General features: G+C 37.6%; 3 protein-coding genes and 1 long non-coding RNA gene across 4 annotated transcripts; all 4 read left to right on the top strand.

Annotated features, from left to right (window-relative positions):
- The first annotated feature begins 12,096 nt into the window (after window positions 1-12,096).
- LOC104098392 (uncharacterized) lies at window positions 12,097-14,857 on the top strand. Its single transcript, XR_686760.4, has 2 exons — window positions 12,097-12,662; window positions 13,080-14,857. It is a non-coding gene; the product is annotated as an uncharacterized lncRNA (long non-coding RNA).
- Window positions 14,858-45,233: 30,376 nt separating this feature from the next.
- On the top strand, window positions 45,234-119,484 carry LOC104103954 (probable 3-hydroxyisobutyryl-CoA hydrolase 3). The gene is made up of 15 exons (XM_070192217.1): window positions 45,234-45,336; window positions 45,509-45,566; window positions 64,530-64,610; window positions 65,490-65,558; window positions 65,746-65,809; window positions 71,750-71,829; window positions 71,934-72,017; window positions 72,919-73,003; window positions 73,705-73,790; window positions 118,002-118,144; window positions 118,411-118,471; window positions 118,548-118,646; window positions 118,738-118,842; window positions 118,920-118,961; window positions 119,181-119,484. Exons 2-15 carry the CDS (start codon window positions 45,528-45,530, stop codon window positions 119,310-119,312), a joined length of 1,170 nt encoding a protein of 389 aa, XP_070048318.1. The 5' UTR covers window positions 45,234-45,336; window positions 45,509-45,527; the 3' UTR covers window positions 119,313-119,484.
- LOC117277264 (uncharacterized) lies at window positions 53,958-55,315 on the top strand. Its single transcript, XM_070192218.1, has 3 exons — window positions 53,958-54,278; window positions 54,351-55,054; window positions 55,129-55,315. Exons 1-3 carry the CDS (start codon window positions 54,098-54,100, stop codon window positions 55,165-55,167), a joined length of 924 nt encoding a protein of 307 aa, XP_070048319.1. The 5' UTR covers window positions 53,958-54,097; the 3' UTR covers window positions 55,168-55,315.
- An 18,597-nt stretch (window positions 119,485-138,081) lies between the features above and the next one.
- On the top strand, window positions 138,082-138,797 carry LOC138902564 (uncharacterized). The gene is made up of 2 exons (XM_070190446.1): window positions 138,082-138,287; window positions 138,407-138,797. The coding sequence occupies exons 1-2, from the start codon at window positions 138,082-138,084 to the stop codon at window positions 138,795-138,797; spliced, it is 597 nt and encodes a 198-aa protein (XP_070046547.1).
- Window positions 138,798-144,179: the final 5,382 nt, after the last annotated feature.

Genomic DNA, 144,179 nt, shown 5'->3' with positions numbered 1-144,179 from the left:
TGAATCCAGAACATCTACAGCGTAATTATAAAAGTTAGATTTAGAATAAAATATCTATAGGTAGCGAATAATACAAAATAATATCATACATATCTTAAATACAACGAAATGTTCTCACTCTGTGAATTAAGGTAGGTAACTACTGCCAAAATCTCATCTTTGAAAGGTTGAAATACAACACTGTATACGGTCAAAATAGATTTCGGTCTTTCTACGTTCGATCGAGCTCGAGTGTTAAAGAGTCGGAATGAGATTTTGGGAATGAGCTCCGAAGTCGGTATTAATGAGCCTCGAGCCCAAAGGTCGCTCAAGAAGTTGGCTCGATAGCTCTATCGAGCCCGTGACCGAATCGATCCGCAAGGCACTGCTTCGAGGTCGGAAATGTGTGACGCCCATCTCGAAGGTCGAACTCGAGCCAAGACCGAAGGGCCCGACCCAGTAACGAGTTCGAGCCAGTATCGAGTCCACAGACAAAAGTCGTTGCGACCGCACCAAAAGAGAGAATCTTGGCAGGAATCAAGGAAGAGACAAGTCATCATGGGCCTTCCACTATATGCTTTATTTTATTATTTTTTGTAATGACCCTCTTCTATAAAAAGGGGAATCCTTGTAAGCTAAAGGGCAGAGACAAAAAATCACTTCTCAGATTGAAAGATATCCCTTTGTGTTTGCTTTGCTTTATCTCATTCGTTCTTATTACCCACTATTTGCATTCTCATAAGCTAAGAATTTACGTATCTCTATTTCTCTACACGATTTATATCAAATTGTATCGCATATCCTTAGAACCATACACAAAATCTAACGTTATCCGATTTTTCCGGTAAACAAACACATTGATAGTTCACCAGTGTTTTTCCAATCTGTTTATCACTAACATTAACATCATTGCTAGAGCTTCGAAAAATTCATTATCACTTATTTCTAGAAGTCCATCTAATTAGTTTATCGTTCAATAACCTTTTACCTGTACAACTCTACTTGCCCAAGAAAAATTAGGCAAATAAAAAATGAATCATCAGTGACAACTTAATACCACGACCAATTTACCTCACCCATAGCAACATATTCAATTGGATTAACAAGTAAAATACAAAAGTCTACAATTGTTTCAAGCCTTTTATAAATGTTTCTACATTTGTACAAAAGTTTATGAATTTTTTTCCCAAGTCACAAAAATGTAAAGGTTTGCAAAGTTGAAAGCAATCTTATTTTACTCGACAATAACAAAAAAGAGAAAGACAAGAAATTATTACCAAATAGTTTAGTTGTTTCAGGCATATCACCGAACACCTTGGGTTCATCAGCATGCACAGTTTAAATTCCATGGCTTTGAGTAAAGAATGAAAATAATTCGAAGAATAAAATAAAAGAAGAGTAAAAAGTAAAAATATTTAGATAGAAAGTGTGACTCATTATAAATAATCAAGATTTACAAATATAGAGCACCATGAAAGTACATTTATAAATAAACCGACATTGTCAATAACTAAATCTTTGCTGCTATGGCAAAGACCTAATCTTCCAATAGAAAGCTTAATACTACAGATTTTTACATAAACATTTCAATTTTCAGATAGTAATAAGTGCCTAAAGACGATAAGACATCAACGTTCAGTAATCCAAAATAATATAAAATTACATGCACCAGGTATCTGATCTCAAACATGCGAGATCAGATTGAATTACTGACATGCATGTAAAAAATCTAACAAAATATTATGCGGAAGAGTAAGAAATTTAAAATTGAAGCAAAAATGAACAAACTCTCAAAGGAATTTCAAAGTCACGCGCAGAAATTAGTGCAAGAAAGGAAAAAACTTACCAAAAAATCCAAACTTCTCACGTGCCGCAACATTAGACAATCGTCGCAGAGTTCACATGTCATATCATATACTCCTAGTTAAAGAATAGGATTTATTTTCATGTACAACAGATGAAGGCGCAGAACACACAAAATGTAGAGACAAAGAGCAATATAATGTTAGAGACTTAATCTGAAATGTCAAAATCACCCAAACAGACATCCATTAACGTTACAAGGAGGATTAGCGATTTTACTGCATTTGAAGAAGATGGCCATACTATTAAAGACCAAAACCTTGAAATTTTCTAGAAAATTTTAAAAAGAAAGAAAATCAATTACCTCCAAACTCATGCATCAAAATCTTAGAAGTTGTTGCCAAAAAAGATAACTAAACTGATTGTGACTGCTTGTAGAACTTTCTTTTGGACTGGGAGTAATGAACCTTCGAGGAGAGCACTGATTGCTTGGGACAAGATCTGTATGCCACTCTCAGCTGGAGGTTTAAATGTACTCGATGTGTCTAACCGGAACAAAGCTGCTTTATATAAGCTTCTATGGGCAATCAATAAAAAAAAGAAGGACACCCCGTGGTTCCAATGGGTACACAACTTCTACATCAAAGGGAAGGACATAATGACTATGCACACTCCTATGCAGGCATGCCGGCTAGTTGGGAAAATCTTTGACACTAGGGATTGGCTAATTCAAATGGACCCATCTGCTGATTTGAATAAATACTATAGAAAAGGGAAGTTCAGCATTAAAAAGTTGTATGTTGCAACAATGCCCCGGTACCCTAAGTGTCATTGGAAAAGGATTACAATTGATTCAAAATCATTACCAAGGCATCAATTCATTTTGTGGCTGGCTATGCATATGAAGCTACATACAGTGGATCGGCTAAGGGAGTGGGGACTATCAATAGCAAGTGATTGTATGCTCTGTGGGAAGGACATTGAGGAGACAATGGAGCATCTCTTTTTTTTAATGTGACTACTCTAGAATATGTCGACATCATTGTTAAAATGGCTGGGAGAAAGACATCAAATTGGTAGCTGGAATGTTGAGGCTTGTCTACAAATTTTCTACAAATTCTGAAACGCCCAGTGGGACAATGTCTACCTCTCATCTCAAATTTTCAATCACAAAAGTTCAAGAACATTGAAATGGCTTCAAAGAAAATCAACTCCAGTTCAGCTTCCACCAAGGCCGCTAATTTCAGGTTTTATGCTGATGTAGAAAGCATCCTCGATGTTATCTTTGGAAGCTTTGGACCAGTTACGAGGAGAAAATAAAGCTCGTTAGGATAAGCACCCCAAGTGTCATCCGCATCAACCCCTATTTTTGGATCTTCATCCTGAAAAGGAGCAAGATCTTCCACAAATGCACCCGAAGAAGGAAGCAATGTTGCTGAAAAGATCAAGAAAACTCTTGCTCTGCATGACCTCTCCGAATCCAAGGACTATGTTGTGAAGGAAAGTGATGATGCTTCAAGTGATGGATCCTCCCCACTTACACCACATAGCGTGAGCCAATCGAGGATCAATATGTGTGACAATCCATGCTACTCTTCATCGTCCATGACAATCATGCAAGCCATGGTGACAAACACTTCATCTGTAGAGGAGAAATTGGCAAACTTGACGGAAGCAATCACTGGCTTGACCAAGTGCGTGCAAAATCAAGATGCCAGAATCGACAAGCTAACAGATAGGGTAGGAATCTTGATGGAAGAAGAATCCACCCACCCAGAAGTTTCAGAGAGTGATTCTCCCCCAAGACAAATAGCATCCGCTAAGGCTATCCCTGTCTCATCTGAATGGATGATTCCATTCGATCAACTGAAGGAGTTCATTGAAGGAACCATTAAGAACGAGTATGAAGTTGCTTCCAAGTCCTCCCTTACATACGCAAAAGCCATACACTGCAAGGATCGATATGTTGAAGATGCCTACTGGCTATCAACCTCCAAAGTTTCAACAGTTTGATGGAAAAGGCAATCCAAAGCAACATGTGGCGCACTTCGTTGAGATATACAACAATCCTGGGACTTATGGAGATTACCTCGTCAAACCGTTTATCTGCTCGCTAAAAGAAAATACTTTTGATTGGTATACAAACCTCGAGGCAAGATTTATTGATAGCTGGGATCAACTAGAGAAAAAGTTCCTCAATCGCTTTTATAGCACAAGGCGCATTGTGAGCATGGTGGAACTCATAAATACTCATCAACGGAAGGGTGAACCAGTTATCGACTTTATCAACCGTTGGAGGAATGCAAGCCTCAACTATAAAGGCAGGCTTAGTGAAGCCTCTAGTATAAAGATGTGTATCCAAGGCATGCATTGGGGATTGCATTACATCTTGCAAGGTATCAAGCCTAGCACATTTGAAGAACTTGCAACTCGTGCCCATGACATGGAATTGAGCATGGCCTCCACTGGAAATAAAAGGCTACCCATATATGAACCTCGCAAAGGGAACGACAAGCAAGAAGTCAAGAAGTGGGGAAAGTTTGTACCCAAGTCTGAAAGCAAAGAAGTTATAACTGTCAACACATCACCTATGAAGTTCACGACGAAGGTGAGCAAGAAGCAGAGTATGAAATCCACTTCTTTTCAAGATAAGCCAAGTGGAAAGTTGACTCTAAAAGAAATACAAGAGAAAGAGTACCCATTTCTGGATTCTGATGTGCGAGCCATTTTCGAAGATTTCCTCGAGTTAAATATCATTGAGCTTCCGGAGATGAAGCGGCCAAATGAAGCTGGAAAAACTGATGACCCAAATTACTGCAAATATCATCGACTTGTGAGCCACCCTTTGGAGAGGTGTTTTGTCTTCAAGGATAAAGTTATGGACTTGGCTCGTGCAAAGAAGATCGTGCTTGAATATGAGAAAGCGAGCGCAAACCAAGTCTCTATCACATTTGGCTCATTCAGTCCAGATGAATTATGTAGTTATAAAGAAAGTAAAGATGAAGAATTACTGGAGAATAATAAAGTTGAAGTCGATCAACCTGATGATGATGAAGGTTGGACGTTGGTAACTCGTCGTAGGCACCGCAGAAGGAGCCTACAAAAAGAATCAATAGAACAACCAACAAGAAAAATGATGATAAAAAGACCAAGAAAACAGAATCCAGTTAGGCGTTTGAGGAAAGAAATGTGTACCACCCTCAAAAGCCACGACATCCAGTGACCTTGGAGGATTATTTGCCACGTTGGTTCCACATGAAGATTTCCCGTGAGGGTATTAAGGCCTCTTGTTGCAATGCTGATAAAGGGGAAGGAAAGGGTGATGACCTACCGTTGGCACAATCTCCAGAAAAACTCATCGGATCTATCCCTCAAGAAGTTAACGCGTGCATCGAGCCCTTCCTATGTTCGATCGAGTTCGAGTGTTAAAGAATCGGAATGAGATTTTGGGAATGAGCTCCGAAGTGGGTATTAACGAGCCTCGAGCCCGAAGGTCGCTCGAGAAGTTGGCTCGATAGCTCTATCGAGCCCGTGACCGAATCGATCCGCAAGGCACTGCTTCGAGGTCGGAAATGCGCGATGCCCATCAAGAAGGTCGAACTCAAGCCAAGACCGAAGGGTCCGACCCAGTAATGAGTTCGAGCCAGTATCGAGCCCACAGACAAGAGTCGTTGCGACCGCACCAAGAGAGAGAATCTTGGCAGGAATCAAGGAAGAGACAAGTCATCATGGGCCTTCCACTATATGCTTTATTTTATTGTTTTTTGTAATGACCCTCTTCTATAAAATGGGGAATCCTTGTAAGCTAAAGGGCAGAGACAAAAACTCACTTCTCAGATTGAAAGATATCCCTTTTTGTGTTTGCTTTGCTTTATCTCATTCGTTCTTATTACCCACTATTTGCATTCTCATAAGCTAAGACTTTACGTATCTCTATTTCTCTACACGATTTATATCAAATTGTATCGCATATCCTTAGAACCATACACAAAATCTAACGTTATCCGATTTTTCCGGTAAACAGTTTGGCGCCCACCGTGGGGCTAAGGGTAACAGTGATCGTTTGATATAAATCTAAAGTACACGCCAGTTTGCAACTTCAAATCAGCAATGGCTTCACCTATCGACCACGAACCCGGCCTTCAAGGTGAAACCAACAACTTGGCACCCGGAGCCGGAAGGCCAATTAACGATGGCACCGAGGCTCGAATCGAAGTACCCGAAACGTGAGCCGAAATACCATTGGATGTCAATTCATAAATAGCTTTGGAGGCAAATCAGCATTCCGAACTGGAAAGAAGCATTAAGGGCGGTACTCGATCCATAGCCCGAGACACCCAAAATGCGGGGGAAATCGGGGCCAGCCTACGCATGATCTTCGAGATGCTACAAGCCCAACAAGTAGCGATAGCTCAGTTACAGAGCCAAACTCGTGCACAAAGCAGGCCAGATTCCAATCCACTTAGAGAAATCACCCCCAGAACAGAGCCTGCCATAGTAAAATCAAACGAGCAAGAATCGAGGACTACTCCCGGAATTACTAAATTGCTCGAGAAACTCACAAAATGAATCGAAGCCAACGACAATGGGGAATAGAGATTAACCCCGATAAAATCAAGGCCATCGAAGACATCGTCGTTATGGACAGCGTGAAAGTTGTACAAAGGATAACAAGTCGAATTGCAGCCTTAGGCCGGTTCATTTCAAGATCATCTTATCGAAGTCACAAATTTTTCTCTCTACTCAAAAAGAAGAATGATTTTGCTTGGACCCCGTAGTTCCAACAAGCATTAGAGGAGCTAAAACGATATTTGTCAAGCCCACCACTACTTCACACTCCAAAAACAGACGAAAAACTTTGTTTGTACTTGGCAGTATCGAAAATTGCCGTAAGCGGTGTCCTAGTTCGAGAAGAGCAAGGTACGCAATTCCCCATTTATTATATGAGTCAAACCTTAGGAGAAGTGAAAACTAGGTATCCACTCCTAGAAAAATTGGCACTTGCACTGATAAGCGCCTCTAGAAAGTTAAGGCCGTACTTTCAATGCCATCCCATATGCGTATTGACCACTTACCCGCTTTGTAATATTTTGCACAAACCTGAGTTATCAAGCCGACTGGGCAAATGGGCCATCGAACTCAATGGGTACGATATCAAATATCCACCCCGTACGACCATCAAGTCTCAAATTTTAGCAGACTTCGTGGCTAATTTCACGCCAACCCTCATACCCGAAGTCGAAAAAGAACTCCTGTTGAAATCAGGTACATCATCGGGGGTATGGATCCTTTTTACGGACGGGGATTCGAACGTGAAAGGGTCCGAGCTGGGCATAGTTTTGAAACCACCAATGGGTAACACTATTAGGCAATCTATTAAAACTATCAGGTTGACTAACAACGAGGCCGAGTATGAAGCCATGATTACAGGTCTCGAGCTAGCTAGAAACTTGGGAGCAGAAGTCATTGAAGCCAATTGTGACTCTTTGCTGGTGGTGAGTCATGTAAACAAAACCTTCGAAGTTCGAGAAGGTAGAATGTAAAGGTATTTAGACAAACTGCTTGTCACTTTGCACCATTTCAAACAATGGACTTTACAGTATATTCCACGAGAATAGAATAATGAGGCTGATGCGCTTGCGAATTTGGGATCGTCGGTCGAGGTAGATGACTTGGGCTCGGGGAATGTTGTTCAACTTTCGAGATTGGTAATAGAAGAGGGTCACGTCGAGATAAATTCTACAAGCTTAACCTAGATTAGAGAAACAAGTATATTGAATACATAAATAGCGGAAAGCTCCCATCGGACCCTAAAGATTCTAGAACCCTACGGACTAAAGTTGCTCGATTCACGTTGGCTTCGGACGGAACGTAGTACCGAAGAACATTCGATGGGTCGTTGGCAGTATACTTGGGTCCAGGAGATACCGATTATATCCTATGGGAAGTGCACGAGGGCACTTGCAGGAATCACTCCGGTTCCGATACATTAGTTGGAAAAATAATCAGAGCAGGGTATTATTGGATCGATATGGGCAAAGATGCAAAGGAATTTGTTCGTAAATGTGTCAAATGTCAAAGGTTTGCCCCAATGATCCATCAGCCCGGAGAGCAACTCCACTCAGTCCTATCCCCATGGCCGTTCATAAAATGGGGAATGGATATCATCGGCCCTCTGCCATCGACCCCCGGTAAAGCCAAATTAATTTTATTTATGACTGACTATTTTTCTAAATGGGTTGAAGCGCAGGCGTTCGAGAAAATAAGAGAAAAGGAAGTTATAGACTTTATTTGGGATCATATCATATGCCGATTCGGGATACCTACCGAAATAGTATGCGGCAATGGAAAACAATTCGATGGCAGCAAAGTAACAAGATTTCTCGAAGACTACAAAATAAAAAGGATACTATCGATGCCATACCACCCCAATGGGAATGGACAGGCCGAATCAACGAACAAAACTGTCATTCAAAACCTAAAAAAGAGGTTGAACGACGCTAAAGAAAAATGGAGAGAAATCCTACCTGAAGTCCTTTGGGCATATCGGACGACGTCAAAATCCAGTACGGGGGTGACCCCATTCTCCTTAGTATATGGGCCCGAAGCATTGATACCAGTCGAAGTTGGAGAACCCAGTGCCAGATTTCAATTCATGATGGAAGAATCAAATAACGAGGCTATGAATACCAGCCTTGAACTATCGGACGAAAGACAAGAAGTTGCTCTCGTCCAATTGGCCGCCCAAAAGCAGCGAATCGAAAGATATTATAATTGAAGAACTAAGCTCCGCCATTTCAAGCCCGGGGACTTAGTGTTAAGAAAAGTTACCGTCAATACCCGAAATCCGAACGAAGAAAAATTAGGACCGAATTGGGAAGGACCATATCAGGTGCTCGAGAACATCGGAAAAGGATTGTACAGGCTCGGCATTATAAACGGCAAACAGCTATCAAGCAGCTGGAATGTATCACATCTAAAACGGTACTACTGCTAAGGTACGACCTTTCCATATTCATTTACATTTCAAAACTGACCCCTGCAGAAGTCCGAACGAGGGATAAGATAGATCTTTCGCTTGAAAGCACGCGTTGCACTCTTTTTTCCTTAGACCTGTTTTATCCCAAATGGGTTTTTCGGTAAGGTTTTTAATGAGGCAACCATTGATCGTGGTGCACTTACAACAATATCCGAGTCCTCTTTACAATCGACCTCGAATACTGAGGGGGCATTAGGCCCTCAAATACATTGATTTCAGATGCAAGAGAGTTATTTCACAAAAGGGTCCCAATAGGAAAAATTATAAGAGCCAAATGGTCGAAACGAACCATGCTCATGTAGATTGGCTCGAACCCAGGCGCGGAAAATGAACACGTGTAATAACGTGCGAAAAAAGTTCTCTTCTTTATCGGCACCTTATATCCAAGGAAAATTCCTCTATTTGGAGATTTATTATACAAACAGAATCAAGTTAAATTCGACCAATTACGCCTACGGGCTACATTGCATCGAGTTCGAATCATTCACTCGACTGTTAAGCCTACGGGCTACTTCGACCATTATGCCTACAGGCTACATTGCACCGAGTTCGAATCATTCACTCAACTGCTAAGCCTACAGGCTACGTTTTTCGAGTTCGAGCAAGCACTCACTCGACCATTACGCCTACGGGCTACATTGCATCGAGTTCGAATCATTCACTCGACGATTAAAAGCCTACGGGCTACTTTTTTTGTTGCATCGGACGCGGTTATCACAGGTATTGTTCCGATTTTTCATAGAGATGCATCAGTTTTATTTGATCCAGGCTCCACTTACCAATATGTATCATCCTTCTTTGCTCTGTATTTGGGTATATCCCATGATCTTTTGAGTTCTCGTGTTTGGTTGTTATTGGTGGATTTGAAACCAGAGTTGATCTATTGTTGCTTAGTATGGTAGACTTTGATGTTATCTTAGGCATGGACTGGTTGTCTCCCTATCATGCTATTCTGGATTGTCACGCCAAGATGGTGACATTGGCTATGCCAGGTTTATCGCGGTTGGAGTGGAGGGGTACTTTGGATTATGTTCCTAGCAGGGTTGTGTCCCTCCTTAAGACACAACGGATGGTTGAGAAGGGGTGTGGTACATACCTAGCCTTCGTGAGAGATGTTAGTATTGATACTCTTGTCGTTGAGTCAATTCTGGTAGTGAGAGACTTCCCATATGTATTTCCGGCAAATCTTTCGGGCATGCCGCCCGATAGAGATATCTATTTTGGTATTGACTTTGTTGCCGGGCACTCAGCCCATTTTTATTCCACCATATCGTATGGCCCAACAGAGTTGAAGGAGTTAAAGGAGCAGTTTCAAGAGTTGCTTGATAAGGGTTTCATTCGGCCTAGTATATCACCTTGGGGTGTTCCGATTTTGTGTGCGAAGAAGAAGGATAGTTATATGCGCATGTGTATTGATTATCGGTAGTTGAACATGGTTACAGTGAAGAACAAGTACTTACTACCGCGCATTGATGACTTATTTGATCAGTTACAGGGTGCTAGAGTGTTCTCAAAGATTGATTTGCGGTCAGGGTATCATCAGCTGAAGATTCGAGATCCGGATATTTTGAAGACTGCTTTTAGGACTCGGTATGGTCACCACGAGTTCCTTGCGATGTCATTTGGCTATCTTGATGAACAGTGTATTCCAGCCATATCTTGATTCATTCGTCATTGTATTTATTGACAACATCTTGGTGTACTCCCACAGCTGGGAGGATCATGAGCAGTATTTGAGGATTGTGCTCCAGAACTTGAGAGAAAAGAAGTTGTATGCAATATTCTCCAAGTGTGAATTCTGGCTTAATTCGATGGCATTTTTGGGGTCATGTGGTGTCGAGGGAGGGGATCAGGGTAGATCCAAAGAAGGTTGAAGGAGTGCAGAGTTGGCTCAGACCGTCTTCAGCTACTAAGATTCGGAGTTTTCTTGGGTTGGCCGAATATTATCGACGTTTCGTAGAGGGTTTCTCATCCATTGCTGTACCTATGACCAGATTGACCCAAAAGGGTGGTCCTTTCAGATGGTCCGAGGAGTGTGAGGAGAGCTTTCAAAGCTCAAGACTGCTTTAACTACAACCCTAGTGTTGGTGTTCCCTATAGGTTCGGGGTCTTACACTGTGTATTGTGATGCATCACGTGTTGGCCTTGGCACGGTGTTGATACAAGACGGTAGGGTGACTACCTACGCATCTAGGCAGTTGAAGGTGTTGACAGTCAATTTTGACCTTCCGAATTTAAAAATTAAATTCTACAAGCTTCCTTATCAAAAATTGATAAAAATATAATTTTTACACATTATTTAGCATTAATACAATTTATTGATAATTATTTATTTTTACAAAATATGAGAATTTCGATCATTTTATTGCAATTATTCAAAAATGCTGTTTTTGCGCATTATTTAACTTAAATGCAATTTATTGATAATTACTCCTATTTTTACATAATATGAAAATTTTTATCGTTTTATTGCAATTAGTTAAATACTGTAGTTTTTGTGAATTTTTATAAATTTCAAACAATTCATTGATAATTGTCTTATTTTTTCAAACATTAGGATATTATTTCAATTTATTGTCTTTTCAAAAAATAAAATAATAATTACTACATATTATTGTAGTATTTGGCATTTTAATTAATATTACGAGTCGTATTTTGAAATTAAATAATCATCCTTCAATGCAGCACAATCTACTAATCGCATAGAAGCGAGTAGAATTAATTTCAGAATACGGATCAAGTCTGGTGAAATTAAATGTCCCGTTAACATCTGATCTGACAAGACATTGACGCGACATGACATCTGACGTGATAACACACGTGATGTGACAAGACATCGTGGTTGCCGGTTAGAGTTATGCAAGTATTAGTTATACATGTATTAGTTATGCATGTATTAGTTATGCAGGAATAAGTAATGCATGGATTAGTTATGCAGGTATTAGTTATACATGGATTAATTACGCAGTGATTTATTTTTTAATATTTGATTTGTTGTATTAGAAATTGATATACATTATAAAAAATTTAAAGTAAAATAATTATTTACTAATTTTGTCTCTAATAGATTGAGAAGAGAAAAAGCCTAGCAGTGAGGCATCAGTATCTTCATGCTTGTTCTCCAAAGGGTTTGATACAAATCAATCTATAGAAGGAAGCCTATATGTGTAAAATAATTGGGGTAAATTTGTCATTTTAATATTTTATCCATGTATTACTAATACATATATTAGTTATTTTATCGTCTACCCCGCATAAAATAATACACAGATTAACTCATCATTTATACATATATTATTTATATAGAATTATAAAATGACAACCAAATATGATATTAGTTATTCTAAAAAATTGTACAAAATAACTAATGGGTAAGTTATTTTGCCCCCAATACATAGATAACGTTTCTCCTATCAAGCTACCAAACTACCACTCAATACATAAAAATGCCCCCTACACTACCGAAAGATCACCCCCACATCAGATATTTACATTTTATAATGATTTAAAAAAACCTAGAGAAGGCACCCCTTCCTCATTTTTCTCTAAGTTCCAGCCGCCCAAGCTTCCCTCTTTTCGTCTCTGCCATTTCGCCGACCACCAGTTGCCGCCGCTGGAGGTGGTGACCAGCCAGGCGGCGACCTCTCCTTCTTCCCCTCGCCTCTCTCTCTCTCCCTCTCATTTTCTACCGGAAGTGATGACCGGCGGCTGTCGTTCAACCATGACAAACCCCACTGCCGTGTTCTTCACTTCCTTTTCCTTGTCTGTTCTAATGGCTCGTTAATTTTGCAGGTTTGAAACCCGTCGGGTGAATCAGATCTGGCCGGTTTTTAGCTTTCCGGTGACTCTCTTACTTCTCTGTTATATGGTTATGTAAACCCAGTATTAATAAAAGCAGATCTATAAAATATGATCGAAAACTTTATTCTTTTTGTGGTGCAAATAAAACTAGCCAGAATTAATTTTCCGGCGACATCATGAACTCCGGCAAAGCTCCTCTTTTCTGTTTTATCAACATCTTTGGTGATGGCCGCTCGTTTGGTGTAGTATTTTTGCTGCTATTATGACTAACTTTGTCCCTCTTAATAATCTATTTTATTCTGCTGATATGTTGGACTACTGGGACTTCTCTTTAGCCTCTCGTTTGGTTTTATGAGGCCGTGACTTTGTCAATGTTATTATTGGTGCTGAAACTTTCTGTTGCTTTTTTGTTTGAACCCTGTACTGATCGTTACTCCCTTTTGTTGATGTTAATCAGCTGAGAAAATATTGGATGAGATACATTCGTGGTTGTGAGATCGTTTTGTTCTTTGCTCTTACTGTTGGCATGGCTAATTTGAAGGATCAACTACATTATTGGACATTAGTCCGATGAGAATAATTTTTTGAGGACACGACGCGCCGTTTGACTCTTTGACTGGGCCCGAAATAACGGGGCGATGGTGATTAACATCGGGAAAGAAAAAAAGACGAGAACACGAACCGACAATCTATGTGAGGCGACACGGTTGGCCACCGGAGTTGCTACCGAGGCAGTTTCCGTTGGTATATCTAGACGAATATCGGATATTACATATATCTGAGCCTCCTATATTATTTTTAAACCATTTTTCAAAAACTATATTCAAGAACAATTTTTGCAAAAAAAACATTTATAAACAAAAATCATTTAAAAAACATGTCATTTAATTCATTTTTACTTTATGTTATTATATCACTCCCTCCGTTCCAATTTATGTGAACCTGTTTGACTGACATAGAGGTTAAGAAAAAAAGGAAGACTTTTGGAATTTGTGGTCTTAAACAAATCAAAAAGGGGCCCAGAGTATTTGTGTGATTATAAAAGTTTTTCATTAAGAGTAGAATTGTAAGTTTATACTAAATTATTTTTAAATTTAGAAAGGGTCATTTTTTTGGGAACAAACTAAAAAGAAAATAGTATAGTAAAGTTCTAGTAGATGTCGCATTTATTTTTATTTATGTGCTTAGCTTAGGCTCACTTGTATGTGCTAGATTAACTACGCTTAGAATATCATGTTTAGGTAATAATCTGTAAGGCCCGTAAAAATTTCACCTAAAATCCGAAGTTTCGTGATGTCGAGGTAGACTAATGTATTTGAGGGTTGTAGAAATAATCTGTAAGACCCCGTAAAAATATCTCACTGCAGTACAGACTTTTTAGGTTGAGCGGAGCGTTGTAGAGTTGAAGAAAAAATTATTGCAGGTCCGCTATGCGATCGCAGATCCGCCGCAGAGTGAAGCAGAGAAATGAGCCAATTTTGGAAGTTATTTTGCGGTCAACTATGCGACCGCATAATCGTTTCGTGGGCCGCACATCCGTCGCATAATCAACATGAAGATTTTCGGAGGGAGATTTTGCAGTCCATTCTGCAGTCGCACAATTGATATGCGGGCCGCAGACTTAGCCGCAGATTGGACCAGACCACCCCAGTTTTTGGGACCTTTTTTGTGGTCCATTTTGCGGGCCGCACCTAACCTGCGGTCTACTCTGCGACCGCAGAGCTGTGTTCGGAGAGTTTATTTTCTTGTTTTTATAACTGACCCTATTTCAATATATAGACGTTAAGGACCATTTATAAGGTAAAAATATAATATTTTAGAGTGAGGAAATGCTCTAGAGTGAGGGGGAGTTCCTAAGCTAATTTCTCATCAATCCTTGCTCAAAAGTTGGAGAATCCAGAAGGACAACTCACAAGTTCTTCATCCAAGAGGTAATGTTCCATATCCTAGTTTCAATTTCGAATTGGGGGTAGAAGATGGTTAATAGGGAGTTTAATTCTTGGGTGTGAGAGTGCTATTTATGCATGTATGTGCTATCAAGGTTTGCGGGAAGGTTGTTGAGCTCGAATGGGTTGACTTTGGGTTGTGGGATGAAGGAATCTACCATAGGAGGGCCTTGAAATCATAATGCATACCTAGTGTTTGATAAAATGCTCAAATAAGCTGAAACCATGAATACCCTCATAATTTGTGTTCAATTTTGTTATGTTTCTAAATAGATCGAAGTTGTTAAGATTTCCGGAACATTGTAGTAATTTAAGGAAACTCAAAGCGAGATATGTTGGATAAACTCCTCTTATAGAATCAACTTCCATGACGTCCTAGTAAATTGTGATCGTGATTGGCTTAATTTCTTATGTCTCATGTTCCGAGCCTTTCCTAAAAGATTTGATTATTTTAAAATGAGTGTTGTGTTGAAAGATATATGTACCCAAAATGTGCTCCAAATGTTCCTATCATATCATGATTCCCTCCGAGAATGTAATCTAGTAGGATCAATGTATCAAAAGTATTGTGATTTAAAAACCATGTTTCAATTGCAAGCTAGCATGCTTAATCGTGGTAGAGAAACCCAATGTTCCTAAGACTCTTGTTTGCCCATATGTGTACTTAAAGTCGTGACTTAAAATTCTCTTATTGATAATAATCTACGGTAACACTTGAAAGTTAAAGAGGTGAGTATGAAATATGAAATACGACCGATGTAACGACCCGACTGGGCGTTTTGAGCTCTAGCGCGTCGTTCGGCGGTTTGAGGCCTTGAGTAGCTTTACTTTAGGTATTATGACTTGTACGTGTGGTCGGAATTGAATTTCACGAAGTTCGAAATTGATTCGGATAGAAAATTCTAAATTCGAAAGTTTTATGTTGTCAGAATTGATGAAAGTTTGACTTTTGAGTAAACGACCTTAGAATCGAGATTTGAAGGTTCCAATAGGTTTGTATAATAATTTTGGACTTGGGCGTATATCCGGGTTGAGTACCGGGTGGTCAAGGAGCATTTCGGCGCCTATTATGGAAGGTTGACATTTTGAAAGTTTAAGAAATTCTTAAGTTTGATTTGAAATGAAATTTGGTGTTATCGATGTTCGTTCGAAGTTCCGAGTCTTGGAATAGGTTCGTATCATGATTTGTGACTTGCACGTAAAGTTTGGCGTCATTCATGGATGTTTAAGTGTAATTCGGACGCGTTCGGCATAGTTTGAAGGTTGGAAAGTTGAAAGAAAGGTTTTGGTTGTCGATTTGTAATTTTGATGTTGTTTGACGTGATTCGAGCTTTCGACTAAGTCCGTATCGTGTTGTGGGATGTGTTGGTATGTTTGGACGGGGTCCCGGGGGCCTCGGGTGCCAATCGGATTGGAAACAGATCGAGTTTGGACTTGGAGGAACTGTTGAAGCTTAAGACTTCTGGTGCAATCGCACCTGCGAGGTTATGGCTGCAGGTGCGAGACCGCAGAAGTGGCCCAGGAGTCGCAGAAGCGGTAGGGAGTGAGGCTGGTTGGATGCGCAAGTGCGAGGTTTGTGCCGCACTTGTGAGATCGCAGATGCGGGAAAGGAGTACGCATGTGCGAGGGGGTTTGAATTCGTTGTTTCCGCAGAAGGGGATCCCTGGTCGCAGGTGCGACTCCACAGAAGCGGAATCTGGTCCGCAGATGCGAAGGCAGGAGGGCTGTAGGAGGACCACAGAATTAGAATTTTTGGCCGCACCTGCGGAACCGCAGAAGCGGTCAAGTGGCCGTAGGTGCGATGATCGCTGGGCAGAGGACTTATTTAAGTGCGAGGGTTTGGCTCATTTTAGTTTCATTTCGTCCATGAGAGCCGGCCTTGGAGCAATTTGGAGCGTCATTTTTATCGTCAATCATGAGGTAAGTAATTTCTATAAGCTGTGATTTAAATATACGAATGTGGGCTTGTAAATACATGAAAAATTATGAAAATTGTGAGATTTTGGTAGGAAACATAGAATTTGGTTATTGTTTTTATTTTAACCAAGAAATTGGACATGGAATTATGAATAAATTATGTATTTGAGTTCGTGGTGTTATGGGTAATGATTTTCTTCGGAATCCGGGAATGTGAGCCCGAGGGTTGACTTTATCGACTTTTCGAGCGGAGTTGGGGATTGTTATAAATTTATTAATTATGGGTAATGGAGTATATATTTATGGATTTGTACATTATTTGACTAGATTTGGAGAAACGGGCATCAGTTTGAGGTGTTGGAGTGGCGTCAGAGCATACTGGATCTGTTCTTACTTTATATTTCTTGTTAATTGAATCTTTTTTATTTGAGGTCATAAGTATAATTTAGGCAAGCTAGCTTTTACGGTCTCTGTTTTCGTCGATTTTGGAACTACTGGTAGTACTTGACAGAAATCACCTTCCAAACCATTAATTTTTCACCAAACGGTTCATTGATATCCAATATATCTCTAGAACTCCGGACAAACATGCGTTGCACGATATTCTCCGTCAATCATATAAAATTTATGGTTAGTTAATTTTATTTATATTATATTATATTTATTTTATGAGGTACAAAAGATTAGAATCATATCCTCTTAAGTTCTAAGTATACATTCCCTCTTTTGTTACTACCCTTGTGGAAAATCATGTTATGGCAAATAATTCAATATTACGGATTGAGCCAGTGAACATATGTTGTAAAAGTTCGAAAAAATATTTGTCATTTTTTTAGAGTAAAAAGTCTAATTCTTGTGCGAACACGTTTAGTTGCACGTTATTCAATTAAGTTCTACAACAATTATAGGAAATAAGAAGTTTCATTTATCAAAGGGTAAGACTTTATAATATTTCTATCTACAATAAAAATAAAATATGATAAAAATCATGCTCCTCGTAAAATAAATTTGCAACTTTTTCTTTTACTATTCTATTATAATGGTAGCATTAGTGGCTAACCTTTTTATTTCTAAATGTCTAAAGTAATAATATAATAAGAAATTAATTTAGTTATTATAGTGATCACTAAAAATAAGCTATAATATATAAAAAAAAAATATTCCTTCCATTTCCATAAGTTTTTTCTCACTTCATGGTAGTCTTTTTCATACGTATTAGGAAGAATTTCAACTATTTTATATTTTTTCAACATAAATTATATATTTACTTGTAAAAGATAATCAATCAACTTTATGATGGCTATTTCTGTTCTTTCTTATCCTCTTCTCTTATTTTGTAAGTATATCCATATTGATTCATTTTCTTTGTTATGGACAATTATGCTATATAATGTGCTTATACTGTTTAGTTTTTACTTAAAATGTATGATGGAAAAAGAAGAAAAAGGTTAACATTCTAATTTAATTAAAACAAACAATATAGAGTTTGTGCGTAGCTAGATTCATGTTATGTCCGAGTAGACTTAGGTTCCCGCCATGCTATAACTGTACTATTTGAGTTGTCTCTTGCCTATTAAATTTCTTTATTTTACGTTATGACTTGAGATTAGATTTGCGTAGAGTGATAGACTTGCTATTGTATAGATTTGACGGGCTTCATGATTAGCTGCGGAATAATTGTACTCCTCTAACGAATTTCTCCCGTGCTATGCGTTTTCCTTAAAAAAATTTATATCTTACACGTCTATTCGTGAGTGGGGTCAAGGATCCGTTAAAGCTTCTTATTCTAATGAGATCAGTTCGTTCACCTCAGCAGCATAATAGATACATCTATGGTTGGTGTCGTTTGACCCTCGATAGTGCACACATTATGATGGGATCGGGCTGTTCACCTCGACAGGATTATGTATCACACTCTCATGGGAGCGGGTTGCTCGCCTTGGCAATGTAATTGATGTATCTATGGTTCGTGTCGTTCGACCCTCGGTAGTGCACACATTATGATGGGTTTGGGCCGTACGCCTCGGCATTTCTCTAAAATACCCTTATGAAATCGTGCGTAATATTTGACAAGAAGCCAGTATATCTGTAAGTTTTCCTGATTTGAACTGTGACGACCTATCTGGTGAGGTCCAATATATATATACTCCGATTGAGGGAGGTAACTACTAGCTGAGAGCTTGAGTTTATTGTTGAGAGGAGGATTTTACCATGTATTTATGCTTATTATTTCGTTTATTTACTCTGCCTCACATCTGTGTACTACTGTATCTGTCTTATTGGACCACTAGTAAATGTCAATGTCGACCCTTCGTTACTACTTCTCTGGGGTTAGGCTAGATACTTACTGGGTACACGTTGATTTACGCACTCATGCTACACTTGTTGCACTTATTGTGCATGTATATATATGTCTGGTGGTCTTTTGGACGTAAAGGCGCGACTATTGCGGGAACTTTACCGTGAGCTGTATTCCATGTTACGATCTGCAGCCTGCAGAGTTTCCATCAGAGTTATTTATATTCTCCTGTCTAATTTGTAATCCTGACAGATGTTGTATTTTGTTATATTTCCTAGTTGATGGTCATACACTTGTGACATCGGGTTTTGGGAGTTCCTACGGGTTGTTCATTATTGTAGTTCATGTAAATATTATCATTTACCCTATAAATTTTATTTTATACTATTTAATTAATGGAAATTATGATTTAAAAGTAATAAAATGAGTAAACAAGTTGATCAATCACAGTTGGCTTGTCTGACGGCGGTGTTAGGCACCATCAAGACCTTTAGTAGATTCCGGGTCGTGACAACCGATGTACCAAGAATGATATTACAATTGTGGCCACTAGTGTCAATGAAATGGAAAGACGTGTGAAAGATTAAGAAATGAGTTGTAAATCCTTTAAATAATAAATGCTTTGGGAGTATCATATAGTCACCGAGGAAGAGTAGGTCAAAATAACCTAACCTCGAAACTACATGTGCCGGTGTAGGAGTGATTGAGGGGTAAATCCCCGTGTTGATGTGATGAGATTGTTTTCCCTTATATGGGATGAGATTGATGTATTGAAATATTTTCCCTTAAATGGGATGAGATTATTACTAGCAAGATGTGATGTGATGTCGACCCACATGGCATTGTGGTGAGACGGCTTAGCCAATCGGGCTGAGATCAGACGTCATGTCGCGCGCATGGTGGTGTTGTGAGTGAATGTCTCGGGGTGAGATGGCTTAGCCGATCGGGCTGAGATCGGACTCCGTGCTAAAAGCATGGTGGTATATCGGTACTAAAGATCTCCAACTTAAAAATATTGAAATTTACTTTTCTCCTAACTTGACCCCTTGATACTATTTGAGGCTCTTATTGATTCCATGTTTCCTTCTCCTTTTACTATTACTCGTTCTATTGAGAAGGTGTTTAATTTTACATACTAGTGCTATTCTATATGTATTAACGTCCCCTTTGTCGGGGGCGTTACATCTTTAATGGATGCAGGTGATTTCATAGCAGGTGTTGTTGATCCGTGATAGCAGCACACCTTTTTCTCAGCTGACTTGATGAGCCCTATTTCATTTCGGGGTCTTGTATCTGTTGTCCTTTGTGTATATTATTTTGAGGTATAACCGGAGCCTTGTTGTCGTCACTATCACGCTACTCTTTTGTATCTATTATAGGCTCCGTAGACATAGCGTAAGTGACAACTTTATTTTGGGAAGTCAAATTAGAAATATTTTATTTGTATCATATGTTTCCACTTCTAAACTATGAACGTGTAATGTAATATTTTGGGAAAATCTTGAACGAAGTTCTAATGGTAATGAAATTTGGATTGTTCATGTAGCCTTCTCATTGTCTAATTAATGAAATATACCTTCTCTTTATTCATGGATGAGTCTGGGTAGAAGGCATTGTATAGGCTTGCTTGGCCGGGTTATCTCGGTTGAGTGCTGGTCGCGCTCCCCGAGATCGGGGAATGACATAATCAATCTAATCGCCTAAACTTTAGTTAATAATAGTTCATATCGAGTACTTACATCTTAGACATGTTCTCGCGATCGATTTGAGTAATTTGATTCATGTTTAATTAGTTAATTCAGACTAGTTAGCTTAACTTGAATAAATTTGAGTTTGTGAATAATTTACTTAAGTTTAGTTTAACTTTGGTATATTTAATTATTATGGAATGTTTCTCTACTCTTACAACACCTTCTACTCATACACTCAAATTTATTTTTGTGGATAATTCTTTGGCTAGCAATGTGATTATAAGGTATTAGCCTTTTAGTCTTGTGTGAAATTTTACTCATAGGAATGATTTATTTTATTTTACACATGGTCTTTCATTGAAAAATTATTCTTTCCTTACATATATATTCTTGATAAGTCTCCCTAAGTCCTACTTATTCGACTAACTCTTTAGGATAAAATCTTGATCATTCTATTGTCACGTGTAAGATTTATGTGAAAACTTTCTTTCCCTTGCTCCCTTATTTGTGAAAAGTTTTCCTACTTTACTTGATTATTCCTTTTAAGTTAATTGATGACTATTTTTATTCAAAGATAATTTGTTACCTCTCATTATATGTATTCAACTAGGACTAATCTTGTATAGTTAAATCACTTAGCTTCAAATTATAAGTCAAGGTTTTTCCTTATACTTTTTTTCGAATTTAATTCTTCCAATCAAACTCCAAAAAGATTTTCGTTTATTAATTTGCTTTGTACATTTTAATATACATATCTTGCCATAAATGAAATCGTTGTTCTTCTAATATTCACTCACTATGTGACAATAACTTTGGCTATATTTGGTAAGAATTCTTTCTGAGGTAGTTAGTCATTTGGGAGGCTTAGGCCTTACAGTCATTTGGGCTTGGCCCAAAGGTGGTGTTTCAAGACCGTGACTCTAAAGATGGTTTTTGACTGCTTATTGAATGATCATTTTTTCCTAATACAAATATTTCTTTATTATATGGGTATGGTAATTTTCTTATGTCATAAATATTTTGAGGCATTCTCTTATATCACATTCATCCATCAAATCAGTTATTTATTCATTAAGTCAATTCTTTCACTTTACTCGTTATGCACTAAGATTATCCGAGGTTGACTCTTCCTCCATTCTTTGATCAAATTCCTTGCTAACTATTCATCCATGTGCAAATAAATATTCTTTTCCATTTTTCTCAAATCCTTTAGTATAAATTTTCTCTTGTTGTAGCCGTCTATCTAAAACTTGTTGACTCTAATTATGAGTCATTTTTCTCTTCAAGTTTATTCTTGTAAGTCCAAGATTTTGTTCAAATACTTTGAGTTAACATACATTCTTTAGGTACAATACTTTTTTTTTTTATAGTAATCAATTTACACTAAAATACCATTTTTTAATGTCCCTTTTATTCTTTCACATACTACATATTATTACATATATATATTTCAAATATTTTACTATTCTTTATCTAGAACTCACTCTACACTCAGCTTATCTTTTGGAATATGATTCTCTTGCCCACATTACATATATTTCATACGAGTCAATATATTTTAATCATTTCATTTCAAAAATACCAAAATACTTGCATACTTCATCCACACATAATTCATTACATATTTAATATTATCATTTTTCATTCTAGTACACATCGATCATTCTTTTATTCTTTGCAATGGTTGTGAGTATTTGTTAATTATCTTTGAATTTTTCCTCCCTTATATGATCGAGTCTATAGGAACCACATTTTTGTGGATCTTGAGGGATGCCTAACAATTTTCCTTCGAGATAACTTGAACCCTTACTCACAATTTCAACGGTTTCGTAGACCATAGTCGAAGTGTACATTATATAGTGTAATATAGGTGTCCTAGTGTACCTTAAACATTAGGTGGTGACTTTAAACTTTAAATAACCTAGTAGAGTACTATAAGTTGTAGTTTATTTTGTCTTGTGCAAAATAGGGTGCAACAACATGGCGACTCTGCTTGGAATACTTCAGACTCTAACCATAGCGAATTTGATCAACTATTTGAGGGATTACAGCTTCTCCAATACTCCAATTTCTATTTTTTATGTCACATGTTTCAAGTCGTATATTCTTCATTTTAAGTTGTATATTCTCTGCTTTTTATACTTTTGCTCAAGTTGTATATTCCTTTCTTTAAGTTATATATTCTTTGTTTCAAGTTGCATATGCTTTGTCGCATGCTACAATTAGTCTATTATTTGTGATGCGCTTCAGGCAGTGTATTCTTTGTCATGCGCTTCAAGAGGTATATTCTTTGTCGTTTGTCTCGATTTTTATATTTTTTGTAGTGTGCTTCAAGCCGCATATTCTCTGTTGTGTACTTCAAGCCGCATATTCTCTGTTGTATGCTTCAAGCTGCATATTCTTTGTCATTCCTATGTTGTATACACTTGTACATATGTCTATGTTGTGTGTTCTTTTACACATATATGGGTTGTATATTCTTTGTCATATTCTTTAAGTGGTATACTTTGTCATCCGCTTCAAGCAGTGTATCCTTTGTCATGTTCATGTTATATATGCTTTTACATATGCTATGCTGTATATGCTTTTATAGAGGTTCATGTTATATATGCTTTTTCACATGCTTTGGTGCTACCTTATTGAATTGTCATCACGTTTCTATCGACACTTGATCATACACAATCACACACAAGTCACGCGAGGGTTGTCTTTTCACCTCTCCGAACTTTCTTTCAAAACTCTCTAGCTTCAGAGATTGGCATAGGAGGTTAACTACGTACCATCTCGCAGTTGTCCTTAACTCATGCTCGAATCTAGGTAAATCTACTCTTAGAATTCCTATGTCACTGTACATATGATCATGCAACTTGCTTTAGCTGGATTAGTTGTTATATATATCCTTTGTTAGATACATATTCTTTGTCTGATGTACATTCTTTATCTGTTATGCATCCTTCATCTTCTACACATGTCTTCTTCTTGTTATCTACAACTAGATTCTCTCTATCTGACTAAACTTTGGTTGACTTGTGTTAAACCTTCACCTTTCAAATACACATACCCATACCGGTCTTCATGACCATCCCCATAATCATACCATCACGTGGACTCTACCATCCTTTCCAAAGATATGCCAATCAAACTTGGTACATCTTCCATTGATTTGGCATAGTCTTCTCAATCATACCTCACACTCAGTCATTTGAGACTGATCCATACGCTATGCTTCCATCTATCTCTTATTCAGACGTTACCACTCTCCACCCACCCACCCAAGAATTCTCATTCATAGTCACACTTCTTCTTGAAGAACAATCAACCTTTCATGACAACTACACTAATTCCATATAATTCTAGTAGTTGGTCTAAACTACGTTTTGACATGATTCTTGCCCTGGCAAGATATGTAGGCAACCCTACATAAGGGTTCGGTTTCCCCACTGTTTCGAAATAATTTCCTCAGTACTGAAACTGGAACAATTCTTTTGAAATTGTGCAATGATGCTCTCAACCCAGAAATCTCCGAGAGTGTCAACCAAACTTCACCCAAAATCCAAATATCAAAATAACATGCCAACTTTACTCTGACCCTCACTCGACTTAAATCTCAACATATGGGATGCAAGTCATTTCATCAAACATCTGGCTTTGGAGTCATGGTGTTCATTTCCACTTCTAAAATTCAAAGATTCGATACAAGTCAACCCATTTTGTTACATGGGCAAGTTGTTAGTCAACCTTCGAGAAGTCTCATGCTCACAGGACTCGGACAAATAAAGAAGAATAAACGAAGCCTCGAGTCAACGCGAATCAATTCCCTCCCTCGGACTAAGAATTTTTCTTTGGACGCCGGAGGGACAACACAATCTCCAGAACTATCATGGAATGTCGACATTGCATTCCTGATCACAACTGGATACACCACTGGCTGCACGACCTAACTCTGTACCCTCTTAACCACTACAACTGATACTTTCTAAAGAGTGCTGATGATATGGATACATATTAACAACTTTAATTAGAGATACAAATCAATAACTTCAACTAGGATGTACAGATTCATGACTTCAATTAGAACCTCCAAAGAGTATTAACTGAGATTCAAACCAGCATCCATAGTTAGAACTTCTACAGGCACTATCAGAGATATCAAACTTCAATTAGAATTTCTAAAAGTATTAACAAGGTCATAGATTCAAAACATAAATTAGAACTTCTAGGAGTATTAACAGAATTGCAAATTAACAGACTGCAATTAGAGCAAAATCTCAGGCTATCAGTCCTGCTTTACTTTAAAATCAATGGCATGATTACTTCTTCCTAAGAGTTTTAACTTCATACTAATCTCATTGAGAACAAAGAATGCTATTATACCCAAACAGTGTCAATAGAAGGTTCACTTAAAGTTCACAAGCTAAGTCTAATTCATTTAGGAGAGCTTAGTGAAGTTTCAAAGGCAGTGTAGGCATGTATATGTGTAACGACCCGGCCGGTCATTTTGAGAATTAGCATCCCGTTCGGTGGCTTTAGGTCTCGATCAAATTCCTATTATGTGTTATGGCTTGCGTGTATGGCCAAGTTGGATTATCTCTGTTATGTCATTTGAAACTTGCATGCAAAATTTGGCATCATTCCAGGTTGATTTGATATGTTTCGGCACGAGTTTTAGAAGTTAGAAGATTTGAAAATTTATAAGTTCGATTCATGGTGCGATGTATAGTTTCGACATTGTTTGATATGATTTGAGGCCTCGAGCAGGCCCGCGTTATATTATGGAACTTGTTGACATGTTTCAACGGGGTCCCAAGGGCTTCAGTTGTATTTCGGATGGGCTACGTGCCATTTCTTCAGTCTTTTGAGTTGCTGGTTTCTGGTGTTGCTATTGCTCTTCACGATCGCGAAGATGAAGACACGATCGCGAAGATGAAGACGCGATCGCGAAGATGAAGACGCGATCGCATAAGGTTTCTTGGAGCTCAGGAATTTTGTTCATCGCGAGTGAGATCATGGTCACGCGTTCGCGAAGCTTATGCAGTCAGATGTCCGCGTTCGCAGCTGTCTACCCGCGTTCGCATAGTGGAGCTAGTGGTTATTTCTTCATTGCGTTTGTGAGTTTCTTTGTGCGTTCGCATAGTTTGTTGTCTTTATTCATCGCGTTTGTGATGTATTTGACACGAACGCGAAGCGTTATTTGTGTTGGGCAACATTTAGTTCTTCGCGATCGCGAGGAATGTTCCGTGATCACGTAAGAGGAATCACTAGGGCAGATTATAAGAACTCTATTTCGAGGGTTTGGCCATTTATATCACATTTTGAATTGTAGACCTCGGATTTGAGCGATATTTCATGGGTTTTTCAAGCAAATCTTAGGGGTAAGTGTTCTTCACTCGGAATTGATTATACTTCATGATTTCATCTTTATTTTTATCATTAAATTAGTGGTTTGAGTTGAGGAAAAATGAGAATTTATGACAAAATCTTTCAAAATGTAAAATGAGGATTTGAAGGGAGATTCAATATCAAAATTTAGTAATTCTTGTATGGTTGAACTCGTCATCGAATGAGTGGGTTGACTTTTTAGTTTGTTAAAGATTGAAGCTTTATTATCTGGAATTATTTTCTATGAGTTTGTTTTATGAATTGAAGTTATTTTGGCTATATTTGAGCCGGCCAAAGATTCACTCGAGAAGGTCATTTTAGAGTATCAGTTTAGCTTCTTTGAGGTAAGCATCTTGCCTAACTTTGTATGGAGGAACTACCCCTTAGGATTCGAGACTTTGAGTCACCTTCTGTTATTGTACTTGTACTGTTTAATTCTATTCTGAACAGTTATATTTAGGGACTTTCTAGCAAACTCTATAGAGCTTATGACTTGTACTACCGGTTTTGGAATTGTAAGTTGTGTATAAAGATTTCTATTTCATATTTATCTGTTGATGGTTGAATTTTTCTATTAATTCAGTAGGTGTTAGGCTTACCTAGTCTTAGGGACTATGTGCCGTCACGACATCCTACGGAGGGAAATTGGGGTCGTGACAATATGATCATGAAGGGAAAGCAGAGGCATTAAAGTACAAGATGAGTGCAGGATCACAAGGACACACAAAGGGACACTTAACAGGAGTCATATTATTTCAAAATAAAAATGTTATCATCATAGAATCAAGCTAACAATGTCACTATATGAGTTTTCGAAGGGTAGAAGTATCATTATAATAGGGGAATCTGTTAAGCAAGTCTGGTATGGGGTTTCAACTAAAATGGAACTTACCAGCAGCGCTTTAACTCAACAAATGTGACATCGTAAGTTAAATACATCTTCTCCACATCTCATAGCTTAGGTTAAGTGTATAACAATCTCAAAATACAAAGATCCAACTAGCTTAGGGCATGCTTACATGAGCAATCATGAGTTTAATCAGGTGATTAATAAGCTTCTAAAATCAACAGAAGCATAGAGACATGTCAACGAGATAAAACTGTCCTAAAGGTCCCGAGCTAAACTAAGATAACGATCTGGTTTTCACTACTCAATAGATTCACACTTTGTTCAAGTCCAGGTTATTGAGTGAAACATTTAGAAATGCAAAATAACACTCAAAGTAGATTAGCATAACAGTCATAGTAGTTCCAATGGAACATCAAAGAGGTCTGAAACTAGATATTAGGAACATTAAGAAGTTCTTTAGTTGTTTTCAAAGTTAATAGTAGATATGAATTATTAGATACTTATTGAAATCAACACGTAGTTTTGTTTCAACAACTTAAGGAAACTCATGATTTCAAAAACAATTTATCAACCATATATCATTAACAAACATACGAAAGTAGTAAACCATAGCATATTATCACTATCATTACTTAGTAAAGATAACAGAATAAATCAGACTCAACAATTCAAGCAAAACAAGAGAAGGGTAGAGTTGAGGTTTTACAGACCTCCTTTAGAGCAACAAATCAAACGAGTATCCAAACTTAGCCATTTAGGAAGCCAAAAGCTCAAGATTACAATCAATAAACGAACTCAGAACCAGAATGAAAGGAGAAGCAGAGATTGAGTAAAAATTCGAATTGCAATAAAAAATTCCTAAACAACACTATGCTGTATCAATTTCTCAGATGTTAGGTGTGGTTGGTCTCTCCTTTGTAAGAGCATTTAAGACTGCTATTTACGATGGCCGTTGAGCCTTAGGGTTTCAGATTCAAAAACCATGGTAATGGAGTGTGACGGAGGAGTGGTGATGCAAGCAAAATCGTGGAAAATCTAAGGAGACAGAGGGAAAAATAATGAAGAATTTTACCTGAGTGAAGATTGGCCGTTTGAAGGCAAAGAACCATCGGGTAAAAGGACCAATGTTTAGAGATAGCTACGCTTGACTTCTGGACCAAGAATAATGATGATAACACTTAAGATATATCCATGCATTCCATAGATTTGCAAGGACGAAGAAAAAATCAGACGAGTTGAGGTTTCGTATTTTAGGTATAGGGTTTCAAATTGGGGCTTTTGAATTTAATTGGTGAAAGAGGAAAGATTCAGTGAGAATCACGGATATGGGAGATAGGAAGGATGAATCTCTGGATGGATTCATGACTTGCACGAACTTGTGCAAGGTCTTTAATTGATTTGAGTTGTGAGGTTGAAAGAAAATGGAGGGGGGGGGTGCGTTCAAACGTTAGAATGATTAAGGTTAGGGGGAATAGGGTGGTCGTTTCTAGGTTAAGCTTCAGAGACTGGATCTGGACCGTTGATCTTTTAGATCAACATTCCAGATATTTAGGGATTTAACATTTTTTGGGAAATTTTGGTGTCCGTTGGATCCTTGTGATCCAACGGTTAGGGTTAAATCTCTGGATGTTTAAAAATTAAAGAGAAAATAGAGTTAAAAATTATGGGCCGTTGATCTAAGAAATGGACGACCCAAATTAGTTGTGTTTGTTTTGTGAGTGTGGGAGATGCGTGACATGGCAGGTTTTGATTGGTCTATTGGTGATGGCAAGGATTGCCAACTTGGAATGAAGGGGTTGTTTGGACTGGGTATTTTCAGATTGGGCTCTCGTATTTGGGCCAAAACTAGTTTAAAAGATAGCCAATCTATGTTTAATTAAGAATTGCAATTATAGCCTTTATCCTTTTAACCCCTTTTGAAATTAAATTAAATTAAATAAACTTAATTATTTTCAATGAAATATGGTAAGATTATAATTATCAAATATACTACTAATTACTGTAACTAATTATTTATAAAATACCTTGTTTTCTAAATTGTAACCCTAATTCCGAATTATTAACACAATAATCTAATTAATTAAAAATTAAGGAGTAATTTGTTAAATTGATTGTAAAGCCTATGTGACGTACATGAAAACTATTTTAAATAGTAAGCATGGTATATTTATAATTATAATTATAACATTGAATTATCAATTTTAAAATTACTAATACTAAATTAATTTTGTAAAATAAGTAATATTGATTGAAAATATTTTCAAAACATTTCATTGTAAGTTATTAAATATAAATCAATTAATTTTAGGAGGGGGGGGGGGGGGTCAAAATTGGTCGTCAATAGGTGCGACATCGTAGATGCCGCCTGTGAGCCATAGAAGCAATTTTGGGCCAGGTGAGTTGTGACCGCAGGTGCGGTCCTTCCTCCGTAGAAGAAGATGCGCAGAAGCAACTCCTTTTCTGCAGAAGCGCTCCATGGTCCGTAGAATCGCTTGGCCCTGGCTTAAGTGAAAACCTCACCTGCGATGGATTTTTCGTAGGTACGGAGCCGCAGAAGCGACTGTTGGTCCGCAGATGCGGAATCACTCGGCTGAAAAAGGGGCAGATCAAGGGTTTGTTCCCATTTTTCATCTTTTGAGTTAGAAACCTCAATTTTGGGAGAGATTTTCAAAGAGTTGGTTGGGGTAAGTGATTTTAGCTAGCGATTTGACTATTATATATGAATCCATCATTATTGTTATCATTTAATTAGTATTTTAAGTTGGAAAAATTGGAAAATTTTGTGAAAACTTTCTAAGCTATAATTTGAGAATTTGAAGGTCGATTTGAGGTTGGAATTGAATAAGTTTTTAGTTAACTTTTTGATTTTCTTTAAAGAATGCAACTTTATTATCCGTAATAGTTTTCTATGATTTATTTTTATGGTATAAAGTTATTTTGGCTAGATTCGAGCTGTTCGGAATTGGATATTCGCGGAAAAAGCTTACTAGTGGATTGAGTTAGCTTGTTTGAGGTAAGTATCTTGTCTAACTTTGTGTGGGGGAATTACCCCTTAGGATTTGGGTTGATTGTGCTATTTGAAAGCCGTGTACGCAAGGTGACGAGTGGGTACACGGGCTATATGTGGTATTTGACTGCTTTAGTCTATTTGAACTCTTTATGTGACTTAATTTGAATTGTCATAGCATGTTATAATTTCATTGTTAGTTTACCCTTACATGCATCAATCTACCCTCACATGCCTTATTTGACAATGTTAACACTTGTTCCACCTTTTACTTGTTAATTACTCTTATATGCTTTAGTTGAAGTTATTGTCTTCCTTATTGTCCATTACTTCTTTAACTGTTGAATTGGTTACTTGAAGTTGTTGTTATCATGGAATGGCTTCTTGTTGAGTTATTGGTGTTAAAGTTGTAAAAGCCGTGATCACATTGAGGCAAAGTTATTAGTTGTTGAAAAACCATTCTTGTTGAGCTATTCAATTTCAGTTTGCTATTATTGAGACTCTTGTACACATTGTGGTTGAGCCATGAGCTGTTTGTTGTGGAAACATTAATATTGTTGATTCTTTTGTTGGCATTTGGGCACTTGAGGTGTGAGTTATGATATGTTGTGATATTGATACGCATGCAGTAGTATAAGGCTAGGGGTTGATAAGCATGCGGTGATATAAGGTGGGCTTGATATGCGTGTTGCTAGTAGGGAAACTACTTGAAGCCGTGCGGTGTGATAAGGTAGGCTAAAACGCAGGTAGCTAATTTGGGAAAGATGATTTTTAAAACTAAATGTAAGGCTCCCGTGGTGATATAAGAAAAGATTGTGATTGTGATTGTGAAATGAGATACGAGGCGGTACCTCGGACGTGATTCTTATTGTTATCTTTCATTTACATCACTTGTGTTGGTCTGCATCATTTTCTTAGTTTTCTTATTATGTGTTCCTCCCTTGTTGCCTTCAAATCTTGCTTTAATTGATCTTTGTGGCTAATTTGTTGACTGTGATTCGTTTGTAGAACCAGTACATGTATCGAAACTTGATCGAATCAGATCCTAAATTCTTGAATGAAGATTTGTGCAGACTATAAGATTTGTTTATGGATTGGTTTTGGGGAATTGGATTAAAATTTAAAAAGGGAATTTGCTATGATTTGGTTACTAGTAGAATCATTCTGTTTTGGTAAGTAATTTAGACGTCCATGTATTGGGAATTGGCATAGCCTCATGCAAGAAATTCAACTAAAAGTAGATGGCAGTGTGTTGGGGTAAAAGCAAAATAGATGCGGCATGGCACATAAATTGAATAGAAGTCTAACATTATCATGTTTAGTATTTTATTTTACCTTTTTCAATATTCCGCTAGTAGCATGTTTAGGCCGACCACACTCGGGTAGGCAAACTTTAGGTCTTTCTCTTTTATCTTATTCGAGGCAAGAGGTCGTTCTATTTAGTTTATACTCATGGGAATGCCCCATAGACTTTGTATATATTTTTATCCGGGGTATACCCTGAAGCGAATGTAAAAGGAGGCCGAGACATCATCGATGGAGCATTAGCCTAGCATAGTATAGAACTTTTAGTATTTTTTATTTTTTATTTTTTTTAATTAGGTATGGACGATCTCGAGCCTTTTGTGTGTTTATTTCGTTTTTGTGTGTTTTTGCCTCAATTAGAATATCCTTTAAAGCCAACTCGGTCATATACGCAACCGTACTAGTTACGGGACTTGGGGAATGCCTAACACCTTCTTCCCGAGTCAAATGAACCCCCTTACCTGAATCTCTGGTGCAAACTAATTTAGAGTCAAATATGTTTTTAAGAGAAAATTGCTTTAAAATGGTGACTTGGCACACCGAGATTATATGCCAAGTGGCGACTCTGAGTTAATCCCTTTTAAACAAAGCTTTGTCACTTTCCGATTTTGAAAACCCTTTTGAGCTTCAAAAATCTTTTTATATCTTTTAAAGAGGGTTAGTGAGGTGAAAAAAGGGTGTGACAGCTTTGGCGACTCTGCTGGAGAGTTGCAGGTTCGAGCTGGTACTTGATCTTGTTGGCTTTTTAGAATATTCGGTTGAGGTGTTTGTTTTCTTTATTTGGTTTGTTTATTTCGTTCCATGTTTCGTTGTTTATTTGTTTATCGCTTTTTCTTATGTGTTTACTGCTTTATAACGGTCATCATTTGCATAACCATGGGTCTTTTTTCCGCAACAAGTCTTCCGGAGTACGTTTGAGCGTACACGGCCTTTTGTGAGTCACCTGTGTGAGTGTGGGAGCGTGGAGTGAGCGGACAGCTAGAGCAGCCGCTATCGACCACGTGCAGCCTCGAATTGCCTTGTCTAGTGAACCCCAAACGTAGGACAACTTTTAGGTCATGCTTATTTGCATCATGTCATTTAGACCTAGCAAGGCTCGGTCCCAAGCACCGTGTCCCTTTGTAGGAGGTCTATCCAAATTATGTCAAAACGGGCCCATGGCCCAAAAAGATATTTAATCATCCCTATGTGCTATATGTTGTATTCTTTAAGGGTGAAGGGATCATTTGGCGGACCAGTGAGAAAGAAAAGAGGGTGAAGTATAAAATGAAGCAAGTTGGGCCCATCCACATTTTTCTTTCATAGTTTTTCCCAAAAATCAAAAACAAAAAGAGAAAAAGAAAATCCAAAAAGATTTTACATTTTCCATCATTTTTATAAAAGACAAAAAATATGTTTTCTCCAAATCAGTTATTTTTTTAATCTTCTTCCGTATCCAATTTTTACGAACTACGCGAACCTGATTCTCGTCTTTCGGGGCGGGATACGTAGGCAACCCACATAGGGCCTGGTCTTCCTAGTGAGTCTTAAATTCTTGGCTTTGGGGGTTGTAGCCAAATCTTGCATGTCTAGCCACTTTTGACCACATCGGCCTTTTTGCAAAATAGGGCTATTTTTGCAAAGTGGCTTGTTGAACCGTGTTCAGAGAGTCTTGAATCCACAATTAGTTATCTCTTTACTTTAAGGTCCATCCTTGTTAAATTTGCATGTCTAGCCACGTTTGGCCCTATTGGTCATTTTTGCAAAACTGGATTATTTTCTCAAAGTGGCTTGTTAACCAATGTCTCAGAGTCATGAGTCCACAACAAGGCATCCTCTTAGTTTAAGATCCATTCCTGTTGAATTTGCAAGCTTAGCCATTTTTGACCACATAGGCCATTTTTGCAAAATGGGTCATTTTTGCAAAGTAATTTCTAGGGCCATGATTATTGGGAGTTTGAAGTCATATAAACCTTAGTGAGATATTTCCATGTCTTATAGGTCATTGTTGTTGAGTTTGCAGTAATAGCCACCCTTGGCCACGTAGGCCATTTTGCAAAAATAGCCCAATCATGTCTTGCATGTGTCCAATAGGAGGTTTTGTGGCGTCGCATAGTGTCTTGAGTCACTAAATCTATTTAGTCTTATTCTTCTCATTCAGGTATGGATTCATTTACCAGAGCTTGAGCATGACAGACGCCTCAGGACCATCCCAGCAAGGACTATTGCCTTCAGGAGCTGTTTGAGGGGACTTTTTATTTTTTGAGTCTGTTTTATGTTTTCTTTTACTTTCTAGTCTTGTACAGTAGTATTGAGTCTTTTAGGTGGTGTCAGAGTATGTCATAGTCTAGTTGAGTTCGTCGAGTCTTTTGTTATTGTACTTCCTATTTTGTATGTGAAAACAAAAAAAAAGTTATAAATGAAAAATCCAAAAAGATTTTATTTTTAGTTTATTTTGTCCATTACTTTTTCAGAACTACGCTTGGTCTGATTCATGTGGAACATGATACGTAGGCAACCTACATCGGGTTCGATCAAATTATTTTTGAAATTAAAAGAGAAAAAAAGATGAAATTGTGGGAAGTGAGAAGTGAGAAGTGAGAAAAGAAAAGAGCGATAATCAGAAAGAAAAGAGAGGGAAGAAAATAAAAAACCAAGGAAAAAAAAAATAAGAAGAGTGAACTTGGGATGATGCCAATATGACCTTCGTACCCTCAAAGTCATTTAGAACCGTTAACTGTGACTGGGTGCATTGCATATAATGTGAGATCATCTTATGTTAAATGCCCTAACGCTAACGTGATGACTTCATTTTGTTCCTCTTTGTTATCTTCATTATAACAGAAGGGTGGTTGGTTTGTGGTTCTTAAACTGGTAACTCTTTCCTACAACATAAAGTCGAAAAGCAATGGCAGACGACAACGAAATTGAGTGGGTTGATACTGGTGCCCAAAAGCAATTGGTTGAACAAGACACTAGATTGGTTGAAGAGGTAAAGATGTTAAGACAATACATGACAGACATACATCAGGTTTGGATGACTAGTAAGGCACCACCCCCGCCACCACCTAGATTCCTAGATGCCACCCTCACCCAAGCTCCGGTCATAGTGTCAGATGATCCACCGTACTCTCCAGATTTTCCCGCTTATCATAGCCTTCCCAATATCCCTAGTAGCTCCATCATTCGTCCTCCAACTATATTTTCCGAAAATAGCCCTCCTGTCATATCCACTACCTCCACTATCACAACCTCTCAACAATCTCTCCTTAGGTCCAATAGTGAATACCAGTTCAAACCTCATGATGCCCAATACTACTCCCTAGAGTTAGCCCACCAGGTCCCGAACTCGTATAATCGTAACCCTCAGAATGAGCCGTATGTTAAAAATGAAAAGTTCGCAGGAAAAGAAGGATGGGATGAGATATCCAGAAAGCTAAAAGGTATAGAACAATCCTTAAAGAACATGCAAGGGATGGGAAATCAGATTAACATGTCTTACAATGACTTGTGTATGTTTTCTGATATGCATCTACCCGAGGGGTTTAAAATTCCAAAGTTTAACTTGTATGATGGGGGTGGAGATCCAGTAGCCTATCTGAGGGGTTACTGCAGTGAAATGAGAAGTGTTGGCGGGAAAGATGAGTTGTTGATGGCGTATTTCAGTGAGAGCTTGAATGGGGCAGCCTTGGAATGGTATACTCGCCAGGATGTGAGTAAGTGGTATGCATGGGATGACATAGCTCGAGATTTTGTTCGGCACTTTCAGTACAATATAGACATTATCCCAGACCGTTCCTCCCTATCTAAGATGGAAAAGAAACCCGAGGAAAGTTTTAGGGAGTTTGGGCTCAGATGGAGGGAACAAGCTGCTCGGGTCAGTCCCCTATTGATGAAGAAGAAATGGTTAAACTTTTCCTACAAGCTCAGGGACCCACCTACTTCAGTCACTTGATCCCGGCTTTAGGTAAACATTTCAATGATGTGGTAAAAATAGGGGAGATGGTAGAATAAGGAATCAAGTCGGGCAAAATCATGGGCTATTTTGCATAAAAAGGTACTACGAAAAACATTCAGAACATCTCAGTAAGTTTGGGTGGAAGAAAGAGAAATAGAAAAGATGTTGCTGAGCCCCGCCAACGACAAGTCCTAGCGGGCGTTCCTGCTCAATGCTTTCAGCCTCAATATCGAACCCATGAATATCCTCGTACTCCTGAATAATCCTCCCTGATGCTATTTCTCTCCACAAAATTCCTAAAGCCATACCTTACCCTCGCAGTACTCTATCCACAATGCACCGCCATATGCTCCACATCCAGAAGACCCGCAATGGCCTGCACCACCTCTACAAATGTCTTACCCACTTATACAAGCATATCAACCACCTACCCGCAAGAGGTTCCAACCGAGGCCGGAGTACAAAATGAAAAGGCAGCAATAAAAGGAAAGGTTTTTCACGCCTATTAGAGGATCATATGCCAGTTTGTTCCAAAAGTTGAGGTAATTGGACATGTTAAAGCCGATTCAGATAAAAATTTCGAACCCCCTTCCAAAAAATTTCGATTATTTTCAAAGGTGCGCATATTGCTCTAATGCCTCGGGGCACAGTATGGAAAAAGGGACCCCAAAGCCACCTGCTGAGGTCAATGTGATTGAAATTGGTAAAGGTCCCAGTAATGTTGATGTGCGACTCAGTATCTAAGATGTCGAGCTTGGAAATTGGAAAGACACTCCTTTCTTGGTTAGCCATAAAGGAGTCTTGGTAGTTTATTTTGTTGTTGTTTCTGTTGTCCGGATTATTTCAGGGTTATAATCCGGATATTGTCTTGTGGCTCAAACCCGTGTTCCTCTTATTTTGGCTAGCTCGTTTAGTTGTAGTAACTCATCTAGTGTTATCTAGGATTGTTCCAGGGTTGTAACCCATGTCTATTTTGCTTGTTTTGTTTTTCAAACCATTTCACCGTCTCTCTAATGCAACCTCCTGTTTTCTGTTATTTCTAATCAGTTTTTGTTTAGTTATCTTTTCCTTTTATACTTCTTTTCATGGTGACTCTAGTGACATGACATGCACGCATAATTCTCAGCCTGGTCTTGAAAGTTAGTCTAATCATGAAGTAATGAAACAAGTTTTGAAGATGACAGAGACATTTGAGGGAAACAAGTAAAGATTTGGACATTGTAAAATTATTTAAAGCCCGAATTGTGTGAAACTGGGACGGATAGTTTGGGAAGTTAAGAGGACGACAAGAATTTGTTACAAGAGAGTGCGTCCTGGACAATTTGAAGCAAGTAACTTTGAGTTCAAGTTCATCTCAAGTTACAAGATAAAGCCAAGGGAGTTTGTCCCAAACTGATGAAGGGTATCTATTGTGAAGAAGAAATTACACATCGAGAGTTTTGTACTTGACATGGCACTAAAGAGAGATGGAAGGCATATCAGTGATATCAATACCGAAGCGGCAAAAGAAATATTGTGTATGATCTTAATTTTTTACCCTCAAGTTGCATGTGTTGTACTTGGCATTTTCAGAGATTGGGAGGCCCTCTTTCAGCTACCCAAATACTTTATACCCTTTTGAGCCCGTATTGATTTCTTTGACCTCCCCTCTTTTGGAATCAAGATAGAGTCATTTAAAAAAAAAAAAGTCATGTCCCCATAAGGTTTCTTTTAGAAAGTTCATTCCAAAAGAAAAATTCAAAAAGAAAAAAAAAGAGAAAAAGAAAAAAAAAAGAAGAGAAAAAAAAATAGCAACAACAAAAAGTATTCTTTTGAACTACGTTCGACCTGATTCTTATTATCATAAGATATGTATGCAGCCTTACGGTTCGGTCGCACCAAATAAATTATTTCATAATCCCACAAAGTCAAGAGTGGGGCAATTTTTCTTAGAAATTCCATCTCAAAAAAAAAAAGAAAAAAAAATCAAAATTCCTCGCTTCAAAAGAAATTGGGGCAGGAGTTTTATTTTCTATAAAAGACGATTCCAAAATTTATAAAGTTATACCCCATTTTGTCTTAGTTTGAATTTGAGCCTTCATGCTTTCTTTCTTTCTTTCTAACCCTGTCCAAAAGCCACATTATAGTCCATAAAAGACCTTCCAGATAATCTTTGAGAGTACCGAGTTAGACATTCCAGGAACATATGATATTTTTACCATGGTTAATGCCTTTTCATCTGCAGAATCAGAGGAAATAAGAAGAAAAAAATAAAATGAGAGTCTTATCGGTGAAAACTTTTACAGGCACCATAAGGTGACGGTGAGTTGAGAGAAAGAACAAAATGAGAGAGGCTTGATGGTGAAAACCCTTATGGCACTACAAGTCGAATAAGGATCGTGAATCAAATAGGATTATCGGAGCATTAAAGCCCAGTTTCACGGCTTAGAGGTACAACAATAGTTGAAGATCAGACTTACGTGACATATCAGGCCACTTAATCCAAAATGCATGTCATAGTCATTAGAGTTGGTATCCACATTTGATAAGCTTTTACTTGGTAATTTTCTTGTTAGATGTTATCTCTTTCCATTGTCCCCTTTATCTATTTTTCTTGCTTTGTTTAAGTCCTCTTGAGTATGTTTTGTCAAAACAAGTGAGAAATGACTTCAAAATTTGCTACCATCTTTCCAATTGCACAAAGTGGAGTTTGGCTAGCACATCAAAGTGGCATAAGTCAGGAAAGAGTAGTATGCGCACTGAGTTGGCGACAATTGGCGTGCTTTGGGATTCATGTGAAATGTAAAGGTTTGGTAAATGTCAATTCATGAGCACAATGCAAGAGATAGAAGGTATTGGTTATGAACAGATCAGAGGTGTTTTCTGGGACAAGGGTTGACAGATAAAGTGGTTAGCCAATAACAATCAAGGTCTTCCAAGTTGAAATCAAAGTTACCATGGCAAGTGTAGGAGCAACGCCCTCAAGATCAAGGCCACAAACCAACCACCATGTTTTAAACTCATAAGTTTTCTTTGTTTGAAACAGGGACGAAGACTATGTCCAAATCAAAGCTTGGAAGCTTGAAACTTTCAGGTGTCGTGCCAGATTTTGTCAGCACAAAGGCTATTTGAGAAGGTTTTTACCTTTTAGACATCTTCCATAGTTGAAAAAAATGTACCTCCTAGGCAGTTTCCCTAGCCGGAAGAGTCTTTAGCTTTCTTTAAGTTCAGGATCCCGCCTGGAGTATAGGGTCAGTCCTTAATTCTCTTAAGTTGTTAATTTTAGTTTTCCTTTAGTTCAGGGGTCCTGCCTGAAAAATAAGGTCAGTTTTCAGTTCTTAGTTGTTAATCTTTAGCGCTCCTTATGTTCAGGGGTCCCGCCTGGAAAATAAAGTCAGTTTTTATTCTAAGTCAAGCTCAGTTTATAGTTTTCCTCAGGCTCAATCTTACATCTAGGAGATGCACTTCCTAGTTTGAGTTATTCAGTTTCTAGGTGATGCACTTCCTAGTTCAAGTTTCACCCCTAGGAGACGCACTTCCTAGTTTGGGTCATTCAAGTTTTATTTTTAGCAGACCATTTGCAAGTCAAAGTTTTCTTGGTTTTACTCACAGGAGACGCACATCCTAGTCAAGTCTCTAGTTTTAGTCTCATCATTGCATCATTTATCGATAGCATAGGTGATTTACAGCTTTGCTAACAACTCACAAATCTTCCTAGTGTAAAATGGGGTAGAAAATTTTGTTTGTTTTGTTATTTTGTTTGTAGGCACCCACCTCGAGAACGAGGGTCAATATTTCAGAAATCGATTTTAAGTTTAAATCAGAAAAGCATCAGGATCCCGCCTGAAGAACATGGTCAACTTTCAATTTTCAAGTTCAAGTTAGAGAGGCATCAGGAGCCCGCCTGAAGAACAGGGTCAACTTTCAATTTTCAAGTCAAGTTATAGAAGCATCAGGAGCCTGCCTGAAGAACATGGTCAATTTTCAGTTTACAAGTTCAAGTCAGAGAGGCATCAGGAGCCCGCCTGAAGAACAGGGTCAATTTTCAGTTTTCAAGTTCAAGTCAGAGGCAGCAGGATCCTTCTTGAAGAATAGGGTTAACCTCCAGTTTTTCAATTTAAATCAGATGTAGCACGAGCCGCCTAAAGAACAAGGTTTGCAAGCTCAAGTCTACCGCAAGTTCAAGTGTATTTCAAGTGCAAGAAGCAGGGTGCCCGCTTGAAGAATAGGGTCAACTTCTAGTTTTCTTCAAATTCAAGTCAGCAGGATGCCCACCTAAATAATGGGGTGAATTTTCAGTTTCATGTTGAAGGACCAAGTGGAGATTTAAGGAAAATTCAAGACAAGCAGTAGATAGGATCGTATATTTTTCTTTTATTTTTGCTGTAATTTTTGCTTTCAATTCATGATGTAATGGCAGGTACCGCGGACCAGAACCTCAACGGAAACTTACTCGACTTTCTCATCCTCACCACACACTCCATCACTTTATTCATTTCTGAACTACACGTGGCATGATTTCTTTATAGCCAAGAATATGTAGGCAACTCATATACCAGGGCTCAGTCACAATCTTTTGTCCATCTTTGTTTCGTTTTGAATAAGCGTCGGGTCATAAATCAATTGCGTTGCTTATTGTTCTTTGCTCCGAAAATATTTTGTATTTTCAAGCAAAGAGGGGAAGCTGTAAGCACGCAATTTTAGACCCGCGCAACTTTTAAAAGTAGTATTTTAAAAAAATATTTACTTATTTTTATTTTTTTTTAGGATTTCAGTCAAACTTTTAATTTTAATTTTAGAACATAAGTTTAAAAACACAAAAATAGTTTTATAATATTTTTTCTCTTATTATATATCTTTTTTATTTATCTTTATTTATTTATTTATTTATTTATTTAAGCTTATTAGTATTTTATAATGATAATATTTTAATTTTTACCATTACTTTAACATAGTTTTTTCTAACTTTTTATAACATTTAAAAAATACCAAAAATATTTTTATTTTAATAAATAGTTCATTTTAATAGTTTGTTCTTATTAACTAAGATTAATTAGTATATTTTGGTAGTATTTTTATTTTTATTTTGTTCAATGAGAAAGAATTGAATTTGGGCCAATTGGGAGTTCATTTTCAGATTTTAGTGGCTCAATTTCGGATTTGTCTCCTAAGCACAAAATCTATTAGCCCAATAACTCCCAACAAACCCTCTTTGATAACTCTCTTTCACCTCTCATGGACGGAGAAAAAAAGAAGAACGAGAGCACAAAGGTTGAGAGAGAAGAGAGATCTGAAAAGGAAAAGAAAAAAAATAGAGAGGGGACGGAGAGAAGAAAGGGGCAGTCACAGCTTCACAAAAATGGAGTTTATGATTTCTTCCTTGATTAACGCAGTTTCATAGTAGTACACAAAGCAGCCCCCAGACCCTCTTCTTCCTCCAAAAAGCTCCATTAAACCACCTAAAAACGACCTTTGAAACTCCATTAAACCAGCCCTCAAATTCGTCCAAAACATCATCATTTTCAACCCAGCTGAAACAGCCTCCAAAATACCTGAAACCACCACGAAAAACATCCCAAAAATACAGCATAAAACAGTCATAAAATCAGTCATGATTTGCCTTACAAAAGCATACTTGCACCGTCCATCCTCTGTTTCTTTGAGTCGAGTTGCATGGCGGTCATTCAAGTTCGATGTCGTTGGTCCTGTTCGCGGTCTCACTTTCAGTTTGAGTATTCAATATTCGCTATTGTACTAGTTGGTTCGCTCGGGAACTTTCATCAATAAAATGACGAAGAAGCTTCATTGAGGTTAATCTTATTTCCTTTTGCAAGTTTTTTTTTAAGGAAACATTCTATGCCTACTTATATTGCTTTATTACCTTCTCATTTAATTTTAGATAAGTTTAGTTAGTGTCAATATTTTGCTTCTTGTTTCTATTTGTTTTGTTTACTGCCTTATCGTTTGCTTTAGGTAGCTTAGTTGGTAGTATTTTGCTTTTCATTTAATTTTGTTTGTGGTCATGTGTTAGAAATTTAGTTTTATTGTTATGCATTTATTTTAAAATGAATAATTGAGGAAAATAAGTTTAAAATAGTTGAGATGAGAGATATTTAGTAAAGAGAATGAGGTTTGGACTTAATTTTACCAAGATTTATGGCTAGTTAGGATTCTGGTTGTTTCGTTTTTAGTGGAAAGTCAATTTGTTGGGCTAAAAATTAAAAGAGTTTTAAGCGCAAAATATTTTCCATGCCTTATTCTTCTAATTGGTCACGTTCATAAGCTTTATAAATAGATTATGGGGTTGGAACATTAACTCATATTTTTAGCATCTTTTCCAATAAATTCATGTCAATTAATTCACATCACCTCTCCCACAATAATCTTCCATAACTTAGCCTCACAATAATCTCAAGATAGTTTATATAAACAACCTATAAATATTTGTAGCTTGCTTTAGGTGCGATTAATAAATCATCGTGACTATGGGTACGGTTCCCGTGGTATAGTTATGATACATAATTCCCCAATTCGAGTGTGCGTTTCACGTGACTCGACCATAACTTCAAATAATAATAAAATTAACATGTTGTAGATCGCGGGTGCGTTTCACATGACGCGGTTTGCAATGTGTACAAAACAAACGAGTTGCGACATCGCGACTTGTTCAAATAAATCCCATAAATATTAAAAGTGATTAATAAATAATTAAAAAGCGGTTAGAAATCAAAATGCACAACAAGTTTTAAATATGTATTAAATCAGATAATTAAGCCAATTATTGATAGTGGAGCAACCGTGCTAAAACCGGAGAATTCGGGAATGCCTAGAACCTTCTCCCGGATTAACGGAATTCCTTACCCGGTCTTCTGGTTTCGCAGACTTTAAAACATAGTCAAATATTTTCGATTTGGGATTTAAAATAAACCGGTGACTTGGGACACCATAAATTATTCCAAGTGACGACTCTGAATTAAATAAATAATCTCATTTCGATTAATATCACTTTAATTGAAAAAATTTCCCTATATTTATGGGATTTATTTGAACAAGTCGCGATGTCGCAATTCGTTTGTTTTGTACACATTACAAATCGCGTCACGTGAAACGCACCCGCGATCTACAACATGTTAATTTTATTATTATTTGAAGTTATGGTCGAGTCACGTGAAACGCACACTCGAATTGGGGAATTATGTATTATGACTATGCCACGGGAACCATACTCATAGTTACGATGATTTATTAATCGCACCTAAAGCAAGCTGCGAATATTTATAGGTTGTTTATTTAAACTACCTTGAGATTATTGTGAGGCTAAGTTATGGAAGATTATTGTGGGAGAGGTGATGTGAATTAATTGACATGAATTTATTGGAAAAGATGCTAAAAATATGAGTTAATGTTCCAACACTATAATCTATTTATAACGCTTATGAACGTGACCAATTAGAAGAATAAGACATGGAAAATATTTTAAGCTTAAAACTCTTTTAATTTCTAGCCCAACAAATTGACTTTCCACTTGAAATCAAACGACCAGAATCCTTACTAGCCATAAATCTTGGTAAAATTAAGTCCAAACCTCATTCTCTTTACTAAATATATCTCATCTCAACTATTTTAAACTTATTTTCCTCAGTTATTCATTTTAAAACAAATGCATAACAATAAAACTAAATTTCTAACACATGACCACAAACAAAATTAAATAAGAAGCACAATACTACCAACTAAGCTACCTAAAGCAAACGATAAGGCAGTAAACAAAACAAATAGAAATAAGAAGCAAAATATTGACACTAACTAAACTTATCTAAAATTAAATGAGAAGGTAGTAAAGCATTATAAGTAGGCATAAAATGTTTCCTTAAAAAAAAAAACCTGCAAAAGGAAATAAGATTAACCTCAATGAAGCTTCTTCGTCATTTTATTGATGAAAGTTTCCGAGCGAACCAACTAGTACAATAGCGAATATTGAATACTCAAACTAAAAGCGAGACCGTGAACAGGACCAACGATATCGAACTTGAATGACCGCCACGCAACTCGACTCAAAGAAACAGAGGATGGACAGTGCAAGTGTGCTTTTGTAAGGCAAATTGTGACTGATTTTATGAGTGTTTTATGCTGTATTTTGGGCTGTTTTCATGGTGGTTTCAGGTGTTTTGGAGGCAGTTTCAGCTGGGTTGAAAATGATGATGTTTTGGACGAATTTGAGGGCTGGTTTAATGGAGTTTCAGAGGTCGTTTTTTAGGTGGTTTGATGGAGCTTTTTGGAGGAAGAAGAGGGTTTGGGGCTGCTTTGTGTACTACTGTGAAACTGCATTAATGGCGGAAGAAAAAGAAATCATAAACTCCATTTTTGTGAAACTGTGGCTGCCCCTTTCTTCTCTCCGTCCCCTCTCTGTTGTTTTTTCTTTTTCTTTTCAGATCTCTCTTCTCTCTCAACCTTTGTGCTCTCGTTCTTCTTTTTTTCTCCGTCCATGAGAGGTGAAAGAGAGTTATCAAATAGGGTTTGCTGGGGGTTATTGGGCTAATAGATTTTGGACTTAGAAGACAAATCCGAAATTGGGCCACTAAAATCCGAAAATGAGCTCCCAATTGGCCCAAATTCAATTCTTTCTCATTGAATAAAATAAAAATAAAAATAAAAATACTACCAAAATATATTAATTAATCTTAGTTAATAAGAATAAACTATTAAAGTGAACTATATATTAAAATAAAAATATTTTTGGTATTTTTTAAATGTTATAACAATAACAATAACAACAACAACAACCTAGTAAAATCCCACTAATGGGGTCTGGGGAGGGTAGTGTGTACGCAGACCTTACCCCTACCCCGAAGGAGTAGAGAAACTGTTTCCGAAAGACCCTCAGCTCAAAAAAATAAAAAGACAAAATGACAAAAAGGAAACAATATTAGTATCACAACAACAATCTTAGGATAAATAGGAACACCATGAAATCCAGAAGAAAGATGCAAAGCAAAGGGAGACAATATTAGTAAATATTAGTATCACCACAACAATCATAAGAAAAATAGAAACACCATAAAAACTAGAAGAAAGATGCAAAGCAAAAGCGATAGCTAGTAAATAGGACATGCACTGAAAAACGAAATAGTAAGCCACAACATTGCCAATAGCTATCTTAGACAAAAACCTACATGGCTAGTCCCACAATGGTACGAAGTAAGGCACGACTCAACTACCTCCTAACCTACAACCCTAATACTCGACCTCCATATTTTCCTATCATCATTATAAAAAGGTAGAAAAAAATTATGTTAAAGTAATGGTAAAAATTAAAATATTATCATTATAAAATACTAATAAGCTTAAATAAATAAAAAAAAGATAAATAGAAAAGATATATAATAAGAGAAAAAAATATTATAACACTATTTTTATGTTTTTAAACTTATGTTCTAAAATTAAAATTAAAAGTTTGATTGAAATCCTAAAAAAAATAAAAATAAGTAATTATTTTTTTAAAATATTACTTTTAAAAGTTGCGCGGGTCAAAAATTCCGTGCTTACAATCACCAATTGAATACTATCTACGAATCGAAAATTGAACTCGGGAGAAGGAATTCTAGATTGCATATAAGATTGAGTAGAGCAAAATTTTAACTCTGAGTAGGGGACGGATTTGCGGTTAGGATAGGAATATACCTAATCGCGTTGCTTGGTTACTATATAGGAATTATTAATGCGTTTTTGTTAATTCTAATTCTATAGGAATATAGGCGTTAGATTAGCTTGAATGGGCGAGTAGTACTTCAGGAGAAGGCTACGAGCAATATTAACCCTGTCAACCAATAAACCAGATAAATTAATTAGACAATTTAAGTGAAAAACTCAACGTGATTGTTAGCTAACCCATAACTCTAGAATATTTTCTCCCATTGAACTCTTCTCTAAAATTGCAGACTTGTTTCCTTTAGTTTCATAGTTTATTATTCTAGATTAATTTTAGTTAAATATTTGTACTTTAGAAAATCGCTTGAATAGATTAATTGTCTTATTTTAATTTAATTAGTTAATCACAAGTCCCTGTGGGTACGATATCTGGACTTACAATCCTATATTACTTGTCGATCACGTATACTTGCGTGTGAGTTTGAGAGCAATATATATATATATATATATATATATATATATATATATACTCATATATATACACGTACATTGAATATCAGTTAAATTTATTTCTCAACGACTTTCGTGGAATCAAATGGAGGCGCCATAAATCTACACTTTTGTTGTCTCCAGACCTACTTTCCATATCACAATAAATGCATTATAAGTGACTGGCTGGTTTCTCCAATAAATATCAACATATCCCATGCACTACATCTGCCATTCTTTCTCTGCTCCTCAGCTCTGCCATTTCAGGTTCTTAGACTACTCTATTTTCTTTCTCTTTCCCTCCGTCCCATAAAAATAAAGATAAAAACCCTCAAATGGTTCTTTTAGTTGTCTTTTTTTCTTTTTGGGTTGTTAGTGATGGCTATTTTCTTCTTTGATTTGATTTTTCTTTTGTTTCTTTCCTTTGAGCTGCTTTCAGAGAACAAGATAACTAAGACATGGCCTCTAGTGTTTCGTCCGATCGTGACGTTAATCAGGTATGAACTCCTTTTTCCTATCAACCAAAAAAAAAAAAGAAGGTTTATTTCGTTAGAGTATACGTTTTTGGTTTTACAGTTTCTTGATTTCCAGTTTGTTTAGAAATATACAATTCGATCACATTCATTTTATAGGACATTCTATATTGAGAATTCTCTAACTTTAAACTATTTATTTTACTCTAATAACATACTTTTATAATTATATAAATGTCATGGCATCCATATTCAAAATCACAAGTTTCAACGATAATTTTGATGTGTTCCAAATATCTTTCTTTCTTTATAATCCATTCAAACAGTACACCTATAAAAATTATAAAACGAAAAATAATTAAATATTAAGAGTAAAGCTAATCTATGTTTTATTTGTATGAAAGAGCAACTGTCTGGAAATTTCACTATCTATAGAGATATATTGCATTTGAAGAAAATAAAAGTATGTACATCTATATATTACTCCTTCTGTTTTGTTTTATATCATACTCTTTACGAATCTTGTCTTAAAAAAATTTACACCATCTATATTTGAAAATAATTTAAATCTAACTTTCCGTTTTATCTCTAAAGAAATACTCTTCGAGCCATATAAAAGTCATGACATACTTAAGATCATAAAGTATAATATACTTTTAGTATGACAAAAAAAAACTTATTCATGATCAGTCAAATATTATTTCATAAATTGAGATGTGGAGAATATTAATTAACTTAACATAAGATAGGAAGGTCAAGAGATTTTTGAGATCTCTGTTCAAGGCTCATTATAGGACCATTTTAGTACCTTCTGTAATTTTCTTTTGGTGAAAGTGTTGGGTTCCCACTGTGTGCAAGATCTCAATAATAGATGATGTTATTAAAATCTAATTCTTGAATTTAGTTTTGGAAAACAAAGTGCTCCTTGAGACAGACACGTTTTACTTTTTCTTAAGGAAAAAAACTTTTAAAAAAGCAGTACAAAATAAACTTAAAAAGAAAGAGCATTAAACATGAACTTATTCAAGTACAATTTCATGGATTGTTCGTGGAGTAAACTCATCTTACCCCCTTAACTTTTTTGGTAAATTATAACAACAACCGGCCAGTATGATCGCACAAGTAAAATCTGGGAAAGATAGTGTGTACGCAGACCTTATCCCTACCATGTGGGATTGACGTTTGGGTCAAAAGAGGTTAACCTTTTAGGTAAATTAAGAAAATAATATCTCTATCACGTATTGAATAGGAAAGGCATAACCTCTTTTGACTCAAACGTGAACCCAAAGTCATAACCGAAATTTACAAAACAATTATTGTCCCTTGTCTAGAGGGAAAACTTTAAGGATAAAAAAATATGATTAGTCTAGTCATAAGAATTTGTTCCAAAAAGTAGCATCCATCAAAAGATGACTATTAATCACTCTAAAATCCAATATACGCGAATTTGAGGACACTACCCAATGAGTTCGTTGCATCGTTATGAACATCTGTCCAACTACTGAAACTTGAATATAGAACATTATAACTTCTTCAAAAGATGTTGATTGTTTGTGCAATTGAGATCCTCTAGGTTGTATTACTGAACAAGTTTGAAATCAACTTAGTCTTCCTCGTTAAACCTTGCAAATTAAAAATAAAATTAAAGTACATTCCATGTGCATAAACTTTTATCATTAGAATTTACCCTACAAACAAGGATTAATAGTAATGACTTTTTAAGGATTTTTTCAATCATTTGTTAACTTTTGGGTCAAGGGAGTTTTCTTTCCCATTCAAAAGGTGATAAAAGTATTGTTTTCCTACCCTAAAATGTTAAGCGGGTAAGGTAAAATTTAATTTTGTTTGTGAGTCATATTTTCTTTCTTGTGGTAAAATACGGAATTATATTAGATATTGTATCTCATCACAAGTAGGCGGTGTGCTAGCAGTACAAGAGTATAACTTTTATACGATTAAAATATAAAGATTTTTCATTTAACACAAGCATGAACTCCATCTGTTTTAATTCTGTGATGTAGTTTGATTCAATATAAAGATTAAGAAAAAAAAGACTTTCAAACTTTGTAGTGTAAAAGCTTAAAATATAAATGTTTTTGTGGGGCTTTCAGTTTATGTTGCTTAAAAAGTTTCTCATTCAGGGTAAAATGGGTAAACAAAAAAATTTAAAATTAAATTATTTTTAAATATAAAAATATGTCATTCTTGTTACAACAGTATCACATAAATTAAACGAAGAGTGTAACTTTTTAATTAAAATAACCTGCAAATTGTGACAAGTGACTTATTACGACAGGTAAGATTACATCGATAATATTTACATTTATGTTTTAAAGAGTTTTTCTAATGATTACTCAGACGGCCTAAAATATTTCTCAGTTAGTATCCATATACGAAGTTTGCCTCTTAATTAAAAACATTACATAATACTCCCGTCGTTTAAATTTATGTGTCTTACACTTTCACTCTTGGTGGAGTTGGGAAAAAGAAAGGGCAGGGTGGCAGGGAAGGGAAAGAAGGCGGAAGCAGGAAAAAGACCCGCGGTGGGCTACGGGAGAATTTTTTAAAAGAAAGGCCAAATACCTAGATAGTCCCTTAAAATTGGCAACTTAGCTAGTGACCAGACTTGGTAGAAGTGTATCAAATAACCAGTGAGTGAGATACACTTGCTACTGAGGTGTCAAATGTAACAAAATAAAAAGGAAAAAACTCTTTAATTAATTAACTTTAAAAGAGGGTTATTCACCTGAATACACTTGAAAACGACACAAACCGAAAATTACACTTACACATTTACTGCTTTTTTAAGTATGTTATTCGGAAAAAAAGAGATTTGTCCAATTACACATACATGAAACAACTAAAGCTCTTGCTCGAGAGCTCCATAAAGTGACAATCCTAATTATTCAAGTTTTTAAGCAGATACTGTGTTCGTATTACTAAAACCCTTGGCAAACAAGTGTCAAATGAAGATCTTTAAATCTTGTCATAAATCGGTGCCCCTATACCGCTGCTCAAACATAAGAGAATTCTAACGGTGAATATTTGAATCTAGTGCTGGAATAAATTAAATGTAAAGGCAATTAGTTTTCAACAGCCAAACAATGGTGATTTCTTAGGGTGGTGGAAAGTTGAAGAGGAGGAGGATGTGAAAGGTAGGGTCTATTGAGTGAATGTTAATTTTCTGGAAAAAAAAGAAAAGAAAAAACATAATTTTAAGTTATTTTACGCTCTCAATTTCAGCGAAAAACACTCACTCCGCAATGTCGGCATGATGGGTTTACGAGACATACTTCTACCAAGAATAGATGACTATATGGTCCCTAGTTAAGTTCAAGGTCTAACTTATAAACTATGCCAACTTTAAGAGGCTATCTACATATTTAACTTGAAAAAAGAAGAAGATGATCTTAAAAAATGATTTTCTCTTTAAAAATAAAATACACGTGTCATATATTAATTAGCTCATATCACTTTGTAATAGGCATTTGGCATCACGCTCTGACCCTTTGCATCAACATTAAGAAAAAAGTATTTGATTGAAATAGATGTTGAGTAATGTTGGTGTTCCATAAATAATAAGCTCCCGTTTGGCCTGGCCGTATATTTTGGCTTATTTTTTTTAAAAAATAAAAATAAAATGTAAACATTTTGTTTGTTATAAACAAGTTTAAGAGGCCTAACGAATTTGGCCTAACAAAGAAATTCCTACTTTAAGTACAATCTCATTAATTGCAGATAGAAAGGAAGCAAATTTATTGCCAACTGTACTTTAGATCAAACAAAATCAAACATAAGATGCTTTAGAGCCCGTTTGGCTCAAAATCTGCTTTTTTTTTTTTTTGAAAAGTACTATTTTTTAGCAGTATTTTTTTAGAAGTACTTTTGAAAAAAAACTATTTGTGTTTGGCCAATTCATTTAAGAAGTATTTTTTTTAAACAAAAGTGGGTTACTCTGGTGGTGAGCACCCTTCACTTCCAACCAAGAGGTTGTGAGTTCGAGTCACCCCAAGAGCAAGGTGGAGAGTTCTTAGAGGGAGGGAGCCGATGGTCTATCAGAAACAGCCTCTCTACCTCAGGGTAGGGGTAAGGTCTGCGTACACACTACCCTCCCCAGACCTTACTAGTGGGATTATATTGGGTTATTGTCGTTGTTGTTGTATTTAAGAAGTATTTTTTGCAACATTTGGTAAACAAATTATATTTGGCCAATCATTTAAAAAAGTATTTTTGAGTGTCAAATTACCAAAAAGGATAGTACCAATGTCTTATGATTCTTTTAAATAGAAAAATGAACTTAAATATTTATCGTAAGAGACTTTTATTATTATTTTATTATATTTAATTAAAATATAAAATATAAAGTAAACAAACATATTACAGATTTAGATCAATTTTACATATATAGTTATACCAAAGCATATGATATTATCTAGTATAATTACTTATTGTTATATGATGATTTGAATAACTAAAATACATTATTCAATATAAATTAGAAGTCTATCCACAAATTACTATATATTGATAATCCATCATGAAATAATAAGTAAAGTCACACACACATAATAATATTTCTCAATAATTTTATCTCTACTTCTATCACACAACGCCTCCATATTAGTAGAAGACTTGCCTCACATTTCTAAAGGAATATCAAAAGGCTTATCTCCTTCATCAATCTCTGCAGTAATGTCTTCATTAGCATAATAGTTGAATTCTTTATCGGTAGAAGAATATCGTCGGATGAAATTATGTATAGCCATGGTAGTTATAACTAGATAATTCTGAGTGTCAAACTTGAAAAATGGCATTGAGCATAAAATAGAAATAATTTTAAATATATAAAATAAATCATAAAATAAATAGTTAAGTATGTTTAAAATAATTCAAAAAGAGTAACTAATTATTAACAACACATAATGTATAATTTTTTAAAAAAATTTAAATTTAAAAAGAAACTAATTATTACATAACCTTACTAACTTTGTCGTAAATTGCCAATTGGCCTATTGTGAGGTTGTCACTTGACTTAATATGAATATATTTTCTTCTTCTTTTAATAATATATAGATAGATTATGCAATGCAATTGTAAATTTATTACGTATTTGTAGGTTATTTTCACAAATTAAATTTGATAATTATTTTAAAGATTCAGGAACTAATAACATATAATAGAAGAAATTATAAATGATTATTCGTAGGAAGAGAATTGATAATCCAAAGAAGGATGTAGATAATTTGCTTTAGTGTGAAAAAAGAAAAAGATAATTTAGAAAGTTACAAGACATTACACAAAGAAAAAAAATTAAAAATAAGAAAAGGCAATAAAGAATTTGGAAAGTTACAATATGATTCATATATATAATATCTTTAATTTTAATAAAATGGTAAAAATAGAAACAAAAATGAAAGAAAAAAACTTAAATTAGTAAGGGATAATTTGAAAAATATAAATTTATGGTGAGGATAATTTTGTCATGAATAAATTAATTTTTTACTTCTACTTCTGCTTCTTGGAAGAAGCTAGAATTTTTTGCTTCTTCTCAAAAACAGAAAAACTGCTTCTTCTGCCGGCCAAAAGTACTTCTCTGTATTGGTCAAACAACTCAAATATTTTAAAAAGTACTTTTTTGGGGAAAAAAAGTATTTTTGGCCTCCCAAAAACTTGACCAAACAGGCTCTTAGTCTCTCTTACTCTCTCGTGAAATTTCATTCACATGCCAAATTTTACTTATACGAGGCTCTTTATTAATTGACAAGTAGACTAATGGGTCTCATTTGCTTACTCCAAGAGTCAAAACTAGAAAAAGGCAAATTAAAAGTTCTATCTTTTTTCTATTTAAGATGCTTAAACTAAGAACCATAAAAAGTTCATCTTTTTGCAAACATGGTTTTTTCGACCGACGTGAGAAATTTCAGAAGCTAAATATATATTCAAATTGAATAAGTATGCTATCTAATGATAATTGGCACTTATATATGAGAAGCTAAAATATTTATTCGAGTTGGAAAAGTATGCTAAATGATAATTATATATGCCAAAGAATATGAAAAATTGTTATTGAATTTAAATTCAAGCATGTTTTTTCCAAGTTCACAGCGTCAGCTTATAAATCCTCCATATTAGTTCCTCGCTTTATCTTCAACGCAAATGAACTGAATTCATTTTCCCATCGGAAAAAAAACGGACCTGCCGTAAATGGTTAGCTTCTTCATTACAGATATTCTATTACCATATTTATTAATATTTTATTTCTTATTATGGTCCTTAGTTTGAGAAATTTAAATAGGAAAAGTCTGTAATTTTAAGTTGTCTTTTTTAATTTTATCTCTTAAAGTAAGCAAATGGGATACATGAGTCAACTTTTCAATTAATAAAGAGCCTCAAGTATGACTTCGCATGTGAGACACTAAATAAAATTTTACTATTCTGTGTGTATGTTTTGAAGTACTACCAGAGTCCATACGTTAACGCGCATAGTTTATGTAAATCATTATAACACTAGTTGTCTGATTATTTACTTCAGTTTAGTTAAAATTAATCCTTACTAATTCAAGAATTGGTGATCTCTTAACATACTTAGTGTTTATGGATTGTTACATAACATTCAATAACCTAATCAGCATCCATATTACACAAGGTTTTACTATCAGTATTTTATAAATTTTTGAATTATTTTTCTTAGGTTCCGTTTATAAATTTAGTGCAGCAACTCTCTGTTTATAATCCTTAATTAAATCTAACTATCCACTAAAGGTATTATTGAAAGATTGTTGTTTATCCAAAAAACGGATAGAGTTGAATTTGTACGTAGTTCTAAGGATATGTGATATAGATTAATACAAATCGCAAGGATAAATAGAAAGATCAAATATGGATTGCAAAGAATGCAAAATAAACAAAGTTGTAAAGAAGATGATTTTTTAGGACTAAGCAAGATAAATCAATTTATGAAGTTTAAAAGAGTAACTCTTGAATATAGGAGAATATGGTGCTTGAATTGCAATGTAAGCCAAATAAAACTGCCTTCTACAGAAATGTAGTCATCCTCTTTATAGTGGAGGATCCTACTTTAGATATAATTAAAAATACATGTGGAGAACCCATGATAAATCAGTTTTTCCCTAATTTCTGCAGAGATTCTCTCCCTTAGTGTGTTTGCAACGGCTCTTGTATGTGAGCTCGAGCTCGATCGGCTTCGGTGCTGGTCGGTATTGCTTCTAAAACTCGATATGGACTCGGGATCAGGTGATAATTCGGACTCGATCCCGATTGGCCTCTGCCCCTTAAGCTTGAAATCTTCTCATCATAGTTCGATTCGGACGCTCGATAATGACTTCGAACTCGGTGTTTGATCTATACCCAAGATCTGAAGCTTGTTTGTACCATCTTCGGAACCCATCTCGATATTACGAAGTCTTTCTTTGATCTATTATGTTTCAACCCCGATCAATCGTACGAAGGCCGAAATCTATTTCGATCGTATACAGATAGTCCCCTAGTTTCTCGGGAAGGATGTAGTGAGAAACGATATGATTTCTCAATGGCTCGATTGGATTATAAGCTGACGTTCACATTGGGCTCGATCATGACGCACGTGATAGTTGTCCCGTCTATTTAGTTTTTCAAGGCATTTAATGCATGTCAGACGGTGGTCGGCCACCGCTGATATTGAACCTTCATTGTTTCAACCTATAAATAGCCTTTTCGTCCACCATTCATCACCTTTACTTCTTCAATCTTCAGAAAATTTTTCAAGTTTTTTTTCGTCTCTTTTGAGTTTATTCGCTGATCTTTGACTCTTTTATGCAAAATTCTTCTTCTAAACCACCAAATCTTTGTCACCTTCTTTAAATCCAAAAATGGTAAAGACATCAAAAAACGTCCCCCAAAAAGAAAAAGCTTCTTCTATCAAGTCTGCCGCTGACAAAACGCCGGTGGATCCACGGCCTGAGGAGTGCGTTCCGACGGCGTGTGTTTGCCGGTTCAAGAAAGTTTTGCCAGTTCCTGGCCGATGTGATCCCGTATCGAGATATATTTGTTCGATAACCCGGGGTATATCGAGCAGATAAAAAAAGATTGTAACTGGGGGAACAAAGAAGTGGTAGTGCCGTCTCCCGAAGAGGATATTACTACTCACGTGAGAGGGTTTTTAAGTGTGTACACTTACCCTTTCACGTTAGGTCCTCTCGACCTTGTTATCATAGATTTTTGTCGTAAATACCTAATAAACCTAGGCCAGATCCATCCTTCTTTTTGGTGGATCATTATTTTGATCCGATATTTTGTGAACAAAATCGAGGGGATACCTTTCACCCTCGATCATCTCGTCCGATTGTACCGTCCTCGCCTTTTTGGATGAGGGTTAATAAAACTTCAACGTCGAGCTACCAAGGCTATGTTCTCGAGCATAAACGAGGATAGAGATCGAGGCTGGATGGGCAGGTTTGTTCGAGTAAGGACTTCGGACCTGATTCCAACTGAAAAGATGCCTTTTCCCGAGGAGTGGAACATGAAGCATAAGTGTAATTCTGTTGTTATCTCCTACTATGTTGTCCTTTCATTTCCTTTCTCACCGATATTCCCCCTTTTGTGATGTAGTAGTTCCCTGGATGCCCGGCGTAGTGCCCGATCTCAAGAACTGGGTGCGGGATCTGGTTTCGACCTCCTCATACGCTGAGCGCTCATGGCGTGACTTGTCAAAGGGCCGATGGGAGGCCAAAAATCATGGTAAGCCCTTTTCTCGTATTTGTTTCAAATAATATGCTTTTCACACACTTTAATAAAATTTCCCGTATGTAGGTATGGGCAAAGATACGGTTTTGAGGCCCTCGTCCGTCGGGGAAGAGGCTTCGGCCTCTGTCCCAAAGCCGGTGAAAGATAATAAGAGGAAAAGAGCCCTCGTCCTCGAAGATCAAAAACCGAAGAAGAGGACGGCTCGTAAGCCGAACAAGAATATCATTCTTTTGACGGTAGAATCAATTTTGCGTCTGAGGGATGAAGAAGAAGAAGAAGAAGAAGAAGAAGAAGAAGAAGAAGAAGAAGAAGAAGAAAATGACGGGTCCGCGCTGGCGGCCCAAACAAAGAAGACCACCGATGTTCCACAGCTAGCTGTATCGATGGTGGTTCATAAGGCTCTACCTCGAACTGAGGATATATCGGAGAAAGATTCAGGCAGAGTCCACGAGTTATTGGAGATCGAAGATGCCTCCCATCGAAGCCAACGGATGGGGGATATGTCTGAAGGGGCTCTCCCCGAATCTCTTCGAACCGAAGAGAATGCTCCAAGTGATTCACTTGGGGCAGTAGTAATCGAAGACTCGCCCACCTTCCCTGCTTTTTTCGCAGGGGCGATTCGGGAAGCCCAAGCTTCAGGGGCCCTCGAATTAGACAGGCCTCATGATGTAGAGGATCCTTTTCGTGACATGTTTACCGGTGTCGAGGATGCTACAGGTACAAATGACGCATCAGATCTTTTTCACGGAGTGCAGCAGGCTTTGAATCAGGTAAGCCTTAAATTATATGGCATTACCTTTATGTTTGCTTTTCTTTTCTAACTTCGTTTCTTCTTTCTTTGTAGGCCGCGGCAGTTCATCGAGAAACATGTTCTCGGTCCTGAATCGAGCTGCGTCGATATGAGACCGACCTTCAACGGGTTACGGAGGAGAGGAAATCCCTTAAGCTCCTCTTAGGGCAAAAGGGGAGAGGAAATAAAAGACCTCCGAGCTGAGTTGGCTAAGGCTTATCAGGATCAGATCGATCTGTCCGAGCAGGTAATGATACTTTTAAAAGCCTATAGGCTCGATATCGGAACGATGGCTAATTTTTCGGCCTCACAGCTGCAGCAAAAAATTAAGATGATCGGGAAACTCTGTGAGGAGGTCGATGAGATAAAAGCGGAGTCTTTGAAGTGGAAAGAAGGTACGGATCGCTTTGCTGCAGAGAAAGAAGTTGCTCGAGCCCAATTATCATCGGCTGAAAACCAACTTCAAAGTATGAAGGAGAAAATCTCGGTTCAAGCAAGAAGAATAGAGGAGCTCGAGGCTCGGTTGGCCTATGAACTTGCGAAGGCCGAATCTAATGCCGAAAAGGCAAAGGCTGATGCAGATGAACTCGTGGCCATCTATCGGGCCGACGCTGAAGCTGCCTAGGTCCAAGCAAGACAGGCATCCAAGACCGCCGATATTCGATCACATTGGGTCGTTGAACTTGCTAAGTGCCGATCTCGGAGAGAGACCCTCGAGGATATCCATGCTCGAGGTTTCGATCTCGCTGAAGAGATAAAAAGGGCTAAAGAACTGGAAGCCGATGTTGAAGCCTTGATTTTCGATGATGACGATGATGATAATGATGACGATGATGGGAGTAAGAGCGGGTCCGAGAACGGGGGGGAGCCCGAGCCCGATGGAGAAGAGACTGCTCTCGGAGATAACCAAGAAACTTAGCCCATAGTTTCTATGTTGTAATCAATCATGTAAACAATCTTGTATATATAAAAATATCATTTTCTTTTGCCAACTTGCTTCTGTTTTGTTTCCTGCCTTGTGAAGATTGTGTTCATGCCTTATGAACGTTTTCACAAGGATTTAGGCAAATTGATCGAATTTGGACTTCGTAGCCTTCATAACCGAGTGAGCGCTTACTCAATCTTGAAATAAGGTAGCTCATAGGCTTAGTAGTCGAGTTGAGTGGTTTGAATTTGACGTAATACAGCCCGTAGGCATAATAGTCGAGTGACTATTTCAAAATCGAAGTAATATAGCCCGTAGGCATAATGGTCGAGTGACTGTTTCGAACTCGAAGTAATATGGCCTGTAGGCGTAATGGTCGAGTAAGTGCTTGCTCGAACATGAAATAAAAGTAGCCCATAGGCTTATTAGTCGAGTGAATGTTTCGAACTCGAAGTAATATAGCCCGTAGGCTTAGTAGTCGAGTGAATGTTTCGAACTCGGAATAAGAGTAGCCCGTAGGCTTATTAGTCGAGTGAATGTTTCGAACTCGAAGAAATGTAGCCCGTAGGTTTAATGGTCGAGTGAATGATTCGAACTCGAAGTAATGTATCCCGTAGGAGTAATGGTCGAGTGAATTTTTTCGAACTCAAAGAAATGTAGCCCGTAGGCTTAATGGTCGAGTGAATGATTCGAATTCAAAGTAATGTAGCCTGTAGGCGTAATGGTCGAGTGAGTGCTTGCTCGAACTCGGAATAAGAGTAGCCCGTAGGCTTAATGGTCGAGTGAATGATTAAAACTCGAAGTAATGTAGCCCGTAGGCATAATGGTCAAGTGAGTTATTGCTCGAACTCGGAATAAGAGTAGCCCGTAGGCTTATTAGTTGAGTGAGTGCCTGCTCGGACTCATAGATTTATCTCAATCCTTTTTGCATAATAAATCTCGAAATAGAGGAATTTTTCTTGGATATAAAATATCGGTAAAGAAGAGAACTTTCTTTGCAAGTCATTATACATATGTTCATATTTTGCGTCAGGGCTCGGGCCAACTATATGAGCATGGTTCGTTTTGACCATTTGGCTATTACAAATTTTCCTATTGGAACCTTGTTGTTACGAAATAACTTTCTTGCATCAGAACTTGATATATTTGAGGTCTAATACCCCTCAGTATTTGAGGGCTTCGTATTGAAGGATCCATCCTAGCTCCTGATCAGACTCCTGTATGGGTTAGTTTCGAAATATAAACGAATATGGGAGGGTCGTACCTTAGCAGTAGTATCGTTTTAGGTGCGACACATTCCAATTGCTTGATAGTTGTTTGTCGTTTACAATACCGAGCTTGTATGATCCTTTTCCGACATTTTCGAGAACTTGATACTGTCCTTCCCAGTTTGGTTCTAGTTTTTCTTCGTTTGGATTTCGGGTACTGAGGGTGAGTTTTCTTAGCACTAAGTCCCCGACTTTAAAATGGTGAAGCTTGGTTCTTCGATTATAGTATCTTTCGATTCGCTGCTTTTGGGCAGCCAATTGGAAGAGAGCAGCTTCTCATTTTTCATCCGATAATTTGAGGCTAGTGTTCATAGCCTTGTTATTTGACTCTTCTGTTGTATATCGAAATCTGGCACTGGGTTTCTTGACTTCGATAGGAATCAAGGCTTCGGAGCCATATAATAAGGATAACGGGGTTTCCCCCATACTAGATTTTGATGTTGTTCGATATGCCCAAAAAACTTCGGGTAGGATTTCTCTCCATTTTCCTTTAGCGTCGTTCAACCTCTTCTTTAGGTTTTGAATGATAGTTTTGTTTGTTGATTCGGCCTGTCCGTTCCAACCGAGGGAATACGGTGTTGATAATATCCTTTTTATTTTGTGATCTTCGAAGAATTTCGTCACTTTGCTGCCGACAAACTGTTTCCCATTGTCACACACTATTTCAGTGGGTATCCCAAATCGACATACGATATGATCCCAGATAAAGTCTATAACCTCTTTCTCTCTTACTTTCACGAACGTCTGTGCTTCAACCCATTTATAAAAATAGTCAGTCATAAATAAAATGATCTTAGCTTTACCTGGGGCCGATGGCAGAGGGCCGACGATATCCATTCCTCATTTCATGAATGGCCATGGAGATAGGACTGAGTGAAGTTGCTCTCCGGGCTGATGGATCATTGGTGCAAACCTTTGACATTTGTCACATTTTCGAACAAACTCCTTTGCATCTTTGCCCATATTGATCCAATAATACCCTGTCCTGATTATTTTTCGGACTAATGAATCGGCACCGGAGTGATTTCCACAAGTGCCCTCATGCACCTTACGTAGGATGTAATCGGTGTCTCCTGGACCTAAGCATACTGCCAATGGTCCATCGAATGTCCTTCGGTATAGCGTTCCATCTGCAGTTAATGTGAATCGAGCAGCTTTGGTTCGTAAGGCCCTCAAATTTTTAGGGTCCGATGGGAGCTTTCCATTCTTTAAGTATTCAATATACTTATTCCTCCAATCCCAGGTTAGGCTCGTAGAATTTATCTCGGCATGACCTTTTTCGATCACAAATATCGAGAGTTGAACGACAGTCCCCAAGCTTATTTTGCCTTCCTCTATCGATGATCCCAAATTTGCAAGTGCATCAGCCTCACTGTTCAGCTCTCGTGGAACATGCTGTAAAGTCCATTCTTTGAAACGGTACAAAGTGACATGTAGTTTGTCCAAATACCTTTGCATTCTATCTTCTCGAACTTCGAAGGTTTTGTTTACTTGGTTTACCACCAGCAAAGAGTCACACTTGGCTTCAATAACTTCTGCTCCCAAGCTTTTAGCTAGCTCAAGACCTGCAATCATGGCCTCATACTCGGCCTCGTTGTTGTCAACCTAGTAGTTTTGATAGTTTGCCTAATAGTGTTACCCGTGGGTGGCTTTAAAACGATGCCTAGCCCGGACCCCTTGACATTCAAAGCCCCGTCCGTAAAATGAGTCCATACCTCCGATGATGTACCCAACTTCAATAAGAGTTCTTTTTCGACTTCGGGTACGAGGGTCGGCGTGAAATCGGCCACGAAGTCTGCTAAAATTTGAGACTTGATGGCCGTGCGGGGTTGATACTCGATATCATACCCACTGAGTTCGTCGACCCATTTGGCCAATCGGCCTGATAGTTCGGGCTTGTGCAAAATATTACAAAGCGAGTAAGTGGTTAATACGCATATGGGGTGATATTGAAAGTATGGTCTTAATTTTCTAGAGGCGCTTATCAGTGCAAGTGCCAATTTTTCTAGGTGCGGATATCTAGTTTATGATTCTCCTAAGGTTTGACTTATATAATAAACGGGAAATTGCGTACCTCGCTCTTCTCGAACTAGGACACCACTTACTGCGATTTTCGATACTGCCAAGTACAAGCAAATATTTTCGTCCGTCTTTGGAGTATGAAGCAGTGGCGGGCTAGATAGATATCGTTTTAATTCCTCTAATGCCTGTTGGCATTCCGAGGTCCAAGCAAAATCGTTCTTTTTTTTAGTAGAGAGAAAAATTGGTGACTTCGATCTGACGACCTTGAAATGAATCGGCCTAAGGCTGCAGTCCGTCTCGTTAATCTGTCCACAATGGCGATGTCTTCGATGGCTTTGATTTTATCGGGTTTAATCTCGATCCCCCAATTTGACATCATGAAGCCGGGGAACTTGCTCGAACCGATCTTGAAAGCACACTTCTCGGGGTTGAGCTTCATGTTGTATTTCCTTTAAATCTCGAATGTTTCCTGCAAATGGGTCAAATGGTCCTCTGCGCGCAGGGACTTAACTAGCATATCATCAATATAAACTTCCATTGATTTACCTATTTGTTCCTCGACCATTTTATTTACTAGGCATTGGTAAGTAGCTCCTGCATTTTTTAGCCCAAAGGGCATCACATTATAATAATATGTTCCATACTTGGTGACAAATGAAGTCTTTTTCTGGTCTTCCGGGTTCATTTGGATTTTATTATACCTGGAATAGGCATCGAGAAAACTAAGGATCTCGTGGCAAGCCGTGGCATCGATCATGCGATCGATGTTGGGCAGCGAAAAAGAATCTTTGGGGCATGCTTTGTTTAAATCCTTATAATCTACACACATTCTAAGTTTGTTCCCTTTTTTAAGCACTACAACTACATTGGCTAACCATTCAAGATATTTCACCTCCCGAATGGATCCTATTTTGAGAAGTTTGGTTACCTCTTCCTTTATGAATGCGTGCTTTACCTCGGACTGGGGTCTTCTCTTTTGATTCACCGGTCTGAACCTAGGGTCCAAGCTTAGCCGATGCGTCGTTATATCTAGTGGGATTCCTATTATATCTAAATATGACCAAGCAAAACAATCCATGTTATCGATAAGAAATTGAATAAGTTTGTTCCTGAGTTCGAGGGTTAATCCCATTCCCAGGTATACCTTTCGTTCGGGTAAATGCTCGATTAATATGACTTGCTCCAATTCTTCGATCGTTGATTGGGTAGCGTCGGAATCATCGGGAAGCACGAAGGATCGAGGAATCCTATGATCATCATCTTCATCGATCTTCTGATTTTCTAGTTGGGTTAAATCTAGTGTCCGTGATTGCTATTTAGCATCTTGTTCCCCTTTTGAGCTCGATCCCTTTATTGGCGAAGGCGAGGATATTGGATTCGCTTCCTCGACGGCAAACATTTCTCTTACGGCCGGTTGCTCTCCGTACACTGTTATGACCCCCCCTCGATGTTGGGAATTTAAGAACTTGGTGTAGGGTCGAAGGTACAACTCTCATGTTGTGGATCCATGGCCTTCCAAAAAGGGAATTGTACCTCATGTCGCCTTGATTTCGTGGAACTTCATTTCCTGGATGGTCCCGGCCACGTTTATCAGCAGAATTATCTCGCCTTTGGTGGTTTCACATGCCATATTGAATCCGTTTAGGACCAGGGTCGCGGGTACGATCTGGTCCTATAGACCGAGTTGTTGTACGACCTTTAATCTAATGATATTGGTCGAGCTCCCTAGATTAATTAACACACGCTTAACTTTAGTTTTAATCATAAGTACGGATATTACCAGTGCATCGTTATGAGGTTGTATGACTCCTTCTGCATCTCCATCATTGAAGGACAAAGTTCCTATGGGTGCGTAATCCTGAGTTCAAGATCACTTTTCCCTTACAAACGATGTCTTAGTGCGTTTAAGCACCGGCCCTTGAGGGGTATCGACGCCGCCGACGATCATGTGAATGATGTGCTGTGGTTCTTCTTGTTCGTTTTGCTTACTGAAATCCCTGTTTTTGAAATGGTTCTTCACCCTGTCGCTTAATAATTCTCGAAAGGTGCCCTTTATTGAATAATCGTGCTACCTCCTCTCTTAGTTGCCTGCAATCTTCCGTTCTGTGTCTATGGGTGCCATGATATTCGCACATTTGATTAGGATTTCTCTGGGCAGGATCGGTCTGCATGGGTCGAGGCCATTTAGTGTCTTTGATGAGTCCGATAGCCGACACGATGGCGGATGCATCAATGCTAAAGTTTTACTCCGATTACCGAGGTGCTTCCTTAGATCCGGTAGGCCTGTCGAACCCACTTATGTTCATCAGTCCCCGAGACCCTTGACCTCGATCACTCATTTTGTTAATTTGTCCGGGGTTACATCTCGATTCATTGGTTATGTGGTTTCCGTTATACGGTCGATATCGATCCCTGATCGGACCTTGTTCTCGATTGATATCCCTTCAAGTAGCGGGTTCAGCCCCCAACTGATCATCTTCGACTCTAATTTTTGATTGGTACCGATTGTGCACGTCGGCCCAAGTGATAGCTGGGTACTCGATCATGTTATGCTTCAATCACCGTGATGCCGTCGAACTTCGTTCGTTCAAACCTTGAGTGAAAGCCTGAACATCCCAATCGTCTGTGACTGGTGGCAGATCCATTCGTTCCATTTGAAAACGAGATACGAACTCCCTTAGCATCTCGTTATCCTTTTGTCTTATCTTGAAAAGGTCTGATTTCCTCGTTGCGACCTTTATGGCCCCGGCGTGTGCCTTTACGAAAGAATCTGCTAACATGTGGAATGAGTCGATCGAATTCGGTGGTAGGTTGTGATACCAAATCATTGCTCCCTTCGAGGGGGTCTCTCCGAACTTTTTCAACAACACAGATTCGATTTCATCGTCCTCCAAATCATTACCCTTGATGGCGAACGTGTAAGAGGTGACGTGTTCGTTGGGATCGGTCGTTCTGTTATATTTGGGAATTTCGGGCATACGAAATTTTTTGGGGATTGATTTTGGGGCTGCGCTCGAGGGGAAAGGCTTTTGCACGAATTTTTTGGAATCCAACCCTATTACCATTGGTGGAGCCCCCGGGATCTGATCGACCCTGAAATTATATGTTTCTACTTTTTTATCGTTGGCTTCGACTCATTTTGTGAGCTCGAGTATTTTAGCGATTTCGTGAGTAGTCCCCGATTCTTGCTCATTTGACCTCACTATGGCTGGCTCCGTTCTGCGGGCAATTTTTCAGGGTGGACTGGGCTCCGGCCTGCTTGGTAGCTGGGTTTGGCTCTGCAATTGAGCTATCGCTACCTGTTGAGCTTGCAACATTTAAAAATCATACGCAAGCTGACGTCATTTTCCTCAATGTTATGGGTGTTTCGAGCTGCAGACCGAGTGCCACCATGAATGCTATTTTCAGGTTCAAAATGTATGTTCGTCTCAATGGCCACATGCGAATTGATATCTATCGGCACTCCGATCCGAGCTCCAACGACGTTGACAAGTAGTCTTTCGGTACTGGGCGTTAAGTTCTTGTTCTCATCTTGAATACCAGCTTCGTTGTCGATAGGTAAGACCATTTGATTGGTAGTTAGTCGCTGCTAATCCGAAATCCGAGATACTTTCGGAAACAAGCGCAAAACGGTGTGTTTTTGAAGATTCATATCAAATAACCACTGTTATCCTTAGTCCCACGGTGGGCGCCAAACTGTTTATTCGAAAAACAGATAGAGATGAATTTGTACGTAGTTATAAGGATACGTGATATAGATTAATACAAATCGCAAGGATAAATAGAAAGATCAAATATGGATTGCAAAGAATGCAAAATAAACAAGGTTGTAAAGAAGATGATTTTTAGGACAAAGGAAGATGAATCAATTTATGAAGCTTAAAAGAGTAACTCTTGAATATATGAGAACATGGTGCTTGAATTACAATGTAAGCCAAAAAAAATCGCCTTCTACAGAAATGTAACCATCCTCTTTATAGTGGAGGATCCTACTTTAGATATAATTAAAAATACATAGTGGAGAACCCATGACAAATCAGTTTTTTCCTAATTTCTGACCGAGATTCTCTCCCTTAGTGTGTTTGTAACGGCTCTTGTCTGTGAGCTCGAGCTCGATCGGCCTCGGTGCTGGTCAGTATTGCTTCTAGAACTCGATATGGACTCGGGATCAGGTGATGATTCGGACTCGATCCCGGTTGGCCTCTGCCCCTTAAGCTCGAAATCTTCTCATCATAGTTCGATTCGGACCCGAGCTCGATAATGACTTCGGACTCGGTGTTTGATCTATAACCGAAATTTGAAGCATGTTTGTACCACCTTCGGAACCCATCTCGACATTACGAAGTCTTTCTTTGATCCATTATGTTTCGACCACAATCAATCGTACGAAAGCCAAAATCTATTTCGTATACCATCTTAATGATCAAAAGTACTACAAACAAAATTATGGCACTATTGCCGAGCGATTTCCTGGTGTATATGGACATTATGCTACAGCTTGGTATTGAGCTATAATTCTTTTCTTAAGAAACGATACGTAGATAAAGAATATAAAAGGATTTAAAACTACAAAGATACTTGTAAAATTCAATTCTTATCAAAACCTTTCCTTCCCTTCACCTTTTCCCTATTCGGACCTTCCCTACAACCGAGAAAGACAAAAGATCATTACCACGAAAACAGAGATGGAGTTAGTATTTGTAGTTTGTGAATTCCAAATTTGATATCGAATTTATAGTTCGTTTTAGTTTTTGGATTTTCAATTAAATATTTATACATATTTAATAGATATCCTACTACAAGCATATGATCTAAACAAAAGCTATTAGTTTTGTTCCAACCCGTATGTAATATTGTAGTTTCGCCCTTGTACATTCAGACCTCTTTATAACCGTATCCATATAAATAATAAATTTTTCTGACGAAATGGGTTCAGTTGAACCACTTGATCCAATGCAGATTCGCCCCTGATTATACGTATAGGTTGATGGTTTGAATTTGTTAAATTGATTCAGAAGTGTTATTTATTATAATCAAGAAAGTAGCTTTAGTCATTTTATTTATCAGTGCGGTTTTCTTCTTTTCAAAGAAATAAAGTAAGCTTAATAAAGCATTGCACCACGTTAAGGCAGTCACATGATTAATCTGGCATTATAACATTACATTTGCCTATAATTCATTCAATTCCTTATATTAATTTTCGTTAATTATTAGAGATACTTTTCCTTTGCTTCCCCCAGGTGGTGTTTGAAGCTACGTCTTGCGTGCGCAAAGTCACTCTAAATAGACCAAGACAATTGAATTGTTTGACTTTCGAGATGGTATGTTTGAGCGTCTACCAATCATTATTCTGATCTATTATATTTTATTTTTGTAGAGAGAGAACAAAGAAGAAATTATTATACGAGAAAAAAGAGATATGGAAAAGAATAGCTTTATTTGGTTTATGTTTCTTGTACTCCATCCGTTTCAATTTAGATGAATAGTTTGCCTTGACATAAAGTTTTAAATTTTTTTTTTTTTGAAACATGTGATCTAAAAAGCTTAAGGGGTAAAAACTCGGTGGGGCCATAATATTTGTGTGGTTATAAGAGCTTCTCATTAAGGGTAAAATGAGTAAAATAAAAAGTTCAAAGTTAAATTGTTTTTAAATACAAAAATGTGTCATTCTTTTTTAAATGAACTAATAAAAAAAATATATCATTTAAATTAAAACGGAGTTAATACTTTTTACGTACTTTTCCAATTAAAAATAGAAAAATGGTTTACGTAAAGGTATTGCAATTTACCGTCCTTAGTTACTCTCCTATATTATACATTAATCATATTTTACTATCGGCCAACCCCCGGTACCTCTACCTTTGCAAAAAAATTTAAACCCAAGTTCTTTCTATTTTATACTTAACTTTTTTGAGTTCATATCAAATTAATCTATATGCTCTTCTTGCAATATATAGAATTTTTTGAATGGACTAGACACCTTTTTTGATTAAGAAGTATTTATTTTTATTTAGTAGGTAAATCACATTGGTAATTGAATTTAATTACTCTGTAAGTTTGTTTTCGCAGCATTTTTATTAGTAGTGATAATAGTTGTTAAAGAAGAAAGTGAATATAGCTGAATGACACGACATACAAATTACACAAAACCTTGTTTTACGTTTTTTCTTTTTCCTGTTTTCTTCTTTTGAATTCTGCAGATTTCTCAATTGTTACGAGCTTTCAAAGAGTATGAACAAGATCCACAAGTTAGACTTGTAATAGTAAAGGTAAATAACAATCAAACATTGTGATTTCTATTTATTCACTCTTTTTCTTACAACTCCAAGAACCAATGCTCTTTTTTCTAAGGATATATATATATATATATATATATATATATATATATATATATATCACTTCTCCTCCTTTCTGATACTAAATCGCAGCTTTGTTTGTGATTTCATTTCAATGTAGGGAAAAGGAAAAGCATTTTGTGCTGGAGGAGACGTTGTTCGAGTGATACAATCCATGCTAGGAGGTTATAACATAAAGCTCTATTTTTAATTTTGTAATATGGCCAAATTTTCATGACATTTGCCATAACATAATATCCATTATAATAAATTTGTGGTTCATGCCATTTGCCATGACATAATATCTTTATAACAAATTTGTGGATCTTGACATTTGCCATGACACAATATCCATTATTAGGCCAAGAATTTCTTGCTATAAATAGAGGAGTTTCTCCTCATTTGCAAACACACCAATTCAAGAGCTTTTCACTCTTGTCTTTCTTTTTCCTCCTTTATTTTATTATAGAGTATTTTGTAAGAGAGTGAGTGTTGGGAAACACTTGTGTGAACCCTTTCTTTGGAGTGATCTTGTGAGGTTATTCTCTTAGGGTATTTGGGATTAATTAGAGTATTTACTCTAATTTTATACTCTCTTTTGTATTCTTGTTAGTATAGTGAAATTGCTCCTCTCCGTTTGTGGACGTAGGTCACCTTGACTGAACCACGTTAAATTTGTGTCTTCTTTATATTCTTTAATTGCCATTATTATCAACTTTCATTGTCTTTGTTATTGTCATTATACCGTTGTTTGGCTAAATTTCCCACTACCCGGGTTTCCGATTCTAACAAATTGATATCAGAGCCAGATCTAATCGGGTTAGGTTAAATAGCCAAAATGACTCTAACAAAGTCTTATGTTGAGAAATTTGACCGAAGTGCAAACTTCGAAATGTGGCAATTAAAGATGGAAGCTATCCTAATTCAAGATGGCTTAGATTAGGCACTGCAAGGAAAGGAGAAGATGCCGGATAAAATAACAGACGAGGAGTTTACCGTCATAGACAAAAAGGCAAAAATAGGTATTATTTTAAATATTTCAAATGAGGTTTTGCGTGAAGTTGCAGCAGAAAGCTCAGCCAAAGGCATATGGGAAAAGCTTAAAACCCTATATATGAAAAGAACAGTAGAAAACAGGCTTTACCTAAAGCAAAAACTCTACACTTTTCGTATGGCTGAAGGTACCTCTATACTTACTCATCTTGATACTTTTGATTCTCTTCTTATGGATTTAAGTAATATAGATGCTGAAATCAAAGATGCGGATCAAGCTGTGTTATTCCTTATTTCCTTACCCAGTCGTTTAAACATATAAGAGATACTATGTTTTATGGAAAGGATAATATCTTTTATAAAGATATCAAATCTACTTTGAAATCAAAAGAACAAATAGATAGAGATATTACTGGGGAAACTAGTTGGAACCAAGGGGAAGGCTTATTCATAAAAGGTAGATCCAATAAGAAAGATTCAAGTAGTGAGAAACCTAAATCAAGGTCAAAATCCAGATACAGAAATGTCATGTGCAAATATTGTCATAAGAAAGGTCACATTATTTCTGAATGCTTTAAATTGAAAAATAAAGAAAAGCATACAGAAAAGAAAAATGAGCACAAAAATACTGACAGTGCCGAAGCAAGTGTAGCTGCTGATGAGACTGAGGGAACTATTTTTTTAGCAACTAATAATAGTTTCAAATCTAACAATGAGTGGATTTTAGATTCGGGTTGTTCTTATCATATGTGTCCCAGTCAGGATTTATTTACCACATATGAATCTATTGGAGGTGGAGTTGTCTTGATGGGCAATAATGCTACCTGCAAAGTTATTGAAAAAGGTACAGTCTGAATCAAAATGCACGATGGTGTGGTGAGAACTCTCACCGATGTTAGACATGTTCCTGACTTGAAGAAAAATCTCATCTCTTTGGGCACTCTAGAATCTCTTAGGTGCAAGTACACAGGTGAAGGTGGAGTTCTGAAAATTTCTCATGGTGCTCTTGTGATCATGAAAGCACGCAGATCTGATACGTTGTATACTCTTTTGGGATCTACTGTTACAGGTGCTGCTGCAGTTTCAATATCAGATAAATCAGATTCTAACATCACCAAATTGTGGCATATGAGTGAAAAAGTTCTATCCATCCTCAGTAAAAGAGGTCTCTTATATGGCCAAAGTACCGAAAATATGGAGTTCTGTGAATATTGTGTGTTCGGAAAGCAGAAAAGAGTCAGCTTCAAATCTCCAGCGATTCATAGAATAAAAGGTACTTTGGATTACATTCATTCAGATCTTTGGGGTCCTTCACGTACCCCAACAAAAAGTGGTGCCAGGTATATGTTAACTTTCATTGATGATTATTCGAGGAAAGTTTGGGTTTATTTCCTGAAAAATAAAAGTGATATTTTCTTAAATTTCAAACAATGGAAAGTTTTGATTGATAAGCAAATAGGAAAACAGGTTAAGCGGCTTAGAACAAATAATGGCTTAGAATTTTGTAATGATAAATTCAACGAATTTTGCAAGAATGAAGGAATTACTCAACATCGTACTGTGAGAATGATACCTCAGCAAAATGGTGTGGTAGAAATGATGAATAGAACTCTTTTGGAAAGGGCTCGTTGCATGATTTCAAATGTTCGGTTGACAAACGCCTTTTGGGCAGAAGCTATCTCTACAGCTTGTTATATTGTCAGCCGAGCTCCTTATGCACCTTTTAACTTTAAGACTCCAGAGGAAATGTGGTCAGGTACTCTTGCTTATTATTCTGATTTAAAGATATTTGGTTGCCATGCATACATGAAGGTAAATGATGGAAAATTAGAGCCAAGGGCTAAAATGTGCATTTTCCTTGGGTGTGCATTTGCGGTGAAATGATACCGACTATGGTATCCTGATCGCATGGCACCAAAATTTATAATTAGCAGAGATGTAACCTTTGATGAATCCTCTATATTACATTCTAGAAAAGAGTCTTCTAGTTCTTGTAATACGGATAAAGGAAAGAGTACACAGAACCAGGTAGAGATTGAGATTGGCATTCCTTCTGAGCCAAGCTCATCAACTTTGGAGCAAAATACAGTTGAAACTCCTGAAGTTGAGACAGAAGCTGAAATTTCTGAAGTTGAGACTCCTGAAGTTGAACCAGAAGAAGAGGAGTATTCTACAACCAAACATAGACTAAGAACAGAAGGTAAACAACCATTAAGGTTTGGAGATTATGTTGCATTTTCTTTTTCAGTTGCACAGAAAACTGAAAAAATTGGAGAACCATCAAAATATTTAGAAGCAATTTCTAGTGCTGACTCAGCCAAGTGGCTGATTGCAATGAATGAAGAAATTGAGTCTCTCCACAAGAATGGTACTTAGTCTCTTGTGAAGCCGCCATCAGGAAAAAGAATTGTTGGTTGCAAATGGGTCTTAAAGAAAAAGGATGGCATTCCAGGGGTTGAAGATGCGAGGCATAAGGCACGATTAGTTGCAAAGGGCTATAGTCAGGTACAAGGAGCTGATTTTAATGATATTTTCTCATCTGTTGTTAAACATAGCTCTATTCGTGTCTTGCTTGCCTTCGTTGCCATGTATGATTTGGAATTAGAATAACTTGATGTTAAGACAGCTTTTTTACATGGCGAACTTGAGGAAGAAATATACATGCATCAACCCGAATGATATGAAATTAAAGGAAAAGAAGATCATGTTTGCTTGTTGAAGAAATCCTTGTACGAATTAAAGTAGTCTCCAAGACAATGGTATAAAAGGTTTGATTCCTTTATGTTGGGTCATGGTTATTCAAGGAGCATGTATGATAGTTGTGTTTACTTCCGGAAGTTAAATGATGGTTCATTTGTGTACCTATTATTATATTTTGATGACATGCTCATTGCTGCTAAAGATTTAATAGAAATTCACAACTTGAAAAGTCAGCTGAAATGTGAATTTGAGATGAAAGATTTGGGAGCAGCTAAGAAAATCCTTGGCATGGAGATCAAAAGAGATCGAAAAGCCAACAGGCTATTTCTGACCCAGAAGAAGTACTTGGAGAAAGTCTTGGAGAGGTTTGGCATGAAAGATTCTAAACCAGTTAGTACGCCTCTTGCTGCTCATTTTAAGTTATCAGCTGCTCAGTCCCCGCAGTCAGAGGAAGAAGAGAGGTACATGGCACAGGTTCTTTATTCCAGTGCAGTCGGCAGTATTATATATGCAATGGTTTGTACATGTCCAGACATTTCACAAGCAGTGAGCGTGGTAAGCCGGTATATGACTTGCCCTGGTAAAGCACATTGGCATGCTGTGAAATGGATTCTCAGATACTTGCGAGGTACTCCAAACACATGTTTGGAGTTTGGGAGAAATACTAACACTTTGGTTGGTTTTGTAGACTCAGATTATGCAAGTGATCTTGACAAAAGAAGATCACCGACAGGCTATGTATTTTGTATCGGTGGTTGCGCTATTAGTTGGAAAGCTACATTACAACATGTAGTAGCTTTATCTACTACCGAAGCAGAATATATGGCAGTGACCGAGGCGATCAAAGAAGCTTTATGGATGAAGGGACTATTTGCGGAACTCAGTTTACATCAAAGTGGTATTACCATTTTCTGTGATAGTCAGAGTGTCATTCACTTGACTAAAGATCAAATGTATCATGAGAGGACGAAGTACATTGATATAAAGTATCATTTCATCCGAGAAACCATTGCTGAAAGAAAAGTCTCTATTCAGAAGATCAACACTAGAGACAATCCTGCTGACATGTTCACAAAACCTCTTCCAGTGTCCAAGTTCAAGCTTTGCCTGAACTTGATTGGCATTTATAAAGAATGATTTTTCCCATTGGGGTTTTTGCGGAGAAGGTGGAGCAAATTTACTATATATAATCTAAAATTAGGCCAAGGTGAAGATTTGTAATATGGCCAAATTTTCATGACATTTGTCATGACATAATATCTATTATAATAAATTTGTGGTTCATGACATTTGCCATGACATAATATCCATTATAACAAAGTTGTGGATCATGACATTTGCCATGACATAATATCCATTATTAGGCCAAGGATTTCTTACTATAAATAGAGGAGTTTCTCCTCATTTGCAAACACATCAATTCAAGAGCTTTTTACTCTTGTCTTTCTTTCTCCTCCTTTATTTCATTATAGAGTATTTTGTAAGAGAGTGAGTGTTGGAAAATATTTGTGTGAACCCTTTCTTTGGAGTGATCTTGTGAGGTTATTCTCTTGGGATATTTGGGATTAATTAGAGTATTTACTCTAATTTTGTACTCTCTTTTGTACTCTTGTTGGTATAGTGAAATTGCTCCTCTCCGCTTGTGGATGTAGGTCACCTTGACCGAACCACGTTAAATTTGTGTCTTCTTTATATTCTTTAATTGCCGTTATTATCAACTTCTATTGTCTTTGTTATTGTCATTATACCGTTGTTTGGCTAAATTTCACACTACCTGGATTCCCGATCCTAGCAAATACTTTTATTTGGTGTGTTTATCAGTAACATGATCATTTCTTTTACTTAAATAAACCTTCACTCTGGTTTGAAAAATGCCAGAGATATTTACTCTAATCTAATTTATTATGTATCCTCCCTAATTCTGTGAGAAAATATGTGTTCATTTCTACATTTTAGTTTCTTGAATCTCAGAAAAATATTTTTTTTGATCTAATAAGTATCTCATAAAAAATATGTGTTAAATAAATTATAGCTAATACATCCATTTTTATGTTTTAAAAATCTTGAATTTCATATTTGATTTTTTGAATCTACAAATACCCCTCCCTCCTGATTTCTATTATCTCTAGTGTTTTAAAAAATGTGCAAGTATGAGGTTGAGTGTTATCTCCAAGCGCAGGAAGTAAGGCGTGAAGATTTTTATAGAAAATATGGACATTAGGATAATAAGGGAGATGAGTGCACGACTCCAAACCAAAAGCAAGTTGGTGTACACAACAAATTTAATTTGTCTAATGAAAGGTCATTTAATTTTATTAAATTGCAATAGAGGTACAAGAAATTCCAATTTTTAACATTATTTTTCAAGCATAAATAATTACTCCTAATTTCGTACAAAAATTCTGTGTTTCTTATCGTTGCTCATTTGTCAGGTGACTACCGTTCTGTTCTGGACTTTTACAGAAAACAGCTAACATTGGATTATTTGGTGGCAACATACAAAAAACCAGTGGTAAGCTTTATTATAAGTATCATAGGAAATTTAAAATTAAAGGGGTCACTTGTTATTTTATTTTATGCTAATTATTTGCATCATAATCCATGTTAAATATGAAGGTTTTCCTCATCAATGGAGCCGTTATGGGAGGAGGTGCTGGACTATCCATGAACGCAAAATTCCGAATCATCACCGAAAATACGGTGCGTTTCGAAGACGTACAACTAATTTTCTTTATAGCCTTAAAACTTGGTTATCTAATTATATGTTTTAGCCAAATATTAAGAGCACGCCGTAACTATCAATTACTTCTTCTGTTTCAATTTAGATGACACACTTTTCTTATTAGTCCGTTCCAAAAAGAATAATATATTTCTATATTTAGAAATAATTTTAACTTTAAACTTTTCATTCTACCCACTTTATTCTTAATGAGAAACTTTTATAGTCACACAAATACCATGAGCCCACTAAGTTTTTAGCACTACATATTTCAAAAATCTTTTTTTTAAGCTTTATACCAAGTCAAATTATATCATCTAAAATGAAACGGAGGAAGTAAAACTCAACGTGAGAAAAGAATGGATACCACTAATCGCGAAGGGTTTAGTTTTAGCTTAATATTGCACTTTGGCCTTTTGGTTTAAAAGGGTAGTGACACAAAAAAAAAAAAACATAAACATACAAAATGGTACCTGACCGATCAGTCTTGTAATGAAGAGAAGTTTTTTCCAATGTTGAAATAATAATAATAATAATAATAATAATAATAATAATAATAATAATAATAATAATAATAATATCTTGCATTGTCCTTTATAGGCTATGTTTTGCAAGTTCATTTAGTTCTCCTCTTTAGTCGTTATACATGTGCCTTATAGAAGGCTCTTTCAAACTAGTCATCATGATAGTATGCGTGAGCATTTTCCTTTATTGTTTTCGTTCCTTGTGTAATTTTTTTTTATTTTTATTTTTTATTTTTTATTTTTATTTTTTTTTATTTTTTTACTATTTGGAGTTTATTAATTCCAATGTTTGATATGTTTACTTTTAGTAGATTTTGGACAGTATATCATAATAGTTTCATTATTTATGGATAATTAGGTGTTTGCCATGCCAGAAGCATCATTTGGACATCATCCGGATGTTGGAGCATCTTATTTTCTTTCAAGATTACCTGGGCATTTTGGTAAAGTAAACAAGACTTGGTTGTTTTTCTTTTGGTTTCCCACCCGGTATTCGATATCCGTATTGGAGCCCGACTATATCCGGATTCGCGCCGGATAGGCCCCATTCGGGGGTAGTACTCTATACCAAAATTTTTTTCATACCAAGGGCTCGAATCCGAAACCTCCGGTTAAGGAAGGAGCAACCCCATCCACTGTACCACATCCCTCGGTGGCATAAGACTTCGTTGTTTATGGTTATATCTTGTCAGCTTAAATTTAAAATATCCTCTATTAAGATCTCTAAATAGCTTTAGGTTATATAATAATGTCACTAACAAATTTGTACAATCACATAACATGTATGCATGCATGATCATGTCTTCGACGTCACTTGAGTACAGTTTCATAAATTGCCACGTTAAATTATCATGTAGCATTTGTACTGAATGTAACATCATATACTACCATATGTCCCAACATGAATCTCAAAATCAACAAGAAAACTCAAGGGCTCATCATTTAAAATATATTGCTTTTAGGAATATTTATTTATTATTTCTTTGTAATATGTCTGCTATTAGTTTTACATTCTTTGTTTTGGGGTTTGTCATAAATTATGAAATTCTACACATTAATAAGAAAATAATAGCTGACACTTGAATGGTTTATGTTTATATATATGATTGATATTTTATTTTTAGTTTCGATTTATTGTTAACAGGAGAATGCTTGGGACTAACAGGGGCAAAAATAAATGGGTCAGAAATGCTTGCATGTGGCCTTGCAACTCATTTTGTTTACTCAAAGGTATGATATTATTTTATAATTCTGTTCAACAAACTTAAAATAGATCCTATAGATCTTTGGGAAATTATATCTTAAAATAATCTTAAAGTTATACCATCATGACTTTGAAGTTCTCGATGCACTCTATGTTTGTTTTGTGAACGTCTTATTTCTTCCGCTCCATGTCATACGTATTATTCTTGACACCGGATATAATTAATTTAAAAGAATTCTAGATATAGGTGTGACTTAGGGCTATTGAAAATCTTATCCTTTGATTTTAGGCTAGTTGATGAAATGTCCTCACAACCTAAATAGAGTTCAGCATGACCAAAACCTCGGTAAAAATTGCATGAGCCTATTTAACCTATACCCATATTTTTAAAATTATTTAACCTATATTCTAATTTTGACAATTTCAGATCCTGCGACCTATGCGCTCCTTTCTTCCTCCTCTTCTTCTTCTTTTCTCTCTCAAACATGTTATCCTGTAAGTTACACATGTTATTGTTTCTGGTAATTGGACAAAGCAACAAATCAAGAAGAAAGAAAGACTCGCCACTGCCTCTCAAACATTAATACATCCCAATACAAAGTACGTAAATAATAGAATAAGAGTTTATTGCAAAAATTCAAAGAAGCATCAACTGAAGTTTGGGACTGCAGGGACAAACTTCAGACATTACCAGGTTAAATTTTATCTGAAGTTTGCAACTATCATGCAAGGAAAAATTATCTGAAGTTCAAATATAACAAGCTAATTTTATCTGAAGTTTTTACTACAAACTGAAGAACTCCAGACTAATTTGTCTGAAGTTTATACCCCAACACAAAGTACGTAAATAATAAAACAAGAGTTTATTGTCAAAACTCGAAGAAGCATCAACTGGAGTTTGGGACTGCAGGGCCAAACTTCAGACATTACCAAGTTAAATTTTGTCTGAAGTTTGCAACTATCATGCCAGAAAAAATTATCTGAAGTTCAAATATAACAAGCTGATTTTGTCTGAAGTTTTCACTACAAACTGAAGAACTTCAGACTAATTTGTCTGAAGTTTGCACTACAAACTGAAGAACTTCAGACTAATTTGTCTGAAGTTTGCACTACGAACTGACGTTTTTTTAATTGCTTTTGCAAGTCAGGCCAAACTTTAGACGAAAATATCTGAAGTTTTACTTTGATAAGGTCACACCTCAGGCAAAAAATTCTGAAGTTCAAACTTCAAACATAAATTCTTGCTACTTCAGGCCCCGTATATCTGAAGTTACCCGAAAAGTGGGTACGCTTGTAATTTTTTTTACAAAGCGGGTATAAGTTAAATTGTGACCCAAAAACTGGGTATAAATACAAATCCCCCAGAACCTCGACCTCCCGTGCCCAGGGTCGGCTTAAGGCCAAAGCTAATAAAGCATTGGCTTTAAGGCCCCGAAATTTCTAGTAGATAGCTTGATGGTTTAAAAATATTTATAAAATATTAAAATTTACACAGAAAAAAGTAAAAAGAAAAATTTATTAATCATTTCAAAAATCTAGATAAATAAAATTTTATTTAAAATATGTTAGGCCTCTTTAGCTTGGCTTTGGGCTACAACTTTTGTTGAGCAGCCCCTGCCTGTGCCCTGTTCTGCCCCAATCTCTAGACTATCTTGAGAATAGAAATATCCCTCGCAAAATGATTTGTAGTAGTTCATGGCTAAAATCTTTTGGAGTGTAGGACTGTCCCGCTTAATGTGCCCTAATATTCTACAATGAAACATACTCTAGTCTCTAGTCGACATTGACCTTAGTAAGGTCTACGACATCTAAAAAGGGTGCTGCTGTCAGGGCCAAACGTACAAGCACGTATATGTGGTCGACAAGTAATCTAGTGATGAGTAGAGTAGCGTTCTCACAGAGACTAATGATTAACTATGAATTAAATTAAACTATTTATGAATTATTCATTCAAATAATTTTTTGAGAAGTGATTGTGATTTTAATTAACTATAACTACTACAAAAAAAAAATATATTAAAGCAAGAAAACAAGAATACGAGCAAAGCAAACAAACAACTTATGAGAAAGATCAATGAGATGAGGACATTCCAATATTATGAGATTAATGTCAATCCTGTTAAGTTTTTTCAGTTAAATTAATTACTTGACATATCTAATTTGTTAATTAACAGGGCTTATATTGCTCACAAGGTTCTTGCAACGCTTTACTCGCCTATTCAAGCCAACCTAATACAATCATAGTCAACTAGAATGCATGCATAATTCCTGCAACAATAATCAAGTAAAGCAATTAGCATATGTCTATCCTAATCACGCATATATTTTTTGATACACGGGTTCAAGAACATACTCTGTTTAATACCTTTATGCAATCTAAAGTTTTCACTTTCGAGTTTAACTATAGGTTCGTAGATAGTATTATATTGCTGCAAGATTAAATAAATAAACTAATATGATAAAATCGAGTAACCAAAATAACCGTTCAACGTCAACAAGCAAGAACTTCCCATAATCTCAGAATAAGGAAATTTAGCCACTCATAGTCATATGAATAATCACAATAGTGTTTGAAAGCATAAAACTATAAATACTAGTTAAAGGAAAAATAAATGCTATGGTTTCACGCCCCACACGTGTTTCATAGCCCTTGTTGCCTCCGAAAGATGTCCAATCCCCTAAAAAAACAAGTTTAGAGAGTATTTATAGGGTAGGATAAATCCTAGGCCGGAGTAGCCAAGTCCAAAACTGAAAAGGAGAAGAATCCAGCTTGGACAGGGTCGTTGGCGCTTCGCGCCTTGAACTGACTCTGTCTAAGGGCGCCTCCCACTGTAGGTGCGACATCTTCTCCGCGTTTGGCATCGCCTCGCGCTGTCTATGGTGCTAAGGAATGGCTGCCTCGTGGCCTTGTTCCTTTCGTGCTCTACTTAATCATTTTTTGTACCACTTTATGCAACTTCTCTCCACTTCATGTCCAAATATTCCTATACACAAAACTAATTTAATTAAGCTCAAATATCTCACAAATTATTATTGTTACATCAAAATATAAGGCATGTAATACCATATAATATAGAATTATAATCTAACATCAACTGCGAGGGTAGACTATCCACATTCTGATGACTCAGACTATACATAACCTCTATAGTCCTATTTAAGTTAAGAACCTAGCTGATGATTGCTCAAATGACAATGATGAACCCATGGAGCCTTTTTGCTTCTCGTATGACGTGGATGCCTAGCCAGTACTAGTGCCTCAACTAAATGATATATCCTATTATCTTTATCTTTTTGCTATCCTCTCGAGAGGCACGCTTCTCTCCTATCTTCTCGCCTCAATCCTTCTAGTAGTGTCTAGCCTCTAATGTAAGTCATTGTGCACATCAAAGGTTCTAAGACCCTAAATAATGGATCTCGCAATCCCTCAACGAGCGTCTTATTCCTCATGTTCTCATCATGAACCAAGTGAGGGGCATAGCCCTAAGTATATTTAAACATCATATTTATCCACAATCATATTTTTCATATGGATTGTCTCTAGAATGCTTGAGTCAACTCGTCTCTAAAGCAATTAGGAAGAACCACTCCATGAAAGCCTTGGTAAACTCCATGTCATCAGGGATGCACTAGTAGGCATTCCTAACAATAAATTGTGATATCAGGTATGGGCTACATCCTTCAACCTGACCCAGTTTTACTGCTTCCAAAATTCTCCTTTTTTTTAAGTAGATTCGAAAATTTTCCTTCTTTTTTCCTATGGATGCGACCAGGATCATGTGTTCAGACGAGCGAGAGCTCTAGTGTCCTATTATTGATCACGCCCAACTATACCTCCTAAAAGGTGTAACAGTCATTGTAAATATAATCCAGTTTACAAGTCCGGAGTCGGATCCCACAGGGAATTAACCTACTAATTACAACCACTAGTTCCGCACGAATTCAAGTATTCAACCTTCAGAAATATTAAATAACGATTTGAATGTTTACTAACTAAGAGCAAAGTAATTAAAATGCAGTAATTTATAACTAACAGAGAAAAATGTTGTTGACAAGATTTGGAAAAGTCTAGGGTTATGATTTTCTCTATTGTTGGAATCCTCCCCGCTACGTTTCCTATAAATTCGCCTAAATATTCTGTACCGATCATGAGTACTTTGGATGTCATAATTCTCTTCCGAGTAACTACCAAAATTTAATAGACGTATTCTTCCGAACTACGCTAGCTGGCTCTAAATCACCGCTCACTAGGATCATACTAAGGTTTCGTTATTCCTAATCCCACCTTTAAACCCTCCGTATAGATTCCTCACATACGTTAGGAGTGATGCTGTTCAACAACTACCTAAATATGTACCATTTTCCAAGCAATACATACTAAATAGGCACAGTCGATTGAGAGCTCTTCAATCAACCACAATGTAAACGTTGTCGAACAAGTAGAGACAAATCAAAGGCAAATCAATATTAAACGTAGTAGAAAATCATGTCATCAGGGATTTACTAGTAGGCATTCCTAATAATAAATTGTGATACCAGGTATGGGCTACATCCTTCAACCTGACCCAGTTTTACTGCTTCCAAAATTCTCTTTTTTTTTAAGTAGATTCGAAATTTTTCCTTCTTTTTTCCTATGGATGCGACCAGGATCATGTGTTCAGACGAGCGAGAGTTCTAGTGTCCTATTGATCACGCCCAACTATGCCTCCTAAAAGGTGTAGCGGTCATTGCAAATATAATCCAGTTTACAAGTCCGGAGTCGGATCCCACAGGGAATTAACCTATTAATTACAACCACTAGTTCCGCACGAATTCAAGTATTCAACCTTCAGAAATATTAAATAACAATTTGAATGTTTACTAACTAAGAGCAAAGTAATTAAAATGCAGTAATTTATAACTAACAGAGAAAAATGTTGTTGACAAGATTTGGAAAAATCTAGGGTTATGATTTTCTCTATTGTTGGAATCCTCCCCGCTACGTTTCCTATAAATTCGCCTAAGTATTCTGTACCGATCATGAGTACTTTGGATGTCATAATTCTCTTCCGAGTAACTACCAAAATTTAATAGACATATTCTTTCGAACTATGCTAGCTGGCTCTAAATCACTGCTTACTAGGATCATACCAAGGTTTCGTTATTCCTAATCCCACCTTTAAACCCTCCGTATAGATTCCTCACATACGTTAGGAGTGATGTTGTTCAACAACTACCTAAATATGTACCCTTTTCCAAGCAATACATACTAAATAGGCACAGTCGATTGAGAGCTCTTCAATCAACCACAATGTAAACGTAGTCGAACAAGTAGAGACAAATCAAAGGCAAATCAATATTAAACGTAGTAGAAAATCATCCTCCAATAGGTTCCATCAAACCCTAGATTAGAAAGTTTTGCTACTCATAAATGTATCAACAATCATCATGATGTTCAAAGACATTAAACTACAAAGTACAGAGATAAAGGGAGGGAATTATCATTTGATTCTTGCTCCACCGTGTTGTAGCCTTTTTCTTCTCCAAAAATAGTGTTCAACCCTTTATCAACTCATTTGGGAAGTGTTTATATGTTAGGGTCGAAGTCCTTGAGTCCAAATTCATGTCAGAGTCTTTTACCCCGCGACTTTTAATCACCTGGCCATAGACCCCGCGAAGCCTGGTCTATAGCGCGGTCAACCTGGCTATAGACCTCGCGAAGCCTGGTCTGGAGCACAATTTGTGTACTTGATGCTTTTTCGCTCTTTTCTTGCATTTTTGTTCTCTTTTTATGCAACTTTCATTCAACTATTTCTTCCGATGTTCCTCCACATAAAATAACACAATTTAGTTCAAATGTCGCACAATAAATAACTAAACCAACAAAATATAGGGCGACTAATGTGCTAAAGGTATAGCATTTTGGCCGAACATCACCACCCCACCCTTAAACATTGCTTGTCCTCGAGTCAACCACCAATTCACACTAACATTGAGCGCTTTATTTTCTTTTAGCACATCCGAAGCACACCATACCTATGACTATGGTTGATAGAAACAATTAAACTTTAGCATATGCTCTCAACACACACTTCCCTTTACTCTATGCCATACTTCAAAAATTTATTCAACAACAAGACAACATACTTATAACAATCCTAACCTCACACACCGACTCAATATCACAATGCATTCATGTCTTGAACACTTAATATCATAGAGAAATCTAATAACGTCACCTATCCCTTGCGAAATCATGTGCCCTCACAACAAGAACAAGAGAGTAAGTTGAATCCACACATTCGAATCAAATGCTCAAATATATTTTAAGGACTCAGATATATCAAAGAAATCCCTCACTCTCGCAAAGAAGTCACATGCATGCATAAAGTACCATAGGCTTGCCCATTATGTAAACCTCTACTAATGTAGGCTTGCTCGATCTAAAATCAATTAGGACTTTTTATGGTTATAATGTGGGCTAAAGGACGGGTAGGATATATTTGGAAATAGTGGCTGACCCTCCTAAGTACTTTAACACATCACAAAATTAACTTAAGCGCATATTTCTTCAACCTAACTGCAATTTCACAAAAAATATCATCCCCAAAGTATTTTCTCTTTCTTTAAGCACTACTTTAATTCATATTCACTAGCAAGAACAAGATATTCTTATTTTTTTTTGCTACATTTTTTTTCTTTTCAACAATATTTTTTTTTCTTTTCTACCATTCCAGCTAGTGGTATATTCTTTACAATATAAGTGCACCTTTCTTTCATTTATTGGTTCCACTCAAAAGCCATCCAAGTTCCCTCCTTACTTCTTTTAGCGCTCATTTTACAATTAAAGTGCTTTAAGAGGTGAAAGGATCAAAACAGTCATAATTAAGAACAAAGGAGTATAGGCTTGTAATATGGTTGCCAAACAAAAGTTTATAGGCTCAAAATGATTGACTAGGGATAAATATTATTTGTGGTAAGCATTAAGTTCAGACACATCAAAGAAAGCCTAAAATTAATTTTTCAAACCGAACAAAACCTAAAATTTTACTTCAACTCACATGCCGGGAAAGTTCTAGACTCTAATGCAAATACACAGACTATATAATTTCTTACCACACATGGCACATGACTCGCTAAATACGGTTCCATTCCGATTCTCAAACAATTGCAAGTGTTCACAGAACCACAAAATATTAAGCATCAAGTACAAAGTGACACAAGCCAAGAAAACGAGATATAGACGTCAATAAATATGTTATCTACTCAACAAGGCATCATAAGCATTTTCACATCATAGGGAAGGTACTACACATACTAGAGCCTAAATATGCTACTATCAAACTAGTCAAAGGTGCCTAGCAAATCTCATTTTTCCCATCCTTTTATTCCCTAAATTCTACTCTACTCTAAAGATAAAAAAACACTACTATCCGGTTCAACTATATCCCGTAAAAACGAACTGAGGTACAAAGAAAAACCACGAGGGATTATTACTACCTAAAATAATAAAAAGACATATTTTTGGATTTTTTTTGTTTTTTCATTTTTTTTTGTTTTCTTTTGTTAGACTTTAGTCCCTCAAGAAAACTGTCAAGGAGATCCATAGTCGGAAAAAGTCCAATCATTTCAATTTTTTTTTTAATTTTTATATTCTATGCTAAAATAGAAAAGACGAAGCTAAAAAAATAAAATAAAAAATAAAATAAGAAGTATTTAGTGTATCTAATATTTACAAGTCACAGAGAATAAAACCTCCCACCCCATACTTAATTCATGCAATGTCCTCAGTGCATATATAAATTCATAAAAAATAAGTAGGGTGGTAGGAAAAACTTCCTGATCAGTCATCGTCATCGCCTTCATCTTCGAAGGCCCCATCTGCAGCTGGCCACTCTTCATCTTCTGCTCCCTCCTCCGCATCATCATCCTCCTCCTCCTCGGACTACTCTGGCTCAGCCTCGGAATACTCTGGCGTGTTGACATCCTCATCCTCTGGGAGTCGTTGGCCATTGCCAAGCCCAACCAGCTGCTGGGCATGAGCATTGAGAAGGAAACGCTCCTCCAAGATGGCCCTCTCCTCTGTAGTGGCCGGCCTCCCTCCAATCCTAAGCTGCAAGTCCATCATCCTATATAAATGGGCCATAAAGCTGTCATCTCGAGCATTACGCTCGGCCCCTATCAGTGAGGCCATCGCACTCTCCTGCTTCGTCTGAATGCTGGTGATGTCTGTCAATCAGAGGGGTGGTGGAATGACTACATCAAAAGCTCGCTCCTCCTCCACATCCTATTTTCTCAGATACTAAGTCAGCATGTTACCGAAGGACAATCTATCAATTCTCTTGCTTGTTCTCACCTGCGCCATCTGGTAGCATATCAAGTGGCCCACATTCACTTTCTGGACAATCATTAGGAAGTACAACAGGATACCCTTTCACGGCTAATAAGAGTCTCATCGTTGCATGGTAGTAAGCGCGTGTTGATCAATTTCAACCACACCTAAGCTTCCGACTTCATTTTTTTCTTTGGAAATTTCCTATGACGTTTGGCTTTCTTGTCACAAACCCAAGCGACCACAAAATTGACACCACAGAGAGTATGTCTCAGCGCTAGATATGTTGGACGGGTAATGAAGTTATCCAGGGGCTCCTGGGGAACATCTGGAGCTCCCAAGTAATTGCATATAACTGATGCAGATAAATCAATCAACCTCCCCCGAATAGGCACTAGCTGCTCAGGGTCATTCGGATCATACCCAGCATAAAACTCACGGACAAGGTTTACATTGATATCCCCAGTGTTTCCAAACACGTAGCTCAATCCAAGATCATGAATACCCTTCCAAATTGAGTGATATTTATCTTTTAGATGGTGCTCATGAACATCCGACTCAGAGTGTATATGCTTCGGCCCACAAAGCTTGTACCAGTCCTTGGCAGATGTGGGTATACTTTTAAGACCAAATTCTCATTGTCCCACCGGTTGTGGGCGTGAGGCTGCTAGAGCTGCAATTACTTGCAATCCCTCAACCTCGCTTGAAGTGGCTTCCCCTCATTTCCTCTTTTTCGGTGGAGGTGCGGAGGAAGCCTTAACTTTGGTGGGAGCAGTGGATTTTCCCTTGCCTTTACCGTTATCTTTCATAGGAGGCATGTTCGTACCTACACAAGTGAACATTAGTCAGTCTTAGACGCATTGAATCACTTCAAAACATGGTTTTGCGACCCCACACTTAAGAGTTGATCACATGATGTTCAATAATTTTTGAGGCTACTCAGACTTCACCTCGTTATTTTAGCATGAGAATCAAGCAATGACACAATGATGTCTACTACAATTTCGAAGCTTATAGCTATCGGTGAACCACCTCACACTTAAAATTTTAAGTGGTGCAAGGCGGCATAGCACTCTCATTACAATCTCGGAGACTCGGGCTCCAATGGGGACAAAGAATGTCTTTGAGGCATTTTGACAAATACTTAGCGTGTACTAGTTCCATGAAAGTGCTTGTAGGAGTGATGGATTGCCTCACCCTCCCAAATCGGCTTGGGAATTCCATGCTACCACTTATGTACACAACAAGAATACCATTTCTATGGGGTTTATAGGGATAGGACAAACAAGCACATTGTTACTATGAAGAAAACACCCAAAAGTTATCCGATTTCATTACTTTACACAATTCAAAATTTGGCAAAGAAAGGAGTTAGAAACCATACCTTAGATGCTTAGGAGGGGAAATTACTCTTCAATTGATATTGCTAGTTAGTGAAGGAGTGGATGAATGAATGGCTTCAATGGAGTTTGTGTGTGAGGGGAGGGGTAAATTGGGCGAGCAATGGAGTTTGTGTGTGTGTTCAATGGAGTTTGTGTTTTTGTTTTAATGAAGTTTTGTGTGTGTGTAGTGTTTTAAACCGATGGGGATTAAAAAGAAAAAAAAATTCACAACTTACCTTACCTCACGACAGCACTGTAACGCGAGGCATGCAGCGAGCTATAGGTCGCGCGACACCAAATCTGTAGCGAGGTCTAGCGTGCTATATGCCTTGCAGCGCGAGCTGTGTAGCGAGATGAATACATGGCAATGCGAGTCTGCTGCCTGGTCCGTTGTTCTTTAGGCTTTGTGGCACGAGGTAGACATCGAGGTTTGGAGCGTACTCATGTGATTTTCATTCCGTGTTGTGCACGACTCCAAGCGCAATGACCTCCCAACGTGCTTCATTACCTGTTCAAACACCAAGACTTAACTAAAACTTGTTAGTGCCTAAAAACAAAGAGAAAATTCTAGTTAAGCTAAGATAAATTACGAATTGTGTTGCCTCCCAACAAGCGCCTTAGTTAACATCACGACATAATGAATACAACATTACAATGGGTTACCTCCCACAAAACGCCTGATTTAACGTCGCGGAATGACGCAGGCAATCGAACTTAAGGTTCACTAAACATTTTTGGTTCTTGCAAATTAGTCACCGATACAACTCTTTCCTCATCCATGCCCAAGTAATATTTCAACCTTTGCCCATTGACTCTAAACTTGTGAGAGCCATCTTTTGATGCAATTTCTATAGCTCCGGTGGGATGCATCTCTACCACACGGAATGGTCCTGACCATCTTGACTTCAACTTGCACGGAAACAACTTTAATCTCGAATTGTATAACAATACCACATCTCCAGGTTTAAAATTTCGCTCAAGAATATTTTTGTTATGCATCATCTTCATTCTTTCCTTATATACCCTTGCACTCTCAAAAGAATGGTAACGGAACTCATCAAGTTCATGCAGCTCTGTGACTCTACTCGTTCCAGCGGCCTCCAAGTCCAGATTTAATTGTCTTAACGCCCAGAAGGCTCTATGATCTAACTCCACCGGTAAGTGACATGCCTTTCCAAACACCAATTTATACGGTGACATAACAATCGGAGTTTTGAATGCAATGCGGTAGGCCCATAGCGCATCATCCAATTTTTTCACCCAATCAGTCCAAGTAGCATTTACAGTTTTGGTCAAAACACTTTTGATTTCTCTGTTTGACACCTCCACTTGCCCACTTATTTGTGGGTAATACGGAGCGGCAGCCTTATGGCGAACGCCATATTTGTCCAACAACTTTCTAAAGGCTCGGTTGCAGAAGTGGGTGCCTCCATCACTGATGATCGCTCTTGGAGTACCAAATCGGGTGAAAATATTTTTTCTCAAAAAACCAATAACTCCCTTTGCATCACTTGTTGGGAGTGCCACGGCTTCTACCCATTTCGAGACATAGTCCACAGCTACCAGTATGTACTTGTTGCTATATGAGCTGACAAATGGTCCCATAAAATCGATTCCCCATACGTCAAATACTTCCACCTCTTGAATTGGGTTCATGGGCATCTCATGTCGACGGAAAATATTCCCCGTCCGTTGGCACTCATCATAACTTTTCACCCAAAAGTGTGCATATTTAAACAACGTCGGCCAATAAAAGCCCGACTCCATCACTTTAGCAACTGTCCTTACTCCTCCAAAATGACCTTCATAAGGCGAAGCATGACATGCCTGCAACAGACAAGCTTGGTCTATCTCGGGAATACATCTTCGGATCATATTATCAATACAAATCCTAAACAAATATGGTTCATCCTAGAAATACATGCGACAATCACGAAAGAAATTTTTCTTCTATATAGAGGACAAGTCATAGGGAACAACACCGCTCGCCAGGTAGTTTGCAATATCTGCATACCATGGCGCTACCTCAAGGCTCGTGGCTAAAAGTTGTTCATCTAGGAAGGTCTCTACGATCTCTTCCACCTCAACCCTCTTTTCAGCTTCTTCAAGCCTGGACAAATGATCAACAACTTGGTTTTCTGTTCCCTTTCGGTCACGGATTTCCAAGTCAAACTCTTGCAGCAATAGCACCCATCGAATCAAGCGCTACTTTGAATCCTTCTTCTCAATGAGGTACCTGAGAGCAGCATGGTCAGTATAAACAATTACCTTCGAGCCTATCAGGTATGACCTGAATTTGTCAAATGCGAACACCACTGCTAGCATCTCTTTCTCTGTCACCGTATAATTCAGTTGGACACCACTTAAGGTTCTACTTGCATAGTAGGTTGGATGCATGACTTTATCTCTTCTCTGCCCAAGAACTGCTCCCACAACATAGTCCCGTGCATCACACATCAACTCAAAAGGTTGTCCCTAGTCGGGTGCCACTATGATTGGTGCAGTCACCAGTCTCTTCTTCAACTCTTCAAACGCTACCCTGCAGTTATCAGAAAACACAAAGGGGTGAGCTTTTTCAAGGAATTTACACAAAGGGTTAGCAATTTTGGAAAAATCTTTTATAAACTGCCTGTAGAAACTGACGTGACCAAGGAAACTTCTTATGGCCTTGACATAAGTGGGTGGAGGTAACTTCTCAATTATATCAACCTTAGCACGGTCCACTTCAATGACCTTACTTGACACTAGATGTCCCAAGACTATACCTTCATGTACCATGAAATGACACTTTTCCCAATTTAGTACCAGATTAGTCTCCATACACCTCTTCAATACTCTTTTCAAGTTCATAAGGCAATCATCGAATGAATCTCCCACCACTGAGAACTCATCCATGAAAACCTCCATTATTTCCTCTACCATATCTGTGAAGATGGATATCATGCACTTTTGGAATGTGGCGGGTGCATTTCATAGGACAAACAACATTCTCCGAAAGGCATAGATGCCATACAGACAAGTGAATGACATATTCTCTATATCCTCTAGGGCAATAGAGATCTGGTTATACCCCGAGTATCCATACAGGAAGCAAAAATAGGACCTCCCCGCCAATCTATCTAGCATCTAATCAATGAATGGCAGCAGAAAATGGTCTTTTCGGGTGGCCATGTTTAATCTTCTGTAATCTATACAGATTCATCATCCCGTAACTGTTCTTGTTGAGATCAACTCGTTGGTCTTATTTTGCACTACAGTCATTCCATCCTTCTTTGGTATGCATTGAACTAGGCTGACCCAGTTACTGTCAGAGATGGGGAAGATGATTCCCACATCTAACCACTTGATCACTTCTTTCTTCACCACTTCTTTCATGTTGGGGTTCAGCCTTCTTTGATGTTCTCTAGAAGGTTTGTGCCAATCTTCCAGTAGAATCTTATTCATACAAAACGTTAGGATGATACCCTTTATGTCTACAATGGTCCATCCAATTGCAGTCTTGCACTCCTTTAAAACCTGCAAAAGTTGTTCTACCTACACATCTAACAAACCGGATGAGATAATAACAGGCATTTTCGAACTAGGTCCCAAGAAAGCATACCTGAGGTGGGATGGCAAGGGTTTCAGCTCCAACTATGGTGGATCTTCGATTGATGGCTTAGCTGGAGGGGTCTTTCTTTCTTCTAAGTGTAAAGGCTCGAATTCGAGCTCTCTTTTTCAGTACCCTTGGCCTTCAAGGGCCAACACCCACTCCACCAAGTTCTCACCATTTACCTCTTCTAGGTTCATCAGGCAGGCTGCTAGGGGGTCTTTTGCATTCAGTGCCTGATCTTCCTCCCTCAGAATCACATCCACACCTTCTATCAGAGAGCATTTAGCAAACTCATTGAGTCGCCGCATAGATTTCTGCACATTGAACGTTATCTCTTCATCGTTCAATCTCATCTTTAGCTCCCCAGTTTCACAATCAATCAGAGCTCTCTTAGTGGCCAAGAATGGCCTTCCTAAATTATGGGAATCTCTTCGTCAACCTGGCAGCTCAGAATGACAAAATATGCTGGAAACACAAACTTTTCGCCCTGCACAAGTACATCATCAAGTATACCTGATGGCCTCTTCACCATTCGGTCGGCTAGCTGTAGTAACATAGATGTGGGTCTTACTCTTCCAATGCCTAACCTTTTATAGATAGACAAGGGCATCAAGTTTATGCTCGCCCCCAAATCACATAATGCTTTAGCAAAAGCATAGCTGCCTATTGTGCATGGGATTGTGAAACTCCCTGGGTCAGATAGCTTCTCAGCTATGGGTCTCGTCACGATAGCACTACATGTCTGAGTTAGTGTAACATTTTCCAAGTCTTGAAAGTTAAACTTACGAGACATCAAGTCCTTCATCATTTTTGCATACACAGACATCTCCCTCAAGTCGTCAATCAGTGGAATGTTCACCTAGATCTGCTTCAACATCTCCATGAATTTCTTATACTGCTTATCCTTCTGATATTTGGCCAACCTCTGTAGGAAGGGTGCACAAGTTCTTGAGGAGTTTCTAGGATGCACCTGTAACACACAATACTATAAACGTTAGAGTTTCAATATAATGAATTTCAAGTCGAGAAAGCTGAATAAACTATGAATTCTAACAATTCTTTTGGATGTAATTAATAACACCGTTAATTCCCCCGGCAACGGCGCCAAAATTTGATCACGCCCAACTATGCCTCCTAAAAGGTGTAGCGGTCATTACAAATATAATCCGGTTTACAAGTCCGGAGTTGAATCCCACAGGAAATTAACCTACTAATTATAACCACTAGTTCCGTACGAATTCAAGTATTCAACCTTCAGAAATATTAAATAACGATTTGAATATTTACTAACTAAGAGCAAAGTAATTAAAATGCAGTAATTTATAACTAATAGAGAAAAATGTTGTGGACAAGATTTGGAAAAGTCTAGGGTTATGATTTTCCCTATTGTCGGAATCCTCCCCGCTACGTTTCCTATAAATTCGCCTAAGTATTCTCTACCGATCGTGAGTACTTTGGGTGTCGTAATTCTATTCCGAGTAACTACCACAATTTACTAGACGTATTCTTCAGAACTACGCTAGTTGGCTTTAAATCACCACTCACTAGAATTGCACCAAAGTTTCGTTATACCTAATCCTACCTTTAAACCCTACATATTGATTCCTCACATACGTTAGGAGTGATGTTGTTCAACAACTACCTAAATATATATCCTTTTCCAAGCAATACACACTATATAGGCACAGTCGATTGAGAGCTCTTCAATCACCACAATGTAAACGTAGTTGAACAAGTAGAGATAAATTAAAGGCAAATCTATATTAAACGTAGTAGAAAATCATCCTCCAATAGGTTCCATCAAACCCTAGATTAGAAAGTTTAGCTACTCATAAATTTATCTACAATCATCATGATGTTCAAAGACATTAAACTACAAAGTACATAGATAAATGGAGGGAATTGTCGTTTAATTCTTGCTCCACCGTGCTGTAGCCTTTTTCTTCTACAAAAATAGTGTCCAACCCTTTCTCAACTCATTTGGGAAGTATTTATATGTTAGGGTCGAAGTCCTTGAGTCCAAATCCAGGTCAGAGTCTTTTACCCCGCGACTTTTAATCACCTGGCTATAGACCTCGCGAAACCTGGTCTATAGCGCGGTCAACCTGGATATAGATCTCGCGAAGCCTGGTCTATAGCGCGGTTAACCTGGCTATAGACCTTGCGAAGCCTGGTCTATAGCTCGGTTAACCTGGCTATAGACCTCGCAAAGCCTGGTCTGTAGCACGGTTTCGGTACTTGATGATTTTGCGCTCTTTTCTTGTATTTTTGTCCTCTTTTTGTGCAACTTTCATTCAACTATTTTTTCCGATGTTCCTACACATAAAACAACACAATTTAGTTCAAATGTCGCATAATAAATCACTAAACCAACAAAATATAGGGCGAGTAATGTGCTAAAGGTATAACATTTTCGCCGAACAACACCTATGTTGCTCAATCAGAGGACTGGTGCGAGTCCTCTATGGTACTAGGTCTAGTAAAGGTAATGGCTTTAGCTTTAAGAAGTTTGAAAGAAACTCCTTTAGTGCCTCTCGTGGTATATGTCTAACCTTGAACCTAGGCTCCCATTTCACCATCTCAAAGCGCCCCAATCCTCTCCTATCACTCAAGTCTCCCAATAAGACCAATAACTTGAAGAATGCCCTATAGACCTTGAACCAATATCTTCCGTGATGCCATCTCAATCCTAAGGAGGTGGCATCACATTCTCCCAAAGATTAGGTCCTTCGACATATTTGCTTGCCTGGCCACAATCTCTTCCACCACCTTGGTCCATGGTAACTTCCTCTCTCTTTCAAAAGTTATCCCTAGTGAGTCTTGCATCTCATACTCAGGTCCACGACCTGAAGATTATGTCCTAGTCATCTAGCGGAAGTACATAACCATATTAGACTTTAGTAAGATTATTTGGTCTTTTAATCATAAGAATAACCTAGATCAGTAATACTAACGTTCTCACGACCCAAATCTTAGTCTTGACCAGCGTATAGGACGTCATGATGTCCCATCTAGCCTAACCCACATTATGCTTAGCCTGCATGTACAATCACATCTATGAATTAAAGTTCTTAGAGCTATTCCCATCATACCATAGTCTTTAACATTCATTTAAACATTTCAAGATGATGATTGAGTTAACTAACAACACAAAATTTAGTATGGTTGTACTATTTTTATAATCCTGAATATAAAGGAGCATCTAGTGTATGAACATGTTCTTGAAATGAAACAAATCATAAAAAAGTAGCCCATACAGACAAAGGTGGGTCAAATGCTCTATATGCCTGACCTTTTGATTGATCGAGCTCGTCATCTATATATGTAAAAAATAGGAGTGAGAGAAGTGAGTCTCACAACTCAGTGATGATAATTAATGAATAACCCTTTTCGGGAAAAGCAAAACTTATACCGCATGCCATGAACTTTTACACATACATGCATAAGTCTTTACAAAAACATTGCATATTCATACTTGCTTCATATGAAATCATGTATTGTTGGTCAAATCAATGTATTAACTTTGGAAGTCAAAAATATTAGCAATTGAATGCATGCAACGGTCTGACAAAACTCATGTTAGTTAGGATCACATGACTGGGTATACAATGTTGTAGTTGAAAATTACCTATTTTAGCTGGGGATGCTAGCATGTGTAACATCATCATCGTTATTAGAGTATAGTAACACGTAGAGTCAGTGTTGTCTCCTGTATGGCCTAGCAACTGCCAATGTTTCTTCTCGTAAACCTTTATCGTAGTCCAAATAATGCTTACACATACATATGTAAGCTTTCTATGAATTTTTATGATTTTTGTTATTTTAGGATACACCTAGACACAAGAAGGGGACTGAATTGTGTCTTACCCGATTTTCGTAATTTCAAAGAATCTGGTTCTTTGAACTATCCAAACAGACACAAATAGAAATAATTACAAAAAATTAATCAATACCGAGATTTTACGCAAAAAACCTCCTTTCTCAAATGAGTAAAAACCACGACCTACTCAGTAAGATTTTTTTAAAGTCTCCACTAAACTTCAAAGAGCAATTTTTAGATTATAACTTTATAACCAAGGGGACTAACTCTAGTATCCTAACCCCTACAATAAACTCAATTGTAGCAACCCCTTCCCAAACTAAACTCTAGTCTCGAAAGCTTTACAAACTAAAGTTTCAGCAATAACCTACTATTACACTTCTCAAAAAGTAAATAGGTTACAATTTAGAACACTTAACTCAACCTAACAACTAAAGAACTTGAGCAGCTTCATCTTCGGGAACTAGTTCTTCAGTCAATTAGCTTGAATATCAAAAGTATCTTTTTGCTGTGATTGCTATTGTCAGAGGTGATTCTATATGATTTCTCTCAATAGTAGTAGTCTTGAACTACGGCAAAAAGTCTTCTTTTATAGTTGCAAGGTTGGCCGTCATCTTCAATTAATGCTCCAAAACCTAGAATTTTCGGTTGAGGAAAACCTCTCCTATTCAGATTTGGTTTTCTTATTTGTTTCTAACTCTTCAACATTCTCTTTCCATACAAGTCTTTCCCATAAATACAAAATTCTTTTTGTCCACAAACCTCTAATTTACATATTCCATTTAGGATACGGATATGATCTTCTGAAATTTTCATCTTGCATGGGTATACTAGCCTTCCATGTCTGATCAACATTCTTCCATGAGTCTGATATGAATCTGGTTCTCTTGGCATTCATATTTCATGTCTGCATACCAGTCTAGTAGCACACCAACTTGGAACATGAAACCTGGTTCTCTTTAACACCATCATTTCTGGTTTGTTAATCATCAAAATAATACGCGCTCAACTCAACAAATTTTTTCTTTTTGATGATGACAAACCCATGTGTAAATCAGTCAACAACTTGCCCAATTTATTTTTATCAATCTTCATCGTAAGAACCAGTTTTATTGACAATAATCTTATTCAATTTGTCCTTGTTTGCACAAGCGTAAGGGTCTCACCTTCAATTCATCGCAACCCTAAATATGTCTAGGCATGATTCATTACAAGACCTGCAAATAGACAACTCAATAACTTCCTCCTTTATTAGTCCAAGTGTCAGTAAAGAACTAGGTTTATGAATTAGTGTGTGTGCATATACTTAAATCTCCCCTTTTGGCATCATCGAAAAAGTAAGAAATCAATGGATTTAAAGAGAGAATATCGCAACGTAAAACTCATGGCCACCGGATTATACTAACATGCACATATCATCACGAACACAGAATGGTAATCCAATAAAATTGGCCAAGACAAAAACATAGTAGTTAGCTGAAACATGAAATTATATTCATTTATTATTGTGCAACATTAAGCCCAAAAGATCCCAAACCAAAAGAAGGTTGAACAAACTTGCCAAACTTCCAATAACATCAAAAACAAAACAAAAAGTTAGAAATTGATCATAGAGTGGACAGAGCAAGGGACTGAGTAAGGACAGACTAGGAAACCTAAGAGGAATGAGGACCAGGTTCTTTCTGGAAGAAAATTCTCCATGAATAAGCCCCAAAAGCCTATCAAACCTAGCAGCGGAGGCCTCCTACTCTTTCTTTATCTTCTCATTCAGCCTCTTGTTTTTTTTCATTTAATGCAGGAATTTCTTCTCTCATTTTCTCATTTTCCTCATTGGCAGTAGCCAACTCCTCTAGAAGGTTGGTGACCATACTTTTATTCGTAGTTCCCGGTGGTCTAGCAAAATATTTACACTCCTTCAAAGTCTCCTCATCAAACATGTCCTTTTCAGTTCCCTTTTTAGGACCTCTTAAGAGAAGCTCAAAGTGTTCAAGCACCCTAGTCAGCAAGAACCCATAGGGCAGAGCCTGAGTACCCTTCTCTTAATCAACTACCCTTGTCATGTGCTTCAACATCAGTGATGGGAGATTAATTGGCATGTTTTGATCTAGCACTTCCATCATAGCTAAATCCTGGTTGTGGCCTCATGCCTCCTTTTAGATCGAGGAAAACTTATTCACAAACTCAAACAAAACCTTGTGAACTGGTTCATCTCCCCCTTTCCTACCTTCCTTGCAATCAACTTTTTTCTTTCTTGTGTGTACTTATTAGTCAAGTACATAGAAACCTCTTCTTCTTCATCCTCATATCCACTCACCATGTCAACTTCCTCCACATCAGACTCATCAACCAGTCTGAACCCCTCTTTATCTTTCTTTTTTTTCTTACTCTCCTCTAATGCCTTCTCAAGCGCTGCCTAACTTTTTCCTCTAGTTACATGTGTTCTTTCCAGAAGAGTGATAGACTCGGGGTTAAAACAACCTTCTTTGCCACTGCTTTTACCCTATTAGGGAGGATTTTCTCCTCAGCTTGTCTCTTCTCCTTCATCCTGGCAATCAAATTTATCTTAGCTTCATCATCACTATCATCACTACTTTCTTTCCCAACTTTTATCTCTCATTCCTTCTCATAGTCAGTCTAATCAAAGGATTCTAATTTTATAGGATCAGTGTTCAAAGAACCAAGTTCTTAAACCTGATGAGTTTCTTGCACAACAACCACTTCAACATCTCCGACTTCAGCCATTTCTCCCTCACCGGCAACAGAAGGACCTGGTTGTCGTCTAGGGGCTTCTGATGCTTCTGTTATAACACAAACACTCTCCCTAGATCTTCCTCCCTAGGTTCCACCATTTTTCTTCAGTTGTTCCCTTACTCACATCATTAACAGTTTCATCGACCTCTTTTTCTTTCAACGACTCATTGACTTCATCTGCTTCTACATGAGTCTCAACTTCTACTATCTCACTCACCTTCTTACTTACTACCTCTTCTACTACTTCCCTTTCCCTTTGAACCACGTTCAACACACCAATATTCTCTTCTGCTTCTTCAATTTCGTCCTTTTGCTCCTGTTCATCATCATCTTCCCCCTCAATTTGTGACTCCACTGGGTTTCCACCTTTAGACCCTTCACTTTATTATTCTTCGTCAGAATAGTCAACCAATCCGGTGAAGGCCTTTAATACTTGGTCAACAACGTGATCCTAATGGTATTTACGTCTTTTAAGAATTTCGCTTCCGACATCTTGCCCTTTTACTTGGAAACCATATCTTAACTTACATAACTCACTTCTCATCTAGGAATACACTTGGAACAAAAAATATTTCCTATTAAATCTTGCACTAAGTGTTTGCCTATGACATTTTCATGGTCCAGTTATACCCGACACAAACTTCTCGAATTCATTTGAACCACTCATTCATTCATTGATAGCAAGTTGAATAATCACGATCTGTCTCTTTAACTTCCATGGTGAAATACTATATCTCTTTCGGTTACAGCAAGCACATAGCCCTAGTACCATCTCCTTTGTCGTCTTTTACTTTCTCCGGCCATCCTGGGAGATATTTGACACATTTAACTTGTCCTACTCTTTCCGGTAGGCACGATCTCTCTTTTACGACCTATCACCTTAAGATGAAATTACATATCCGACTCTCCCCCATTTACTAAGTCTTTATACTGCAAATAAACTTGTCTTGACCACTTATGTGTCTACTCTAATATTAAGGGTCATTTGTTTCTGCAACCAGTAATCTTATCTTACAGTTTTCTACTTCCGTCCAAACTTGACTCATATCATCGGTGAGTATGACTCATTGGTGCCCTTGGATCCATGCTTAACAATTTTTACAAGTACGATTTCTTCACTAGAAATCAGTATATCATCTTCGTGCACTTTCACATTAAAGTCTTGTTTTCTCACAATAATAAACAAGTAACTTACGGTCTTTTCACGTTTACATATGCAAATCATCGGGTTACCCTCACTATCCATGAAATTTAACGCGTGGATACAAATGCATACTTTCATAACTCATATAGCTTCATTTTCAACCTATAGGATGTATGAGATATCGCTACATATCTTTTGGAACACTACACTTACTTTTTGTTTTCTCTAAAATGTATCATTACTGTTCTCTAGCTCTATAGTTTTATGTCGCTCATGTAGTATTTATAACTCAACAGAAGTATCAACTTAGCCTCATATGCCGTTCGGAATATTCCACCCCACCCTTATAACAAGGGCTTTAATCAATTTGCACTCGACTGTTCAGTAGGTTCACTTAAAGGAGTGTTGGAGCATATTCTCGGAACTTCTTCTTTTATGAATTTTATTAACATCAAAATGACACATAAATTGCCTCTCATTCCAACTTGACGCCTAAGACAAGTCGTGTCACTCCTCTAACAATGAAGTTTTTTTTTAACACCTCATGCCTTAGCATGTATCCACCTACCCATTTAGGTATACTTACATTGTTCCTGTGTATATCTGTACTCATCATTTCTTATTTACGTCATTCAGTTGTCTTGTTTATTTGGAAACCCATTTGAAACTCCACACTTGTCATTTACATGGGACATGGTTCAATTATTCTTTACTATACTTATGCATTCTTTTTGTCCTCCCCATATTATTACTAACTCATGTGATACGGCATTGACCTTGACCCATCATGTCGAGAGTCCATTTGGTCCTTAGTAGAATTTAAGATCAGTCCTTCTCGTTTTGGTAGAACAAACTTTCTACAATCCTCGAAGTCATTACAACATTCAATGATATCCAAATCTCATCTTCCCTCAGACAAATCATTATCCCTTAGCTATATACTCCAACCCACTACTTCCTCATTCAGGTTGCACAGTTCGATTCATTCCTGACTTTTGCTGTAATATTCATATCAAGGGCCACGGACAGCCTCCTCACTACTCCTCCAACAGCTACAGTCATTACTTAAATCTTAATCCATATGCTCATAACTTCTCCTTACTAATCTCGTCGGAAATTCTACACGGCTTTGAATTCCACTTCTTGTTTCAAGCTTTAAGGCACGATCTAGAGTGAGAAAAAAAGAGACAACCTTAAAATGTCCATGTAGCCTTCCCAATATAAGTGTGGTATACAAAATACCGATAAAGAGAATTCTACTAGACACGATTCCATAGACTTCCTATGACTCGAATAAGAATATAGTGCTCTGATACCAAGTTTGTCACGACCCAAAACTACGTGACGGCACCCGGCATACTACCCAACCTGAGTGAACCAACCCGTACAAGAATACCCATCTATATGCCTAATAGATGCATGTGAAAACATTTTAGAAAACGCAATTATTTTAAATAATTAAGACTATACATGAAACAAAATCTTTAAATCCACCATTTTTAATAGTAAAAATGCATAAAGATGACAATATTTCTTTCATACATGCAATATGAATAACTCTCAATTGTAATCTAAAGTAATGACAATTGTCTATGAAATTTCTATGACACAAGGATAGAATAAATACTTGGGGCATACTCCAACCAGAAGAAAGTAAGATCAACACGACAACTACCACGAAATAGAAATGGTGTCTCACTATATACCTTGGAAAGAGAGTCATCCTAGCCTCATCTATCCATCACATGCCACATCTCATCCTGAAAACATGTAAAGAAAGCGGGACCCTGGAGAGGGGACCCTAAGGGCTGAGTACACCACCATGATACTCAATAAGTGTCATAGACTCTCTTTAACTCGAGTTCCTGCTGGGACAAGGCTTTACAAAACATATGCAACCAACACTTTATATAAAGCGATAAACCCTTACACCAGTTCATACTTTATTATTTTAAACAAAAAGACTAGTAAAAATGTAAAACATAATACAAACTTTTTATATACTTATATCAACCGATGATTCTATAAAATCATGCAAAATTATTTCAACTTAATTAAGTCATTTGAAGTCACTTTTGACTCCTTAGGCCTGTACATAACAAAATTATCTTTTACCTTTCACCGGGAGTACTATACCATCACCGACATAAGAAGGTCAACTAAGTTATGTACTTAGCGGCAAGTATCATATACTCTACTTGCTCAGGTCATCTCATCGCAGTGCCATACGAATCAATTCATCCATGCTAGTAATAGCAAAAATAACACCCTCTCAAGGAGGATGCTGTGTCGTAGTCTATACCACAAAGTGATCATATATGCCTACACCGGCACGTGTAGTTTCATGATGACGAACACGATATATTCGAAGCCAATCTCGGTGAATATAAGTAATTTCCAAAACAGTTGATGCTCCAAAAATAAATTCATTGCCAAGTAGCCTCAAAGTATTTATTTTATCACATCATGACATTCATAGTCAATCCAAATCGTTTGAACAAATCAAATAAGTATCCTTTCTCATTTTACATGAAGCAGTAAAACAAAATGAGATTTAAATCCTTAATTAAATGTTTAACAAGTGCTACTTCAAAATATAAAGATTTTAAAAATATTATATTTCTCGTTTTATTAAAACAAAGGTAGCAATAGAACTCAAATGTTTAATCCCTTTATCATCAACATAAGTTTTGTTTTTACAACACTTATAGCGTTTGCCTCAAGTGCCATTTGCTAACATGTTTTTGAAAATAAGATTTTTCAAAACAACATGCCACTACTTCATATGCAACACAAATCAAAAGTACATGGTGACATCCTTTCTCGCTTGTCTCCACGAGTACGGATACACGTTTACGAACAATCTCATGTATCAAGTCAAAATATATGTTTAGAGAAAATTCCTCAAGTAGAGTAAGTTTTAATCGACTTACCTCAAGTCGCTTTTCAAATCTTACCCAAAAGCTCAACGACGTCAACAATTCATAATCTACATTTTTTAGCTCACATATATCAATAATGCGTCGCAACACTACGAATCAAATCAACTAAGTGTCTAACACTTGGTCTAATTTCACAAGCTTCACAAAATTTCTTATCTCACCATTTAAAGGTTAATCCTTGGATTTTAACTCTAATTCATCCACTAACATGTTATGGAATCTAGTTGTTCCATTAGAAGCTCAACATGACATCATTCAAATATACCCAATACTATTCATCTTCTCAACCTACAAACTTGTTAATTTCAAAACTAGCTTTCTAAGATTTCATGAATAAATGCTTAAATATAAATCTTTCTTTATAAATATATTCTACTAAGTCCATGGAGTATAATGTATATAATTGGAGTGAAGGGATTATCTTTTTATCAAACCCTAAAATTTTAAAGCTTGTGTTCTTGAAATGCTCTCGAGAGATTCTTCAAGAATCTATGAATTTCATGTAGTTGCAGTAGTAGGGGATAGAATTAATTGACCAAATCTAATAAAGATAATATTAAATTCTCACCTTAAAGTAGCATTAATGAGATTGGAGCTCTCTCTTCTCTCTAACTTTCAAGAACAAGTCTAAGCCATTTGGACTTTCTCTCTCTACGGATAGCCTTTAAAAGGCCACAGGCGCGGAGACAATATTGATGCCAAGCTTAGTGCCCTCCAGCCAGTTCACTGCCTTGCTGCTAGGCAGTTCCTTTTTTTTATTGATGCGATAGCACACGCAACGCACCAAGGAAGCGTCAAATCCCTGGTGTCATTTCTTGGTTCTTTCCTTTAGATCCTTAGTCCAATTTTATTGAGTATCCAAATAATCCAATCACTACTCTCTTTACACGTAAGTCCCAGCACGTAGACCTTTGTAGTTTAATACTTTTTAATTGCTTAGTCAATGACTTTCTTTAGTCAATGTAATACCTTGTTTCCAGTTCCTTTTTGGCTAGTCAACTGAAAGCTTTTTTTTCTCATTTAATTCCAAAGCTTCACAAGTTAATTCATTTAGGCCATTCAAATTGATTTACTTATCTCATACAGTTCCAATAACTTATCGTTGATAAAATAATTACTCCAAGGTATTCTGATAACTCTGGTTCATTCAAGAAATTCAAACAATTATTCCCTTGAGTTATCATGAATTCCATCTATACCAATATTAGTTACAAGTTATCCTATGACTGTTATACTCGTGCAGACCGTGGCTCAGTTTGATTAATTGTATTTAAGCTTGAATTAGTGCGAATTAGTTATTAAAATTCACGGGGCTTTACAGGTATGGAGGAGGGTGCAATAGAGTTAGGTGTAGGGTTTGGTTCAGGAATTTCTGAGGTGATTTGGCTTGGTGAGTTTGACATAGCTGTGAATTTTAAAATTTTGAAGTATTGAAAGAGTTAGGGTTTCAATTTTAGCTTGAGTATTTCTTGACCAATCTTGCTCGAATTAGAGGGAATAGGCAAGAGAGAGGGTGTTATAAAGGGTGATTTGATAGTTTTCCGGCTTTGAGTTTTCTTTTAATTGTACCTAATCCCATTCTAAGAGGGAATGAGGGTAACTGTTAGTTTTTGAATTTTAAAAATGGCGGTTAGGGACTTTAATTGGACGGCAGAGATATGTTCAGGAAAGTTTAGGAAACTGGTGCCCCGATTACACGCGAACTGGAGCTAGTTATGATTTTCCTACGACTGACGGTTATTATATTGGAACCTGATCCATTTTTTTAGTTTCATCAGTTAAAGGGAATAAGCCATAGAATATAAGCAAGGTGAGTGACACTAGGTTTTAGTAATGTGAAAGTTTAACAATTAAGTACAACTATCAATTGGATAGGGAGTACGTACCTGAGTGTCACACAACCAGGTTCCTTGACTAATTTCGTTAATCTTGGCAGATAGAACTTTTTTGGTCCAGGATTTTGTCATTAGATTGAGCATGCATGCCCTAGATTCAATGTCGTGCGTGCATACCTAGTACAGTATAGGACTGAGTTAAATTTGTTTCTTCACACTGACTCACTAGATAAATTATTAAGACATAGCCAATCATCAAGGAAGTTCACAATGTCCTAATCCATTTTGATCAAACCAAGCTCCAAGCGGTTTCTTTTAAAGTGATCCATGCTCAAAGCTTTGGTGAATATATTTGCAATCTACTCCTCTATCTTGCAAAACTCCATAGAGATGTGACCTTTCTCAATATTATCTCTCAAAAAGTGGTGCCTCACATTAGTATGTTTGGTTCTCTTGTGGTGGACCGGGTTCTTGGCCATATTCATAGCACTTGTGTTGTCACAAAATATGGGAAACAGTTCAATCATCACTCCATAGTCTTCCGGTTATTTCTAAATCTATAGTAGCTGAGTATATCATGAGGCAGTTGCTACATACCCAGCTTCACCGGTTGATAGAGGCAGTGAATTTTATTTCTTTAATGCCTATGAAATCAAACATGACCCAAGGAAACGAGCCATCCCTAATATGCTCTTCCTATCTACCAAGTATCCAACATAGTCAGCATCTGCGTATCCAATCAATTCAAAGGAGTCTCAAGTTGGATATCAAAGAACTAGGTCTTGAGTACCCTGAAGATACCTCAAGATCCTTTTAACAGCCTTCAAATGTGATTCTTTGGGACTTGACTGAAATCTTGCACATAATCCCACACTACATATACTATCAGGCATGTTGCAGCTAAGTAGAGCAAATACCCAATCATACCTCTATAGTTCTTTTCATCCATAGAGGTACCGGGTTCATCCATATCCAACCTAGTTGTTGTAGCAATGGGAGTATCAATTATCTTTGTATTGTCCATATCAAACCTTTTGAGTAGCTCCTTGATGTACTTCTATTGGTGTATCATGGTTCCTTTTGCACTCTACTTAACTTGAAGTCCAAGAAAGAAGTTTAATTCTCCCATCATACTCATTTCAAATTCACTGCCCATTAGTTTGGCAAATTCATTGCATAAGGCTTTGTTTGTGGCTCCAAAGATGATGTCATCCACATATATTTGAACTATTAACAGGTTCTTGCCACTCCTCAATAGGAACAATGTGTTATCAATTTTTCCACGTAAGAACCCATTCTCTAGGAGGAATTTTGACAGTCTGTTATACCAAAGCCCTTAGAGCCTGTTTTAAGCCATACAATGCCTTGCTCAATTTATACACATGATATTAGAATTCACTACTCTCAAATCGTGGGGGCTTTAGCACAAACACTTCCTCTTTCAAATATCTATTTAGGAAGGCACTCTTTATATCCATTTGATACAATTTGAAATCCATATATGATGCAAAAGCAATGAGCATGCGTATTGACTCTATTTCTTGCAACTGGAGCAAAAACGTCTCATCATAGTCAATATCTTCTTCTTGATTGTAGTCTTGCACAACCAATCTTGCATTATTTATGGTAATATTCCCTTGATCATCCAGTTTGTTCCTGAACACCCACCTGGGTCCAGTGACTGTTCTATCTTTTAACAGCCTTCAAGTGTGATTCTTTGGGACTTGACTGAAATCTTGCACACAATCCCACACTACATATACTATCGTGCATGTTGCAGTTAAGTAGAGAAAATACCCAATCATACCTCTGTACTTCTTTTCATCAACAAAGGTACCAGGTTCATCCATATCCAACCTGGTTGTTGTAGCAATGGGAGTATCAATTATCTTTGCATTGTCCATATCAAACCTTTTGAGTAACTCCTTGATGTGCTTTTATTGGTGTATCATGGTTCCTTTTACAGTCTGCTTAACTTGAAGTCCAAGAAAGAAGTTTAATTCTCCCATCATACTCATTTCAAATTCACTACCCATTAGTTTGGCAAATTCATTGCATAAGGCTTCGTTTGTGGATCCAAAGATGATGTCATCCACATATATTTGAACTATCAACAGGTTCTTGCCACTCCTCAATAGGAACAATGTGTTATCAATTTTTCCACGTAAGAAACCATTCTCCAGGAGGAATTTTGACAGACTGTTATACCAAAGCCCTTGGAGCCTGTTTTAAGCCATACAATCCCTTACTCAATTTATACACATGATATTAGAATTCATGACTCTCAAATCGTGGGGCCTTTAGCACAAACACTTCCTCTTTCAAATATCTATTTAGGAAGGCACTCTTTATATCCATTTGATACAATTTGAAATCCATATATGATGCAAAAGCAATGAGCATGCGTATTGACTCTATTTCTTGCAACTGGAGCAAAAACGTCTCATCATAGTCAATATCTTCTTCTTGATTGTAGTCTTGCACAACCAATCTTGCATTATTTCTGGTAATATTCCCTTGATCATCCAGTTTGTTCCTGAACACCCACCTGGGTCCAGTGACTGTTCTATCTTTTGGGCTAGGACTAGGGGCCATACTTTTTTTCTTTCAAACTGATTGAGTTCTTCCTACATAGCCACTATCCAAAATAAACTGCGTCAATGTATAAATTCCAGAGCTGAAAATATAGAGTCATGAGCTCTATAATAGAAATACAAGTCTGAAAATGCGAAATTGAAATATTGTCTGAATAACAACAACAGTAACTGAAATGGAAAGAGACGTCAAAGACTGCAGTCGGAATGCAGCTCTACCTTGTCTCTCGGCAGCTCACAACAATCGCGAACAACTCTCAACTGGGTCCAACACCTGGATCTGCACAGTTAAGTATAAAGTGTAGTATGAGTACAACCGACCCCATGTACTCAAGAAGTATCATAACTAAACTTGGCAAGGTATTAGTGGCAAGAATTACCAATGATACTCGATAATAACCTACTCAGTTCATGAATTGCACAAGTACATAGCAATGGTACTAGTCAAACCAAACAACATATAGAGAAGATATGCAAAACGAGGCATTTATACATTCCAGACCTAGCATATAAAGAAGATATACGAATGAAACATGTATACATCCAAGGTATTTGCAAATAAAGAAGAGATGCAATAACCAAACACTGATCAATTTTTCTCGAACCGTGTGTACACTATTAAGAGAGAAACATGAGAGGGCGACCCTAGGGGTATGGATCCTTATTCACATGTTGCACGGACAACTCACGTGCTATCAGAACTCAAACTGTACGGACAATTCACGTGCTATCAATCCAGTCCATATCACACATAAAGCATATACAACAATACATATATACGAATAATGAATATTAAATTGTAAGCTCATAGACCGATAAAAGTGACATACTAAGGTGTATGCATGTGCAAAGTGTACTATCAAAGCTCCAATAAGGCAATTACACCATAAAATAGCAGTTAACATGTTTGAACATGAGGTTTATCCTAAACATGATCTCTAATGCAGTTAAAGTAGCTCACAAAAAGGGTACAAATACATGAAGCCTAGCAATCAATTTAAGGCATACCATAGACTAAGCACTACCTCGAGCATAGATAAATTTATGTGTACGCACATGGGCTCAACCCCTCGCATGTGCGCCACCCATAGCACATAGTCAACAACAAAAACTTAGACAACTAGTGCTTCAATCAATTTTAGGCAAGATACTTATCTCAAATAAGCTAAATCAACACTCTAAAACTGCCTTCCCGTGCAAGAGGGCCTCCAAACGGCTCGAATCTAGGAAAAATAACTTAATAACATTAATTAAGGCCATAGGAAAAAAAAACCCAAACAATAAAGCTTTGATCTTTATACAAATACACAAAGTCAACCAAAATGTCAACCAGAGCCCGCACCCGGAACCTGACACAACTCACAAATCCCAAGCACCCATTTGAATACGAGTCCAACCATACAAATTTCATCCAAATCCGACCCCAAATCGGGGTTTAAATTTATATTTTTCCTTTTAGAAAAGTTTTTCCAAAATCCTCAATTTCTCACTTAGATTCACCAATCAAATGCCAAATGCAAGGATGTAATCATGAATAATAATCAAATCCGAGTCACGAACACTTACCCAATCCAAGTGGGTGAAAACGACTAAACAAATGCCCTAATCCGAGCTCCCAATCTCAAAATATGATAAAATGGATAAAAGTTCTGAAATTCATCTCTTAAAAGGTCTGCTCAGGTGTGCCCTTCGTGAACACAGCACGTGCCTTGCATTCCCGAAACACAAGAATGACTACCTCAAAATATACCTTCACGTTCGGGGACACCACCTCGCGAACGCGATGAAGAACCAACCCGACCCTACGCAAACAGGACCTCGCGAACGCATAGACAATAGACCCCCAGATCTCAGCTGATCCGTGAACGCAAAACCAAGCCACAAACCCGATGAAGGACAACTTCCTAGCTCACAATTGACCCAACTCCGTGATCGCGATGAAGACCTGCCACAAGCAAAATCTTCAACTGTCCATAATGCTCTGAGGGGTCCGAAACTCACCCGAGCCCCCCAGGACCCCATCTAATCATACCAACAAGTCCATAAACACTATTCGGACCTATCCAAAGCCTCCTAACATATGCGGTAATACTACAATAACGAATCAAATGCCAAAATGCAAATAGAACTTCTCTTAAGTTCAAGAACATTCAAACTTCAAACCAAGTGTCTGATACAAGCCTAAGCAATTCAGAATGAACCCAAATTTTCCACACAAGTTTTGAATGACAAAAGGAACTATTTCAACTTCCAAACAAAAATCTGAATCTGAGAACCTCAAAGTCAACCCACGATAAAACCTATGAACCTTCTAAACCTTCAAATTGTCAACTTTCGGCATTTAGGGCCAAAACAACCTAGGAACCTCCAAATCCAAATCCGGACATACGCCTAAGTCCAAAATCACCATACGAACCTATTGGAATCACAAAAGTCAACCCTTACAACTTAAGCTTCCAACTATAGAACTACATGTTCCAATTCACTGCAAAATATCTCTGAAACCAAATCAACCATCCCTACAAGTCACATAACAACAAATACACATAGGGAAGGTAACGGGGCTAGAATACACGAAATCACCGGCTAAGTCATTACATCTTGGCATTCGTATTTCATGTCTGCAGTTACCCGTCTAGTAGCGCACCAACCTGGAACATGAAACCTGGTTCTCTTCAACACAATCAATTTTGGTTTGTTAATAATCAAAACATAATACGTGATCAAGCTGAACAATTTTCAAACACAATATTTTTAGTGTAGTAAGTAGCCATTGGAAAATCTATTTTTTAGTTTTTTTTTTCGGGAAGGCTTTGGAGTTTATGATGTTGTATTTAATGCAGTGACCTTGACATTGTCTTTTGTAAAGTAACCTCTTGGTACTAATCATTCATAAAATATTTTATCATTATGAACAAAAAAAAAATAGTTTTCAATACAATTTCAAGTGTATGGAGAACACATAACTAGTCACACGTATACGAATAGCCCGTATCATCTTATATGCATAGTCAAATCATATAATACTGGTGTGTTGGAAAGTTACTATTGGGTCGGGTCCACCCATAAGAATTTTAATGAGCCCGTTAACCAATTAGCTAGTCTTCTTCCTAAAACTATAGTACTAACCTATATAAGCACTATTATGGGTGTTGAAAAAGAAGGCTTTTTCTGCATTCATCAAAGGGATTTTTAGTCGGTGGAAATAAGAAATTTTATCTGTCTTGTGAGAATTCCCAACGACCAGTAATTCGAGTCGTCATTGCTAGACGGTACACTTCCGTCAGGAGAAACATGATCATGCCCAACTATGCCTTATAAAAATGACTAAGCGGTCGTCGCAAATATATTCCGGCTAATAAGTCTGGAGTCGAATCCCACAAGGAATTAACCTATCTAATACAGCTACTAGACTCGCACAAATTCACATAATCAATCTTCAGAAAGATTTAAGTAACATATTGGTTTTTACTAACTAAATATTACGTTATTAAAATGTAATAATTAACAACTAACTACGAATGGGTTGTAAACAAGAATTGGAATGATCTAAGGTTGTGATTTTCCCTATTGTCGGAATCTTTTCCGCTACGTTTTCTACAAATTTGCCTAAGTCTTCTTTACTGATCATGAGCACTCTAACTGTTGTAACTCTCTCCCGAGTAATTACCATAATTACTAGACATATTCTCCCAAATTACGCTAGCTAGCATTAAGCACAGCTCACTTAGATCGCATCAAGGTTTCGTTATCCCTAAACCCACCGTTAAACCTCCGTATTGATCCCTCATATACGTTTAGGAATGATGTTGTTCAACAACTACCTAAATATGCACTCTCTCCTGAGTAATACATACTAAATAGGCACAGCTAATTGAAGGCCCTTCAATCAACCACAAGAATAATATAGTTGAACAAATAGAGAAAATACTACGGCAAATCTATATTAACATAACAAGAAAATCATCCTTCAATATGTTCCATCAAAACCCTAGATTAAGAATTTAGCTATTCATACTCATAATAACAATATTCCAAATATTTTGCATAATTAAAATAGAGAGTAAAGATGAAAAGATGTAAAAATGATGATTCTAACTCCAAGGAGTGATTCCACAAGCTCTTCTTGCCTCTAGCTGCCAAAAAAATGTCCTTCCAAGTGGTGTTTTAGGTCTATTTATATGTGTAGAAGAAACCCTAAACGTGTGGGCCGAGTCCTAGTCAAACCCGGAATAAATTAAGTCTTCAAAACTCGGATTGGACCTGTCCTCAGGCCTGGCGTCGCCAGCCTAACTCCTGGAATTTGGCTGGCCTCGCTAGCCTAAAGCCTGGTTCAGCCTGGCCTTAGGCTGGCCTCACCAGGCTAAAGCCTGGTCCAGCCTGGCCTTTGGCTGGCCTCACCATGTCTCTCCTTTTCACTGTTCTCGAGCAAACCTTCGACGTTTAAGTATCCGTTTTGCTCTACTTTCATCTCCAATTCACCTACACATAAAATAGACTCCATTATGCGCAAATAAAGTGTAATTTATCATTAAAGCATGTAAAATGTAAGGCACATAATGTACGAAACTATGGAATTATAGCCACATATCAATACCCCACACTTAAACATTACTCGTCCTCGAGCAATCAAACTACACTTATAGATACGACCTTTTAAAGCAATTCTCCTAACTCATTATACCAAGAATTTTTAAAACAGTTTAATCACACAAGTGTGACATCTTCGCCTCAAGATTCGACTCACAAATACCATGCCTTATTCACAATTCACTTACTTACTCTGACATGGATATCAACAACATTACCTTTCCTTTATGAGTCATATGCCCTCACCCAATCAAAGAGCTTAGTTCCACACACAATGAATTTTTAAGAACATAGGAACTCAAGATAGACAAAATTCACTCGCTCTCAGAAATAACATTCATATGCTACAAATGATGCACCATAGGCTTGCCCGTAGTGTAATACTCTACGAATCGAGTTCATTCAGTCTAAGATCAAGTAGGACTTTCATTGGTTGTAATGTAGGCTGCGAGTCGGATATGATACATTTGGATATGAGTGACTACACCTCCCTTAGCACTTTAATACATATACTTTAACACACATCCCATACTTGTGCCAAATCAAACATTCCACCTTCACTTCAATTTATATGACCCCATATTTATTTAAGCATAATTACATTAAGAGTCGCCACTTTTCAACGAATATTCTCTTCTTCTTCTTCTTTTTTTTCTCTTTTTCGATTCAAGCAGCTCTTACTTTTTCAAAACAGTTCACCTTTCTCCTTATTTCATTGGTTCCACTCAAAAACCAAACCAATCACCCCACACTTTAAATTTTACAAAATTCATAACAATTCAAGTGCTCATTCGAGGTGAAAAGGCTCAAATAGACGGTTAATTCAAACAATTGGGTAAGGCTTGCAGTGTGGTGGTTGCCAAAGAAATAGGATTACAGGCTCAAAGGGGTTAACTATGTTACATAACTTTTAGGTGGGTAAAATATATATATCTGGACAAAGAAACGCCTATATCACTTCTCAGACTGAACAAGACTACTATTTCGCTTTGCACGCACAGAGGGCAAGTTATAGACATCAAATGCAATGCACAAAATACATACAAAACTCACACACGCATGGCACATAACTCACTCAGGATTGGTTTCGTTGCGACACTCCAGTCAAAGCAGTTAAGCAAAATTAGGAATCTACGATTTAAGGTACTTATGTGAGAGTCAAAAACCGAGCCTAAGCGTCACAACCATAATACTAACTATTCTCAAGGCATAACAAAGCTAAGAGATATTGCTACAATTAAATGCATAGCTTCGTGGTTCCTACTCCTAAAAATTAAAACTAACTACACCCGGTTCAACTAAAAGCCCCTGGAAAAGAACCGCGGCCCAAAGAAAAACCAAGGGGTAATTACTACACTACCTGCACACACAAAAAAAACCATTTGGTATTTTCTTTTGACTTACTTCCCTCAAGAAAACTGTCTGGAAGATCCATCGTCGGGATGAGTCCAATTTTTTTTTTTTAGCCAAATCAATTACTAAACTACTAAAACACATACTAAAACATTTAACACTAAATAACTAAATGACTAAAATTAACCATGTACAAGTCCGCACCCCACACTTAGATCATGCATTGTCCTCAGTGCATGCACAAAATGACAAAACACGAAAAATGAGTAGGGTGTGAAGAAACTCCCTGATCAAGCAACCTCTTCATCCTCTGAAGCTCTCCACTCCTCATCATGTTCGTCCTCCTCCTCATCATCATCTCCCTCACCATCTGACTGCTCTGGCTCAGCTTCAGACTGCTCCGGTGTGTTGATATCCTCATCATTGGGTAGTCTGTATCCATCTCCTAACCCAACCAGCTGCTGGGCATGAGCATTAAGCGGGTACCGATGCTCCAATTCAGTCCTCTCCTCAGATGTGGCCTGTCGACCTCCTATCCTTAGCTGCAAATCCATCATCCCATAGAGATGGGCCATAAAACTATCATCCCGAGCGTTATGCTCGGTACTTGTCAACGATGTCATGGCAGCCTCTTCTTTCAGTCGGAGGCTAGTGATGTCTGTTTGTCGTAGGGGCTGATCAATGGCGTGGTCAAACTCTGGCTCCTCCTCAACCTCCTCGTGTCTTAAGTACTGAGTTAGAAAATTGGCAAATGGCATTCGATCGATCTTTTTACTCGTTCTGACTACAGACATCTGGTAGCGGATCAGATGACCCACATTTACCCTTTCACCCGTCATGAGGAAGTAGAGTACACAAGTCCTCTCACGGCTAATGAGTGTGTCATGATTGCACGGTAGGAGCCGTGCATTTATCAGTTTAAGCCACACTTCAGCCTCCGCCCTCATCTTCTTTTTGGGAAACCTCTTGTGCCGATTAGTTATCTTATCCCGGACCCATGCTGCCGTAGAATCAGCACCACAAAGCATGTGTCTCAACTCATTATATGTAGGCCGGCGAATGAAGTGGTCTAATGGATCCACAGGAACATCCGGAGCACCTAAAAAGTTACACATGGCCGTGGGTGAGAAATCTATTAATCGTCCACGAATCGGCACTAGCTGTTCAGTACTCTGCGGATCAAACCCTACATAAAATTCTCGGACTAGGTTGAGATTAATGTTCCCTGTGTTCTTGAATACATAGCTCAACCCCATATCCTGAATGCCCCTCCAAATTGCCTGATACTTCGCTTTCAAGCTGCGTTCATTGATAGCTACTTCCGAGTGTACATGTTTAGGCCTACAATGCCTGTACCAATCCTTAGTGTGCGGTGGTATGCTTTTGATGCCAAACTCCCTTTGGCCTTGTGGTTGTTGACGCATAGCTGCTATAGCTGCCACAGCTTGTACTCCACTTAGATTGGAGGTAGCTCCCCCCCTTTTCTCTTCTTTGGGGGAGGTGCTGAGGTTGCCTTTACTTTAGCCGGCGCAGTGGAAGTAGCCTTGGCTTTTCCGATATCTTTTCTGGGAGGCATCGTTGTTCCTACACAAATAAGCAGTGGTCAGATAAAACTGCATTACACATTACACACATAATTTTTCCCGACTTCCCGAGGTTACTCAAACTTCACCTCGTCTTTCCTTAATATTATAATCAAAGAACAATACATGGGCTACCCGCGAGCCACCCCACACTTAAGATTTTATCATGGTGTATGACTTCATAACACTAGTCTATTAATCCCGGAGACTCGGGCTCTAATGGGGACAAGGAATGCCATTGAGGCATTATATCAAACACTTAACGTGCATTAGTGCCATGGTATTTCTTATGGACATGAGGGGTTGCCTCATCCTCCCAAATTGGCTTGGGGGTTCCGTACTACCACATATTTTCATAATCGCAGCACCATTCCTATGGGGTTTTATGGGGTTGGGGCACACAAACTCAATAACACAATGAAGAACATCCACCAATTTTTGTGTGTAATATTATACATGTACCTCTGTCGAAATTGCAAAGGGAAGAAGTGAAATCATATCTTTGAAGCTTTTGAGTGGAAGAAGCTGCCTGAGAATTTCTGATTAGTGTGAAAGAATAGCAAGACTAAACTTGACTTCAATGGGGATGGGTGATACCACTATGGCAATGTGTTGTTGAGTGTTTGTGGGTGAGGGCAATTCATGCAGTGTGTTTAGTTGAGAGCAACATTGATGAGAAGATGTGTGTGTTTTTGAATTTCTTTTCTAAAGCTTGATATGTTTTTGGTTTAAGTGAGGTTAGGGTTGTGTGTATTGTGTTCAGTGTTTAAGGGGTGTAATGTGAGGAGGTTTGACTAAAATAATGTGAGCTGGGCCAAAATAACTTACCTGGCGTCGCCTGGCCCAGTACCTGGCGTTAGCCAGGCGTCACCAGCCTAAGGCCAGGCAGACCCTGGCGTTAGCCAGGCATCGCCAACCCCAGCACCTGTTGTCCGTCAGGTGATGCTGAAATCCTGTTCGACTTGCCCAACTCGCCTGCAAACTTGTTAGTACCTAAAAACAAAACCAAAACAAGGAAAAATTCTAACTACACTAAAAATCAACTATGAATTGGGTTGCCTCCCAACGAGCGCCTGATTTAACGTCGTGGCACGATGCAGATAATTGCACTTAAGGCTCGCTTAACCTTGGTGGCTCGAGCAAATGAGTCACCAACACTACCATCACATCTTCCATGCCCAAATAATGTTTTAACATGTGCCCATTGACTCTAACGTGCGAGAGTCAGTTGATGTAGCAATCTCTATGGCTCCGGTGGGGTGAATCTCCACCACACTAAATGGTCCCGACCATCGTGACTTTAACTTATCCGGGAATAACCTCAACCTCGAGTTGTATAGCAATACCTTATCTCCAGGTTTAAAACTCCGCTCAAGAATATTTTTATCATGCATTTTTTTCATTCTCTCCTTGTATAATCTTGTGCTCTCAAAAGCGTGGTAACGAAATTCATCAAGCTCGTGCAGCTCTGTGACTCTACTTGTGCCCGCAGCTTCTATATCAAGATTCAACTGTCGCACTGCCCATAAAGCTCTATGCTCCAACTCCACTAGTAGGTGATATGCCTTCCCAAATACCAATTTATATGGCGTCATACCAATCGGAGTTTTGAAAGCTGTACGATAGGCTCAGAGTGCATCATCTAACTTTCTTGCCTAATCCGTTCTTGTAGCATTCACAGTCTTGGTCAAAACACTCTTTATCTCTCTGTTCGACACTTCTACTTGCCCACTCGTTTGAGAATGATATGGGGTGGCAACTTTGTAACGTACTCCATACTTTTCTAACAGCTTTGCGAAGGCTCGATTACAGAAGTGAGTGCCTCCGTCATTGATTATCACCCTTGGAGTGCCAAATCGGGTGAATATATTCTTTCTCAAAAAGCCAATTACTCCCTTAGCATCATTTGTTGGGAGCGCTGCAGCCTCCACCCATTTCGACATGTAGTCCACAGCTACGAGTATGTATTTGTTGCTATATGAGCTGACGAAAGGCCCCATGAAATCGATTCCCCACACGTCAAACACTTCTACCTCTTGAATTTGGTTCATAGGCATCTCATGTAGACGGGAAATATTCCCAGTTCGTTGGCATTCGTCACAACCTTTCACCCATAAGTGTGCATCCTTGAACATTGTCGGCCAGTAGAAGCCTGATTCCAGCACTTTCGCGGCGGTCCTTTCTCCTCCGAAGTGGCCACCATATGGAGATGCATGACAAGCCTGCAAAACAGAAGATTGATCTATCTCGGGAATACATCTCCGGATCATGTTATCAACACAAATTCTGAATAGATAAGGCTCATCCCAATAATACATGTGACAGTCACGAAAGAACTTTTTCTTTTGAACAGAGGAAAGATCATAGGGGATACTACCGCTTTCCAGGTAGTTTGCAATGTCTGCATACCATGGCGCTTCCTCCAATATCACTGTTCGAAATTATTCATCTGGGAATGTCTTAGTTATATCTTCTACCTCGACTTTCTTTTCAGCTCCCTCCAACCTTGAAAGGTGGTCTACCACTTGGTTCTCTGCCCTTTTTCTATCGCGGATCTCCAAATCAAATTCTTGTAGCAAAAGAACCCAACGGATCAAGCGTGGCTTTAACTCCTTCTTTGCTATCAGGTACCTAAGTGCTGCATGGTCAGTATAAATAATCACTTTTGAACCAATCAAATAAGACCTGAATTTGTCGAATGCAAACACCACAGCCAACATCTCTTTCTCAGTCACGGTATAATTGAGTTGTGCACCGCTCAGCGTTCTACTTGCATAGTAAATTGGGTGCACCAATTTGTCCTTCCACTGCCCCATGACTGCTCCTATAGCATAGTCACTTGCATTACATATGAGCTCAAATGGTTGCTCCCAGTTGGGTGCAACGATGATTGGTGCAGTCACCAGTCTCCTTTTCAGCTCCTGCAGTCATCAGAAAACACAAAAGAATGATCCTTTTCAAGGAGTTTACATAAGGGGTTAGCAATTTTTGAGAAATCCTTTATAAATCGCCTATAGAACCCGGCGTGCCCAAGGAAACTTCTTACTGCCTTAACTGAAGTGGGCGGTGGCAACTTCTCAATCACCTCAACCTTAGCATGGTCAACTTCAATACCCTTATTGGACACTCAATGCCCCAGCACTATACCTTCTTGTACCATAAAATAGCACTTCTCCCAGTTCAACACTAAATTTGTCTCCACACACCTTTTTAACACTCTTCTTAAATTGTGCAGACAGTCTTCAAACGAATCCCCTACCACAGAGAAATCGTCCATAAAGACTTCCATAATATCTTCAACCATGTCAGTAAAAATGGCTAACATACACCTCTGAAAGGTGGCCGGTGCATTGCATAGGCCAAACGACATTCTCCGAAAGGCAAAGATGCCATACGGGCAAGTGAATGATGTCTTCTCTCTATCCTCAGAGGCTATGGAAATCTGATTGTACCCCGAATACCCATCCAAAAAACAGAAGTGAGACCTCCCTTCCAGTCTATCCAACATTTGATCAATGAATGGTAAAGGAAAATGGTCTTTCCGGGTGGCTGTGCTCAGTTTTCTATAATCCATACAAATTCGCCAACCCGTTACTGTACGAGTTGAGATCAACTCATTATTCTCATTGGGCACTACAGTCATTCCGCCCTTCTTTGGCACACACTGTACTGGACTAACCCAATTACTGTCAGAGATTGGGAAGATGATTCCCGCATCTTACCACTTCTTTCATGTTGGGGTTCAGCCTTCTTTGATGTTCTCTCGAAGGTTTGTGCCCATCTTTCAATAGAATCTTATGCATACAAAATGTCGGGCTGATCCCCTTAATATCTGCAATGGTCCAGCCAATTGCAGTCTTGCATTCCATTAACACCTGCAAAAGTTGTTCTTCTTGCACATCTAACAAACTGGATGAGATAATAATAGGTAAAGTGGATTTAGGTCCCAAGAAAGCGTACCTGAGGTGAAAAGGTAACGGTTTTAGTTCCAACTATGGTGGCTCTTCAATTGACGGCTTAGCTGGAGGTGTTTTTCTTTCTTCCAAGTGTAAGGGCTCAAATTCGAGCTCTCTTTTCCAGTACCCTCGCCCTTCAAGGGCCAAAACCCACTCTGTCAAGTTTTCACCATTCATTTCTTCTAAGTTCATAAGACATGCTACTAGAGGGTCTTTTGCATTCTGAGTCTCATCTTCCTCCTCCAAAATCACATCCACAACTTCTATCAGAGAGCAGTTAGCAAACTCACTAGGTCGCCGCATAGATTTTTGCACATTAAACGTTATCTCTTCATCGTTCAATCTCATCTTTAGCTCTCCCATTTCACAATCAATTAGGGCTCTCCCAGTGGCCAAGAATGGCCTTCCCAAAATTATGGGAATCTCCTCGTCAACCCGGCAATCTAAAATGACAAAATCTGCTGGGAAAACAAACTTCCCCACCTGTACTAATACATCATCAATGACACCAGAGGGCCTCTTCACTATCCGGTCGGCCAGCTGTAACAACATAGATATGGGTATAGCTCTTCCAATGCCTAAACTTTTGTAGATAGTCAAGGGCATCAAGTTTATGCTTGCCCCCAAATCACAAAGTGCCTTAGCAAATGCATAATTGCCTATTGTGCATGGGATTGTGAAACTCCCTGGATCAGATAACTTCTTAGCTATGGGTCTTGTCACAACAACACTATATGTCTGAGTCAGTGTAACCATGGCCAAGTCTTGAAAGTCGAACTTACGAGACATCAAGTCCTTCATCTTTTTTGCATAGCCAGGCATTTCCTTTAAGGCATCAATCAATGAAATATTTACCTGAATTTGCTTCAACATCTCCAAGAATTTCTTATATTGCTCATCTTTTTGATATTTGGCCAATCTTTGTGGGAAGGGTGCTGGAGGCCGCTTCTTTAATGTGCTTTGATTTTGAAGCTGCTCTGGCACTGTTTCTGCTACCTTCTCTTGCTCTGACTCAGTTTTCTTCGCGACTTCTTTTTCCTTGCTTGTTTCGGCTGGCGCATGTTGTACCATCACCTCTGTTAACCCTGTTGAGTCATCTATCTCGATGGGAACAGACACAAGTGTTTCAGTAGGCCGGCTTTCGCGAGCCATTTCTTGCTCCAGATCTAGGTCTCTACCATTTCGTAGACTCACTGCCATAAGCTATTTCGGGCCCTGTTCTTTTGGATTGACTTGTGTATCTGCAGGTAACGCCCCTTGGGGATGATTGTTTAGGGCCATAGAAATCTGTATTAATTGAATCTCAATACCCTTTATTGCTGATTCATGCGAGTCTACCCTCTATTGCATTTTTCCCGTGGACCCAATCAATTGTTGCAGCATTCCCTCAAGTTTAGTAAACCCATCCTCTGGTCTCATAATCTGTTGTTGTTGAGGTTGTTAATAAGTTAGCTGCTGATTTTGCTGGATGTAGCCTTGTTGCCTTTGGTAAGGCGCAACTTGACCCATTGGTCGCATAGCTCCAGTATTGTTATTGTTATTGTACTGCTGCTGCGCTGGTCTATATTGTTGATTATGTTGACCCCAATTCAAACCACCTTGCCTCTGTCCCCCATAGTTGGCTACATAATTCATATCTTCATGATATTGCTGGTTGTCACCTTCCGCACTCCACGAGCAAATATATGGTTGGTTAATGCATGGTGTACATAAGCCCCCATTAGTTATGTCAACTATGTGAACCTGCTGCTTCTGGCCTGATTCGTCAATCTTTTTGGTGAGGATACTCATTTGCGTCATTAGGGTGGCCACATTCTCAGCTATGGAGTTGTTTGGATCCAACGCCACTGAGTGAACTACCGGAGTGATCGTGGAAGCTCTAGTCATCCATCCTGAGTTTTGTGCCATCTTATCAAGTAGGATCTTGCATTCTAGGAATGTTTTACTCAGAAATATTCCACCCGCTGAAGCATCAACATTGGCCTTTAAGCTGTCAGCCAGTCCCATGTAGAATATCTGCCCCAACATCTGATCTGGGATACCATGATGTGGACACTTAACCAACATGCCCTTGAATCTCTCCCATGTTTCTTGTAGTGATTCTGTTGGTCTCTGCCTATAGCTAAATATATCATCAATCTGTTAGGCAGTTTTATTTGGTGGGTAGAATTTGTTCAAAAATTGCTTGACTAATTCCTCCCAAGTAGTGATGGAATTTATGGGGAGTGAATTAAGCCAAGTCTGAGCTTCTCCTGTCAGCGAGAATGGGAACAACAAAAGCTTTATTACGTCCGGTGTTACGTTGGGTTGCCTTTGCGTTAAACATATTGACATGAAATTCTTCGGGTGCTGCTGAGGATCTTCAATGTGTGACCCAGAGAATAGTCCGTTGTTCTGCAACAAATGTAGCATGTTATTTCTGATTTGGAATGATTCTTCTTGTATCTGAGGGACCGCAATTGCGGTTGCCAGATTGTCGGCGGTGGATTGTGCCCAATCATATAATGTTGTTTCTGGTACAAGAGGCACCACACCCCGAATGTTTGGTTCATTCTTATTGTTTCTATTGTTTATTGGATTTTCTATTCCTTCCGCCATGTTTGGTTTGATTTGTTCTCTCGAGTTTCGTTGTTGTTTGCTTCTCTTGTTTGCACAATTTAGTGCCTTGAAAACTTTTTCAGGATCTGATATCGCTTCAAACAATTCACCAGTTCTTGAGGAATTCCTAGGCATGCATCTGTAACGCCAAAGACTATAAACATTAAAATTTTAATATATTTGGTTTAAAATAGAAAAATTGACTACACTAAGAATTCTAGCACTTCTTTTAGCTGTAATTAATACCGTTAACTCCCCGTCAACGACGCCAAAATTTGATCACGCCCAGCTATGCTTTATAAAAAGGATTAAGTGGTCGTCACAAATATATTCCAACTAATAAGTCCGGAGTCGAATCCCACAAGGAATTAACCTATCAAATACAGCTGCTAGACTCGCACAAATTCACACAATCAATCTTCAGAAAGATTTAAGTAACAGATTGGGTTTTACTAACTAAATATTACGTAATTAAAATGTAATAATTAACAACTAACTACGAACGGGTTGTAAACAAGAATTGGAATGATCTAAGGTTGTGATTTCCCCTATTGTCGGAATCTTTTTCGCTATATTTTCTACAAATTTGCCTAAGTCTTCTCTACCGATCATGAGCACTCTAACTGTCGTAACTCTCTCCCGAGTAATTACCACAATTACTAGACATATTCTCCCGAATTACGCTAGCTAGCATTAAGCACAGCTCACTCAGATCGCACCAAGATTTTGTTATCCCTAAACCCACCTTTAAACCTCCGTATTGATCCCTCATATATGTTTAGGAGTGATGTTATTCAATAACTACCTAAATATGCACTCTCTCCCGAGTAATACATACTAAATAGGCATAGCTAATTGAAGGCCCTTCAATCAACCATAAGAATAATATAGTTGAACAAATAGAGAAAATACTACAGCAAATCTATATTAACATAACAAGAAAATCATCCTTCAATAGGTTCCATCAAAACCCTAGATTAGGAATTTAGCTACTCATACTCATAATAACAATATCCCAAATATTTTGCATATTTAAAATAGAGAGTAAAGATGAAAAGATGTAAAAATGATGATTCTAACTCCAAGGAGTGATTCCACAAGCTCTTCTTGCCTCTAGTTGCCAAAAAAAACGTCCTTCCAAGTGGTGTTTTAGGTCTATTTATATGTGTAAAAGAAACCCTAAACGTGTGGGTCGAGTCCTAGTCAAATCCGGAATGAATTAAGTCTTCAAAACTCGGATTGGACCTGGCCTCAGGCCTGGCATCGCCAGCCTAACGCCTGGAATTTGGCTGGCCTCGCCAGGCTAAAGCCTGGTCCAGCCTGGCCTTAGGCTGGCCTCACCAGGTCTTTCCTTTTTACTGTTCTCGAGCACACCTTCGACGTTTAAGTATCCGTTTTGCTCTACTTTCATCTCCAATTCACCTACACATAAAATAGACTCTATTATGCGCAAATAAAGTGTAATTTATCATTAAAGCATGTAAAATGCAAGGCACATAATGTACGAAACTATGAAATTATAGCCACACATCAAAACACATAAGTCTCTTAACTAGTATTTACGGATTAAATCTTTGCATAGATTAGCCTTAGTACACATATGTATCATGAGAATCATGAAATAGAGCATATATTCAATCAAACATAATTAAATTGTATTTGTACACCAACATTCCTGCAAAACATTTAGCATCTCTTTGGATCAGCTTACTTCACGTTAATTGGTCCTTTTCATGTTATTTACTTGTTTCCTATATTCTAAAAAGCACGACCGAACCTTTTGTAGGATATAGAGTCAATGGAAGATGCATTATGTCGAGCATTCTCATCAAACACATCATTAGAGTTTGGTCATGAGTCGGACGTTTCAAGAATCATAAAAGAGTTCGTTCATAATCTAGTGTTGAAAGAAGGAAGTAGTTTGAAAAGGTAATGCTCTTTTCTTCTAATATTTATTTCTCTTGATATATTTTCTAGTTTTATGTATGACTTTAGCACATTTTTATTTGCTGGTTAGCTCAGGAAGAAATGGATATGTCTGATTTCAAATATTAGAAAAAATCTGTGTCATTTTCCAAAGGAATGGGATGCAATGTAACTTCGTGTATTGCAAGAAGCAGTTTCCAATTATTTCTTTCTTAATCTAATTTCATCTTAATTTGTTCCTTGCATGACATTGTGAATCACCAAAATAGACTTGAAGTTATCAATCATTGCTTTGGCAAGGACACAGTTGAAGATATACTATCTGCACTTGTAAGTTATTCATCTCCTTATTATTTATGAGTGAACTAAACATATTTATTTACTTCTAACCTCTTCTCTTTGGTAGGAAAAAGAAGCAACTAGAATGGATGACAAGTGGATCACTAATGCAATCAAGTCTATGAAGTTTGCCTCACCAACAAGCCTTAAGATTTCTCTACGATCTGTAATATTAACTGCCGACTATTCAATTCACCTGTTATGTTGGTTCTTTTATAAAAGTTAATATAGGCAATTAACACATTATTGTTTTACAGATTAGAGAAGGACGGAAGCAATCACTTCGACAGTGTTTATCTCGCGAATTTAATATTAGTAGTCGCATCGTACTTAGATCATTCAATTACAACGATTTCTATGAGGTATATTGCAATCTTCACATCATATAAATTTTACGTCTTTGTTTGATCTTCACTTCCTGATTTGGTTGAACTTGTAGGGTGGTAAAGCATTCTTTTTTGACAAAGGCAAAAAGTTTAAGGTATGATTAATTATATATATATATGTATAGTACGCAAAACGAATCAGCACTTTCAGCGAATCCAAGCACAAATTTGCGCCTTTTGTCCTGCATCTTCAATATTCATCTAACTTTACAACAACGTGCTAATGTGATTAAAAAAAAGGGATTATCAAAGTTTATAACTTTGTTTTGAAAAATATACGTCAAGTGCTGTTTTTTTTTTCTACATATATATAGTGGGAACCATCAAAGTTGGAGCAAGTACAAGATGCGACTGTAATGCAGTTTTTTGAAGTGGTCCACGATGATCGCTGGGGCTACTTGGAAATTCCAGATAGATCACATGAGTTGAAAAGGTCCAAACTTTGATTATATATATATGTATATATACTATATGAAAGAACTTTTACACATATATACAGTGCTTAATAAATCAAAATGTACGATCTCTATTTGTTCTTTTACGATCTACTGCAACTCATAAACTATATATAATTGCTCTTTGAAAGCAGTTATGTCATGAAAATTTATTTGACAGTGATTTGTTTTTGTGAACACTATTAAATCTTATAGTCACTTCTCTAAGATAATATCGTTTTAGATGTTGATATTGTCCTTGTGTATTACTTTTCAAGAATTTCCTTTTTTTGTTAGATTCTTCTTTGTTGTCACTTTTTTAGATGGTAAACCATAGTTAAAGAAAATTGAGTACAAATCTTTTACCAGGCCTTTTTTCCGGTTAGGTTAGTCAACAGATTTGAAGGAAATAATAATACTGAAAACCTGATTCCCCCTAAATAAATATTGACTTGGACAACTGAAGAGTGAATATTATTATACTGTATAAAAATGTAACAATTTAGCTTGTAACTGTAAACTGTTCTTTGGTAAACAGGACCTTTGTCCTCCGTCACAATTCAACATGACCGCGTTAAATGTGACTAAACCTACCTAGTTTGCGTACCTCCTTTCACTACGAAAATCCTACTATAATTAATGTTCACCCGCAACAAGAGTATCAAAGTTGTCACCATTCCATCAAATCACCTACAACATTATTGAAATAGCAAGCACATGCCATGTCCAACTAATTTCAAACCTCAAAAAGCTTCGTGTGTTTGGATTGACTTTTGAGCTGGTCAAATCAATTTTAATTTTTTTTTAGTTTTTTTTTAGAGTTTGGCAAAACTAAAAATGCTTAAAATAAGTTAAAAACTACTTAAAACAAGTCAAAAACAGTAAGCTAGGCAATCCCAAATTATTATTTTTTGACTTAAAAACTATTTTCGCTGAAAAACTATTTTTTTAAATCAATCCAAACGGGCTCTTGAGTCAGCTTAATAGTTACGTGATCCGAGACAAAATCCCAAGGCCGGAGCAACACTTGAAACGATCTACTTCTCAACCTATCAGCTACTCTAGCCGTAGCATTGATCCAGCTAACGTATTTGTATGTCCTCGGATGAGTCGGTTAGCCGCACTGACAAAACTACTACTATTATATTGTCGCTATATATGTATGCATGCGTCATAATTTTTTCAATTAAAGTGATATTATTTTAAAAAGAATAAAAATTATTTACTTTAAGAAGTCGTCACTTAGAATTGATTATTTTCGATGTTCCAAGTCACATTTTATTTAAATTCCTAATCAAGAAAAGTTTTGACTCCAATTTATGGTGCGCATAGAAGATCGGGTAAGAAATTCTGTTGACCAGGGAGAATGTGTGAGAGACACTCCTTGAATTCCGTGATTCTAGCATGATCTCTTAACTAACGTAAACTCGCCTTAAAATAATTCCAGATATTCTATATTTTATGAGTTTTTGCATCTTTGCCTTCATATGCTTTTAATTGCTTGATTATAAGAATTATGGAAGAATATCTTTGAACGAGTCACGCATCCTTGCTTTTATTAAATGCTCAAATCATGTCATGCGTATGTATACACAATCAAAAATAATTTGTTATTATTTTAAGAATTTTAGTTAATCCGCGTGAACGTGTGCTTTGCCCTTTAAATTATGGATCATAGCTATGTTATGCAAACATATATATAACCATGGTATTTAAAAACGTGCCTAAAGCATACTAGCGTGTATAGTTTTTTCCTAGGTTGAGATTGAAACGGAGGCATGAGTTTATGAATAAAATATTACTAGTGCGAAAGAAATAGGCTAGCTAACATGATCTATTACTGAACCCAAATTCCTTTCATTGTTGCCCACTCAAATTCAATTCTCAACAAGAAAAACATACTGTAGAATAAAGAAATATTTAACCCTTTATGTCCCAGCAAACTTATCAGTTAATCTGTTTTTACAAATTAGACAAGATTTATGCAAGTAGTGAACTTGAATATGAAGCTTACATTAGGTGAAATAACAGCAAATGAAAGAAATTAATAGGTGTCGACGAGATTCAACAATAACCGACTTAAAAAAAACTTGTATATTCAATTGTAAGTTTGAGTATCCGTATGAATTACTAAAAAACTTGGTTCTTTACCGTGTTCCTTAAGCGTAAAGTAAATAAGCAATACAATAAATACAGTAATTTTTACGTGGAAAATCACCCGGTTTAAAAGGTACAAAAACCATGACCTACCACATAGGATTTTCAACTCCAACACCACTAGAACAATGAGCCAAAATGTATCAATTACAAGACTGTAATTCAATACTCTCCAGTACTCCTACTACTCCTATTTGATTCACAAGTTACTCTAACTTGTAAATAAAAATATTCACTCCAACTCATTAACTGTTTATGATATTTGATTACAACTCAATTTCCTAAAATACATTCACTAGACTGACTCGGAAGAATACAAAGCAAGTACTCAACACAAGTAAAAATAACTTATGACACTTCCGTTGATGTGTGAAAGGGTAGTTCAAAAGTCCAAAGGCAATCCGATTTAAACACGACTTGAGATCTTCTAAGAGTCCTATTCATAGTCAGTTTCCTCTTTGATAGGACTCCTACTGTTCCAAGGATTCCACAAGCTTTGGGACTTTTATCTCTGACTGACTTATCTGTATCTTCTTGAGCAACAACCCTTATAACTTATAGCAGCCATCTTCCACCAAACTCGGACCTGGGTAACTTTGAGATAAAGTTACTATCTTGTTCATACGTACAAATATCAACCATGCGGAGCTGATCCTTTAACCTAAGGAGCCGGTTCTTCATTGTTTTAAGCAGCTACATTGAAGACCTAGTTCTTTGAGCAGGTAGTCACACTTTATTAATCATCAAAACTTCAATACTCAATAAATTCCCCTTTTTGATAATGACAAACTTTGTACACAGAAGCAGGCAATCACATCAAAGAGCCAGATGATCACAACAAGTACTTTTGACATACATGTATGTTCACAACACACCAACCTTCCAACCTTATCTTTCCCCTTTTGGCATCATCGAAAGAACACAAACACATGTAATACGTTAAGCACATATAATGTAAGATTCATGGCCAAACAGGCGACAACACAAGCATAAGAAAAGGCAAATAAACTAGGTTGATGATCCAATAGAGTACAAAGCAGTAAAGCAGATTAATAGGAGACATTAAGTAGTGCCAAAAGAAGCCCAGGGCCTTGTCTTTATCAGTATAACAAAATAAACTAAGCATACTTCCAACTACTCAGACTAAGCCCAGGGCCTTGTCTTTATCAGTATAACAAAATAAACTAAGCATACTTCCAACTACTCAGACTAAGACAAAAGGAACAAAAGATAAGGCATCACTAGAATAGTAAAAGAACTAAGGACACCGGGAAGGAACGAGTTTAAGGGTGAGAAGCAGAGGGGGTCAAAGCTTTCACAAGGGTAGCAATCTGTTGAGCATGGGTCTCCTGTCTCTTCTAAGCTCTTCCCTGAGTTGCTTTGTTTCCTTTCTCAGCTCATTATTGTCTTCACGAAGCTTGGCATTCTCTTCAACAGCCAAATCCAACCTTTTGCTGAGTTCTGCAACCCTACTGCTCCCAGGAAGAATGGCAGATCTTATGGGTAATCTAGCCTTGTCCTCATAGCCACACTGCTTGAGGGTAACAACATACAAAACATCATTGTGGTTTCCAAACTTAAGCTCAGGCAAGGCAATGTTGAGCTTGTCAAATAACTCAATCAACATGAAACCATATGGCATAACATGCTTTGGTTTGGAAGTATCTGCAGCTCTTGCCATGTGTTGAATTATCAGGCTAGGAAGATTGATAGGTCGACCAGTGTCAAGCAGTTCCATCATAGCTATGTCTAGCAGAGTGGCTTCATGCCTTCTCTCAAACCTCTAAAGAATACAAGAGTTGACAAACTAAAACAGTATCTTGTGAAAGGGAATCATATCAGTCTTGTACACTTTCTGGGGAGCATCTAGTTCAAACTTTTGGGAGAACTTTCTGATGACCACAATGCCTGTGTCAGCATCATTGTCTATGGCTGGCCACTTCTTCTTTAAATAATTGTCAAATCCCAAAGAAGGGATATTCAGAAGCAGCCCCCAGTTCCTCAGCATCAAACTCCATGTCGAAGCCCCCTACTTTACTCTTAACTAACTTCCCATCAAAAGTAAAATTTGTGTAGAACTCCACCACAGCAGGAACACATACTGGGGGAAAAGCTTTGACAAATATGTGATTCCACCCCTGTAGCTCATGTTTCTCAACCAGTTGAGCCATTCCCTTCTCACCAGTGTTCGCAAGAATCTTCCAATTTAGCACTTTTCTATTTCTGAACTCTGTGAGTCGATCAACTGCAGCTGGCACATTCTTTCTTGTCTTACCCCTACTAGCCTTTGCAGAAGAGGTAGCATGTTTGGTGACTTTGTCTCCCTTTTTCTTTGGTGTGGCAGACTTTGCTGGCAAGGCTGAGTCAGATTCATCTTCTTCATCCACCTCAACAAAAGGTTCCACAATTTAAACTTTCTTCTTTGGCATCTTTGCACTTTTGGACTCCTTCATGATTTGTGCATCAATGACCTTTATTTTACTCCTTGTGAGGGGAGTTCTAGCAGGAGGAACCACTCATTTCCTTGTTGAGACTGCTGTCTTTGTATCTTTCATAGTGGTCTTTCTGTTCTTCTTTCCTACCTCAGATAGTGGCATATCATCTTCGTCACTGCTAACTTCTTCATCTCCAGTGAAAGGAGTTAACATATACCCAGGTTCTTGAGCCATTGTCTCTTCACCAATTTCTTCTAAAGGGGCTATGACAGTGTTTCCAATTGTCATGGAACCTTCAGATTCCTCACTCACATTCCCCTCTTCTTCCTTACTCTCGTCATCACCTCCTTCACTCTCACTTATATTTTCTTGATCCTCACCCTCACTTTCAGAAACCTCCTCTTCTTCACTCTGATTTTCTTCTTCTGCATAATTATTATCATGTTCACCTGTCTTATCCTATGTATCACTCTCCTCCTTATCTCTAGATACTCCCTCATTCTCACTCTTTTCTTCTTCATTGGCTATGTTTTGAGCATCATGTTCCTCATGCCTGGTCACAACTTCTTCTTCTTTTTCACCTTTATCATCTTCCTCGTCCTTAGTCCAACTGAAATCAAAGCCATCAGAAGCTTCCTTTTGCACTGGTTCTTTACGTCCTTCCCACTCAACCACAGGCTCCACAGCCGTTGTATCTACCTCATTTCCTAGATCCCCTATACGCTCTTCTACCGTGAATTTTTCCACTAGTGACCTGTCACTAGTAGGTGGAAGAGTATCTAGGGGTGCAACATCTATAGCAGAGGCCAAAACATCTAACTTGGAAATAGGATGTGGTATCTGATCAGTAGTGCCTATACCTGATTCCCCCTGAATCACAGATTCCTTGACTACAGTGTCACCCTGCGTAGCAGCCTCATGCATTATCTTGACAAATATTCTTGAAGTTGCTTTGACCTTTGCTGTCTTAGAGGTATTTTTTGTAGCAAGCTCAGGTGCATGGGTAGTTTATTTTGAACGAGGGGGTATAGTGAAGATGAGAATGACACTAATTCCTTGCATATTGCTTCATTGGTGGCCTTGAAGATAATATCATCCACATACACTTGTACAATCAGAATATTCTTCCCTTTGCTCCTTAGAAATAAAGTGTTGTCTACCTTTCCTCTTATAAAGTTGTTGGCTAAGAGGAATTTTGAGAGCCTTTCATACCAAGCTCTAGGAGCCTGTTTCAGACCACAAAGAGCTTTATCCAGTTTGAATACATAGTCAGGAAATTCTTCACTTTCAAATTCAGGAGGTTGTTTGACAAACACTTCCTCCTTCAGGTACCCATTCAAAAAGGCACTCTTCACATCCATCTGGTATAAAGTGACTTCCATGTGGGCATCAAAGGCTATCAACATTCTTATAGCCTCCCTTCTAGCTACAGGTGCAAATGTCTCATCATAGTCAATGCCCTCATCTTGATTGTATCCATGAATCACTAGTCTGGCCTTGTTCCTTGTGATATTTCCTTGTTCATCCAACTTGTTTCTGAACACCCATATGGTACATATGACAGTTCTGTTCTTGGGTTTATGTACCAGGTGCCAGACCTTGCTTCTCTCAAACTAATTTAGCTCCTCTTGTATGGTTATGATCCAGTCAGGATCCTTTAGAGCTTCTTTGATGGTCTTAGGTTCAACCTGTGAGAGGAATGTTGTGAGTGCACATAGATTTCTTAGAGAAGACCTGGTTTGTACCCCTGCATTTGGATTAGAGATGTTATTCTCAAGAGGGTGTGAGCTTTGATGCTTCCATGGTCTGATCTGTATACCCAGAGAAGATTCTCCTAAGGAGTGATCCAAAGGAGCAGGTTCAGTAGGTGTGGCTTCATTTGTCTGGTCAGCAGTTAGAGTAGTTTTTTCTTCTTCTTGTTCCTCATGATCACTGTCATTTTCCTTGTGGTTTTAGATCCATCTTCATCAGATTCCTTTGTATCTCCATCACCAGTGAATCATATATCATAATCTTCATCCTGCAGACCTTTCTCAGCCAAATTGTTAGATTCATCAAAAATAACATGAATATTTTCTTCCACACACATAGTTCTTTTATTAAAAACCTTATAGACCTTACTATGTGGAGAGTAACCCAAGAAAATTCCCTCATCACTTCTGTCATCAAACTTACCTAGAGCTTCTTTCCTATTATTATGCACAAAATATTTGCACCCAAAGGCTCTCAGGTGAGTAATGTTGGGTTTTCTTCCTCGAAGTAACTCATAGAGAGTTTACTCAAGAATGAGTCTGACCATGCATCTATTTAGCATATAGCAAGCAGTATTGATTGCCCCGGCCCAGAAATTCTTACGCAGTCCACTGGAAATCAACATGCTCCTCCCCATGTCTTCTAAGGATCTATTCTTTCTTTCTATAACTCCATTTTGTTGTGGAGTTATAGGTGCAGAGAAATTATGGTCAATGCCATGTGAGCCACAGAACTCAAGGAATTTTGAATTTTCAAATTCAGTTCCATGGTCAGTTCTTATACTTTAAATATTACAACTTATCTTTTGTTGAATCATTCTGACAAATTCACATAAAACATCAAAGGTTTCATCTTTGGATCCCAAAAACAAAGTACAGGTATACCTGGAGAAGTCATCAACAATCATAAACACATACCTCTTACCTCCTCTGCTCCTTATTCTCATTGGTCCACATAGATCCATGTGAAGGAGTTCTAGAGATTTCGAAGTACTTACAAACTTCTTAGATTTAAAGGATGACCTAATATGTTTCCCTCTAACACTGAACTCAACTTTAGGTAGCCTAAGGACCAAGTCCTTTACTGCCAACTTATTGAGTTGAGAGAGACTGGCATGTCCCAGTCTTTTATGCTATAGTAGTGGATCATCTTCCACTACACTCAAGCATGTGTGTTCACTCTGGTAAAGTGACATAATAGATATCTTGTAGACATTGTTATGTCTCTTTCCCTTTAGCACTATTTCATCAGTATCAAGCTTAGTGACAGTGCAAATTTTGGAATTGAATTTTACCCCATTTCCTCTATCCCACATTTGAGATATGCTAAGAAAATTGTGTTTAAGACCTACCACATAATACACATCTTCTATAGCATGAGAGAGTGACTTGCCAATATTGCCAATATGTGTTATCTGGCCCTTTTTCTTATTTTCAAATGACACACTCCCTCCTTGGAAGGCTGTCAGAGAAAGAAAGTTTTCCTTTTCTCCAGTAATATGTCTTGAGCATCCACTGTCTAGATACCAGTCCTGATTGTTTCCTTTCACCTTAGCCTACACCAAAATTCACAAGTTAGTTTTGGGAACCCAGACTAGATTGGGTTGCTTTTTGTTTGAAAAAGGATGAATCAGATCCCTTCTTGCCCAGAAGGGGAGAGGATTAGAAGTTATTTTCTTGCTAACCTTAATCTACTTACTATGGACAGGAGGATTAACCTTTGGCTCCTCTTCCTTCTTCACATTTTTAGCAATACCAAAGGTGTTTCTAAACTGAGCATGAATTAAGGCAGGACGAGTGTCTCTAAAGTGTCCTACTCTTCCACAATGAGTGCACATGTTATTATCAGAAATTCCTACATACTTTGGGTCAAACTTAGGGACAGGTTTTCTGTAGCCAATTCAAGGCATCAGAAGGTCTATGTCATTTGTTAGTCTAGAGAGTTCATAATTAGCTTTTTCTAGGTTTTCATGCAGGACTTTATTTCTACATTCAACATCATAAAGATTATCATTAGCAATTTTTAGTTCCTTTTCAAGCTTATCCTGCAGATCACTCATTTTTCCTTTTCCATGTGTATCAGGAGACTTCTCATTCTCAGAAGTAAGTTCAAGAACCTGGTTCTTAAGGCCTTTGACTTATTTCTCTAAACTAGCTTTGTCAGATTCAAGCTCTTTGATGTCAAAGCTGACTATGAATAGACTCCTAGAAGATCTCAAGTCATGTTTAAATAGGATTGACTTTAGACTTCTGAACTATCCTTTCACACATCAACTAAAGTGTCATAAGTTATTTTTACTTGTGTTGAGTACTTGCTTTGTATTCTTTCGAGTCAGTCTAGTGAATGTGTTTTAGGAAATTGAGTTGTAATCAAACGTCATAAACAGTTAGTGAGTTGGAATGAATATTTTTCTTTATAAGTTAGAGTAACTTGTGAATCAAATAGGAGTAGTAGGAGTACTGGAGAGTATTGAATTACAGTTTTATAATCGATACATTTTTGGCTCATTGTTCTAGTAGAGTTGGAGTTGAAAATCCTACGTGGTAGGTCGTGATTTTTGCACCTTTTGAGCCAGGTGAATTTCCACGTAAAAATCTCAGTGTTCATTGTATTTCTTCCTTACTTTATGCTTAAGGAACATGGTAAAGAACCAAGTTCTTTAGTAATCCGTACGGGGACTCAAACTAACAATTGGTATCAGAGCAGGTTCTCTCATTTACACGGCTAACACATAGAGAGATCTTGGAAGAAAGATGAGTGCTCCACCTGGAATTAATGAAGGACAATCAACTAACAGACCACCCTTGTTCAATGGAAAATATTACAGTTGGTGGAAATCAAGGATGGAAGATTTCTTAACAGCTGAAGACTATGAACTATGGACCATAGTAAATCAAGGTCCTTTGATTCCCTACTAAACAAAATGCACAAAGTGAAACAGTTCCTAAGGACCCCTCCGAATTTGTGGCAGCAGATTTCAGAATGATGGAGAAGAATGCAAAGGCTAAAAAAATCCTTATCTGTGGAATTGGTCTTGATGAGTACAATAAAATTTATGTGTGCTCTAATGCGAAGTAGATTTGGGATGTACTTCAAACTGCTCATGAAGGAATAAATCAAGTAAAGAGATCAAGGATTGAACTACTCATGAGAAACTATGAGTTTTTCTCCATTAAGGAGTCTGGGCCCATCCAGGATATGATGACTAGGTCCACTATAATAACCAATGAACTGAAATCACTTGGAAAGGTGTTTATCTCAGAAGAGTTGGTTAGCAAAGTTCTAAGAATCTTTCCAGCTTCATGAGAATCAAAAGTCACTGCAATCTAGGAAGCCAAGGAATTGGATAAAATCTCACTTGATGAGTTAGTTGTAAACTTAAAAACTCATCAAATGAGAAAGATAGAACTGCGCAAAGAAGAACCAAAGAAGGATAAGGCCTTAGCTCTTAAAGCATCTAAAGATGATGAATCTGACTATGATGATCCTGATCTAGCAATGTTTGCCATGTTCAAAAGGTTCATGAAGAATTCCAAAAGTGCATCTAAGAGAGAGACCAGTAGTAAGCATAAGCAGATCGACAAAGCTAACTATGATAGGTGCTACAAGTGTGGAAAGCTAGATCAGATGGTAAAGGACTACCCAATGTGGGAAATCGAGCGAAGGAAAGAACGAGCTGCAAAGGAGAAACGGGAGAGAAAAGGGTTCCAACAAAGGAAAAATCCTAGGCAAAGGATTTACTGAAGCCATGAAGCAGGCATTCCTGGCAGCATATGAGGATAGTGGGAGTGATCAAGAGAAAGAAAAGGAGGATGAGGCTATAAGTCTCTATGCTATGATTGATGAACACCAAGCTATGAAGACAGAATTCTAGTACAGCTTGGGATGCACATTGGAAGACCTTCTTTGTTTGATGAACACCACTATGATAAATGAAAGCTAGGTATGGAAATATTTTTTCAGGATACTGACTTTGACCTATGGATAATTGTCAGCCATGGACCAATTCTCCCAACTAAATTGGATGGTGAAGGTAACAAGTGCAACAAAAGAGAAGAGGAATACGATGAGGAAAATCGTCAGCTAGTTCAGAAAAATGCTAAAGTAAAGGACTTTCTCTACAGAAGTCTGTCTAGAAACACCCTCCTCAGAGTGTCCTCTTGCATATCTGCTCATGACATATGGAGGACCTTGGAAACTGACTTTGGAAATAAAAATATCGAAGTGGCTCTAATGGCGATTGAAGAATAAAAAACAGAGGAAGAAGTGATAGGAATGATGGCCATGAGTGATTCAGAAACTGAAGATGAGGCAAACCAGGTAAGTATATCTGACTTGAAAAAAAATATTCATGCTATGTCCAAAAAGCAACTGATGGCCATAATTGTGACCTTAATGAATGAAATGGATAAAATGAGTAATGGAAATGATCAGCTAATCAACAACCTTTCTTCTGTCAATTTTGATAGGACTCCTACTGTTCCAAGGATTCCACAAGCTTTGGGAGTTCTGTCTCTGACTGACTTATCCATATCTTCTTGGGAAACGACCCTTATCACTTATAGTAGTCATCTTCCACCAAACTCGGACCTGGATAACTTTGAGATAAAGTTACTGTCTTGTTCATACGTACAAGTATTAACCATGAGAACCTGGTTCTTCACAACAGTTAAGCAGCTACATTGAGGACCTGGTTCTTTGAGCAGGTAGTCACACTTTGTTATCATCAAAACTTCAATACTCAACACCAATATTATAGAATTTCATTAGTTTCTTACTAAATATAAGAAGCAAAGATTCAAACGTAACCTAAAAAATTGCAAACAACAATGTATCTAACTTCACGCCAAATTTTACTTAAGCTCTAACATTTAATAAAAATCACTTAATATTCATCGAACAACGTCAACAGTCACTGGAAGATTGGATGAAATCATATAAGCAAGAAACTTATCTAAAATAAATACCAAGAAGTTGAGATAGAGAACCAGCTTTTTGTAGATGAAAATTCCTTGAAATGATACCATTGCTACAGATGCATGATTGTACAGGATAAATGGAAATAGTACTTCGACTGAAACCTCGGACGGACCTCTCGATGAAAAGGTTGGTTCTTTACTAGTAGTTTTAGCCTGATTTGCGGTAGCAAACTGGTGACATTTTGTGGCTGATTTTTGCTGCAAAAAGGGTGTTGTTTTGTAGGTGTTTATGGTGATTTTCAGCTGCTATTTTGTAGTTTCTGGGATGACACATTGGTGGGACTTTCACAATGATTTTGAGCTGATATTTCAGGTGGTTTTCGTGGGTGATGGTGGCTGATTTTAAGAGCTACTGTTGCTGGTTTTTGGAGCTGAAATTGCTGCTTTTTATGGCTGAAAAGGGTGGTTTACTGCTAGTTTATATGGTGAAAAAGCAGCTGGATTTGTGGTGATGGTAAGATATTAAGGACAACAGCTTTAATTTGGTGGTTTATGTGGTCGTCGGTGGTGTTTTATATGGCTGAAACGGATGATTTTTAACTGGTTTTGGTTTAGGAAAGTGGTTAAAGAGGTATGGAGAAAATAGGATCCAAGAGAATGAAAGCAGCAACCCTTCTCTTTTAGTTTCTAAGTTTTTTGTCTTAATGTGTATATGGAGAAGATGAGAGAGCTCCTTTTCCTTTTTTAGTTTTAAAGTAAAATGTAGTCTAGGTTTCTTCATGTGAGTTTGATTGAGGGAGGGGTCTTACCTTGTGGCCTTTCTAAGGGAGCATGATTAGAGAAGGAAATTTCACATAAGGTGAGGTGGAGGAATCCTAAGGGAATATACTTGTGGGATAAGAGAGAAACAAAAAAGAAAAAGAAATAAAATTAAAGAGAGTTTCCTAGAATGTGCCTAGTTTAGAGATAAGCAGATGATAAGAACAATGAGATGGTGGAATAATTTGTAAAATATCTACTAGGATCTTTTTGTGATTTTCTTTCTTTTGCAAAATAAAAGTAAAACTAACATTTACAAATATGATTCTTTTTGTAGTTTTTGGTTTTACAAAATAAAACCTTCTATAAATAAAATAAAGGTAAAAATTTAAAATTAAACCTAAAAAGAGAAAGAAAAAAAACTCACCCCCACCCGCCTCTTGAGAGCTTCTCTCTCCAGGGGATCAAGCAATTTTGCGTCGACTCGATGACAATTGCCCTTTATTGTTTCACGACCCAGATCCCACTATAGGTATTTAAATTTTATTGGATTTCAATCCATAAATTATTTGGACCGTGTTTAAATTCAAGATATATTAGTCCAAATATATATTATGGACCAATATAATTTGATTAATTATATTAATCCAATATACGTGGTTTAAATAAATATATCCAAATTTATTGAGCTAGCCCATGTAATTGGGCTACAAGTGATGGGTCCACTTTACTAAGCCCAATATGTCATCTTCCTAGAGGCCCAGTTTGGTGCCACATGTAAGATGACGTGGCACGTCAAGTCAAACGGAAGAGCCAGTAGGGTCATGCCATGAGTCAAAATGACAAGGCATGCCAAATCAAATTAAAAGGCCAGTAAAATTACGCCATGTGTATAAGTGACATATTTTGGCCAATCAATACGTCCTTGTCATGCTTCAATCTGATTGATTGGAAAAAGTTTATTTTCATCACAACTCTTCTTTTTTACAACTATAAATAGGGGTTTTCATAACACAGAAAAGACACCATGAATCATAACAAGAAGCAAGAGAGAGCTCGTGGATCAAACGCCGCAAAATTTATCTACAAACTTCAAGTTTCAAGCAATCAAGATCAAGTCCAAGAAATCGAGTTGAAGCTCAAGAACGAAGAACGAATCAAGGAGTACCAGTTCAAATCAAAGTTGTGCTAGTTGAATTCAAGATCATCGTTCAAAAAAACAAGCATAAATTCAGGATCAAGCGCGGAAGCCCTTGAATTTATATTATCAAAGAAGAATTAGATGATTCATATAGATTATACAAAGAATCAGATGATTCATATAGATTGTACACTCATATTACTTGAAATCAAATACTCTGATTGTTGCAATATTTTTTAGACTTTATTATTTTTCTTGACCCAATTTATTGTCTACAAATTTTGGCACGCTCGGTGGGGCAATCTCTACCTATGATCTTATCTTTTGAATAATCAAAGTTCAAGAACATCGAAATGGCTTCAAAGAAAATCAACTCCAGATCAACTTTCACTAAGGCTGCTAATTCCAAGTTCTATGCTGATGTGAAAAACATCCTCATGTTATCTTTGAAAGCTTTGGACTAGTTACAAGGAACAAAAAAAGCTCTTTAGGACAACAAATACTCCAAGGGTTGTCTGTATCAACCCCTGTTTTCGAATCTTTGTCCTCAAAAAGAGAAATATCCTCTGCGAACGCGCCTAAAGGGGGAAGCAACATTGCTAAAAAGATTAAGAAATCTCTACCTCTGCTTAACCTCTCCGGATCTAAGAATTCTGTTGCAAAGGAAGATGATGATACTTCAAGTGATGGATCCTCCCCACTTACACCGCATAGCGTGAGGCAATCAAGGATCAATCTATGTGATAATCCATTATATTTTCCATCGTCCACAACAATCATGCAAGCATTGGTGACGAACGCTTCATCTGTGGAGGAGCAATTGGCAAAATTGACAGAAGCAATCACTGGCTTGACCAAATGCACGCAAAATCAAGATTCTAGAATTGATAAGTTAACGGATAGGATAGGACTCTTGATGGAAGAAGAACCCATCCATGCAAGTGGCAAGGGCTCAGAAGTTCAAGAGACTGATCCTCCCCCATGACAAGTTGCATCCATCAAGAAAATCCCAGTCTCTTTAGAAGGAATGATTCCAATCAATCAACTAAAGGAATTCATTGAAGGGACTTCAAAAAATAAGTATGGAGTTGCCTCTAAGTCCTCTTTTATATACAGGAAGTTGTACACTGCAAGGATCAATACGTTGAAGATGCCTGCTATCTATCAACCTCCAAAATTTTAACAGTTTGATGGCAAAGGCAATCTAAAGCAACATGTGGCGGACTTCGTTGAGACATGCAACAATGTTGGGACTTATGAATATTATCTCGTCAAGTAGTTTGTCCACTCGCTAAAAGGCAATTCTTTTGATTGGTATGCAGATCTCGTGGATGGATCTATTGATAGATGGGATCAACATGAGCAAGAGTTCCTTAATCGCTTTTATAGCACAAGGCGCACTGTGAGCATGGTAGAACTTACAAATACTCGTCAACGGAAGAATGAACCAGCTATCGACTTTATCAATCGATGGGGGAATGTGAGTCTCAACTGCAAAGATAGGCTTAGCGAAGGTTCTAGCATAAAGATGTGTATCCAAGGCAAGCATTGGGGACTTCATTACATCTTGCAAGGCATCAAGCCTAGAACATTTGAAGAACTTTCCACTCGTGCCCAGGACATGAGTTAAGTATGGCCTCTGCAGGAAATGAAAGATGCCTATCTACGAGCCTCACAAAGGGAACAACAAGCGAGAAGTCAAGAAATGGAGCAAGTTCGTACCCAAGTCTTAAAACAAAGAAGCTATGAGTGTCCATAAATCACATGTGAAGTTCACAATGAATGTGAGCAATAAGCAGAGTGTGAGGTCCACTTCTTTTCAAGATAAGCCAAGTGGAAAGTGACTCTAAAAGAAATGCAAGAAAAGAAGTACTCATTTCTGGATTTCGATGTGCCTGCCATTGTTGAAAATTTCCTCGAGTTAAAGCTCATTGAACTTCCGAAGATGAAGCGTCCAAATAACGCTGGGAAAACTATTGATCCAAATTACTGCAAATATCATCGACTTGTGAGTCATCCTCTTGAGAAGTGCTTCGTCTTTAAAGACAAAGTTATGGACTTGGCTCGTGAAAAGAAGATCATGCTTGAAGATGAGAAGGAAAGTGCGAACCAAGTCTCTATCACCTTTGGCTCATTCAGTCCAGATGAGCTATGCAGTTAAAAAAATCAAAGATGAAGAATTATTGGAGAATAAGAAAATCAAAGTTGATCAGCCTAATGATAATGAAGGTTGGACATTAGTAACTCGTCATAGGTGCCACAATAGAAGTCCACAAAAAGAATCAATAGAACAACCAACAAGGAAAATGATGGTAAAAAGACCGAGCAAATAACATCCAATTAAGAAAATGAAGAAAATAAAAATTCGAGGTGCACCACCCTCAAAAGCCACGATATCCAGTGACCTTGGAGGATTTCTTGACAAGACGCACAAAGATTTCCCATGATGGGTTCGAGGCCTCTTGTTGCAATGACGATAAAGGAGAAGAAACTAGTGATAACTTACCGTTAGCATTATCTTCGGAAAAGCCCATCGAGTCCATTCCTCAAGAAATTAATGTTTACGAGGAAAAAGTAACATTCATGAATGATAATCTTCTAGTAGGTGACACTCCTCATAATTTCCCGTAATTATATGGGTGGCTATATACGCGATGAAAGGGTAAATCGAATTTTGATTGATGGAGGATCCTCAGTGAGCAATCTTACCAATTCACACCGTGAAGGAACTTGGCATTCCCGTGGATGAACTCTCAAAAAGCCACTTAATGATTCAAGGATTCAACCAAGGGGGCAAAGAGCCATAGGCGCAATAAAATTAGGGCTCACCATTGGAGATATGCAGTCAAGTGCGTGGTTGTATGTGATCGTCGCAAAGAATTCATACAATGTCTTGCTTGGAAAGCCTTGGATTCATGAGAATAGGGTAGTTCCATCTAACTACCATCAATGTCTGAAGTACTACGAGGGAGGAGTCGAGAAGACGATAGTTACTGATGATAAGCCCTTCACCGAGGCTGAGTCATACTTCGCTGACGCAAAGTTCTACTTGAAGAACCACATCGTTAAGGAGCTAAAAGCTGATGATGTCATGAAGATCAAGAATTATGAGTTCACAACTAAAAGAGCTGAGGTGGCTCCTGGTAAAGTCAAAGTCGCTGCTAAGGAGGCACACCCTAATCCAAATAAATATCATAGAGGGAAAGCCATTTCTTCTAGCAAGAAGGTAGCCCATGTACTTCGTTACGTCCCAAAGATAGAGAAAAAAGAAGGCGAATCATTCAATCTCCAAACGGGGTTAACTCTTCTGATCAAACGGATTGAGGCGATAAAGATGTCCTCAAAGCTACTTAGAAAGTCTGTGTCTCAGAACCCACCACAAAATATAGCACTGCCTACGAAGCATACGGATGAAGGTTTTGATCCTAATGCTTATAAGTTATTTGCAAAGGCTGGATACAACCCTAATGAGCCATCAAAGTTAGGGAATCTCCCATCAGAAGCTGCTACAAGGCAACCACATGAAGGTTTGGGATATAAACAATCCTTACTAGTGCGCTTCTCCATAAGAAAGGCAAGCAATAATCGTATCACTATGGAAGATGAACCTGCCACTTCCAATAGGCTCTCTATCTTTCATCAGCTTGAAAAATCAACTGAGAGGACTTACGTATTTGAGAGATTAGGTCCACTAAAGAAGAAGAACAAATTCCAAAGAGATTATCAAAGCATAAGAACGCCCGCTTAACCCAGAATCTAGAAGATCTCTAAGGATTTCCAACATTTGGTTCCTTCTAGAATGAGGCGACAAACAAAACTTGTGATTTCATATAAAGAAGTACTGAAGGTAAAGCCATATATTGTAGTCTACCCTAAGGAACTTGATGAAGATGATGAAAGTGTGGGTTCTTCGTATCATGTTACTGCGCAAGGTGAGTATGGTATTTCATCTCTAATGGAGGATGACAAAAAATTGGAGGATGTTTCATCATGCTATCACATATCCTTCAATGATGGGGACCCTTAAGAAGATGAATATGCAAAAGCTGCTCTGCCTGAACTTGAATAGGGGGTAAAGACAACAATTGACGCTTTGAAAAAAGTAAACCTTGGCACTGATGAAGAGCCAAGGCCCACTTATCTAAGTGCTTTACTAGTAGTCAATGAAGAAAGAAATTATATTGAGTTTCTCAAGGAGTATAAGTATGTCTTTGATTGGAGTTATAAGGATAAGTCTGGCTTGGACCACAAAGTAGAAGTCTATCGCCTTGCAGTCAAGAATGGTGCTCATCCTGTTAAGCAAGCTCAAAGGCGCTTTAGGCCGGACTTGGTTCCATTGATTAAAACTGAAATTAACAAACCCATTGAAGATGGCTTTACTCGTGAAGTTAAACACTCAACATGGGTTTCAAGTATTGTCCCTGTAAGGAAGAAGAATGGCTAGATTCGAGTGTGCATTGACTTCAGGGATCTCAACAAGCGTGTCCTAAAGATGAATTCCCGCTTCCTATTTCAGAGCTAGTGATCGATGCTATTACTGGTTATGAGGCAATGTCTTTTATGGACGGTTTGTCTAGATATAACCAAATTCGTATGTATCCAAAAGATGAAGATCTTATCACATTCCACTCCCCAAATGGAATTTATTGCTACAAGGTAATTCCTTTTGGCTTGAAGAACGTTGGTGCCACATATCAATGGTCTAATCTTTGATGAACTCCTTCACAAGAATGTTGAATTCTATGTAGATGACTTGGTCGTGAAGTCAAGAAAGATGAACGACCACTTGCAAGACTTGAAGATTGGTGTTCGAGCTACTTTAGAGATATCAACTTTGCATGAATCCATTGGAATGTGTCTTAGAAGTTGCTTCTGGCAAGTTCCTTGGCTTTTTTGTTCGACATCAAGAGATAGAAATTGATCAATCCAAGGTTGATGCAATCTTAAAAATGCCCGAGCCTCGGGATATTCATGAATTGAAAAGTTTGCAAAGAAAGATAGTGTATCTTAGGATATTCATCTCGAACCTAGATGGGAAATGTCAACCATTCAGTCTCCTTATGAAGAAGGGTGTCCCTTTCAAGTGAGACCAATCGTGTAGAAATGCCTTTAAGAGCATTATATCCTACTTGATGAAGCCTCCATTTTTAACAGCTCTTATACCTGGAAAGACATTGATACTGTATATCGCAAGAAAGGACTGTTGGAGCACTGTTGGCCCAAGAAAATAGTGAGGGGAAATAAAACTCCCTTTACTACTTGAGCAGGATGATAATACCAAATGAGTTGAATTATTCGCCAATTGAAAAGTTATGTTTGGCGCTAGTCTCCTCAATTCAAAAGTTGAGGCACTACACTTTCAAGTTTATGTTGTTCATCTTATTTCTAAAGCAAATCCCATCAAGTTTGTAATGTCAAAACTTGTCCTTAGTGATCGACTAACAAGGTGGTACCTTCAGTTTCAACAATTTGAAATTGTGTACATTCCTCAGAAGGCTATAAAAGGACAAGCGTTAGCGGACTTCTTGGCAGATCACCTTATACCTAACTATTGGGAGCTAACTGATGAAGTACCTGATGAGGATGCAATGGTCATTGAATTTCAGCCTCCATAGAAGATGTACTTTGATGGTGTTACACATCGCGGAGGAGCTGGTGCTGACGTAGTATTTGTCACTTCTCAAGATGAGGTTTTCCCTTGCTCTTTTACATTGACGCAATTCTACTCCAACAACGTTGCTGAATATCAAGCATTAATACTTAGGCTTGAATTGGTTGTCGATATGAGGCATTTTCAATTGCAAGTCTTTGTTGACTCCAGTTGGTGACCCACAAGCTTTTAGATAGTTACGAGGTCAAGAAATGTGAACTGTGCCCATATCATGATTATGCTAATAAATAAATGGGATGGGTTGGTGACTTGACAATTTAACATGTGCCTAGGAAAGAAAACAAGAAGGCTGATATTTTAGCTGCTCTAGTTTCATCGTTAACTCTCCCTGACCAAGCACAAGTTACTATATTCCAAAAATGGTTAGTACCGCCGCCAAATATGGGTGAAAATAAAGAAAAAAAACTCGAGCATCTTGTCATTGTTTATGAAGCTGAGAAGGAAGATTGGCGACAACTCATCATTGACTACTTGAGCTATGGGATAATTTCAGAAAATCCAAGGAGACGGACTGAAATCCGCCGTCGCGCATCACGTTTTATTTACTACAAGGATGCTCTATACAGAAGATCATTCAAGAGAGTACTCCTGCGATGCTTAGGGGAAGATGAAGCACTCCAAGCTTTGCAAGAAGCACATTCTGGGATATGTGGATCACATTAGTCTAGACCAAAGCTCCACTTCCATGTAAAAAGGATGGGATATTATGGGCTAACGATGGTAAAATATTGCTTGGACTACGCTCGAAGATGCAAGAGTTGACAGTTCCAGGCAAATTTTATTCATCAACCTCCTGAAGTACTACATCCGACTGTTGCATCATGGCCATTCGACGCTTGGGGATTGGATATTGTTGGACTTCTACCAAAATCTTCTGGAGGACATTCGTATATCTTGGCTGCAACCGATTACTTTTTAAAATGGCCAAAAGTTGTTGCTCTCAAGGAAGTAAAGAAGTAGAATGTTGCAAACTTCATCCGAGTAAATATCATCTATCGCTTGGCATTCCTCGTTACGTAATAACGGATAATGGCAAGCCATTCGACAATGACTTGATGAACACGATTTCTTATCTCTTTAACTTCAAGCAACATAACTCTTCTATGTACAATGCTGCTGCCAATTGTCTAGCTGAGGCATTCAATAAGACTCTATTCAACTTGTTGAAGAAAGCCGTCTCCAAATCCAAACGAGTTTGGCATGACCATATGGAAGAAGCTCTATGGGCATACAGGACAACTCACCGCACCAACACAAGCAACCCTTTTTTCACTCGTCTATGGAGTTGAAGTCGTTTTTCCACTCAAGCATCAAATACCTTTATTGTAACTAACTATTCAAGAAGGGATCACTGATGAAAAAAATGCTCGACTTCGATTAGTAGAGTTGGAAGCTCTTGATGAGAAGAGGCTGGAAGCTAAATAGAGTCTTGAATGTTATCAAGCTCGATTGTCTCGCGCCTTCAATAAAAGAGTTCTCCCGAGAAACTTTCAAGAAGGAGATCAAGTCCTTGTCGTACGAAGACCCATTATCACTTCTCATAAATCTGGAGGGAAGTTCACTTCAAAATGGGATGGTCCATATATGATGCAAGAAGCTTATTTAAGTAGGGCCTACAAGCTGGTTGATGCAGTTGGCATGAGAGTCGGCCCTATTAATGGAAATTCTTTGAAGAAGTATTATCCTTGAAGTCGCTACGCTCTTGGACGTACTAGCCTAAACTACATGTCATGAAGCTCTTTGAATTTGAGCTAAATCTTCAAGTTGCAAAGCTTCTCAAAGTACAAGCTTAAACTGCAAGTCGCTACGCTCCTTAACGCAAGAGCATAATCTACATGATACTCCTGGTCGGCAAGAGTATAAACTGTGTACAGCCCCCCAAAAAAGGTCTGCTAGGTTGAAAACCTCAAAAGGGGCGGCCTAGGCAAAAGTGCTAGGTATCCATACAACACTCGGTCCAAGCAGGGCCTAAAAGCCCCATGCTTTTCTTGGTTAGACCTACCCAACCAGCGATTTTCGACAAGTCTTTCTGAATTGGAAGAGAACGAAGCGGAACTAGAAAAAAACTTTCTTATGGATAAGCAATTAATTTTCAAATTCTCCTTCTAATTCATCTTTTCTGGTAGATTTAGGTTTATCTCTGAGGTCCCACGAAGGTTTAGACATTAAAATAAATTTAAAAAACTCACCCATTCTGAATTATAATATGACTTGATCCTCTTCACCGAGGTACGTAGGTAGCTTAGAGTTTCATTCTAAGTTCAGTCGCATGAGTTCAAAATATACATATTACCTAATAGTTGTTTGAATAAAGTATGAGGGAACATAATCCACTCAATCGGCGCTTGCAAAATTGGACTGAAATATCATTCTTTTGTTGAACTTTAGATCTCATATGATTTAAAGGGGGCAAGCCTCTATGGCAAATCAGTGTCTTCAATGGGATGATTATAGTCTTTTAGGAGGCTACCAAGTATTTGCATTGAATTTCGAGGATTCGCTATGTCTTCATGTTCACCAAACCTTCAAGTTTGTTGGTCTTCAAATCCGCTCTCCGCCCTAAACAAAGGGAAGAGAGGCAGCAAAAAGAGAACACAAGTATAAAAATGAAGATTACCTTGAACGTTATTTCAAATTCAGGGAGACTTAAACCTAAGATATTTGGTGAGAATGAAGCACTTGAATTCTGATTTCTAGCAAGAAAAACGTCTTGTGTTTTCGAGGCTTCCATACCAAGACATGAAAGTTTTGACGAAGTCGCGCCAAATTGGAATTGTCGGTACATCATAATCTAATGTTGATTTTGAAATATTATCTGAAACTATCTTTATGGCATTAAATTTTGCATTTTGGATATATTTTAGATTTTGAAGTTTAGTTTGCAAGAAATCAAACAGTTCATGATTTCGATGTTCCTACACCAAGATATATATTTTCTGCTGAAGCCTCGCATTGAAACTATCAACACGTTATAATTTAAAGTTGATTTCAGAATATTATTTGGGACGATTCTAAATATGTTCGATTACAAATTTTGGATATGTTTTATATTATGAGGTCCGATTTCCGAAAAATCAAACGGTTCATGATTTTGATGTTCCTACTCTAAGATATAAATGTTTTGGTGAAGCCTCACAAATCTGAAATTGTCAACACATCGAAATTTAAAGTAGATTTCAGAATATTATCTTGGATGATTTTGAAGGTGTTCGATCCTAAATTTTGGATATATTTTAGATATTGAAGTCTAATTTTTGATAAATCAAGCGGTTCGTCATTTGGACTTTCCCACAGCAATATATGAATTATTTTGTTACAAGTGCGTAAAGCTAATAAATATGAATGTGACTAAGATAAAAGTGATACAATGTAAAGCAAAAGAGAAACATTCTTTTTTGTAATGAAATAAATATCTACTAGGTCAATCTAATACAAAGATAAAAATAGGAGATAATTTTAATAGTCTAATCTAAACAGAACTTGTAGTTGATCAATTCTTGACATCTAGCCTCCAGGTTCTTCTTCTGCTCCTCCAGATTGGGCGAATCATCAACAGTCAGCAAATTTATGTTGTCATATGAAGATGCTTCAGTCTTGGCAGCTGAAACTTTTGCTTGAATCTCTTCAACCTCCTTTTGAGTCGCTTCTATAACACCTTTTAGATTCTCCTTCTCTTGTTGTAATGTTTGCAACCTCTTCACAACTCTCCTCAGTTTCTTTTCACTAGAGCAAAATTTCGTGACTTTCTTACTTACTTCAAGTTTGAACAATTCGAGATACTCCTTTGCTTTGGAAATCAGCTCTAGCTTCTTATCTTCACTCTTCCTATCAGCCAAATTGGATTGATCTTGGCCATATGAAGCGACAAGCTCAAAAATAGAATTCAGTAAACTCTCTAATGGATAAAGATCCAAAACATCCGCCTTCTTCATATCCTCAAAATCTCTTTATAAGATGAGAGAAATTCTGCATGAGTTTTGGAGAGTCTGTTGCAAATATCCTCCCAAAGGCCTAAGATGAATGTCTTTTTGCAATTAAAGACAATGCTCTTTCCTTTAAACATAAATATTGATGCATCTGTCATTGGTAGGACGTGAGCTATCTCATTTGGAATTGGTCTTTTTAAGGATTTGTCACGAGGGATAAAGGATGCCTTTGAAGATGAATTCATTTTAGACATAGGCCCTGCAATAAAATCATCACTAACTTGCAGCTTATCTGTAGGGATGCCACTGGATGTCCAATGGCATTTAGCTCCACAAAAAAGGGTAAAGAAAGAAAATGATATTTAGTAAAGCCATCTGCTCATAAATAATAAAAAGAAAAGAGGCGAGGTTATTTTGTTTTACCTCTTTGTTACAAGTTATGGGTGTTCTTGAGGGACTATCAACCCTTGGAACCTCTACAACCTCTATTAGATTAGGCCTTTTCTTTTTCCAGCAATGATCTTCGTTGGTACTTTGGCTTCTATCTTGAGGAACTCACTTGTTAAATGGAAAAATTTGAGGGTGTTTCTCGACATCTGTTGAAGTGCACACCACCTCTTTCATAGATGCCTTCGAGGATTTAAGCTTCATTTTCTTATGTTGTGTAACTTCTTTTGGGATTGGAGTAGGTTGTTCATTGACTTTTGGGAGTGTCTTTCCAACACCTTGATCTTTATCCCCTGGAAAAGTAATAAAGTTTGGCCCAACATTATCTACCACATCTTGTAGATTATCCTCAAAGAACTTCCATACGCTTTTTCCCACCAAGATATATAATTAGTGGAGAAAAGCTTCTCCACAGGATATCCCGTTGGGGGGAACGCCGCACGTGATATAGATTGATATAGTATTCAAATCCTCCAAAATTTGAGTCCTTCATATAAAGAGGCAGTGTGGATATCATTCTCCAAAAAACCAGGAATATTTTGGTAAAATCGAAATTGACGACTAAACCGATGCGGACTATATGGCTCGATAATGAATGAGTTATCATACCTCAAAGAGAGGTGGTTAATATGTAAGCTCATGAAGTAATTTGACTCCAACTCTTGAGCGGCCTCGCTATCCACATAATAATAAAGACGAGAATTATTTAGCATTGTTGGTATCCAAACTATATTCTCTCCATCGCGGATGCATTTCTTGCATCATTCTTGTCAAAGTACCTCGCGGCGCCCTCTCTTGAGTATGCACCATCAAAGAAATAGATGGACCCTTAGCAAATGCATAATGATTTTGAGATAATGGGCAAGCCAACCATAAACATAATGGATGGGAAAATATATTTTGACCTGATCAAGTTGGGAAGAACACGAAATCTTATTCAAACCATGATAGATACTCACTAAAACTGGGACCGCAAGGCTAATCTTTCGTCTGCTTGCCATCATACTTGCCATCTTAAAAGTATCGGGGTGAATATAGTTTTCTGCCTTTTAGGGAAATACAAAATCACATAGCCAACATGATAAGAAGGTTGCTAGATATGTTTCATCTTTCTTGTCAGACCTCACCCTAAGGTTGGAAAATACAGCTTCTTCATCACTTGACCATCTAGTTATCTCAAGAATAACTTTGTTAGGATTATGTTTCAATTTTATGCGCGTGGATTTATTTTCCTTCTGTATTGGGGCATATTTATATATTAAAGCTTTCTTATAATAAATTTTTGTCCACTTGCTCAAGGAGACCTTTTGATTAACGCCGATGCCTTTCTTAAGATAATGGAAAGCAACAAATATGTACTCGCAAGATTGAGGAACAAATCTCATCTGTTTTTCCTCTAAACATGTGAGTCCATTGTCTCAGGTACCACTTCCTCATACAGAGAACCCGCAATGGCAAACCTTCAAGAATATGTAAGCCCCAACGAGAGATAGATAGCTCTCCAACTGATGTAAGAAGTGTGTTCTTCTTGGGGCACCAAGCCATACTAAATGCTTGCAAAATGTTCGAGTTTCGATCTTAAGTAAAAAGTGAGGAATATACAGCATCATAAATCTTTATGTACTCAAAGTTTGTTGGCTTCTACCAAGTACATCTTCAGCTCATTCCCAAT

This window comes from Nicotiana tomentosiformis, chromosome 12 (assembly GCF_000390325.3).
Source record: "Nicotiana tomentosiformis chromosome 12, ASM39032v3, whole genome shotgun sequence".
NCBI lineage: Eukaryota > Viridiplantae > Streptophyta > Magnoliopsida > Solanales > Solanaceae > Nicotiana > Nicotiana tomentosiformis.
This window is presented reverse-complemented; position numbering and strand designations above follow the sequence as displayed.

What these genes read in the sequence shown, in the direction of transcription:
- LOC117277264 (XM_070192218.1), top strand. Translation starts at nt 54,098, where the DNA reads ATGTTGTCCTTTCATTTCCTTTCTCACCGATATTCCCCCTTTTGTGAT. An exon ending in ATGGGAGGCCAAAAATCATG is followed by an intron (nt 54,279 to 54,350) that starts GTAAGCCCTTTT and finishes TCCCGTATGTAG; the next exon opens with GTATGGGCAAAGATACGGTT. An exon ending in TGCAGCAGGCTTTGAATCAG is followed by an intron (nt 55,055 to 55,128) that starts GTAAGCCTTAAA and finishes CTTTCTTTGTAG; the next exon opens with GCCGCGGCAGTTCATCGAGA.
- LOC138902564 (XM_070190446.1), top strand. Translation starts at nt 138,082, where the DNA reads ATGTACTTTGATGGTGTTACACATCGCGGAGGAGCTGGTGCTGACGTA. An exon ending in GTCTTTGTTGACTCCAGTTG is followed by an intron (nt 138,288 to 138,406) that starts GTGACCCACAAG and finishes ACATGTGCCTAG; the next exon opens with GAAAGAAAACAAGAAGGCTG.
- LOC104103954 (XM_070192217.1), top strand. Translation starts at nt 45,528, where the DNA reads ATGGCCTCTAGTGTTTCGTCCGATCGTGACGTTAATCAG. An exon ending in ATTGTTTGACTTTCGAGATG is followed by an intron (nt 64,611 to 65,489) that starts GTATGTTTGAGC and finishes TGAATTCTGCAG; the next exon opens with ATTTCTCAATTGTTACGAGC. An exon ending in GATACAATCCATGCTAGGAG is followed by an intron (nt 65,810 to 71,749) that starts GTTATAACATAA and finishes CTCATTTGTCAG; the next exon opens with GTGACTACCGTTCTGTTCTG.